The sequence below is a fragment of the Pelobates fuscus genome, chromosome 9 (assembly GCF_036172605.1).
Source record: "Pelobates fuscus isolate aPelFus1 chromosome 9, aPelFus1.pri, whole genome shotgun sequence".
Taxonomy (NCBI): domain Eukaryota; kingdom Metazoa; phylum Chordata; class Amphibia; order Anura; family Pelobatidae; genus Pelobates; species Pelobates fuscus.
Genome location: NC_086325.1, coordinates 7393134 through 7537312, shown reverse-complemented (window position 1 = coordinate 7537312; position 144179 = coordinate 7393134). Strand labels below are relative to the sequence as shown.

The window sequence follows — 144179 nt, the reverse complement described above, 5'->3', positions numbered from 1 at the left end:
TAGTACTCCCAGTAATGTGTCTGAGTGTATAACAGAGCTCCACAGTAATAGTACTCCCAGTAATGTGTCTGAGTGTATAACAGAGCTCCACAGCAATAATACTCCCAGTAATGTGTCTGAGTGTATAACAGAGCTCCACAGTAATAGTACTCCCAGTAATGTGTCTGAGTATAACATAGCCCCACAGCAATAATACTCCCAGTAATGTGTCTGAGTGTATAACAGAGCTCCACGGCAATAATACTCCCAGTAATGTGTCTGCGTGTATAACAGAGCTCCACAGCAATAATACTCCCAGTAATGTGTCTGAGTGTAACAGAGCCCCACAGCAATAATACTCCCAGTAATGTGTCTGAGTGTAACAGAGCCCCACAGCAATAATACTCCCAGTAATGTGTCTGAGTGTATAACAGAGCTCCACAGCAATAATACTCCCAGTAATGTGTCTGAGTGTATAACAGAGCCCCACAGCACTAATACTCCCAGTAATGTGTCTGAGTGTATAACAGAGCTCCACAGCAATAATACTCCCAGTAATGTGTCAGATTGTATAACAGAACTCCACAGTAATAATACTCCCAGTAATGTGTCTGAATGTATAACAGAGCTCCACAGTAATAATACTCCCAGTAATGTGTCAGATTGTATAACAGAGCTCCACAGTAATAATACTCCCAGTAATGTGTCTGAGTGTATAACAGAGCTCCACAGCAATAATACTCCCAGTAATGTGTCAGATTGTATAACAGAGCTCCACAGCAATAATACTCCCAGTAATGTGTCTGAGTGTATAACAGAGCTCCACAGCTATAATACTCCCAGTAATGTGTCAGATTGTATAACAGAACTCCACAGCAATAATACTCCCAGTAATGTGTCTGAGTGTATAACAGAGCTCCACAGCAATAATACTCCCAGTAATGTGTCTGAGTGTATAACAGAGCTCCACAGCAATAATACTCCCAGTAATGTGTCTGAGTGTATAACAGAGCTCCACAGCAATAATACTCCCAGTAATGTCTGAGTGTATAACAAAGCTCCACAGCAATAATACTCCCAGTAATGTGTCTGCGTGTATAACAGAGCTCCACAGCAATAATACTCCCAGTAATGTGTCTGAGTGTATAACAGAGCTCCACAGCAATAATACTCCCAGTAATGTGTCTGAGTGTATAACAGAGCTCCACAGCAATAATACTCCCAGTAATGTGTCTGAATGTATAACAGAGCTCCACAGTAATAATACTCCCAGTAATGTGTCTGAGTGTATAACAGAGCTCCACAGCAATAATACTCCCAGTAATGTGTCTGAGTGTATAACAGAGCTCCACAGCAATAATACTCCCAGTAATGTGTCTGAGTGTAACAGAGCCCCACAGCAATAATACTCCCAGTAATGTGTCTGAGTGTATAACAGAGCTCCACAGCAATAATACTCCCAGTAATGTGTCTGAGTGTATAACAGAGCTCCACAGCAATAATACTCCCAGTAATGTGTCTGAGTGTATAACAGAGCTCCACAGCAATAATACTCCCAGTAATGTCTGAGTGTATAACAAAGCTCCACAGTAAAAATACTCCCAGTAATGTGTCTGCGTGTATAACAGAGCTCCACAGCAATAATACTCCCAGTAATGTGTCTGAGTGTAACAGAGCCCCACAGCAATAATACTCCCAGTAATGTGTCTGAGTGTATAACAGAGCTCCACAGCAATGATACTCCCAGTAATGTGTCAGATTGTATAACAGAACTCCACAGTAATAATACTCCCAGTAATGTGTCTGAATGTATAACAGAGCTCCACAGTAATAATACTCCCAGTAATGTGTCTGAGTGTATAACAGAGCTCCACAGCAATAATACTCCCAGTAATGTGTCAGATTGTATAACAGAGCTCCACAGCAATAATACTCCCAGTAATGTGTCTGAGTGTATAACAGAGCTCCACAGCTATAATACTCCCAGTAATGTGTCAGATTGTATAACAGAACTCCACAGCAATAATACTCCCAGTAATGTGTCTGAGTGTATAACAGAGCTCCACAGCAATAATACTCCCAGTAATGTGTCTGAGTGTATAACAGAGCTCCATAGCAATAATACTCCCAGTAATGTGTCTGAGTGTATAACAGAGCTCCACAGCAATAATACTCCCAGTAATGTCTGAGTGTATAACAAAGCTCCACAGTAAAAAATACTCCCAGTAATGTGTCTGCATGTATAACAGAGCTCCACAGCAATATTACTCCCAGTAATGTGTCTGAGTGTAACAGAGCCCCACAGCAATAATACTCCCAGTAATGTGTCAGATTGTATAACAGAACTCCACAGTAATAATACTCCCAGTAATGTGTCTGAATGTATAACAGAGCTCCACAGTAATAATACTCCCAGTAATGTGTCTGAGTGTATAACAGAGCTCCACAGCAATAATACTCCCAGTAATGTGTCAGATTGTATAACAGAACTCCACAGCAATAATACTCCCAGTAATGTGTCTGAGTGTATAACAGAGCTCCACAGCAATAATACTCCCAGTAATGTGTCTGAGTGTATAACAGAGCTCCACAGTAATAATACTCCCAGTAATGTGTCTGAGTGTATAACAGAGCTCCACAGTAATAATACTCCCAGTAATGTGTCTGAGTGTATAACAGAGCTCCACAGCAATAATACTCCCAGTAATGTGTCTGAGTGTATAACAGAGCTCCACGGCAATAATACTCCCAGTAATGTGTCTGAGTGTATAACAGAGCTCCACAGCAATAATACTCCCAGTAATGTGTCTGAGTGTGTAACATAGCTCCACAGCAATAATACTCCCAGTAATATGTCTTTAACTACAATAACTGTGTTTAGAAATCAGTCTGTGTAAATAAGATACATTGTTCTGCTGCTAACTTATATTTACATTCCATTATATTATAGTTACATAGCTAAAAGAGACTTGGTCCATCAAGTTCAGCCTTCCTCACATATGTTTTTGCTGTTGATCCAAAAGAAGGCAAAAAACCCAGTCTGAAGCTTTGTCCAGTTTTGCAACAAACTAGGATAAAAATCAGTTTAACCGCGCAACGGCAGTCAGATTTATCATTGGATCAAGGAGCTGTTACCCCACTAATTAAAAATTGCATCCCTGTATATTATATTCATCCAATTGCTGTTTAGGTGTGTGTTCCAGGTAGAGAGAGAGAGAAAGAGAGAGACAACCACCCACGAGATCATGGGCCCCAAGAAGAAGCACCTGGATTGTGAGTAGAACTGGCCTCTGAGTGGGGTTAGATTGCACTCAGGCTGGAGTGGACTACATTTCCCATGATACACTGCTCAGCTCAGGGCTGAATATCCTACAAGGAATGGCTCCGTATCTTGGAAATGCTGGCAGTGTATCGTGGGGAATGTAGTCCCCTGCACCTGGAGTGCAACATTGCTTTGTGAGATCTGTAGTCCAGCTTAAAGGGAATACTAGCCCTGCCCAGGGCGCTGGCAACCTACGCTCCGTAAGTGTCCTGAAGGACAATACTTCCCACTTTTACCATTAATCACAACTCGCTGTACTCTGTCTTTGAGCCAATGTTCAAACCAAGAACAAGCACTTTAATTGATTCTAGACCAATTTCTTTCGGGAGATCAGACCCTGTATTGTATCATATTAGTCATTTCACTCTGTATCATACAGTGTCTGTCAATATTCCTGATGTTTAATGAGAAGCTGTTACTACGAGATTCCTAGCAGTCTAATTGTAAAACAGAAGAGAGTGTCAGCTCTTGGATTCAGGACTTCATTAACCCCTTAAGGACCAAACTTCTGGAATAAAAGGGAATCATGACATGTCACACATGTCATGTACCCTTAAGGGGTTAAAGCTTTAATTAACACACAGGCCGTTAGGAATCGGTCGTTCTCATTGAGATCTTGATGTCGGTATTGTGAAGTCAGAATTCTCTTTCATGGTTAAGCTTGTGATTGTCTCTCCTATTTAAAGGCTAAGAGGATAAAGTGTGTCTTGTGTGGAATTAGCTCTGTATCAGTCAATTACGCTAATGAAAGCCTTTCCCAAGGATTCCTTAAAGGGGAACTATCATTATACAGGCAGGCGCCTGTTTCCTGTTAGGGTAGGTCTTCCTTGAAGACAGGTGCCTGTGACCAGTTGCCTATTTTATCTATTGGCAAATCAGACTATAAAATTGGTGATTTGGGGGGTGACCGTGGGCTGTATATTAGGGTAGCAGGAGATTTGGGGGGTGACCGTGGGCTGTATATTAGGGTAGCAGGAGATTTGGGGGTGACCGTGGGTTGTATATTAGGGTAGCAGGAGATTTGGGGGTGACCGTGGGTTGTATATTAGGGTAGCAGGAGATTTGGGGGTGACTGTGGGTTGTATATTAGGGTAGCAGGAGATTTGGGGGTGACCGTGGGCTGTATATTAGGGTAGCAGGAGATTTGGGGGTAACTGTGGGTTGTATATTGGGGTAGCAGGAGATTTGGGGGTAACTGTGGGTTGTATATTGGGGTAGCAGGAGATTTGGGGGTGACCGTGGGTTATATATTGGGGTAGCAGGAGATTTGGGGGTGACTGTGGGTTGTATATTGGGGTAGCAGGAGATTTAGGGGTGACTGTGGGCTGTATATTGGGGAAGCAGGAGATTTGGGGGTGACTGTGGGTTGTATATTGGGGTAGCAGGAGATTTGGGGGTGACCGTGGGTTATATATTGGGGTAGCAGAAGATTTGGGGGTGACTGTGGGTTGTATATTGGGGTAGCAGGAGATTTAGGGGTGACTGTGGGCTGTATATTGGGGAAGCAGGAGATTTGGGGGTGACTGTGGGTTGTATATTGGGGTAGCAGGAGATTTAGGGGTGACTGTGGGCTGTATATTGGGGAAGCAGGAGATTTGGGGGTGACTGTGGGTTGTATATTGGGGTAGCAGGAGATTTGGGGGTGACTGTGGGTTATATATTGGGGTAGCAGGAGATTTGGGGGTGACTGTGGGTTATATATTGGGGTAGCAGGAGATTTGGGGGTGACTGTGGGTTGTATATTGGGGTAGCAGGAGATTTGGGGGTGACTGTGGGTTGTATATTAGGGTAGCAGGAGATTTAGGGGTGACTGTGGGCTGTATATTGGGGTAGCAGGAGATTTAGGGGTGACTGTGGGCTGTATATTGGGGTAGCAGGAGATTTAGGGGTGACTGTGGGCTGTATATTGGGGAAGCAGGAGATTTGGGGTGACTGTGGGCTGTATATTAGGGTAGCAGAAGATTTGGGGGTGACCGTGGGTTATATATTGGGGTAGCAGGAGATTTAGGGGTGACTGTGGGCTGTATATTGGCGTAGCAGGAGATTTAGGGGTGACTGTAGGTCGTGGATGAATGCCTTTGGATTTCTATCCTGCGATCCACGAAAACAAGTGGTTAATGTAATAATCAGATCCGGATAATCCCTGGTGTCGGAGGAGGAGTGAGGCTAAAATAACTTGCTTTCCATGGGAGGAACGTGGTGTGCTGAAATCCTGCTATTTCAAGACAAAACCACCAAGACTTTCCCTCTTTCTAACTCACAATCAACTTCCCAGTCCTCCCTATTGCAGATTGTCAAGTAACAGGAATAGATTGCAAGCTCTGCTGCCCAATGCAAAATGGATTTTCCCTAAATTGCTCAAATATGATATTTTTTTAATCCATTTTAGGATCATTGTATGCAATTTTGTTTCTGACCATCCATTTATCGAATGATTGACATTTGGGTAACAAGCAGCTGTGGGCCCTTGACAGTGACGGAGCCCCGGAAATTAATCTACTTCCTCTGTCCCAGGAAACAGATCTCCCATGCTCAGGGGTAGCCACAAGTTATATCACCAGTATACTGTCTGTCTTACCCAACACTCCTATTTCTCAGGTCTCCCCGCCCTCTAGGCTGGGATTTAGACCCTCTATTTGTATACTTCATGTAGATAATGTATAGAAATAGGCAAAACAATAATATCACAATATAATTTGTACAGCGCTACGGAATCTGATGGCGCTATATAAATAATAATAATAACAATATTATTATATTATCTCTCCTAGTGTCCCTCTATTCTAGGAGCTCTATATTGTTGGTGTGTCTAAGTGTATAACAGAGATAATACTAGTAATATTTGAATTTCGCTGATTTACTGTAAATACCCAGGCTGTGTAGCTTCTGCAGTGAGAGCTGCCCAGAAGAGGAAGTGATTCAACCAATCAGAACGCGGCTATAGATTTCCATCAGACTGCGAAGCACTGAGCTCTCCACGGGAGCCACCGATGAGCTGTCCGCTTTCTCCTGTACAGCCTGCAGACTCTATAGTTCATAGAAGATTAAATTCACCTATTGCAGCAGCCAGGGGAGAAGACAGCGGGTCATTTGAGTTTTATTTTACAAATTAGGCAAACTGGGGCTGTGCAAAATGAAAGAGATAGCTGAGCTATAGCGCTCATTAACCCCTGCTGTGCTGCCTCCCAGGATAATTTCAAATGCAATGCGGGTGGAGGGTTATGTTTATTTAAAAAATTGAGGAAAACATTAAAACATATCACACCGGCTGTGATCTAACATGCTTGACACATTCCTAGTGGACCACTCGCATACTGTATTTTTTCTCTACATAATTATTCATATACCAGCACTTACCTGTCTTACACTTACCTGTCTACCTGTGACCGTTACAGGTACCAACAGACCCCAAAGAGGACACCAGAGAGCAGCAAGAATTTAATAGGATGTTTACATCCTGCAACAGATATGTTCTACATAATTAGCTAGGACATATCTAATGAGGAACATGTGAACCCTGATTCATAGGAGCTTGCAATCTATTTGTACTTCAAGGCATCCAGAAGGTGCACTGGGCCAGAAAATAGCATTTGCAATCCATCCTAGATTAGTACATCATCCAACAACTTTCTGCTTGGCAGATTTATCTTTTAAAATACTTCATGTTCCTTTCCAAGTCCCACTCATGCCTGACTCCTGCCAACACTCAACAACAGTATATCCCAGCTTTCACCAAAACACAAACAATAGCTATAGTTGTACAGGGAGACACAGTGTTAAACAGATCACAGGGGCTAGACCCCATTAAACATGTCACTGTCATTAGGTCACTTTGCTCCTACATGGGACTGTCCCTTTAACCCCTTAAACATGTCACTGTCATTAGGTCACTTTGCTCCTACATGGGACTGTCCCTTTAACCCATTAAACATGTCACTGTCATTAGGTCACTTTGTTCCTACATGGGACTGTCCCTGTAACCCATTAATCATGTCACTGTCATTAGGTCACTTTGCTCCTACATGGGACTGTCCCTTTAACCCATTAAACATGTCACTGCCATTAGATCACTTTGTTCCTACATGGGACTGTCCCTTTAACCCATTAAACATGTCACTGCCATTAGGTCACTTTGCTCCTACATGGGACTGTCCCTTTAACCCATTAAACATGTCACTGTCATTAGGTCACTTTGTTCCTACATGGGACTGTCCCTGTAACCCATTAATCATGTCACTGTCATTAGGTCACTTTGCTCCTACATGGGACTGTCCCTTTAACCCATTAAACATGTCACTGCCATTAGGTCACTTTGTTCCTACATGGGACTGTCCCTTTAACCCATTAAACATGTCACTGCCATTAGGTCACTTTGTTCCTACATGGGACTGTCCCTTTAACCCATTAAACATGTCACTGCCATTAGGTCACTTTGCTCCTACATGGGACTGTCCCTTTAACCCATTAAACATGTCACTGTCATTAGGTCACTTTGTTCCTACATGGGACTGTCCCTGTAACCCATTAATCATGTCACTGTCATTAGGTCACTTTGCTCCTACATGGGACTGTCCCTTTAACCCATTAAACATGTCACTGCCATTAGGTCACTTTGTTCCTACATGGGACTGTCCCTTTAACCCATTAAACATGTAACTGCCATTAGGTCACTTTGCTCCTACATGGGACTGTCCCTTTAACCCATTAAACATGTCACTGCCATTAGGTCACTTTGTTCCTACATGGGACTGTCCCTTTAATCCATTAAACATGTCACTGTCATTAGGTCACTTTGCTCCTACATGGGACTGTCCCTTTAATCCATTAAACATGTCGCTGTCATTAGGTCACTTTGCTCCTACATGGGACTGTCCCTTTAACCCATTAAACATGTCACTGTCATTAGGTCACTTTGTTCCTACATGGGACTGTCCCTTTAACCCATTAAACATGTCACTGTCATTAGGTCACTTTGTTCCTACATGGGACTGTCCCTTTAATCCATTAAACATGTCGCGGTCATTAGGTCACTTTACTCCTACATGGGACTGTCCCTTTAACCCATTAAACATGTCACTGTCATTAGGTCACTTTGCTCCTACATGGGACTGTCCCTTTAACCCATTAAACATGTCACTGTCATTAGGTCACTTTGCTCCTACATGGGACTGTCCCTTTAATCCATTAAACATGTCACTGCCATTAGGTCACTTTGCTCCTACATGGGACTGTCCCTTTAACCCATTAAACATGTCACTGTCATTAGGTCACTTTGCTCCTACATGGGACTGTCCCTTTAACCCATTAAACATGTCACTGTCATTAGGTCACTGTGCTCCTACATGGGACTGTCCATTTAACCCATTAAACATGTCGCTGTCATTAGGTCACTTTACTCCTACATGGGACTGTCCCTTTAACCCATTAAACATGTCACTGTCATTAGGTCACTTTGCTCCTACATGGGACTGTCCCTTTAACCCATTAAACATGTCGCTGTCATTAGGTCACTTTACTCCTACATGGGACTGTCCCTTTAACCCATTAAACATGTCGCTGTCATTAGGTCACTGTGCTCCTACATGGGACTGTCCCTTTAACCCATTAAACATTTCACTGTCATTAGGTCTCTTTGCTCCTACATGGGACTGTCCCTTTAACCCATTAAACATGTCACTGTCATTAGATCACTTTGTTCCTACATGGGACTGTCCCTTTAACCCATTAAACATGTCACTGTCATTAGATCACTTTGTTCCTACATGGGACTGTCCCTTTAACCCATTAAACATGTCACTGCCATTAGGTCACTTTGCTCCTACATGGGACTGTCCCTGTAACCCATTAAACATGTCGCTGACATTAGGTCACTTTGCTCCTACATGAGACTGTCTCTTTAACCCATTAAACATGTCGCTGTCATTAGGTCACTTTGCTCCTACATGGGACTGTCCCATTAACCCATTACACATGTCACTGTCATTAGGTCACTTTGGTCCTACATGGGACTGTCCCTGTAACCCATTAAACATGTCACTGTCATTAGGTCACTTTGTTCCTACATGGGACTGTCCCTTTAACCCATTAAACATGTCGCTGACATTAGGTCACTTTGCTCCTACATGGGACTGTCCCTTTAACCCATTAAACATGTCGCTGTCATTAGGTCACTTTACTCCTACATGGGACTGTCCCTTTAACCCATTAAACATGTCACTGTCATTAGGTCACTTTGCTCCTACATGGGACTGTCCCTTTAACCCATTAAACATGTCACTGTCATTAGGTCACTTTGCTCCTACATGGGACTGTGCCTTTAACCCATTAAACATGTCACTGTCATTAGGTCACTGTGCTCCTACATGGGATTGTCCCTTTAACCCATTAAACATGTCACTGTCATTAGGTCACTTTGCTCCTACATGGGACTGTCCATTTAACCCATTAAACATGTCACTGTCATTAGGTCACTGTGCTCCTACATGGGACTGTCCCTTTAACCCAATAAACATGTCACTGTCATTAGGTCACTTTGCTCCTACATGGGACTGTCCCTTTAACCCATTAAACATGTCACTGTCATTAGGTCACTGTGCTCCTACATGGGACTGTCCCTTTAACCCATTAAACATGTCACTGCCATTAGGTCACTGTGCTCCTACATGGGACTGTCCCTTTAACCCATTAAACATGTCACTGTCATTAGGTCACTTTGCTCCTACATGGGACTGTCCCTTTAACCCATTAAACACGTCACTGTCATTAGGTCACTTTGCTCCTACATGGGACTGTCCCTTTAACCCATTAAACATGTCACTGTCATTAGGTCACTTTGCTCCTACATGGGACTGTCCCTTTAACCCATTAAACATGTCGCTGTCATTAGGTCACTGTGCTCCTACATGGGACCGTCCCTTTAACCCATTAAACATGTCGCTGTCATTAGGTCACTTTGTTCCTACATGGGACTGTCCCTTTAACCCATTAAACATGTCACTGTCATTAGGTCACTTTGCTCCTACATGGGACTGTCCCTTTAACCCATTAAACATGTCACTGTCATTAGGTCACTTTGTTCCTACATGGGACTGTCCCTTTAACCCATTAAACATGTCACTGTCATTAGGTCACTTTGCTCCTACATTGGGACTGTCCCTTTAACCCATTAAACATGTCGCTGTCATTAGGTCACTGTGCTCCTACATGGGACTGTTCCTTTAACCCATTAAACATGTCGCTGTCATTAGGTCACTTTGTTCCTACATGGGACTGTCCCTTTAACCCATTAAACATGTCACTGTCATTAGGTCACTTTGCTCCTACATGGGACTGTCCCTTTAACCCATTAAACATGTCGCTGTCATTAGGTCACTGTGCTCCTACATGGGACTGTCCCTTTAACCCATTAAACATGTCACTGTCATTAGGTCACTGTGCTCCTACATGGGACTGTCCCTTTAACCCATTAAACATGTCACTGTCATTAGGTCACTTTGCTCCTACATGGGACTGTCCCTTTAACCCATTAAACATGTCGCTGTCATTAGGTCACAGTGCTCCTACATGGGACTGTCCCTTTAACCCATTAAACATGTCGCTGTCATTAGGTCACTTTGCTCCTACATGGGACTGTCCCTTTAACCCATTAAACATGTCGCTGTCATTAGGTCACTTTGCTCCTACATGGGACTGTCCCTTTAACCTATTAAACATGTCGCTGTCATTAGGTCACTTTGCTCCTACATGGGACTGTCCCTTTAACCCATTAAACATGTCGCTGTCATTAGGTCACTTTGCTCCTACATGGGACTGTCCCTTTAACCCATTAAACATGTCGCTGTCATTAGGTCACTTTGCTCCTACATGGGACTGTCCCTTTAACCCATTAAACATGTCACTGTCATTAGGTCACTTTGCTCCTACATGGGACTGTCCCTTTAACCCATTAAACATGTCACTGTCATTAGGTCACTTTGCTCCTACATGGGACTGTCCCTTTAACCCATGAAACGTGTCACTGTCATTAGGTCACTTTGTTCCTACATGGGACTGTCCCTTTAACCCATTAAACATGTCACTGTCATTAGGTCACTTTGTTCCTACATGGGACTGTCCCTTTAATCCATTAAACATGTCGCGGTCATTAGGTCACTTTACTCCTACATGGGACTGTCCCTTTAACCCATTAAACATGTCACTGTCATTAGGTCACTTTGCTCCTACATGGGACTGTCCCTTTAACCCATTAAACATGTCACTGTCATTAGGTCACTTTGCTCCTACATGGGACTGTCCCTTTAATCCATTAAACATGTCACTGCCATTAGGTCACTTTGCTCCTACATGGGACTGTCCCTTTAACCCATTAAACATGTCACTGTCATTAGGTCACTTTGCTCCTACATGGGACTGTCCCTTTAACCCATTAAACATGTCACTGTCATTAGGTCACTGTGCTCCTACATGGGACTGTCCATTTAACCCATTAAACATGTCGCTGTCATTAGGTCACTTTACTCCTACATGGGACTGTCCCTTTAACCCATTAAACATGTCACTGTCATTAGGTCACTTTGCTCCTACATGGGACTGTCCCTTTAACCCATTAAACATGTCGCTGTCATTAGGTCACTTTACTCCTACATGGGACTGTCCCTTTAACCCATTAAACATGTCGCTGTCATTAGGTCACTTTACTCCTACATGGGACTGTCCCTTTAACCCATTAAACATGTCACTGTCATTAGGTCACTGTGCTCCTACATGGGACTGTCCCTTTAACCCATTAAACATTTCACTGTCATTAGGTCTCTTTGCTCCTACATGGGACTGTCCCTTTAACCCATTAAACATGTCACTGTCATTAGATCACTTTGTTCCTACATGGGACTGTCCCTTTAACCCATTAAACATGTCACTGTCATTAGATCACTTTGTTCCTACATGGGACTGTCCCTTTAACCCATTAAACATGTCACTGCCATTAGGTCACTTTGCTCCTACATGGGACTGTCCCTGTAACCCATTAAACCTGTCGCTGACATTAGGTCACTTTGCTCCTACATGAGACTGTCTCTTTAACCCATTAAACATGTCGCTGTCATTAGGTCACTTTGCTCCTACATGGGACTGTCCCATTAACCCATTACACATGTCACTGTCATTAGGTCACTTTGGTCCTACATGGGACTGTCCCTGTAACCCATTAAACATGTCACTGTCATTAGGTCACTTTGCTCCTACATGGGACTGTCCCTTTAACCCATTAAACATGTCGCTGACATTAGGTCACTTTGCTCCTACATGGGACTGTCCCTTTAACCCATTAAACATGTCGCTGTCATTAGGTCACTTTACTCCTACATGGGACTGTCCCTTTAACCCATTAAACATGTCACTGTCATTAGGTCACTTTGCTCCTACATGGGACTGTCCCTTTAACCCATTAAACATGTCACTGTCATTAGGTCACTTTGCTCCTACATGGGACTGTGCCTTTAACCCATTAAACATGTCACTGTCATTAGGTCACTGTGCTCCTACATGGGACTGTCCCTTTAACCCATTAAACATGTCACTGTCATTAGGTCACTGTGCTCCTACATGGGATTGTCCCTTTAACCCATTAAACATGTCACTGTCATTAGGTCACTTTGCTCCTACATGGGACTGTCCATTTAACCCATTAAACATGTCACTGTCATTAGGTCACTGTGCTCCTACATGGGACTGTCCCTTTAACCCATTAAACATGTCACTGTCATTAGGTCACTTTGCTCCTACATGGGACTGTCCCTTTAACCCATTAAACATGTCACTGTCATTAGGTCACTGTGCTCCTACATGGGACTGTCCCTTTAACCCATTAAACATGTCACTGCCATTAGGTCACTGTGCTCCTACATGGGACTGTCCCTTTAACCCATTAAACATGTCACTGTCATTAGGTCACTTTGCTCCTACATGGGACTGTCCCTTTAACCCATTAAACACGTCACTGTCATTAGGTCACTTTGCTCCTACATGGGACTGTCCCTTTAACCCATTAAACATGTCACTGTCATTAGGTCACTTTGCTCCTACATGGGACTGTTCCTTTAACCCATTAAACATGTCGCTGTCATTAGGTCACTTTGTTCCCATGGGACTGTCCCTTTAACCCATTAAACATGTCACTGTCATTAGGTCACTTTGCTCCTACATGGGACTGTCCCTTTAACCCATTAAACATGTCGCTGTCATTAGGTCACTGTGCTCCTACATGGGACTGTTCCTTTAACCCATTAAACATGTCGCTGTCATTAGGTCACTTTGCTCCTACATGGGACTGTCCCTTTAACCCATTAAACATGTCACTGTCATTAGGTCACTTTGCTCCTACATGGGACTGTCCCTTTAACCCATTAAACATGTCACTGTCATTCGGTCACTGTGCTCCTACATGGGACTGTTCCTTTAACCCATTAAACATGTCGCTGTCATTAGGTCACTTTGTTCCTACATGGGACTGTCCCTTTAACCCATTAAACATGTCACTGTCATTAGGTCACTTTGCTCCTACATGGGACTGTCCCTTTAACCCATTAAACATGTCGCTGTCATTAGGTCACTGTGCTCCTACATGGGACTGTCCCTTTAACCCATTAAACATGTCACTGTCATTAGGTCACTGTGCTCCTACATGGGACTGTCCCTTTAACCCATTAAACATGTCACTGTCATTAGGTCACTTTGCTCCTACATGGGACTGTCCCTTTAACCCATTAAACATGTCGCTGTCATTAGGTCACTGTGCTCCTACATGGGACTGTCCCTTTAACCCATTAAACATGTCGCTGTCATTAGGTCACTTTGCTCCTACATGGGACTGTCCCTTTAACCCATTAAACATGTCGCTGTCATTAGGTCACTTTGCTCCTACATGGGACTGTCCCTTTAACCCATTAAACATGTCGCTGTCATTAGGTCACTTTGCTCCTACATGGGACTGTCCCTTTAACCCATTAAACATGTCGCTGTCATTAGGTCACTTTGCTCCTACATGGGACTGTCCCTTTAACCCATTAAACATGTCGCTGTCATTAGGTCACTTTACTCCTACATGGGACTGTCCCTTTAACCCATTAAACATGTCGCTGTCATTAGGTCACTTTACTCCTACATGGGACTGTCCCTTTAACCCATTAAACATGTCACTGTCATTCGGTCACTGTGCTCCTACATGGGACTGTTCCTTTAACCCATTAAACATGTCGCTGTCATTAGGTCACTTTGTTCCTACATGGGACTGTCCCTTTAACCCATTAAACATGTCACTGTCATTAGGTCACTTTGCTCCTACATGGGACTGTCCCTTTAACCCATTAAACATGTCACTGTCATTAGGTCACTGTGCTCCTACATGGGACTGTCCCTTTAACCCATTAAACATTTCACTGTCATTAGGTCTCTTTGCTCCTACATGGGACTGTCCCTTTAACCCATTAAACATGTCACTGTCATTAGATCACTTTGTTCCTACATGGGACTGTCCCTTTAACCCATTAAACATGTCACTGTCATTAGATCACTTTGTTCCTACATGGGACTGTCCCTTTAACCCATTAAACATGTCACTGCCATTAGGTCACTTTGCTCCTACATGGGACTGTCCCTGTAACCCATTAAACATGTCGCTGACATTAGGTCACTTTGCTCCTACATGAGACTGTCTCTTTAACCCATTAAACATGTCGCTGTCATTAGGTCACTTTGCTCCTACATGGGACTGTCCCATTAACCCATTACACATGTCACTGTCATTAGGTCACTTTGGTCCTACATGGGACTGTCCCTGTAACCCATTAAACATGTCACTGTCATTAGGTCACTTTGCTCCTACATGGGACTGTCCCTTTAACCCATTAAACATGTCGCTGACATTAGGTCACTTTGCTCCTACATGGGACTGTCCCTTTAACCCATTAAACATGTCGCTGTCATTAGTTCACTTTACTCCTACATGGGACTGTCCCTTTAACCCATTAAACATGTCACTGTCATTAGGTCACTTTGCTCCTACATGGGACTGTCCCTTTAACCCATTAAACATGTCACTGTCATTAGGTCACTTTGCTCCTACATGGGACTGTGCCTTTAACCCATTAAACATGTCACTGTCATTAGGTCACTGTGCTCCTACATGGGATTGTCCCTTTAACCCATTAAACATGTCACTGTCATTAGGTCACTGTGCTCCTACATGGGATTGTCCCTTTAACCCATTAAACATGTCACTGTCATTAGGTCACTTTGCTCCTACATGGGACTGTCCATTTAACCCATTAAACATGTCACTGTCATTAGGTCACTGTGCTCCTACATGGGACTGTCCCTTTAACCCATTAAACATGTCACTGTCATTAGGTCACTTTGCTCCTACATGGGACTGTCCCTTTAACCCATTAAACATGTCACTGTCATTAGGTCACTGTGCTCCTACATGGGACTGTCCCTTTAACCCATTAAACATGTCACTGCCATTAGGTCACTGTGCTCCTACATGGGACTGTCCCTTTAACCCATTAAACATGTCACTGTCATTAGGTCACTTTGCTCCTACATGGGACTGTCCCTTTAACCCATTAAACACGTCACTGTCATTAGGTCACTTTGCTCCTACATGGGACTGTCCCTTTAACCCATTAAACATGTCACTGTCATTAGGTCACTTTGCTCCTACATGGGACTGTCCCTTTAACCCATTAAACATGTCGCTGTCATTAGGTCACTGTGCTCCTACATGGGACCGTCCCTTTAACCCATTAAACATGTCGCTGTCATTAGGTCACTTTGTTCCTACATGGGACTGTCCCTTTAACCCATTAAACATGTCACTGTCATTAGGTCACTTTGCTCCTACATGGGACTGTCCCTTTAACCCATTAAACATGTCACTGTCATTAGGTCACTTTGTTCCTACATGGGACTGTCCCTTTAACCCATTAAACATGTCACTGTCATTAGGTCACTTTGCTCCTACATGGGACTGTCCCTTTAACCCATTAAACATGTCGCTGTAATTAGGTCACTGTGCTCCTACATGGGACTGTTCCTTTAACCCATTAAACATGTCGCTGTCATTAGGTCACTTTGTTCCTACATGGGACTGTCCCTTTAACCCATTAAACATGTCACTGTCATTAGGTCACTTTGCTCCTACATGGGACTGTCCCTTTAACCCATTAAACATGTCGCTGTCATTAGGTCACTGTGCTCCTACATGGGACTGTTCCTTTAACCCATTAAACATGTCGCTGTCATTAGGTCACTTTGCTCCTACATGGGACTGTCCCTTTAACCCATTAAACATGTCACTGTCATTAGGTCACTTTGCTCCTACATGGGACTGTCCCTTTAACCCATTAAACATGTCACTGTCATTCGGTCACTGTGCTCCTACATGGGACTGTTCCTTTAACCCATTAAACATGTCGCTGTCATTAGGTCACTTTGTTCCTACATGGGACTGTCCCTTTAACCCATTAAACATGTCACTGTCATTAGGTCACTTTGCTCCTACATGGGACTGTCCCTTTAACCCATTAAACATGTCGCTGTCATTAGGTCACTGTGCTCCTACATGGGACTGTCCCTTTAACCCATTAAACATGTCACTGTCATTAGGTCACTGTGCTCCTACATGGGACTGTCCCTTTAACCCATTAAACATGTCACTGTCATTAGGTCACTTTGCTCCTACATGGGACTGTCCCTTTAACCCATTAAACATGTCGCTGTCATTAGGTCACTGTGCTCCTACATGGGACTGTCCCTTTAACCCATTAAACATGTCGATGTCATTAGGTCACTTTGCTCCTACATGGGACTGTCCCTTTAACCCATTAAACATGTCGCTGTCATTAGGTCACTTTGCTCCTACATGGGACTGTCCCTTTAACCCATTAAACATGTCGCTGTCATTAGGTCACTTTGCTCCTACATGGGACTGTCCCTTTAACCCATTAAACATGTCACTGCCATTAGGTCACTTTGCCCCTACATGGGACTGTCCCATTAAACCATTAAACATGTCACTGTCATTAGGTCACTTTGCTCCTACATGGGACTGTCCCTTTAACCCATTAAACATGTCACTGTCATTAGGTCACTTTGCTCCTACATGGGACTGTCCCTTTAACCCATTAAACATGTCGCTGTCATTAGGTCACTTTGCTCCTACATGGGACTGTCCCTTTAACCCATTAAACATGTCGCTGTCATTAGGTCACTTTGTTCCTACATGGGACTGTCCCTTTAACCCATTAAACATGTCACTGTCATTAGGACACTTTGCTCCTACATGGGACTGTCCCTTTAACCCATTAAACATGTCGCTGTCATTAGGACACTGTGCTCCTACATGGGACTGTTCCTTTAACCCATTAAACATGTCGCTGTCATTAGGTCACTTTGCTCCTACATGGGACTGTCCCTTTAACCCATTAAACATGTCACTGTCATTAGGTCACTGCTCCTACATGGGACTGTTCCTTTAACCCATTAAACATGTCACTGTCATTAGGTCACTTTGCTCCTACATGGGACTGTCCCTTTAACCCATTAAACATGTCCCTGTCATTAGGTCACTTTGCTCCTACATGGGACTGTCCCTTTAACCCATTAAACATGTCGCTGTCATTAGGTCACTTTGCTCCTACATGGGACTGTCCCTTTAACCCATTAAACATGTCGCTGTCATTAGGTCACTTTGCTCCTACATGGGACTGTCCCTTTAACCCATTAAACATGTCACTGCCATTAGGTCACTTTGCCCCTACATGGGACTGTCCCATCAAACCATTAAACATGTCACTGTCATTAGGTCACTTTGCTCCTACATGGGACTGTCCCTTTAACCCATTAAACATGTCACTGTCATTAGGTCACTTTGCTCCTACATGGGACTGTGCCTTTAACCCATTAAACATGTCACTGTCATTAGGTCACTGTGCTCCTACATGGGATTGTCCCTTTAACCCATTAAACATGTCACTGTCATTAGGTCACTGTGCTCCTACATGGGATTGTCCCTTTAACCCATTAAACATGTCACTGTCATTAGGTCACTTTGCTCCTACATGGGACTGTCCATTTAACCCATTAAACATGTCACTGTCATTAGGTCACTGTGCTCCTACATGGGACTGTCCCTTTAACCCATTAAACATGTCACTGTCATTAGGTCACTTTGCTCCTACATGGGACTGTCCCTTTAACCCATTAAACATGTCACTGTCATTAGGTCACTGTGCTCCTACATGGGACTGTCCCTTTAACCCATTAAACATGTCACTGCCATTAGGTCACTGTGCTCCTACATGGGACTGTCCCTTTAACCCATTAAACATGTCACTGTCATTAGGTCACTTTGCTCCTACATGGGACTGTCCCTTTAACCCATTAAACACGTCACTGTCATTAGGTCACTTTGCTCCTACATGGGACTGTCCCTTTAACCCATTAAACATGTCACTGTCATTAGGTCACTTTGCTCCTACATGGGACTGTCCCTTTAACCCATTAAACATGTCGCTGTCATTAGGTCACTGTGCTCCTACATGGGACCGTCCCTTTAACCCATTAAACATGTCGCTGTCATTAGGTCACTTTGTTCCTACATGGGACTGTCCCTTTAACCCATTAAACATGTCACTGTCATTCGGTCACTGTGCTCCTACATGGGACTGTTCCTTTAACCCATTAAACATGTCGCTGTCATTAGGTCACTTTGTTCCTACATGGGACTGTCCCTTTAACCCATTAAACATGTCACTGTCATTAGGTCACTTTGCTCCTACATGGGACTGTCCCTTTAACCCATTAAACATGTCGCTGTCATTAGGTCACTGTGCTCCTACATGGGACTGTCCCTTTAACCCATTAAACATGTCACTGTCATTAGGTCACTGTGCTCCTACATGGGACTGTCCCTTTAACCCATTAAACATGTCACTGTCATTAGGTCACTTTGCTCCTACATGGGACTGTCCCTTTAACCCATTAAACATGTCGCTGTCATTAGGTCACTGTGCTCCTACATGGGACTGTCCCTTTAACCCATTAAACATGTCGCTGTCATTAGGTCACTTTGCTCCTACATGGGACTGTCCCTTTAACCCATTAAACATGTCGCTGTCATTAGGTCACTTTGCTCCTACATGGGACTGTCCCTTTAACCCATTAAACATGTCGCTGTCATTAGGTCACTTTGCTCCTACATGGGACTGTCCCTTTAACCCATTAAACATGTCGCTGTCATTAGGTCACTTTGCTCCTACATGGGACTGTCCCTTTAACCCATTAAACATGTCGCTGTCATTAGGTCACTTTACTCCTACATGGGACTGTCCCTTTAACCCATTAAACATGTCGCTGTCATTAGGTCACTTTACTCCTACATGGGACTGTCCCTTTAACCCATTAAACATGTCACTGTCATTCGGTCACTGTGCTCCTACATGGGACTGTTCCTTTAACCCATTAAACATGTCGCTGTCATTAGGTCACTTTGTTCCTACATGGGACTGTCCCTTTAACCCATTAAACATGTCACTGTCATTAGGTCACTTTGCTCCTACATGGGACTGTCCCTTTAACCCATTAAACATGTCACTGTCATTAGGTCACTGTGCTCCTACATGGGACTGTCCCTTTAACCCATTAAACATTTCACTGTCATTAGGTCTCTTTGCTCCTACATGGGACTGTCCCTTTAACCCATTAAACATGTCACTGTCATTAGATCACTTTGTTCCTACATGGGACTGTCCCTTTAACCCATTAAACATGTCACTGTCATTAGATCACTTTGTTCCTACATGGGACTGTCCCTTTAACCCATTAAACATGTCACTGCCATTAGGTCACTTTGCTCCTACATGGGACTGTCCCTGTAACCCATTAAACATGTCGCTGACATTAGGTCACTTTGCTCCTACATGAGACTGTCTCTTTAACCCATTAAACATGTCGCTGTCATTAGGTCACTTTGCTCCTACATGGGACTGTCCCATTAACCCATTACACATGTCACTGTCATTAGGTCACTTTGGTCCTACATGGGACTGTCCCTGTAACCCATTAAACATGTCACTGTCATTAGGTCACTTTGCTCCTACATGGGACTGTCCCTTTAACCCATTAAACATGTCGCTGACATTAGGTCACTTTGCTCCTACATGGGACTGTCCCTTTAACCCATTAAACATGTCGCTGTCATTAGTTCACTTTACTCCTACATGGGACTGTCCCTTTAACCCATTAAACATGTCACTGTCATTAGGTCACTTTGCTCCTACATGGGACTGTCCCTTTAACCCATTAAACATGTCACTGTCATTAGGTCACTTTGCTCCTACATGGGACTGTGCCTTTAACCCATTAAACATGTCACTGTCATTAGGTCACTGTGCTCCTACATGGGATTGTCCCTTTAACCCATTAAACATGTCACTGTCATTAGGTCACTGTGCTCCTACATGGGATTGTCCCTTTAACCCATTAAACATGTCACTGTCATTAGGTCACTTTGCTCCTACATGGGACTGTCCATTTAACCCATTAAACATGTCACTGTCATTAGGTCACTGTGCTCCTACATGGGACTGTCCCTTTAACCCATTAAACATGTCACTGTCATTAGGTCACTTTGCTCCTACATGGGACTGTCCCTTTAACCCATTAAACATGTCACTGTCATTAGGTCACTGTGCTCCTACATGGGACTGTCCCTTTAACCCATTAAACATGTCACTGCCATTAGGTCACTGTGCTCCTACATGGGACTGTCCCTTTAACCCATTAAACATGTCACTGTCATTAGGTCACTTTGCTCCTACATGGGACTGTCCCTTTAACCCATTAAACACGTCACTGTCATTAGGTCACTTTGCTCCTACATGGGACTGTCCCTTTAACCCATTAAACATGTCACTGTCATTAGGTCACTTTGCTCCTACATGGGACTGTCCCTTTAACCCATTAAACATGTCGCTGTCATTAGGTCACTGTGCTCCTACATGGGACCGTCCCTTTAACCCATTAAACATGTCGCTGTCATTAGGTCACTTTGTTCCTACATGGGACTGTCCCTTTAACCCATTAAACATGTCACTGTCATTAGGTCACTTTGCTCCTACATGGGACTGTCCCTTTAACCCATTAAACATGTCACTGTCATTAGGTCACTTTGTTCCTACATGGGACTGTCCCTTTAACCCATTAAACATGTCACTGTCATTAGGTCACTTTGCTCCTACATGGGACTGTCCCTTTAACCCATTAAACATGTCGCTGTAATTAGGTCACTGTGCTCCTACATGGGACTGTTCCTTTAACCCATTAAACATGTCGCTGTCATTAGGTCACTTTGTTCCTACATGGGACTGTCCCTTTAACCCATTAAACATGTCACTGTCATTAGGTCACTTTGCTCCTACATGGGACTGTCCCTTTAACCCATTAAACATGTCGCTGTCATTAGGTCACTGTGCTCCTACATGGGACTGTTCCTTTAACCCATTAAACATGTCGCTGTCATTAGGTCACTTTGCTCCTACATGGGACTGTCCCTTTAACCCATTAAACATGTCACTGTCATTAGGTCACTTTGCTCCTACATGGGACTGTCCCTTTAACCCATTAAACATGTCACTGTCATTCGGTCACTGTGCTCCTACATGGGACTGTTCCTTTAACCCATTAAACATGTCGCTGTCATTAGGTCACTTTGTTCCTACATGGGACTGTCCCTTTAACCCATTAAACATGTCACTGTCATTAGGTCACTTTGCTCCTACATGGGACTGTCCCTTTAACCCATTAAACATGTCGCTGTCATTAGGTCACTGTGCTCCTACATGGGACTGTCCCTTTAACCCATTAAACATGTCACTGTCATTAGGTCACTGTGCTCCTACATGGGACTGTCCCTTTAACCCATTAAACATGTCACTGTCATTAGGTCACTTTGCTCCTACATGGGACTGTCCCTTTAACCCATTAAACATGTCGCTGTCATTAGGTCACTGTGCTCCTACATGGGACTGTCCCTTTAACCCATTAAACATGTCGATGTCATTAGGTCACTTTGCTCCTACATGGGACTGTCCCTTTAACCCATTAAACATGTCGCTGTCATTAGGTCACTTTGCTCCTACATGGGACTGTCCCTTTAACCCATTAAACATGTCGCTGTCATTAGGTCACTTTGCTCCTACATGGGACTGTCCCTTTAACCCATTAAACATGTCACTGCCATTAGGTCACTTTGCCCCTACATGGGACTGTCCCATTAAACCATTAAACATGTCACTGTCATTAGGTCACTTTGCTCCTACATGGGACTGTCCCTTTAACCCATTAAACATGTCACTGTCATTAGGTCACTTTGCTCCTACATGGGACTGTCCCTTTAACCCATTAAACATGTCGCTGTCATTAGGTCACTTTGCTCCTACATGGGACTGTCCCTTTAACCCATTAAACATGTCGCTGTCATTAGGTCACTTTGTTCCTACATGGGACTGTCCCTTTAACCCATTAAACATGTCACTGTCATTAGGACACTTTGCTCCTACATGGGACTGTCCCTTTAACCCATTAAACATGTCGCTGTCATTAGGACACTGTGCTCCTACATGGGACTGTTCCTTTAACCCATTAAACATGTCGCTGTCATTAGGTCACTTTGCTCCTACATGGGACTGTCCCTTTAACCCATTAAACATGTCACTGTCATTAGGTCACTGCTCCTACATGGGACTGTTCCTTTAACCCATTAAACATGTCACTGTCATTAGGTCACTTTGCTCCTACATGGGACTGTCCCTTTAACCCATTAAACATGTCCCTGTCATTAGGTCACTTTGCTCCTACATGGGACTGTCCCTTTAACCCATTAAACATGTCGCTGTCATTAGGTCACTTTGCTCCTACATGGGACTGTCCCTTTAACCCATTAAACATGTCGCTGTCATTAGGTCACTTTGCTCCTACATGGGACTGTCCCTTTAACCCATTAAACATGTCACTGCCATTAGGTCACTTTGCCCCTACATGGGACTGTCCCATCAAACCATTAAACATGTCACTGTCATTAGGTCACTTTGCTCCTACATGGGACTGTCCCTTTAACCCATTAAACATGTCACTGTCATTAGGTCACTTTGCTCCTACATGGGACTGTCCCTTTAACCCATTAAACATGTCGCTGTCATTAGGTCACTTTGTTCCTACATGGGACTGTCCCTTTAACCCATTAAACATGTCGCTTTTATTAGGTCACTTTGTTCCTACATGGGACTGTCCCTTTAACCCATTAAACATGTCACTGTCATTAGGTCACTTTGCTCCTACATGGGACTGTCCCTTTAACCCATTAAACATGTCACTGTCATTAGGACACTTTGCTCCTACATGGGACTGTCCCTTTAACCCATTAAACATGTCACTGTCATTAGGTCACTTTGCTCCTACATGGGACTGTCCCTTTAACCCATTAAACATGTCGCTGTCATTAGGACACTGTGCTCCTACATGGGACTGTTCCTTTAACCCATTAAACATGTCGCTGTCATTAGGTCACTTTGCTCCTACATGGGACTGTCCCTTTAACCCATTAAACATGTCACTGTCATTAGGTCACTGCTCCTACATGGGACTGTCCCTTTAACCCATTAAACATGTCGCTGTCATTAGGTCACTTTGCTCCTACATGGGACTGTCCCTTTAACCCATTAAACATGTCGCTGTCATTAGGTCACTTTGTTCCTACATGGGACTGTCCCTTTAACCCATTAAACATGTCACTGTCATTAGGTCACTGTGCTCCTACATGGGACTGTCCCTTTAACCCATTAAACATGTCGCTGTCATTAGGTCACTTTGCTCCCACATGGGACTGTCCCTTTAACCCATTAAACATGTCACTGTCATTAGGTCACGTTGTTCCTACATGGGACTGTCTCTTTAACCCATTAAACATGTCGCTGTCATTAGGACACTGTGCTCCTACATGGGACTGTTCCTTTAACCCATTAAACATGTCGCTGTCATTAGGTCACTTTGCTCCTACATGGGACTGTCCCTTTAACCCATTAAACATGTCACTGTCATTAGGTCACTGCTCCTACATGGGACTGTTCCTTTAACCCATTAAACATGTCACTGTCATTAGGTCACTTTGCTCCTACATGGGACTGTCCCTTTAACCCATTAAACATGTCCCTGTCATTAGGTCACTTTGCTCCTACATGGGACTGTCCCTTTAACCCATTAAACATGTCGCTGTCATTAGGTCACTTTGCTCCTACATGGGACTGTCCCTTTAACCCATTAAACATGTCGCTGTCATTAGGTCACTTTGCTCCTACATGGGACTGTCCCTTTAACCCATTAAACATGTCACTGCCATTAGGTCACTTTGCCCCTACATGGGACTGTCCCATCAAACCATTAAACATGTCACTGTCATTAGGTCACTTTGCTCCTACATGGGACTGTCCCTTTAACCCATTAAACATGTCACTGTCATTAGGTCACTTTGCTCCTACATGGGACTGTCCCTTTAACCCATTAAACATGTCGCTGTCATTAGGTCACTTTGTTCCTACATGGGACTGTCCCTTTAACCCATTAAACATGTCGCTTTTATTAGGTCACTTTGTTCCTACATGGGACTGTCCCTTTAACCCATTAAACATGTCACTGTCATTAGGTCACTTTGCTCCTACATGGGACTGTCCCTTTAACCCATTAAACATGTCACTGTCATTAGGACACTTTGCTCCTACATGGGACTGTCCCTTTAACCCATTAAACATGTCACTGTCATTAGGTCACTTTGCTCCTACATGGGACTGTCCCTTTAACCCATTAAACATGTCGCTGTCATTAGGACACTGTGCTCCTACATGGGACTGTTCCTTTAACCCATTAAACATGTCGCTGTCATTAGGTCACTTTGCTCCTACATGGGACTGTCCCTTTAACCCATTAAACATGTCACTGTCATTAGGTCACTGCTCCTACATGGGACTGTCCCTTTAACCCATTAAACATGTCGCTGTCATTAGGTCACTTTGCTCCTACATGGGACTGTCCCTTTAACCCATTAAACATGTCGCTGTCATTAGGTCACTTTGTTCCTACATGGGACTGTCCCTTTAACCCATTAAACATGTCACTGTCATTAGGTCACTGTGCTCCTACATGGGACTGTCCCTTTAACCCATTAAACATGTCGCTGTCATTAGGTCACTTTGCTCCTACATGGGACTGTCCCTTTAACCCATTAAACATGTCGCTGTCATTAGGTCACTTTGCTCCCACATGGGACTGTCCCTTTAACCCATTAAACATGTCACTGTCATTAGGTCACGTTGTTCCTACATGGGACTGTCTCTTTAACCCATTAAACATGTCGCTGCTCCTGTATGGGGATAATTTTGTAATATTAACCCTGTGCCGTTTCTCTGTTTTATTTAATTGGGGTTCAAGGTGTAGGGGCTCTGATAAAGCATGTTCACTGCATAATATTAGCTGTTATTTAATAAATAATTTGAAGAGATTGTGCAGATATTTCTTTATTGAAGGTCAGGTTTTGCGTACATTAAAATGTGGTTTAACCTTTCATTGTGCAGCGTTGACCCCAGCAGATTTATACACATACCTTTCATTCCAGCACCTGCAGACACATAGGGAAGTGGGGAATTAGCCAAATACAATCTTCAACGTAGTAAAAATTAAAGCTCTTTGCACAACCCCCAACATTTAATGTATCTAGACTTCACTGAGCTCTTTGCCACATGATCGGGAAAAGAAGTTTGAAAGTTGAGTCAATGCAAATTAAAATAGAATTTAAACTGTATTTCTCTTTAGGAAACACAGTTGTAATTTGTTGGTAAGATCTCACCTAGAGTATTGTGTTCAGTTCTATAGAGCAGATCCCAGGAGGACATAGAGAGGTAGTGATAGTACTTTATAGATCCCCGGTAATATCTCACCTAGAGTATTGTGTTCAGTTCTATAGAGCAGATCCCAGGAGGACATAGAGAGGTAGTGATAGTACTTTATAGATCCCCGGTAAGATCTCACCTAGAGTATAGTGTTCAGTTCTATAGAGCAGATCCCAGGAGGACATAGAGAGGTAGTGATAGCACTTTATAGATCCCCGGTAAGATCTCACCTAGAGTATTGTGTTCAGTTCTATAGAGCAGATCCCAGGAGGACATAGAGAGGTAGTGATAGTACTTTATAGATCCCCGGTAATATCTCACCTAGAGTATTGTGTTCAGTTCTATAGAGCAGATCCCAGGAGGACATAGAGAGGTAGTGATAGTACTTTATAGATCCCCGGTAAGATCTCACCTAGAGTATAGTGTTCAGTTCTATAGAGCAGATCCCAGGAGGACATAGAGAGGTAGTGATAGCACTTTATAGATCCCCGGTAAGATCTCACCTAGAGTATTGTGTTCAGTTCTATAGAGCAGATCCCAGGAGGACATAGAGAGGTAGTGATAGCACTTTATAGATCCCCGGTAATATCTCACCTAGAGTATTGTGTTCAGTTCTATAGAGCAGATCCCAGGAGGATATAGAGAGGTAGTGATAGCACTTTATAGATCCCCAGTAAGATCTCACCTAGAGTATTGTGTTCAGTTCTATAGAGCAGATCCCAGGAGGACATACAGAGGTTGTGATAGTACTTTATAGATCCCTGGTAAGATCTCACCTAGAGTATTGTGTTCAGTTCTATAGAGCAGATCCCAGGAGGACATAGAGAGGTAGTGATAGTACTTTATAGATCCCTGGTAAGATCTCACCTAGAGTATTGTGTTCAGTTCTATAGAGCAGATCCCAGGAGGACATAGAGAGATAGTGATAGTACTTTATAGATCCCCGGTAAGATCTCACCTAGAGTATTGTGTTCAGGTCTATAGAGCAGATCCCAGGAGGACATAGAGAGGTAGTGATAGAACTTTATAGATCCCCGGTAAGATCTCACCTAGAGTATTGTGTTCAGTTCTATAGAGCAGATCCCAGGAGGACATAGAGAGGTAGTGATAGTACTTTATAGATCCCCGGTAAGATCTCACCTAGAGTATTGTGTTCAGTTCTATAGAGCAGATCCCAGGAGGACATAGAGAGGTAGTGATAGTACTTTATAGATCCCGGTAAGATCTCACCGAGAGTATTGTGTTCAGTTCTATAGAGCAGATCCCAGGAGGACATAGAGAGGTAGTGATAGCACTTTATAGATCCCCGGTAAGATCTCACCTAGAGTATTGTGTTCAGTTCTATAGAGCAGATCCCAGGAGGACATAGAGAGGTAGTGATAGTACTTTATAGATCCCTGGTAAGATCTCACCTAGAGTATTGTGTTCAGTTCTATAGAGCAGATCCCAGGAGGACATAGAGAGGTAGTGATAGTACTTTATAGATCCCTGGTAAGATCTCACCTAGAGTATTGTGTTCAGTTCTATAGAGCAGATCCCAGGAGGACATAGAGAGGTAGTGATAGAACTTTATAGATCCCCGGTAAGATCTCACCTAGAGTATTGTGTTCAGTTCTATAGAGCAGATCCCAGGAGGATATAGAGAGGTAGTGATAGCACTTTATAGATCCCTGGTAAGATCTCACCTAGAGTATTGTGTTCAATTCTATAGAGCAGATCCCAGGAGGATATAGAGAGGTAGTGATAGTACTTTATAGATCCCTGGTAAGATCTCACCTAGAGTATTGTGTTCAGTTCTATAGAGCAGATCCCAGGAGGACATAGAGAGGTAGTGATAGAACTTTATAGATCCCCGGTAAGATCTCACCTAGAGTATTGTGTTCAGTTCTATAGAGCAGATCCCAGGAGGATATAGAGAGGTAGTGATAGCACTTTATAGATCCCCAGTAAGATCTCACCTAGAGTATTGTGTTCAGTTCTATAGAGCAGATCCCAGGAGGACATAGAGAGGTAGTGATAGTACTTTATAGATCCCTGGTAAGATCTCACCTAGAGTATTGTGTTCAGTTCTATAGAGCAGATCCCAGGAGGACATAGAGAGGTAGTGATAGTACTTTATAGATCCCTGGTAAGATCTCACCTAGAGTATTGTGTTCAGTTCTATAGAGCAGATCCCAGGAGGACATAGAGAGATAGTGATAGTACTTTATAGATCCCCGGTAAGATCTCACCTAGAGTATTGTGTTCAGGTCTATAGAGCAGATCCCAGGAGGACATAGAGAGGTAGTGATAGAACTTTATAGATCCCCGGTAAGATCTCACCTAGAGTATTGTGTTCAGTTCTATAGAGCAGATCCCAGGAGGACATAGAGAGGTAGTGATAGTACTTTATAGATCCCCGGTAAGATCTCACCTAGAGTATTGTGTTCAGTTCTATAGAGCAGATCCCAGGAGGACATAGAGAGGTAGTGATAGTACTTTATAGATCCCGGTAAGATCTCACCGAGAGTATTGTGTTCAGTTCTATAGAGCAGATCCCAGGAGGACATAGAGAGGTAGTGATAGCACTTTATAGATCCCCGGTAAGATCTCACCTAGAGTATTGTGTTCAGTTCTATAGAGCAGATCCCAGGAGGACATAGAGAGGTAGTGATAGTACTTTATAGATCCCTGGTAAGATCTCACCTAGAGTATTGTGTTCAGTTCTATAGAGCAGATCCCAGGAGGATATAGAGAGGTAGTGATAGCACTTTATAGATCCCTGGTAAGATCTCACCTAGAGTATTGTGTTCAGTTCTATAGAGCAGATCCCAGGAGGATATAGAGAGGTAGTGATAGTACTTTATAGATCCCTGGTAAGATCTCACCTAGAGTATTGTGTTCAGTTCTATAGAGCAGATCCCAGGAGGACATAGAGAGGTAGTGATAGAACTTGATAGATCCCCGGTAAGATCTCACCTAGAGTATTGTGTTCAGTTCTATAGAGCAGATCCCAGGAGGATATAGAGAGGTAGTGATAGCACTTTATAGATCCCCAGTAAGATCTCACCTAGAGTATTGTGTTCAGTTCTATAGAGCAGATCCCAGGAGGACATAGAGAGGTAGTGATAGTACTTTATAGATCCCTGGTAAGATCTCACCTAGAGTATTGTGTTCAGTTCTATAGAGCAGATCCCAGGAGGACATAGAGAGGTAGTGATAGTACTTTATAGATCCCTGGTAAGATCTCACCTAGAGTATTGTGTTCAGTTCTATAGAGCAGATCCCAGGAGGACATAGAGAGATAGTGATAGTACTTTATAGATCCCCGGTAAGATCTCACCTAGAGTATTGTGTTCAGGTCTATAGAGCAGATCCCAGGAGGACATAGAGAGGTAGTGATAGAACTTTATAGATCCCCGGTAAGATCTCACCTAGAGTATTGTGTTCAGTTCTATAGAGCAGATCCCAGGAGGACATAGAGAGGTAGTGATAGTACTTTATAGATCCCCGGTAAGATCTCACCTAGAGTATTGTGTTCAGTTCTATAGAGCAGATCCCAGGAGGACATAGAGAGGTAGTGATAGTACTTTATAGATCCCGGTAAGATCTCACCGAGAGTATTGTGTTCAGTTCTATAGAGCAGATCCCAGGAGGACATAGAGAGGTAGTGATAGCACTTTATAGATCCCCGGTAAGATCTCACCTAGAGTATTGTGTTCAGTTCTATAGAGCAGATCCCAGGAGGACATAGAGAGGTAGTGATAGTACTTTATAGATCCCTGGTAAGATCTCACCTAGAGTATTGTGTTCAGTTCTATAGAGCAGATCCCAGGAGGACACAGAGAGGTAGTGATAGTACTTTATAGATCCCCGGTAAGATCTCACCTAGAGTATTGTGTTCAGTTCCTACCTAGGAACACTTGGGAGATAGGGTGCTATCTTCCTATCTAGCACAGCCGAAGTGTCAAAAGTTGTAAAGAGGTAAATTATTAAACGGGGAAGAGGTGCAAAAATGTAACCTTGAGGAATTCCGCACGTAACAAGGAGAGAGTGGAAATGCTGCTGCAACGTCCACATTCAGTGCTATTCACTACCGTGAGAATTGCTGGAAATTCAGAGTAAATTTAAATTCAAACTTAATGCCCAAAGTAGTCGAACTTGCAATCTGGCCCTCACATTCTCTCAAACGAATTAAAATGAGGAACAAATGACGGATAGAATTCTCTTCTTTTATTCTTTCCCCATCAGTATGAAGATGTATGTAAAATATATTAATTTTATAAATCGCCAACAAATTCAGCAGCGCTGTACAATAGGTGGAACATGCCCTTATCACGCTTTTATTCTCACCCTCATGCTACGGATTGGCTCTGCTTGTATCTGTAAAAGTTAACTATTGGGGCATAGTTATCACAACAGAAAGTACTGAGACACCAATTTAATCGGCTGATTTAACACATGATCCCATGTGACAGTCAAGAAACAAAAATGTGTATTTATAGACATTAGTGACATAATAGCCATAGATAGAAGCAGGGCTCGCTCTGTTTATACACTATATAAATCCATAGATAGAAGCAGGGCTCGCTCTGTTTATACCTATATAAATCCATAGATAGATAGAAGCAGGGCTCGCTCTGTTTATACACTATATAAATCCATAGATAGAAGCAGGGCTCGCTCTGTTTATACACTATATAAATCCATAGATAGAAGCAGGGCTTGCTCTGTTTATACACTATATAAATCCATAGATAGAAGCAGGGCTCGCTCTGTTTATACACTATATAAATCCATAGATAGATAGAAGCAGGGCTCGCTCTGTTTATACACTATATAAATCCATAGATAGATAGAAGCAGGGCTCGCTCTGTTTATACACTATATAAATCCATAGATAGATAGAAGCAGGACTCGCTCTGTTTATACACTATATAAATCCATAGATAGAAGCAGGGCTTGCTCTGTTTATACACTATATAAATCCATAGATAGATAGAAGCAGGGCTCGCTCTGTTTATACACTATATAAATCCATAGATAGATAGAAGCAGGGCTCGCTCTGTTTATACACTATATAAATCCATAGATAGATAGAAGCAGGACTCGCTCTGTTTGTACACTATATAAATTCATAGATAGAAGCAGGGCTCGCTCTGTTTATACACTATATAAATCCATAGATAGATAGAAGCAGGGCTCGCTCTGTTTATACACTATATAAATCCATAGATAGATAGAAGCAGGGCTCGCTCTGTTTATACACTATATAAATCCATAGATAGAAGCAGGGCTCGCTCTGTTTATACACTATATAAATCCATAGATAGATAGAAGCAGGGCTTGCTCTGTTTATACACTATATAAATCCATAGATAGATAGAAGCAGGGCTCGCTCTGTTTATACACTATATAAATCCATAGATAGAAGCAGGGCTCGCTCTGTTTATACACTATATAAATCCATAGATAGATATTAGCAGGGCTCGCTCTGTTTATACACTATATAAATCCATAGATAGATAGAAGCAGGGCTCGCTCTGTTTATACACTATATAAATCCATAGATAGATATTAGCAGGGCTCGCTCTGTTTATACACTATATAAATCCATAGATAGATAGATAGAAGCAGGGCTCGCTCTGTTTATACACTATATAAATCCATAGATAGAAGCAGGGCTCGCTCTGTTTATACACTATATAAATCCATAGATAGATATTAGCAGGGCTCGCTCTGTTTATACACTATATAAATCCATAGATAGATAGAAGCAGGACTCGCTCTGTTTATACACTATATAAATCCATAGATAGATAGAAGCAGGGCTCGCTCTGTTTATACACTATATAAATCCATAGATAGAAGCAGGGCTCGCTCTGTTTATACACTATATAAATCCATAGATAGAAGCAGGACTCGCTCTGTTTATACACTATATAAATCCATAGATAGAAGCAGGGCTCGCTCTGTTTATACACTATATAAATCCATAGATAGATAGAAGCAGGGCTCGCTCTGTTTATACACTATATAAATCCATAGATAGATATTAGCAGGGCTCGCTCTGTTTATACACTATATAAATCCATAGATAGATATTAGCAGGGCTCGCTCTGTTTATACACTATATAAATCCATAGATAGATAGAAGCAGGGCTCACTCTGTTTATACACTATATTAATCCATAGATAGATAGAAGCAGGGCTCGCTCTGTTTATACACTATATAAATCCATAGATAGAAGCAGGGCTTGTTCTGTTTATACACTATATAAATCCATAGATAGATAGAAGCCGGGCTCGCTCTGTTTATACACTATATAAATCCATAGATAGATAGAAGCAGGGCTCGCTCTGTTTATACACTATATAAATCTATAGATAGATAGAAGCAGGGCTCGCTCTGTTTATACGCTATATAAATCCATAGATAGATAGAAGCAGGGCTCGCTCTGTTTATACACTATATAAATCCATAGATAGAAGCAGGGCTCGCTCTGTTTATACACTATATAAATCCATAGATAGATAGAAGCAGGGCTTGTTCTGTTTGTACACTATATAAATCCATAGATAGATAGAAGCAGGGCTCGCTCTGTTTATACACTATATAAATCCATAGATAGATAGAAGCAGGGCTCGTTCTGTTTATACACTATATAAATCCATAGATAGATAGAAGCAGGGCTTGTTCTGTTTGTACACTATATAAATCCATAGATAGATAGAAGCAGGGCTCGCTCTGTTTATACACTATATAAATCCATAGATAGATAGAAGCAGGGCTCGCTGTGTTTATACACTATATAAATCCATAGATAGATAGAAGCAGGGCTCACTCTGTTTATACACTATATAAATCCATAGATAGAAGCAGGGCTCGCTCTGTTTATACACTATATAAATCCATAGATAGATAGAAGCAGGGCTCGCTCTGTTTATACACTATATAAATCCATAGATAGATAGAAGCAGGGCTCGCTCTGTTTATACACTATATAAATCCATAGATAGATAGAAGCAGGGCTCGCTCTGTTTATACACTATATAAATCCATAGATAGATAGAAGCAGGGCTTGTTCTGTTTGTACACTATATAAATCCATAGATAGATAGAAGCAGGGCTCGCTCTGTTTATACACTATATAAATCCATAGATAGATAGAAGCAGGACTCGCTCTGTTTATACACTATATAAATCCATAGATAGAAGCAGGGCTCGCTCTGTTTATACACTATATAAATCCATAGATAGATAGAAGCAGGGCTCGCTCTGTTTATACACTATATAAATCCATAGCTAGATAGAAGCAGGGCTTGCTCTGTTTATACACTATATAAATCTATAGATAGATACAGGGCTCGCTCTGTTTATACGCTATATAAATCCATAGATAGAAGCAGGGCTCGCTCTGTTTATACACTATATAAATCCATAGATAGATAGAAGCAGGGCTCGCTCTGTTTATACACTATATAAATCCATAGCTAGATAGAAGCAGGGCTCGCTCTGTTTATACACTATATAAATCCATAGATAGAAGCAGGGCTCGCTCTGTTTATACACTATATAAATCCATAGATAAATAGAAGCCGGGCTCGCTCTGTTTATACACTATATAAATCCATAGATAGATAGAAGCAGGACTCGCTCTGTTTATACACTATATAAATCCATAGATAGAAGCAGGGCTCGCTCTGTTTATACACTATATAAATCCATAGATAGATAGAAGCAGGGCTCGCTCTGTTTATACACTATATAAATCCATAGATAGATAGAAGCAGGGCTTGTTCTGTTTGTACACTATATAAATCCATAGATAGATAGAAGCAGGGCTCGCTCTGTTTATACACTATATAAATCCATAGATTGATAGAAGCAGGGCTTGTTCTGTTTATACACTATATAAATCCATAGATAGATAGAAGCAGGGCTTGTTCTGTTTGTACACTATATAAATCCATAGATAGAAGCAGGGCTCGCTCTGTTTATACACTATATAAATCCGTAGATAGATAGAAGCAGGGCTTGTTCTGTTTGTACACTATATAAATCCGTAGATAGATAGAAGCAGGGCTCGCTCTGTTTATACACTATATAAATCCATAGATAGAAGCAGGACTCGCTCTGTTTGTACACTATATAAATTCATAGATAGAAGCAGGGCTCGCTCTGTTTATACACTATATAAATCCATAGTTAGATAGAAGCAGGGCTTGTTCTGTTTATACACTATATAAATCCATAGATAGAAGCAGGACTCGCTCTGTTTATACACTATATAAATCCATAGATAGATAGAAGCAGGGCTTGTTCTGTTTGTACACTATATAAATCCATAGATAGATAGAAGCAGGGCTTGTTCTGTTTGTACACTATATAAATCCATAGATAGATAGAAGCAGGGCTCGCTCTGTTTATACACTATATAAATCCATAGATAGATAGAAGCAGGGCTTGTTCTGTTTGTACACTATATAAATCCATAGATAGATAGAAGCAGGGCTTGTTCTGTTTGTACACTATATAGTGTGCAGTTGCTGGATTAAAGATTGTGAAACACATTGATAAGACTGAATTAAAGGGTTGTTCTATAACGCTGTCTCTGGAATGAGATGCTGTCATACAAGTGTAAACATGCTCTAATTAAGGCACAAGTGGAGGGACCTTCACTGGGGAACATAAAGATTATATCACAGAAAATAAACACTCAACTTTCTGGTGATAAATCACAAGGACAAAGTATTAGCCTGTTATAGTTTAAAGATAATTTACAGGAATTTTAGAAAGTTTATTAGTCACATTATTGTTTGAAGGATTAGTGATTTCCTGTGAACTGAAAAATCCAAAATTCAGGCCAAAATGGCTGGTTTAAAAAAAAATAATCTTGAAGTCACCTATAAGCACAGCTTCTCTTTCTTCACCTTTTAGTCAGAATTTTAAGTAGAAATAAATTGGATTAAAGGGACATTGTAGGTTACATCTGCGCTCATGTTTGTAGAATAACTAGGTATAATTTAAAACTCACTTTTGACGTTACTTAGGTTGCTGAACCCCCCAGGATTTGCCGTGTCTGCAGTGAGTTCTTCCCAAACCAGGAGGTTTGCTGAAAGCCTGGGGCTCATATTAAATGAAACTTACTAACCCTCATCCAGGGACAGTTAATAGGAGTTGAGTTGTATTTCAGACGTCTACTGAAATTTGCAGTTCCAGCACTTAAAGGGATTCACTAAGCACCAAAACCCCTACTTTTCCTGGACAACAAACAATGCTGTTCCTGAGAAATGGTTAAGTCTAGATTTGTCCATAAACATGCCTGCATAGCGACAGTAGAAATCTGCTTTATTGGGTAAATCAGTGATGTTCTGATCTCGTCATTGCTCCAAACTCTGCCTGTTTCAGCATAAAGAGAGGACAATCTGAAACACCATGTGACTTAAAGGAACCGTATAGTGATCTCAAGTACTAAATCGTTGATACAAAACAAAAGGAAAAACAACACTGCATGAAGAAAAATAAAGAAAAATAGGGTTAATACAATCTCTAGGTCTCTTAATGTTTCATTAAACTTCTAGAGAATTGACAGTGCCATCTGTCAGGTAAATCCCTTCACCCACCCCTGCTGTACAACAAGCTGAGAGAAAATGTTATCCCAGAATTAGGACTGCATTCAAAACTGTATTGTCCCCCTAGTGGTCCATCACAGAAACTGCAAAAGCGGTCTCTAGTTAGGGGAAGAGTAAATGCACCCAGACCATTTAATCTCAATGAGGTGGTCTGAATGGAGTGGCTCTATAGCTTTAACCCTTCAATGTAAAACACTGCCGTTTTGTAGTAACTACAATATTTACATTAAACACATCTAGTATCTGTTACACAGACACCCACTAAAGGCACTTTCTCTGCAAGAAGACTGATAACCTGTAATGTAACGTGATCAAATGCAGCTCAAAGGAAGACACTAAATTGAATCTATTTCTATAAGAAGATGATTGGATAGGTATCACGAACCCAGCTTCCATGATGACATTACCGGACGCAGAGCGGGTGAAAATAGAGGCTTTTATCCTAAGACTACATTGTTCCTTGAAATAGTGATACATACCTTAATAACAATTCTTTAGATTTGATAAATGGGGTTAAATCTTGTTAAAATTCTGTTATTTCACCCTACTGCAGTAATCCAATAATTTGGGGTTGAATTGGAATTAGCATGTTAGAGCATTACTACATCCCACAGCCTGGTACAAACATACATTGGGATAAACATTACATCGAGAAATTGACTAAATAAGCAAAGATGAACTTTCATATAAAATTAGCTATTCTTTAAAATAGAATCTTACCAATTTCAGATGAATAATAAAACCTAAATCTAGCTAAAAAATCATATCAAACAATGTAAAAATATGCATTTCCTAGGAAATCTCTATATAAAAATGTACAGTAACAACATGGACCTAAAACAGTCATACTGACATCTTGTGGTGAAATAGAGTGACAACTGCGAACATAACTACATGTCATTGCTTTGCTCAGTCAGCTGATTAACCCCTTAAAGGGACACTATAGTCACCTGAACAACTTTAGCTTAATGAAGCAGTTTTGGTGTATAGAACATGCCCCTGCAGCCTCACTGCTCAATCCTCTGCCATTTAGGAGTTAAATCCCTTTGTTTATTAACCCTAGTCACACCTCCCTGCATGTGACTTGTACAGCCTTCCATAAACACTTCCTGTAAAGAGAGCCCTATTTAGGCTTTCTTTATTGCAAGTTCTGTTTAATTAAGATTTTCTTATCCCCTGCTATGTTAATAGCTTGCTAGACCCTGCAAGAGCCTCCTGTTTGTGATTAAAGTTCAATTTAGAGATTGAGATACAATTATTTAAGGTAAATTACATCTGTTTGAAAGTGAAACCAGTTTTTTTTTTTCATGCAGGCTCTGTCAATCATAGCCAGGGGAGGTGTGGCTAGGGCTGCATAAACAGAAACAAAGTGATTTAACTCCTAAAGGACAGTGAATTGAGCAGTGAAATTGCAGGGGAATGATCTATACACTAAAACTTCTTTATTTAGCTTAAGTAATTTAGGTGACTATAGTGTTCCTTTAAGGACACACGACATGTGTGACATGTCATGATTCCCTTTTATTCCAGAAGTTTGGTCCTTAAGGGGTTAAATGACTGCTATATTTTGTTTAACCTTCGTACAGCGCTGCAGCTTATAAATCAGAACAGTTTTATCAATAGCTACATTTTGTTCCAAAACACAAGGAGGTTTCTTGGCTAAACATCAAATTGTAGTAACTTTTAAAACAAAAATTACATTTAGGCTGCAATGGCGGCTTTGGGCTTCATTCTGCAATTTGATTTTTGATTTACTGCTTCTTAGGAAAAACACGAATATTTAACATGACGTGACTTTTACAAGGTTCGTTAGAAAAGTGGCAATTGTTGAGATTTACAAATGGATGTCGAATTTTAGGCCACAATAATCAAATAATAAAAGAATGTCAGTATTGATTCCAGTTCTCTTATTTTTGACTAAAATTTGAAATTCACCTTAATCAGGGTTATTTGCTAAATTTAAGGCCAAAATGGAAATATTGTCAAACTCCGTTGTACTTTCTGCTTGGCTGCTCTGGCCGTACATTTTACATTCATTTTGTAAATAAGACAGTAAGTCCCATGAAATTCGCACTATTACATTCTAATTAACCATTTAAATGAAACTATTCCAGCTTATAATTTTACTGCACATCTAAATAGTAAATTAAGGTGAACGGACAACCGAGGGGCAAAGAGGTGGTAAAAACAGCATAGTTGGAATAAAAATGTCTCTTTTCACAGATTTTATTAAATATGATGACTTTTTGCAATTTTGAATAAATTTAACTAAAGGGAATTAAAAAAAAACCCAAAAAAACAACAACTGATTTGGAACATTTATCCAACTCTGATCTATTCACAACTAGGCTATTTTACAGGCACTCAAAGTGTTAAAAGCCACAGGCAGTTTTAATGAAACAAAAACCGCTACGTTTCGACCTCCTAAGACTCCTCGAAACAGTGCTGTTCTTTTTGTTACATTAAAACTGCCTGCGGCTTTTAACACTTTGAGATCCTGGAGAATCTCTTTGTTGCCTTTTGGTTGTGGGATTGCTGGTCCTGCACCAGGTGGCTGCTGGGATTGAGTGCGGCTCCTATCATCACTACGCAACTTGGCTATTTTAGTCTAAATTGTGTAATTCTTGCAATTATTAAATAAAGCCATTGACGACAAACCTATCATTTTCTAATTCAATTACACATTCTGCCTCTACGTAATATTGAATTCTTAGTGGTGTGGCTTTCTCTAGAATAGATAATTATTTAAAACCCCACACAGCTACAACCTTAGATTACATAAAGGACCATGGTACAAGGGACAGATAGGAACCCAAATATAGAAATAGTCATAAAACATTGACAACATAAAATAGTGTGACTGCCCCCTGCAGGCTTTTGGTTAAAGTCCCTTTAATTAAACATCACACTGGGGAGACAGCTGGAGTCCCTAAGCCATATTTTCTATGATCTGAATGCTAGCTCGCTGTACATCGTGGTAATATGTCAGAAATATCTGGATTATCATTGGGCATGGCTGTAAATACAAGTTAAGTCAAGTTTCGGTGAATATTTAACAGGGTATTTCAAAGTTGAGAAGCAAACACTTCAAGGATATTATTCTAGCAGTTGAGACAGCAGTTTGAAACTCTTTAGTGAGTTGTGTGTACATACACTTGGCATCTAGAACTCCTGAATTATTCAAAAAATAAATAGTCCGGTAGCTTTTACTGTAGTCTGACATGATTGTGAAGGTTATTTACTAAACTCAAAAATGTGCTCTGGATTGCATGATTGATGCCAACGGAATTGTAATTCAATAGCAAATTCTGAGATTTGTCCTGAACGTGATATTACAGATCTGGACTACTTATCTAGACAGGTGAGAAATTGGGAGACGCTGGACTGGAATGGCCATGTCAACGACACTAAATACATCATGGATGTTACACCCACCCTATGCCAACATGCATGTGTGCCCAGTCCAGATGACAGGTTGCCTGTACACAGAGCACTGCTCTAACACTTTCATAAGAGTTTAAATTAATTGAAATCCACTTTGTTAGACATTATACTTTCCCCACACAGTGAATCGACATCTCCATCAGGTTTAATAATGGATAGAAAGTTGTATATTTCCTTCACTGATAGTTTGTAAAGGATACCTGAAGACTATTAAGCAGGTCTCAGTTATTAGATAGGAGCTCCTTCAGACCCTCATATTAAACCAACTCGGTCACCATCTGGGGTCTATAATTTGCAGGGGATGGTAAGTTTAACTTTCCTGAAGCTGTACCTTGAGGCCACCGTCATTTTAAGTCAATGGATCCTCTTCAAGTGACTGTTAACATCTGCCATTCTGTGCTGTACAATACAGAGGTCGATGGAGGATCCCACAGGAACCTCCATAGACAATATCTTTTTCCCCACACCTATAACTTGGTTCACTTGCTAACTGGAAAAATTATCCAAGTGAGCTATGCTTCCTGTTCAACTACTCTGGCCATAAAGAGAAACTATAGTGCCAGCCAGGAAAACAAACGCCTGGCACTATAGCTTCCCCCTCTGTCAACCCCCCTGCGTTAATAACCCCTCAGCTCTGCCCACGCCCCTCCCCTGACGACATCAGCCAGTAGGAGAGACTAAAAACGGACTTTAGTGAATAACCCTGTTAAAGCCATGGCAATTCTGAGGTCAGAGAATAACATTGTTAGTAGTGACAGGGTATCGCTTCCAACAGCATTTGTTCATTCGACAGCTATACTTTCAGCTTCAGTCATGAAAAGATTCATTGAGAAAATAATGCCAATATAGAGAAACAAATAAACCATCTTTTTCATGTTCAGATTCTATGACCCAAAATATGCAATTTTCTTCTCATTTCTGAACAATTCCGAGTTTGGTGCATAAACGGTTTGCTATTTTGTTAAGCGATTTATACCAATGCACACACAGCATTTTCTCTATATTATGGCTCAGGGGCCGGCCCCTCTGTCCCTTTTGTATTGGGTTTAATTTGTCTGCAATACCTCGATTGTACAGCAGTGCAGAATACGTGGAGCTATTTAAACATACATTATATGAGCAGTGAATATGAAAGGAAAAAAACAAAACAAATTATAAGTCACATACTGCGTGGAGAGAACTCATAGAAGAGATTGCAGACCGTTCTGTATGAAAATGTATTTTTATTCCCAGAATATTCTCATTTATATACACACCAGCCTGTATCTGATCATTTATAGTTATTGGACTACATGTTAACTGCCATTAATTCCGAGAAACCTGCTTTAGATCAATGTACGAGCCATTTAGTCTTAGTTTTTTTAATGTAATTTTTTTTTTTTTTAGTAATACTTTAGGCTTTGGTTGAAAAACACCAGTTTAGTGGAAACAGGATTACACAAAAAGGTAGAATTCTGTGCAATCAGCAACTGAGTGACACACAAGATATAAATATAACCAATAGCCAGATGCCAACTGAAGAACTGGCACAATGCGCAAATTCTTTGATATCTCCAGAAATGTCAGTATTTATTGTAACTGTTCTGTCGGCATTGTACTTTTCTTTACACGTGGTGGGACACACACACACCTTTTCCTTTTCACAATACTTGAACGGCGCACTTCTCTAAATTATAAATAAAATCTATTTTGAAAATTTTGTCCACAGGCTGGTTTTGTTCTTGCAGCACATGCAGAATGTGGTAAAAAAAAAAATTAAATATAAGACCAGAAAATAAAAAAACAACATATGTACAATTACAAAGAGTCCAGAACGAGTGACCACCTGCCAACACTAAAAAAGGTTGGTTGGTCAACGAGAAGGATACAGTAATAGATTTCAGTTTGCAGGAAATCCCTCTACAATCCTACGAATGGATTAACGTGGGCTGCTGTTTGGGGCAGAGAATAATATGAAGGGGACCAGAATTCGGTGCAATAAGCTAATGATTAGCTGCCATTTCAGAAGGATCTGTGCATTGAGAACAAATCAACGCATGCCACAATACTGGGACACCATCTTCCAACTGGATGAGTTAAATAAAATGCTTGATCAGCATAGAAACACACACACTTGACTGCTCATATATATGTATGTAGATATAGATATTTATACATATACAAACCTATGTGTACGAATGTATGTATATACACTACACACATATATACATTTCAAAATAAGAGTTAAAATAATATACAGAAACAATGAGTCAGTCACTACACGAGACACTGATTGTTTGTTAAAAACAGATCTTTGAGGCTTTACAGCTCACTTAAGTTGTGAGTTCATACAAAAGATTTAGCATGAGCATGGTGGAGTATGAGTATAAAAAAATTATATATACGTTATTATCAACACTGTATACAGCCTCATTAAATACAATGACTGAGTGCTACTGGCAGAATGGGGACGCTGTGGGGTCAAAGCCTTTAAAAACTTCTTTAAGGGAACCAGCGTCTTGCTCACTGTCCTGGGTTGGGCTATTTCCAGCATATGGACTGCCACTGCCAGATTTAGTGGCCTGCTTGACCAAACCGTAAACAGACGGCACGGGGAGGTTGTGGACAGCAGGTTGGCTACTTTCAGAGGCAGGCAACGAGGAGGCAGCCGTTGTTTTGGTACGTGGCCTATTGTAGCTATTGTATCTGTCTGTAGCAGTCTCTGATGTTTGCTTTTCAGCCTCAGGCTGATCGAGGGCAGATTTACGAACAAAAAGTGGTTCTTTTGGCTTGTTGGCAGGTTTTGTGTCCTGTGCCTTAGAGGTTGTCTCGCTAGTGGCAGCTTCAGCTGAAGTTTTACTCCCCATCCTGGGATCATACAAACTAATGCCACTAAGCACATTGCTCTGGCTACTTGGCTTGCTCAGCCCACCTGATGTCAACAGTCGGGGATCATATGGTGCAATAGTGGGTGTGCTCTCTGTAGGGGGTGGCAAGGGTTGGGGTTGTGTGGGTTCTGTTGCTTTTGATAAAGATGCAGGTTCTGTTGCCTTTTGCAGTCGGGGGTCAGTAAGAGTTTTTCGTGTCCGTGGGTCACTGGGTTTATCAGAAGGGGCGGGAGGACTAGGGGTGGCAACAGAAGCAGCATTAACGGTCTTCAAAATCCTCGATAGCAGTTCAAAATCTGGCAGATTGGTATTAGCTGCCGGAACTTCACCTGCAAGCCCTCGTTGTCGAGGATCAAGGGCTGCAGATGTGGCTGGACGGTTCAGGCGTGGGTCCAAAACTGGCGTAGACTGCAGTGCTGCTGGCACAGGGATAAAATCCTGCTTGGGTATGGGCAAAGGTATAAGATCTTCTGGACTCCACAGTACAGACCTGGAAAAAGCCGGTTTGTTCAAATGGATGTCCTTCTTGATATGGCTAAATTGCTGAAGTTGACTGCGAGGGTCCCTCAATGCCAGCCCTGGCAGAGGATCTAAAGGAATATTTACAGGTTTGTCCCTCAACACTCGCTCACTCTCTTCCTCTTCTACAAGGGCTTTGCTCACAGGTGAGTCCTGTTTAGGTTGAGTCGTGTGGCGGGCTAGTCTTGGGTCACTAGGACTAGATTCGGCTGCAATGGGTTCTGTGTTCCGGGACAGGCGTGGATCACGGGAGACTCGGGGGTCTGTAGGACGGCTGAATGGGGCAGCCTGACTTTTCGGCAAGCGTGGGTCTCCAGTACCAACTTCTCTGATCGGAGCTGGAGGGGAAGGGCGGCTGGAAGACTGCTGTCTTAATGTTTTCAATATGGAGGTCACACTGCTTCCCCCTTCCTCCTCATCACTTGAATACCAGTTCACAGTGTCACCTAGAGAGTAAAAAATAAGTAAAAAAAAAAAAAAGAAAAGAAAATTCAACAATGGGAGCTGCACTTCTTAAAGATTTTATTTTTTGCAGTGAGAAGGAAAAGATAAGAATCTACATTTGCACTAACATGAAAAGACATAATAAATGTAAGTTAAGCCAATCACTGAGATCATTATGAGGGAGAGAAGCAGGAATCTGTTCATGCCACACACAGTTACGGTACATTTTGATTTAAAGAGCGACAGACAGGACGATTACCTTCCTCGTGGTCTCTCTCCTGCTGGTTGTTCCCAAGCCTCCTCGCTCTCTCCTCCTCTTCCTGTTGCTTCTGTTGGATACGCAAGAAAAGAGCCCGCTGGGCTGAGGGTAGAAAATCTGGGATGTTTCCTTTGTTGAAGTTGGATCCAGACTCCTCAGTTTCGGGACCCGGTTCTGGAGGATGTTCTTGATATTGGAGAGCAGCAGAGTCTTCTTGCATTACATTGTATTCGTCAAAACCACCTATTAAAAAAAAAATTAATGTTATTACAATAGTTTCAATACTTTCACATAAAACATGCAGCACAGAGTTATTTTGCATGCCAATATAGCCAAACAGCACATTTAGTACAATGATTGTACAACCTTGCTTGGATTCAGTGCTCTACTAACAGAACAAGATAAAACCGGCACAGGACACAGTGAATGAACAGCTCTTGGTGCTGGTGGCAGATTGCAGTAAAAATTAAATAGAAGTGGTTAACTATTCAATTCTAAATGAAACAGAATTTTCAATAAAGGAGGTGTGACGGAACGCCGTCACTGAATGCCATATCCCCATGTGCCTGCTGTCTATTTCTATGGGGGGGGTGGGGGGTGGGATATGTGATCGATGGCCTGATTTGTTAGGCCACTTTTGGGACTGTTTTACATGTGCCTGTATATGCAGTTGTGGGTCAATGGGGGGAGGGGGAGAAGGGGGACAGCAACTTTGTAAAGTATAGTTAAGTGAAATGTATTGCTTGTCTGTGCCCCTCCCCTTCCTTTGCCTGTCACAGCAGGGCGCTGCCACAAGGACACTGCCAGCCCAGTTTGAACTGGCTTATTGGGATTGAAACCCCTGTTTTGTGTTGGAGACCCCATGTATGACTAAATAAACAGATTCAGTCAGAGTTTTACTCCCACAGCTGTGCGTCATCCAGTTACTGGGGGGAAATGGGTCTCTGTATATTTTAAAGTGGTTCCTGAGCGGCTGAAGGAAGGGATTAGCGGAGGTAAACGGTCGGAGGTTTAAACATTAGATGACTCTTTACAGGAAGTGTTTTGGAAGGTTGTATAAGTCAAATGCAGAGAGGTGTGACTAGGGCTGCATAAACAAAGTGTCTGCACGGGCATGATCTATACACCAAAACTGCTTCATTAAGCTAAAGTTGTTTTGGGGACTATAGCGTCCCTTTAAAAATGACTGAAGACACTTTTGTATCTTTGCTGCTGAATGCAGCTATATGCCAGCCCTCTGCCTCTGATACAGGAAAGGAAGAGATTTTACTTCCGGTGCAGCTTGGAACAGGAAGCATACATGCTCTTGCAAAGCAGTTTCTAGTGTTCACATAGAGGAGTCTCGAGTAAGACACTCAGTTAAAGGACCACTGTAGTTAAACTATAAAAGCAAGAAAGACAGGTCCCCTAGACTTCTTTCTTGCTTTTATAATAATTTCTCATTTTAAAAAACGTACACACACCATTTCTCTCTATCCATCACACACACACACAAACACACAATCAATAGATCCTCCTGCTCAGTCTCCTGCCTTCAGCCTGTCAGCCAGAGCCCACAGTGAGTGCAGGAGATTGTTATCTCCCACACTGTCGGCTTTGATTGCCGACAAGCTCCGGGTTACTACAGGACACTGGAGGCGTGTTCACAGTGCCTCCTGTGTCCTGATAGCACGTTTGATGTCTTCAGCCAAGCGGGAAGACGTAAAACGTGATTAATGCAAATTAACTCGGATGTGGCTCTGGTGGCCGTCTGAGTGACTGCCACTGGAGGTGTTCCTAGGTTCTAATGTAAACACAGTATTTTCTCAGAAAATACAGTGTTTACATGAAAAGGGCTGCAGGGAGCTATTGTACTAACCTGAACAACCCCATTAAGCTGAAGTTCTTCAGGTGACTATTGTGTCCCTTTAAAAAAAAAAAAAAAAGCAGTTGGATCACTGTGTATTCACTTGCAAGGTGTGATCTGATTTCTTTTAGTGAGGGTACTGTGAGTAAAAAGCACTTTGTATAATTAAATGCATGCATGTTTACATTGTGAATATAGCTATGAAACCAAGTTTTGTTTTTATTTTGTACAGTGGAGTGTCTTAAAATTATTCATTTTGTTTCATTGGAGTTATACCTAAGAATGGCTTGTAAAAGCTACAGTTCTCTTGTAGCCCTCCTTTTCTAACCCCGCCCAGACTTTCTGTGGCTGTCCAATCACAGACTTCCCAATGCAGCTCAATGAGAAGTCTTTGCAAGTCAGGTGCTCTGGGCAATTGCTGCCTCTTGAGTTTATCTCCCCTGAGCTAAACAAACCAGGAAGTAACAGGATCAGCTGTGTGATTGACAGCCAGGGGGTATAACAAGGTTCCTATTGAAACCTGTACTTTTTGTAAAATTTTCTAAAACTCTTTATACATAAAGCACTTCAGAAAGCTTAAGTGCTTTATAGTTATGGTTATGGCCCTTTAAAACCACACAAGGGAAAATAAAGGATTTTGTGTCTTAACGTTTAAAAGCTGAAAATGTATTTGCAAGTTTCTTTAAGGAGTGGGTGACAGCCCCAATTATTGCTTAAGTAAGTAGCCTAGTACATGATATTAACAGGCTCGGAGGTTTGAAGAGCCATTAAAAGGCTTGAATAAAGACATACATTAAAAAGCAAAATAATAGGAGAACAAGCCTGGAAGAGAAAAGGTTCCTGCTGTTTCCAGCCCGGACATAGAGCAGGCAGAGAATTGTGTCGCCTATCTTTAACCCCTTAAGGACACATGACATGTGTGACATGTCAGGATTCCCTTTTATTCCAGAAGTTTGGTCCTTAAGGGGTTAAGGGTTTGAGTATTTTCAAGTTATTTGGTAAATAATAGAACACTTTTTCAGGTGAGGCTGGAAACACATACCTGCATCTCCCATCATCTCCATGTTGGGATCCTGGTAGTATTCATCATAGAAGCCCTGATCTGGGTGACCATCAGCCATCATTTCAGAGCCATCACCTGGGCCATATGGCATCATGGGGGGTCCGTCCTCCATGCCCATCTCCATATCGTGGTGCATTGGGCCTTGTGGTCCCATGGGAGCAGGAAATCTAGGTGGAGGGGGACCTGGTGGACCTCCAGGTGGTCCTGGCGGGCGACTAAAAAACATAAAATTAAGCAAAATATATAGATATATAGTATATATATCAAAATATAGTATTATATTTGCATGATCAATCCTCACCTGACACCAAGCTTGTGAGCCAGGTGGGCTGTGGGACGGACAACAATCTCAAACAGGGATGGTATTTTTCTCTGGCACATCTGTAGATCCATAGACTGCTGACTTCCAGAAATGGGGCTTCCTGGCATTTGATCCATCATCCCAGAACCCCCACTTCCTGGGCTTCCAGGCATCTGTCCACCAGAACCTGCTTGCAATGGGGGCATTGGACCTCCAGGGCAAGGATGCATTGGGCCACCAGATGGCATGGGTTCACACGGTCCTCCTTGCATTGGTAGCATTGATCCTGGAGGCATGGGACCACCCATCATAGGACCACCAGGTATTGGACATCCAGGCATAGGATTGCCTTGCATGGGTCCGCCAGACATGGGACCGCCGGGCATGGTGCCGCCATGCATTGGACTGCCGGGCATGGGACCGCCAGGCATGGGACCACCCTGCATCGGGCCGCCAGGCATGGGACCACCCTGCATCGGACCGCCAGGCATGGGACCTCCCTGCATCGGACCGCCAGGCATGGGACCTCCCTGCATCGGACCGCCAGGCATGGGACCTCCCTGCATCGGACCGCCAGGCATGGGACCTCCCTGCATCGGACCGCCAGGCATGGGACCTCCCTGCATAGGACCGCCAGACATGGGACCTCCCTGCATAGGACCGCCAGACATGGGACCTCCCTGCATAGGACCGCCAGACATGGGACCTCCCTGCATAGGACCGCCAGACATGGGACCTCCCTGCATAGGACCGCCAGACATGGGACCTCCCTGCATAGGACCGCCAGACATGGGACCTCCCTGCATAGGACCGCCAGACATGGGACCTCCCTGCATAGGACCGCCAGACATGGGACCTCCCTGCATAGGACCGCCAGACATGGGACCTCCCTGCATAGGACCGCCAGACATGGGACCTCCCTGCATAGGACCGCCAGACATGGGACCTCCCTGCATAGGACCGCCAGACATGGGACCTCCCTGCATAGGACCGCCAGACATGGGACCTCCCTGCATAGGACCACCAGACATGGGACCTCCCTGCATAGGACCGCCAGACATGGGACCTCCCTGCATAGGACCGCCAGACATGGGACCTCCCTGCATAGGACCGCCAGGCATGGGGCCTCCCTGCATGGGACCGCCATGCATGGGGCCTCCCTGCATAGGACCGCCAGACATGGGACCCCCTGACATTGGCCCACAAGGACTGCCACAAACGGGTCCACAAGGCCCTGATGATCCAGAACTGCCAGTCACCGAGCCACCTGGCTCTTCTGGTGACGAGGGGCCGCATGGTAAGGAACCACCAGGAACTGCTCCTCCAGATGCAGGATTTACAGGCCCTGAAACACCTGATACAGGTGCAACAGGCACAGGTCCACTTGGCCCAGGTGGTGGGGACATGTCCTCAGTAGGGGATGATGGTGCAGGAGGTGGAATGGATGGTGTTGGCAATAACCCTACTCCTGGGGGTGGTTTTGGCAATGGATTGATGCCTTGCTTCTTCAGTTCTTCAACATCTTTCTCATCTTCCGCCCCAGCCTCTGCATCCTCAGCCAAAATCTGTACGGAGAGGAAAAGCAACCATATGTCTATGAGGTTTTACAATAATTAAATGCTGTCCAGCTAACATCTACAAAGCAAAATGGGCAATTTATAGACCATAACATGTCATCTATCCCTTGTCCTAGCAAGTGTGTAGCTTACAATTTACAAATACAGTAACGCTGTTGGTATAGACTGAAAAACTGTAGTTTGTGCAGGTACAGTGAAACGTTAATGTTCCTCAACGGATGCAGTTATATGCCAGCAAGATCTGCATGTACACATCCAAGATGAGGTTGTGGTCAGTGGGGACGGAAATATCATTAAGAAAAATAAATAAATAGCAGCTCTGTATTGAAACAGTAGTAAACGGAAACTCACACAGGACAGAGTTTTAGAATTGTTTATGGCAAGCCAAAAGCAGAATGTACAATGATAAATACATAACTTGTCCCTCAATAACTCCCCACTCAGGTTTCAAAGACATGCTCTTCTAACTGATTTCGGTATACATGGGTGAATCACAAGCAGACCCTTTGCTCATTGTGCCATTAGGGTTGTGCATCACAGCGCACTGACAAAGTCAAATGTTAGTCTGAGCATTTCAGGTTCTGTATGGTCCTATTGGTGGGATCAGACGGATATACAGATGGGATAGATTCCCTCCGCAATGGTGCAAGCAAGCTAGAATTTGAGAACTGAGTGGGCACCAAACAAAGTGGAAGCCAAGTACTAATGTGTATTCTCTGTGTTTGGATATTTTTCATATTGGTTTCCCTGTTATTCCCTTGACTTGCTAACAGATCCATTGTTCACCTGATTTCTGAGATTCCTCCGACATATTGCAATATAATGTGCACATGATCCCTTTATACACACTGCCCAGACTCACTGCATTTAAACGGGTTTTTTAAAAAATAAAGAAAAATAAAGAACCAACAGGCAGAGATGCTGTAAATGCATACATTGCCACAGATTGTGTTCCATTACCTTATCCAGGAGTTCTTGTGTTTCGTCTGTCAGAGCATCATGGGAGAACATACACTCATCGCCATTGATACAGTTGCCAGTTGTGTGATAGAGCTTGCAAGGGAATTCATGTGAGCACAGTTAAGGAGAAAAAGAGGCAGAAATAGAAGGAACGGGGCTTACTTTCATGGGTCAAAAATAAACCCAGCACCGCAACATTTTCTCACTTTTTACAAGTTCTAAAGACTCAAACAGGGACACTGCTGCAATAGGTCAAAAGGCTCTCAATTTCATTAGAATATAATTCTGCAAAATAAAAGTTATTTACTGTAAGTATTTCAGTCTAAGGCTCCGCGATTTCCCTGAATGCAGCTTATCTCCAATAGCAAGCAGGAGATTGTAATCCGTTCTCCCCATGAAAAACCATGAGAGCAGCATGAAAGCACGTGCGATATATCACACTAATTTACAATAAAAAGGTTGTGTTTGTTTATTGTCCTTAAAACTGGTCAAGCCAGGTAAACCATAAACTGTAATATGAAGGAGCATTAGCCAGGTTCTTGGAGCGTCGTTATTTAAACTTTTCCACGTGGCAAATTATTATATAGACAACAGTTGTCAACAGTGTCTCTATATACACGCAATGATTTTACTAACAAACTGTCTTATTAAGGTATATAGACTGCTTAACCTTTTGAGTGCCAGATTTGTTCCAATGCATTGCTTGTCAAAGTTTTGTTGATTTTTTTTCCTTCCTGAACTCAGCTATTCATTGTGAAAGATTGTATCAAGAAATCAATTATCTCCAATCTCCCTGATCTGTTTAAAGGGAGAGTAATCTTCTATTAAAATACCAACTCAAACTCTGTGTTACATTCCCCTACCTGACAAATCTATTCTAAGAAAGTGTGAATCACAAACAATGTATTGTCATAGTAAAAAGGATATTGTGCATGTATGGGCAATTGTCTGCTCGAGCGCAGTATCCAGTAACATAGAATTTGCAGAGTCCGCGGCGCCTAGGTACTTCAACATCGTGGCTGAAATTACAGTGCTCACCCTGCAGAACAAAAGACAGTAACGAGTGTTACGAGCTACAACTGGAAGAAAACATTCTGCTTTAGCAATACTTTTGCCTAAATGGAATGGGAACTCTTAAGAGAAGGACAGGGCCAGGGGACACCAGACATCATGATCACCAAAGAGTGGTGAAGTGCTTATAGTAATAAGCATGCCCCTGTACGGCTGCCTGGGAAGCTTCTTGGGAGCTGTAGACCTGCAACATTTGTGGGCTACCTTCCACCCACCCCTGGATCAAGTCCATGTGCCTACCTGCTCTCTATCATTACTAATCCAACTACAGAGCTTCCTATCTTTACAACAAATGATACATTGATTGCCTTAAGAGGCGGTTATCCATTAAGGTGATTCTGTCACGACAGGTTCATGTTAAAACAATGACGGAATAAGTGAAACGACCCTTACCCAGGTACAGCGTCCCTCCACAAAGTACTTGCAGATGACTTTGCCTTTTTTGTCTGCCCGATGGTGAGGTTTCTCATAGTCATTGCGATACATACCTCCATCCTAGGTGAGAAGAGAACATGTTAGAAGGAATATAACCTGCTCACCATAGAGATCGATTTATTTTGAAGGTATACATATCTTACTAACTATCCTGGTAGTGAATTACTTACTCCTTCCTCATCATAGTAATCTTCATCATCTCCTTTCCCTCTGCCTCGTCCACGTCCTCTTCCCATACCCTTATACCCTCTCATTCGTGGGCCGCGACCACGACCTCGGTAGAAACCTACAAGCAGAAATAGAGTCACTAATACGTGGAGAATCAGACATGGTGGGTAAATAAGACCTTCAGTCCAAAATCTTCACAAATGATATCCAACTGCATCCAGGTAACAAAACTAAAAATAGTTGCATCTACTCACCGCGGCCTCTGCCATCTTTTGACCTGCGATACTGGTTGAGCTCCTTGGAATAGTCATCATATTCCTCGTCGTCCATTGGCTCTTCATCACAATACTGAAACAGTAAAGAAATAATTATGTGACTTACAATACCAGCACCAATAACAACTACAGATACAATCGCTACGAGGAATCACTGCAGTATTTCACCATGCCAATATCCATGTTATACATCTTCTTCGTACAATGCAAGGTAATCTTCCCATTTACATATATAGGTCGGTATACCACATACATCCCAGGCATATCATCTCCCAGCATTCTCTAACACATGAGGTCCTAAGAATGCAGACTGTGTGATGTAGTGCTTGCCCCTAATGCAATGCGAAGACTGTTGTCCTTAAAGAAAACAAAAGGCAACTACCATCGCAGAGGTTGTGGCCTACCACTCCCATGATGCTCTGCCAGTATGACTGACAGGATGTACACAGCTGAATCAATCAACAAACATATTGTGGCTACAACTATTCTAAACATGTTTTCTAAATATTTTGATTTAAGCATTTCTAGCATCACAGAATTAAAGGATTTTTTTGGTTTTGTTATTGTGCCAAGTAAGGATAATATATAAGAATATGTCAGTGCTGGATGTCTGCAGGCTTTACTTAGCTTTGTTGTTGAGATTATGTCCAAAAATAATGACTGTTGGTGTTGGGAGAAGAGTTCTTGCATGAAAAAGGAGAGCCTAGACACATCTTGTACCTGATAACAGTATGCCTGACCACAAACATCACTAGGGCTTTACAAAGACCTTTGAGTGTATGAATTCCATGTCCATATAACAATAGAAAAGTGACCAGTCCAATGGAGCAACAACACAGAACCCAGCAATAGACAGTACAGTTACACTTTCACTAATAGAACGAGACCAAATCTTACCTAACCTGAGGCTGCTGATAACTACCTTCCTAAAGCACAATGTGAAAGGAAATCCTGTGTGAACCAATTATTTGTACACAAAGAGTTGTATTACTAAGAAAATAACTTAAAACACAAGTGAAATGTTATCCTTTTTATATAAAGCTGGGTTCTAATCCCAGATTTATCAAATTTTCAGAGCCATTCCATTACACAGATAGCCTGGAACATTAGAAGACAGGCTTAAAGAAAAAAACAACGTTCTACCTTTCAACTGTAGAATAAGGTTTACAATAGAAGTGGCACAGGTCACATGCCTTTCAATGTGTAAATGCAGAATAGAAAGGCAAACATTTTACAGGAGAACAAGATGTGATAGTTGAATTAAAAGCCTTCCATATTTCACTGTATAAACAAGAATAACTAAGGAGTTTTAGAGCCCACTAGTGGTTAGGGTATCTAAGGTTAAACTCCCACAAAGGAGGAATACAGTCACATCAAGTTGCACCTTACCTCCATTTCCTCCTCATACATCTCCTCATCATCTTGATGCTCTTCTCCCGGGAATCCTCTTCCTCTACCCCCTCTACCCCTGAAACCTCCTCTTCCTCGCATCATGCCCCTCCCACCGCGCATTCGCATGCCTCTCATTCGACCACGCATGCCTGTTGAGATGAAGAAGAGCAGATTAATGGTTACTGTCGTGCTCATATTTATGGATAATCATTTAAAGGACAACTACCATCGAATATTTACGTTTCATGTTTATTACACACAATGAAACTGAAAGGGATGCTATAGGCAAGAAAACCACTTTAGCAAAATGCAGTGATGTGCCAATAAGAATCTCTTCATAGAGATGCACTGAATCAATGCATCTCTATGAGGAGCGTACAGCACCTCCATACAAAGCGTGGAGACATTGGATGTCAGTGCTGCACATTGTGCAGCACTGACTCAGGAAGCACCTCTAGTGACTGCCACTAGACGTGTTACTAGGCAGAAATGTAAACACTGCCAAATTGAAAAGCCTGCAGGAACAGGCAGTAGACAGCAGAACAACTACATTAAGTTGTAACAGTATCTGGTGACTAGAGTGTCCCTTTAATGAAGCAATTTTATTGTAAAGATCATGCCACTTCAGTTTCACTGCTCCATTCTCTGCCATTTAGGAATCATTTTTGTTTATGCAGCCCTAGTCACACCTACTCCGGTTGTGACTCACACATATAAAAAAAAAAAAAAAATCCAATCAGATGATAACTTGCTTTAGATAATTTACCTCCTGTTCTGTAAATTGAACTTTAATTACATACAGGAGTCTCCTGCAAGGTCTAGCAGGCTTTTAACACTGCAGGAGATACGAAATTCTACATTAACCAGACTGTGCAATAAAGGAAGTTTAAATGTTATATCACTCTGTGCAGGAAGTGTTTTGGAAGGCTGTGTGAGTCACATGCAGGGAGGTGTGGCTAGGGCTGCATAAACAAAGTGATTTAACTTCTAAACGGTAGAGAATTGAGCAGAGAAACTGCAGGGACATGATCTATATATACGAAAACGGTCATGAAGCTAAATTTGTTTGATGACTACAGAGTCCCTTTAATTATATTTTCTTTAAATGACAAAATAGTTTTTTTTTATTTAATTTCCACTGTTTATCTGGCTTAACTGTTATCTAACCAACTGCTGCTTTCTGTTGATATAATAGCTCTGTGTGAATCTGTAGCAACAGCAGATAAGTAGATAACAGCAGATAATAGTAGAGTCTAACCCAATATGGTTGCCCAGCCAGATAAAACAAAACACAAAAATTTAAATCCCTAAAAAAAAAAGAAAAAAAATCTATATAATGTTTCTAAAAACAAAAAAAGGGTTATAAAGTTGAATTAATTGTCATAAAGCATCATTTTATATTTCTTTATTCCGAGCAACATTGGGGTTAACAATGGAAGAATCAAGTTACATTTCTAAATTAACGCCATGTAAAAGTATTACTACACCACTGGAAGAGTCCCTTGCCCCCTCAACTATCACTGCTTTACATAAAAATATTTCACTTCGATATGGATTGGATAGAAGCCGCTTTAAATAAAAGCACTTTATCAAAAATATTCTCTCTTACCTGGTAACCTTATATTAATTAGTTCTACTCAATCCAAAATTAAATCTACTTTAAAAGGTACAGGCTGGTTACTAACCAGGGTTATAGCGGCCCCTTAGGTACAGAATGCAAAGCTCCTAAAACTGGACACAATATATTTCATGCCCTGAGTTTGTATTAACCTTGTGCCATTCTACTCATGACTTATAAAGGAGCACCTTAGGCGAGCGATCGCATACACATGGTTGAAACCGGAGGCACCACACGTAGCGAGTGTTATTTCACGGATCAGGGAGGTGCGCCTTATGGAGGACTTGACGGCTAGGATAAGGGGGTCCTCAGGAGCATTCAGTAGACTATGGGAGCCATGGGACGAGAGTCCGCTAGGCGCCTAGGGTGCGCGGCGGGACTTCTGCAGTCCTGAAGATCGGCCGGGGGGCTCGCGCCCTCCTCCCTCCCCCCCTCCTCCGCGGTTTCCTCCCTCGTGCTTCAATGCCCCATCTTGCCTCTTCTCTATACTTTCCTACTCTGTTCTTTCCACTCACTCTCTTCTCAAGTTGGCTACCCACGAACCTCTCCTATAGGGAGTGGTGCCGATGCTTCTTAAGGTACAGCGAACCCTGCATTCGAATTAAGAGATGGAATACCTTAGGTCTTATCTAGGATGTTGAATAAGTGATAGTGATACCTAGGTTCATGGTAAAAACTTTGTTTCAATGGACACATGCAATACGCCGCTACAGGGATGTCCCTGTGCTATGCTGAGACATGCAAAGAATATGCTTTAACCATGTCAGACTGTGATGATGTATTCTCAACAAAAATAAAGAATTTAAAAAATAAAAAATAAAGCAGCATCTTTAGTTGGCTTTTGATATTATGTTGCAATGTTTTAACTTTTCTTCTAAACAAATAAATGTCATGTAAATTGTAAATTTGTGATTTTAAAATGTGATATTTGTGACTGTCTTGCTTATCTTTCCTTGACTCAAGACAAAACAGTTTAAAACCTATTGTAATAAACTTTAAAAAAATAAATGTAGGGACCACTTGCTGACAGTTGTCCTTTGGCCATGTGTACATGTTTTCTCAGTTTGTTGTGCTCCCCCTAGTGTGCCAATGTATTATTTCAGTCATATTTCACATTGTTGCTCACATTTCCAGGCTCCATTAGCTGTAAAGAAGTTTTTTTTTTATATATTTTTTATAAAACACAGCAAATAATTACCATAGGGAACACACCCCAGCCTATTATCAGTGAACATCGTAGTTCAATTACATTAGTTAGTGTGTGTAATCACAGCCGTACCTCTCCCACGATGGTTGCCCTCCTTTGCTCTTCTGTACTGATTTAATTCCTTTGCAAAGTCATCATACTCCTCTTGGCCCATGTCATCCCCACCTTCATTCTCGTATTCGCCATACTGGTCTCCATACTGGTCATTTTCGTAATCGTCATACATGCCATAGCCTTTGCTCTCCATCTTGGGGTAGCCCTTCTTTGGAAGGGGGGCATTGTGCGGAGGTGGAGGTGGGTAAGGTGGGTGTCCCTGAAATACAAAATTATTAGCTGTAACATGAATTTGAGAAAATGTGATTTCCAGAAATGAGTCAATCATGATATTTAGGTCATAGCTTTGGGCAGTGCATTCGAGAATACGGTATCCAAATACAGTACTTTTGGTGCCTGCCTTACAGGAGGATTCAACATTTACCAAGATTGTTCAACTCCAAAAGGACACACAACAGAAATGCTGGCCCTTTACTTTGGAAGCTGTGCCCTTAAAGGGTTAAATTATGTTTTAAGCAAAGTACAAGGAAAACGCAAAGCTTCCGATATATTTAATACAGATCATTTCTCGTGTACTGTGATATTACATTATTAAAGGTTTATTTCTAGAGCGACAACTTATTAATCAGAATACCATTTTATTACATCTTGCACATACACTGCCCTGGGCAATTTAAATCTGAAAAAGAATTCTAGGATTCCGCTAATAGAATCCTGCCATATTAGCTTCTATTCGAAGAAAAGGAGTGCATACAATGAATAGGTCAGAGCCTCACAAATGATTGCATGCTCTGCTGGAAAGTAGCACTTTCAGCCTCTGCTAGGAGTAGCCTGGCCAGTACGGAGGGAGGTAGAGGACATTCTAGTAAATCTGTTACACTAAGGTCAGCTCGCTCTCAAGTATCTATTTCTTTATGTGTGTAAACACTTTAATACACAGAGTATGAGGAGGCTAAAGCAAAGCATGATGATTTATAGAAAGAACGACTTGGATACAGCTCAATCTGGTACACTAAGGAAGAGGGGGGTAACCCCTAGTGAAAATAGGTAAAAAAAGAAGTAAAGATAGTGTACCAGTGTAAAGGGTACTGGGGATACCAGAGAAGGTATTGAGATATCAGTAAGAGGCTTAGAGAGATTGAAAACAAAAAAATATTTATTATATATTGTTGGATAATAAAAATTTCAAAAAAATAGCAATCACCCGGAGTGTGAACACACAAACTAAATAAATAGTGGAAACCTAAGATGAAAATAAATAAATATAGTAAATGAAAAACATGGCTTGATAGCTTATAATAAAAAAATGCTAAGTTGCACTATATATATATATATATATCTTATGCACTGGAGCACACATCTGTGCTCACCAGGAGACAATGTCTAGTACACATTATAGAAGGAAGGCTGAAATAGTATCCCTTAAGGATTTTTCTACCACTCGCAAATATTATATCTCTGCCATACTCTTTGAGCACAATATACTAGCGTGCTTGTTCTCATTAAGCCTATTGTCAGCATTAGCTACGAACCGCACTGAGATCACTGAGTTTTACTGTTAGCTCCAATTTCATACAAAGTGCTACCTAACAGCTCAGTTGATCCGATACATTCTTTCAGCTATACCTACTACTGAGCTTATGCTTTTGCATTATTAGTTAGGCTCTTTGTTCCTAGGCATGACAAAATATCTTTTTTTTTTTAAGGCATCTTTGATACTATTTCAGCCTTCCTTCTATATTGTGTACTAGACATTGTTTCCTGGTGAGCACAGACGTGTGCTCCAGTGCATAAGACATATATATATATATATATATATATATATATATATATATATATATACAGTGGTGTATCCTGGTTTTGTGCTGCCCTAGGCAGGACAAAACTCAGGCGCCCCCCTCCCGCCCACGTCACCCCCACCCAACCCTCCCCCCCCCGCCCGCGCCACCCCCACCCATCCCTCCCCCCGCCCGCGCCACCCCCACCCAACCCTTCCCCCGTCCCGCCTTCTAAATACACACACACACATTCACTGACAAATACGCACACACTCACTAGCAGATACACACACACTAACATACACACACACACTAACACACACACTAACACACACACTAACACACACACTAACACACACACTAACACACACACTAACACACACTAACACACACACTAACACACACACTAACACACACACTAACACACACACTAACACACACACTAACACACACACTAACACACACACTAACACACACACTAACACACACACTAACACACACACTAACACACACACTAACACACACACTAACACACACACTAACACACACACACACACACACTGACATACGCACACACTGACATACGCACACACTAAAACACACACTAACAGACACACACTTACAGACACACACTTACAGACACATACACACACACACTAACAGACACACACATACACACACACACTAACAGACACACACATACACACACACACTAACAGACACACACATACACACACACACTAACAGACATACACACACACACTAACAGACATACACACACACACTAACAGACATACACACACACACTAACAGACACACACAGACACACACACTAACAGACATACACACACACTAACACACACTGACATATACACACACACACTAACAGACACACACAGACCCACACAATAACAGACATACCCACACAATAACAGACATACACACACACACTAACAGACATACACACACACACTAACAGACATACACACACACACTAACAGACATACACACACACACTAACAGACACACACACACACACTAACAGACACACACACACACACTAACAGACACACACACACACACTAACAGACACACACACACACACACTAACAGACACACACACACAGACACACTAACAGACATACACACACACTAACAGACATACACACACACTAACAGACATACAAACACACTAACAGACATACAAACACACTAACAGACATACAAACACACTAACAGACATACAAACACACTAACAGACATACAAACACACTAACAGACATACAAACACACTAACAGACATACAAACACACTAACAGACATACAAACACAAACACACTAACAGACATACAAACACACTCACTCACTCACATATTTAATACATAATTTTTTTTTACATTTAACCCCCCCAGCCTCCTTACCTTTGGGAATGCTGGGGGGGGGGGGTATCTGTCTCCCTGGTGGTCCAGTGGCTGCTGGGCAGTGCGGGTAGGTGGGCGGCCGGCGAGGGAGCACTTCCTCTGAGCGGTCTGCTCAGCTCCCTCGCGCGCCGCAGAGTGAGGCTGGGAGGCGGAGCCGGAATATGACGTCATATTCCGGCTCCCAGCCTCACTCTGCGGCGCGCGAGGGAGCTGAGCAGACCGCTCAGAGGAAGTGCTCCCTCGCCGGCCGCCCACCTACCCGCACTGCCCAGCAGCCCGCCGGCCGCCCAGCATGCCTTGTTAGCCGAAAGGCTAACAAGGCATTTGCCCTGGGCATTTGGGGGCGGCTTTTTTTGCCGCCCCCTGAAAAATGCCGCCCAAGGCAAATGCCTTGTTTGCCTCGCGGCTAATACGCCCCTGTATGTATATATATATATATATATATATATATATATATATATATATATATATATATATATATATATATATATATATATAGTGCAACTTAGCATTTTTTTATTATAAGCCATCAAGCCATGTTTTTCATTTACTATAGTTGTTATTTATTTTCATCTTAGGTTTCCACTATTTATTTAGTTTGTGTGTTCACACTCTGGGTGATTGCTATTTTTTTTTGCAATTTTTAATATCTAACAATATATAATAAATAATGTTTTGGTTTAATCTGAGAGCTCCCCGCAGGCTTATCTTAAATCCTCGTCCATCCACTCCCTACAAATACAAAATGGGCAAAACACATCGCTCATCACGCGCTGGTAAGCCCGCAGACACAACCAAGGGCACCCCGGCGTCCACATTGCACAAATACCTGAAAACCCCGGCGGACCTGGCTTCACAGGCCTCGACGGATTCCGGGACCTCGTGGGCCTCGCACCCTCATTCCCCAACCGCAGAACCCTGCACGGACACCACCGACACCAACCCCCACCCAGAGCATACACCGGACTGGGTGACTTTAATCCGGGCACTACCAACCAAGGCAGACCTCAAGGAGGCGAACTCTGAGCTCCGAAACTCCATCACGGCAGAGCTCCACTCCCTCCGAGAAGAACTACAGGGCCTGCACCAAAAGGTATCCCAGCTGGAAGCGGATAGTGACCATCTGACTGCCACACAAAACGCCACTACAAATACCCTGAAGGTACATGAGGCACAACTACGCCAGATGGCCCTACACCTCGAAGACCTAGATAATAGGGGACGCAGACAAAACATCAGGGTGAGGGGGATTCCGGAAGAACTGGATCAGACTACCCCGATCCGCGTAACACTAATGGGACTATTCAACAGGCTCCTTGGAAGGCCTGAAACCACGCACATCGAATTTGTGCGGGCACACAGGGCCCTGAGACCTAGGGGCCCCCCGGAGTCCCCTCCCAGAGACACAATCTGCTGCCTAGCGAGCTACCAACTAAAGGAGGACATCCTGAGACAGGCCCGAGAATCAGACCGGGTCCTGTTGAACGGCACACCCCTACAACTGTACCCTGACCTGTCGCCAGCAACTCTGGCCTACAGAAGGACACTTAAACCCCTGACTCGTGTCCTACAATCTAACAAAATACGCTACCGATGGACTTATCCCTCAGGACTACAAGCTTCCACTCCCAACGGCTTATTTGTGGTGAGAACCCCAGAGGACCTAGCAGACCTGACTACTGAACTGCAACTACCGCCTATTCAGCTCACATGGCCAGACCCGATGACATTCTACTCCTTCCACCCAGGAACGGTCTCACAACCCCGCAGACAACGGAGAACCAGAGCCCAGACCATACGCCAATCAGGAGCAACCTCTTAAGCCGAGAGACATTTCTACCTCTGATCCTAACTGCAAGTATTTACTACGCTCCATGAACTCAGAGACTAAGACCACCCATGCACCACATACGAGACTTTTTCCTTTTGTTCCACTAGACTCCACTTGATTCATTACAACAAGTAACGGGGGGGGGTTGGGGAGGGGGGGATGGGGGGAGGGAAGCTACATGCCCTGAGGCAGCCTGGGACCCCGCTAGAGATACAATTCCGTGTGAGACAGGTAGCTCACACCCGAGTAAGTCCTAACCAGCCCACCATCACCACCCCCTAGTCCAGACGCACGACCTAAGTCGACTTTAGCGAACCCCCCCCTGGTGGAGGGGTGAGGGGGACGTCCCTGGCTGGACCGTACCGCAGAGGCGACACCGCCCTGCGAGGAACCGGTGGGGGAGCAGAGGCGGGGGCCGATGCTGGTGCGGCTCACCCAGGGCACGACCCCCCTCCTTGATAGCTATAGGGGAGTTAATTCAACACTAACACCAGAGGGTTTGCCCTGTGACAGCCGGGGTCCCCGCTAGAGATACAACTCCGTGAGAGGCAGGTAGCTCACACCCGAGCAAATCATAATCGGCCCACCATCACTACCCCCTAGCCCAGACACACGTCCTGAGACGACCTTAGCGAACCCCCCCTAGCGGAGGGGCGAGGGGGGCGTCCCTGGCTGGACCGCGCCGCGGAGGTGATACCGCCCTGCAAGGAACCGGTGGGGGAGCAGAGGCGGGGGCCGATGCTGGTGCGGTTCACCCGGGGTACGACCCCCCTCCTCGATAGCAACAGGGGAGTTAACTCAACACCAAAACCAGAGGGCGGAGGACGAGTACAGGGCCTACTTCGAACTAGGGATGGGTGCGAGACGCTAAAGAATACAAACTTGGAATCTGAACCCACCCCCGACAACCGCTAAAATCACGAATGGGGTACCCCCTCCCACCCACACCATGAGAGTCGTATACTGTCCTAACCTCCTCACAAACCAAGGGAACAGAATAGGACTTACACCCGTAGAGTAGCATGGGAAAACCGAAACCAATCCTGAGGAATGGGGAAACGGGACTTTTTCTTAGGTAGATAAACTGTTCAATATATGCTTGTTTAATAAGCTCATTTAAACTGTTATACTTGCTTAATATGTTTTTTCAACTATTATTGTTTGTTGATGCTCACTGACCTGCCCACCGGGCCACACGCCACACCAATACCAAACGCCCAAAGCAACAAACCCTACCCACTGAGGGCCTCAGGCCAATACGAGTTTAGGACGAGGATGAAACTAACAATCACTCACCCACCACACACATTTGAAGCCGTAGGGGGGCTGGAGGTTCCAGGTGAGACCCGACACACGAGAGCCAGGGGTGTGAGGGCACGGGAGGCCACACAACCCCGGGATTCCCGGGCGGGAATCACACGGAGACCCTCGGCCTCCTCCGTTTTCCCCAATAGGAAGAGAGCGCCCACAGACAGGTGGACGGGACTTGGTGGACCACTGGTGGACCCCACCACTCCTTGTCCCCCGACGCTCGACCTTTAGACAGCCAACACCGAGTGGCTGCTTGGTTCACTGTACATAGTTTCCCCGCCTAGATTCCCTTTCCCTTCCCGCCCTATACCTGTCCTCCCCCCCCCCCCGTCCCCCTCCCTCCTTCCCCTCCTCTACCGGACGACCCGACTGGCCCACGACACACACTGACCGGACCCGACACAGACAAGTACACGCATCCCACGATGACCGACGGACCACTACTGCCGTGCGACCTCACTATCCTCTCCATAAACGCCAAAGGGCTTAACAAACCGGAGAAGAGGTCAGGGGCACTGCGGGACTTTCACTCGCAGAAAGCATCTGTAGTAATGATACAGGAGACCCACTTTAGAGATGGGGACAGGCCCAAGCTGACTAACCATCACTTCCCAACAGGATACTACAGTGACTTCCACGAAGGAAAATCCAGGGGGGTGGCGATACTATTTAATAAGAAAATACCGTTTGTGGAGAAGGCAAGCATGACTGACAGGGAAGGGAGATTCCTCTTTGTAAAAGGCACAATATCCGACCACCTTTACACCTTTGCCACTTTGTACGCACCGAACTACAAACACCACCGCTACCTTAAAAGCACTCTGCGGAAGCTCCACGCTTTCACAGAGGGGGTCCTCATAATAGGGGGCGACTTAAACGTTGCCATAGACCCAACCTGGGACAGCTCCACGGGCACCTCCCACCTCCCCAGACAACACCTTAGAGCAATAACCTCCCTACTGAATAGCCACAGACTAATTGACTGCTGGAGGGCACATCACCCGGACGAACGAGACTATACATTCTACTCCCACCCCTACCGGACATACACTCGCATAGACTACTTTCTCACCACACACTACCACCTCTCCTTAATACGAGACGCAAAGATTGGAGTAGCGACTTGGTCAGACCACGCTCCAGTCCTTATCACCCTCCGATCCCCGCTCCTTAGACCCGCAATGACCAAATGGAGACTGAACGAATACCTGCTATCACGCCAAGACATGACCACACACTTTGACAGAGTTTTGACCGACTACTTTCAGGACAACGCACCAGAGGACACCTCACCGACAATTAGATGGGAAGCACACAAAAGCGTCATACGGGGACACTTCATACAAAAGGGTGCAGAACTCAAGAAACAACGGGAAGCCCAAATCACAGAACTTATAACAGACATACATCAACACGACACGCTTCACAAACAAAACCAATCCCCGGCCCTTCACACACAACTCCTACAACTGCGACGAGACCTGACCTCCCTGATCCAGTCCAAACACCATAGAGAAGCCCTTAGACATAGAGCCTTTTTCTCCCTACACGGCAATAAGAGTGGCAAGCTCTTAGCCAGGATGCTGGCGAAACGGCGCCAAATGACATACATCAATAAAATACGAGACAAACAGGGAGTGACGCGCCGCCTACCATCCGAAATCATGCAAACGATAAAGACTTACTACTCAGAACTCTACTCGCTTCCCCGACCGAAGTCGGAGATGGCGGCCGCCCACCTAAAAGACTCCATCCGACAATATCTGACGACCCATAAACTACCCGTACTAGACCAACAGGTGGCCGACCAGCTCGATGAACCCTTCTCAATTGAGGAGCTATCGAGGGCGATTAAAGGAACTAAACCTGGCAAGAGTCCGGGCCCCGACGGCCTGCCTCTTTGCTACTACAAGCACTTCGCAGACAAATTGTACCAACCTATGCTGGCCTCCTTTAACTCGATTAGAGAAGGTCACCATTTCCCCAAACAGGCGTTGACAGCACACATTACTATCATTCCAAAGGAGGGCAAGGACGCGGAGCACTGCGGGAACTACAGGCCCATCTCCCTCATCAACTGTGACATTAAGTTGATGGCGAAGATGCTCGCCGGTCGCCTGCAGCCACACATTCCCACACTAGTGCACCCCGACCAAGTCGGTTTTGTCACAGACCATGAAGCGCGAGACAATACCATTCGAACCCTTGCCCTTATGCACAACAAGACCTGCGACGCCGGAGGCCTTCTCCTTCTGTCCACGGACGCGGAGAAGGCCTTCGACAGAGTGGGATGGGAGTACCTATTCCAGATCTTGGGCCAAATAGGTCTGGGACCCCACATGCAGGACTGGATCACAGCCATGTATGATGAGCCCACGGCTCATGTCATAGTAAACGGGGCACTGACGGAAGAATTCCCGATACACAACGGCACCCGTCAGGGTTGCCCACTTTCCCCACTGCTCTTCGTCCTTGCCCTTGAACCCTTTATGATAGCCATCAGAGAACACCACGACATAACGGGCATACACACAAGAGACACACATCACAAAGTGGCCGCATACGCGGATGATCTCCTCTTTTACGTTACGAAACCGGAGATCTCTCTCCCCAACATTCTGCAATCCTTCAAGACATTCGGACACATCTCCAACCTCAAAATAAATTACTCCAAATCCCACATACTGAATGTAGACTTACCTGACAACAGAATTACCCCCATCCGCCCCAGCTTCCCATTCCAATGGGCAGAACATAAAATACGTTACCTAGGCACATGGCTAACTAGACAGAAAGAAGACATATACAGAGAAAACTTCTCCCCTATACTGAACACTTTCAAAAGGGAACTAACCGAATGGTCTCACCCACATATATCGTGGCTGGGAAGGGTTCAGGTAATTAAAATGAACCTTCTCCCACGATTACTCTACCTATTCCAGACACTCCCCATAACAATCCCTAAAAGATTCTTCACTGCCTTACGCACGCCGACTAGCGCGTATATATGGAACGGGAAAAGACCACGTCTCAAGTACCAGACCCTCACTCTGCCTAAGGAGAGGGGGGGGTTGGCCATCCCCGACTTCTATCTATATTACACGGCTGGCCACCTACGGAGGGTCCTAGACTGGACCAAGACCAACGTCCACAAACAGTGGAAAACGGTGGAAGAGACTGAGACAGCGGGGCCGGTGTCGACCCTACCATGGTGCTCCGGAGGGGGCCTGGGTCGGGGATGCTCCTCTCTGGCGCAACATACCCTACGGGTATGGCACAGAGCGTCCCGGGTACATGGCCTCACCCGACACCCCTCACCCTTGCTACCACTTATCCATGACCGAGACTTTCCACCCGGGCTGGATCCAAAGGCCTTCAGAGACCTCATACACAACCCAATCCCCAGACTACACCACATACACACACATAACGGACGGAAAACACTCACACAACTGACGGAACGCACACACCCCACATTCATGCAAACTTTTAAATACAAACAACTTTCGAACTACATTGACTCACTGCCCGGAGGACAGAACTACGCTAGGGAACCGACCACCTTCGAGGACTACTGTATCCAACCTGACCCCCTTCCCCACAGCATTTCAATCCTGTACTCACTGCTACAGAGGGAGACCCCCACAGAGACTCCAGCCTTTAAGGGAACATGGGAAACGATCCTGGGGAGGACATTTACAGAGACAGAATGGGACAAAATTTGCTATCTAACACACCACTGCTCCACCTTTTCGAAGACACAAGAGACGGCATTTAAACTATTGAGCCATTGGTACCGCACCCCACACAGATTACATGCCATAGACCCCTCACACTCCGACCTGTGTTGGAGATGTGGAGAGGCTACAGGCACCACACTACATCTATGGTGGGACTGCCGTAAGATAACACCATTTTGGAAGTCTATTCATGATATCCTGTCGAGGTTGTCAGATGCACCACCACCGCTGGACCCAGCGGCGATGCTGTTACACCACACGACAACACCTAGATCTAGGTATAAAAAATCCCTGACAATTAGGATCCTCAATGTAGCAAAGCAGATCATCCCTCAATACTGGAGACAGGACAGACCCCCACCCCTAAAAGCCTGGTTCAACCAAATGGAGGACCTCAGGGCTATAGAAGAACTCCACTCAGGAGCCACCAATACCACTGGGAAATATATGGAGACCTGGACGCACTGGATAGTAACCACTATACGGACAGACTTCACCACTCATCTGGAAACGGGAGACTCACACGACGGGACGGACTGACCCTACCACCCCACCCACCCAACCTACCACGGAGCCTCATACCCCCCCCACCTTTAGAATCCCCCCCCCCATCCCCTGCTTCCCCCCCCCCCTAACATTTCCCACATCCTCCATTAAGGCCGTAGGCAAATGCCCCGACAGCACAGAGACACGTATGATCACTGTACGACGGCTCAGGCAGCCACGCAGACACACAAAGCTCACCTACAGTGACTGAGAGATGTTTTGAACATTTGGTCACCTAACCCCCTTACCCTATGAACCGCAGATACATTCGTTTTGTATTTAAGCACCATGACAACTACTAGGGATAACCTAATATGCAGTTAAACCCAGAGGGACGTACGAATGTTTTACCAAAAACCTAACCAAGGCTCACTTTTGATAGGACCTGCGTGTCCACCACTGTCGGGGGCCTGTGTGCTCCACTTCCAACCTATATCTTATAGCACACGTTGTGCTTTGTTTGCTTAACTTAAAGAGACCTGCGAGTCTCGATTTATATATTGTTTACAACGATTGAGACCTGTGAGTCTCACATTGAATATATGAAAATGACAATAAAAATATATTTACAAAAAAAAATAATGTTTTGTTTTCAATCTCTCTAAGCCTCTTGCTGATATCTCAATACCTTCTCAGGTATCCCCAGTACCCTTTACACAGGTACACTATCTTTATGATGATTTATAGCTTTAAATGGAATTTGCCAGAGGTAAAAAAGGCTGTCTGTCCAATGATAATATAAATAAAAACACCCTCTGCTGCCCATATAATTCCAAATACTATTGAGTACTTACCGGAGGGAAGGTGGGACTGTATTCGCGATATTTCCGATGAGCTTTCTCGCTAGGACTGAAGTCAGATTCATCGCTATAGTCGGAAAAGTCTTCGCTGGAGGATGCGTGACGCTGAAACAAACAGCAACAAAAATAAATAAAATAAAAATTCATGAAACCAGAAATAGCCCATTTGCATTCATATATCAGATATTTAAGAAGGGATAAGGTGCGTCAGGGAAGGTTCCAATCAAAGATCAGGCTACCTTGTGTTTGCCCATAAGGTAAATATTCTCTCTGAATACCTTGTGTTTGGACTTCCTTTTCTTCTTTGCTCTTCGTTTCTCCTTCTCCTTCCTGCGTTTCCTTTTCATCCTGCGGTGAGCTTTCTCCTCGTCCGAGTCACTGTGGTGCTTTTCTCCCTTTTCTTGGGGAGCCTGAGGCTCTGCAGCCTCACGACCTCCATCCTCTCCACCGTCATCTTCAAGCTCGCCTTCTTCCAGTTCACCGTCCTCCCTGCACAGAGAATAAGGGGAGAGTCAGAAAAAGAAGACATTTAAAGAGAGCTTAGGCAGGGGCATTGAGCAGGTCAGACACCTGCCGAGTAATCAAGACAAAACAAAATCCAGAAAAACATGGAAAGCCAACTGATACACACACCGTGTTCTGATACACCAAAGTGTCCTGCCCTCTACATTAAGTACCACAGGCCAGGATGAACCACCACAATGTTCAGAAATCAATATCAAAGTAATAAATATGATGTCTACGAGCACTCTACGTTCAGTAAACAGTGCATGTACCAAGTAGTACACCAATTCTGCCCGAGCTGGGCCAGCACTGACTGCAGGAAGTAGAGTATTTCTGAACTAAAAATTGTATGTATCACTAAGTGTTCATGCTTAATTTAAATTATTATTATTTTATTATTTATATAGCGTTGTGCAATAGATGGACTAACAGACACGTAATTGTAACCAGACAAATAGACGCACAGGAACAGAGAGATTGAGAGCCCTGCTCAGTAAGTTTACATGTTAGAGGGAGTGGAGTATAGTGACACAGCAAGAGGGATTGAGGGCCCTGCTCAGTGAGTTTACATGTTAGAGGGAGTGGGGTATAGTGACACAGTAACAGAGGGATTGAGGGCCTGCTCAGTGAGTTTACATGTTAGAGGGAGTGGGGTATAGTGACACAGTAACAGAGGGATTGAGGGCCATGTTCAGTGAGTTTACATGTTAGAGGGAGTGGGGTTTAGTGACAGTAACATAGGGATTGAGGCCCTGCTCAGTGAGTTTACATGTTAGAGGGAGTGGGGTATAGTGACACAGTAACAGAGGGATTGAGGGCCCTGCTCAGTGAGGTTACATGCTAGAGGGAGTGGGGTATAGTGACAGTAACAGAGGGATTGAGGGCCCTGCTCAGTGAGTTTACATGCTAGAGGGAGTGGGGTATAGTGACACAGTAACAGAGGGATTGAGGACCTGCTCAGTGAGATTACATGTTAGAGGGAGTGGGGTATAGTGACACAGTAACAGAGGGATTGAGGCCCTGCTCAGTGAGATTACATGTTAGAGGGAGTGGGGTATAGTGACACAGTAACAGAGGGATTGAGGCCCTGCTCAGTGAGTTTACATGCTAGAGGGAGTGGGGTATAGTGACACAGTAACAGAGGGATTGGGGGCCCTGCTCAGTGTTGTAGTAGGTGTGAATGAGCATAGAGTAGTGGAGTGAGTGGGGTTGGGTGATGTATTGTAAGGGGAGGGAGAGAGATTAGAGATCTCTTCCATGATTGTAGAAATCTTCTCAGTGAAGGGAGTTGCAAAGTTTGAGGCGGACAGGGTGGTAGGAGGGGGGGAGCAACAGGGCGAAGGAGAGCATTAAAAGTGTGATATAGCCATTTGGGTTGGCAGGACAGTGTGGTTATGAGGGTATTGAAGTAATTTACTTTTGCAGAGGAAAGAGCCAGAGTGTAGGAGCGCAGCATAGATTTATAGTGGATGAAGTCAGGTGCAGAGTGAGACTTTCTCCAACAGCGTTCAGCAGTTCTGCAACATTTTTGCAAATATCCGGTCAGCTTGGTGTGCCAAAATTGTAAATGCGACACTTTTGTTTTTGCCCCATTTTTCATGAGCTGAACTCCAAGATCTAAGACTTTTTCTATGTACACAAAAGGCCTATTTCTCTCAAATATTGTTCACAAATCTGTCTAAATCTGCGTTAGTGAGCACTTCTCCTTTGCCGAGATAATCCATGCACCTCACAGGTGTGGCATATCGAGATGCTGATTAGACAGCATGATTATTGCACAGGTGTGGCATAGCAAGATGCTGATTAGACAGCATGATTATTGCACAGGTGTGGCATAGCAAGATGCTGATTAGACAGCATGATTATTGCACAGGTGTGGCATAGCAAGATGCTGATTAGACAGCATGATTATTGCACAGGTGTGCCTTAGGCTGGCCATAATAAAAGGCCACTCTGAAATGGGCAGTTTTATCACACAGCACAATGCCACAGATGTCGCATGTTTTGAGGGAGCATGCAATTGGCATGCCGACTGCAGGAATGTCCACCAGAGCTGTTGCCAGTAAATTGAATGTAAAGTGCTCACTAACACAGATTTAGACAGATTTGTTAGAGAAATAGGCCTTTAGTGTACATAGAAAAAATCTTAGATCTTTGAGTTCAGCTCATGAAAAATGCGGGCAAAAAAAAAGTGTTGCGTTTATAATTCTGTCCGGTGTATTATGACCAACAAACATACCTAGATAACAGTAACAGACAGTCATTTCCCACGATGATCAGTCATCTTGTAGTAGTTTATACATAACATTTCATCCCATTATTCAGCCAGGCTATATACACTGATTGAGCTTCAAAGAAAATGCAACTGGTGGCAAATATCTGCAGTGCCACAGGTTAGTTGACACTATTATATAGGCGTGCAATGAGGTGAAAGCGGAGTTAAAGTATATAACAGTGTTCTGCTTTTTTAAAAATCTATCGCAATTCTCCTGCTTGTTTGCTGCTCCCCACAGCCTGCAATGAGTGACAGGGGTGTTGGGTTGCAATCTGCGACATGTCCTTGCACAGCACATTTGCTTAAAACAGGGCACGGTTGCACTTCATGTTAAGAGATTTTGGAAAACTTACATAAATAATGTACAGTGGTCCAACCACCTCCTGTTTGTTACAAAATAAATCCACGGTGTGTTTATTAACAAGGCTAACTAATGAGGCAAACGACTGTACCACAACCACTGTGCAAAGCATACAACAAACAATTTACACCCTTTCAGTGCTAGACTGGCACAGTGTGGTTTACATCCCTGGTACTGGAGAGGTTAATTAACAGCATTACTACTAAAGCAACCCAAAGAGCATTCATTAGCATCTCAGCGGAGAGATTGCAGTGTTAATGGCAGGAGAAATTACTAGTTAAGGGATTCGCCTACATTATCTGGTGAGAACTGACAATTCTCCCAAGTATACACCTGGAAAATGAAAAAGAGCAGCAAGAGATCCATCGGTTCACAATTAAACCCATAACATCTCATTTTAGAACGTGTTAGCATCAAAACCACAACATTAAAAGCTCAGGCCAGGCTATCCCACCAGGGGAGCACACCATAAGGACATAATGCTTTAATACAGGGAGATTACAAACCATTGGGAGACATCTTGGGATTTGAAGTCCTACAACAGCTTGGTGTCTAATCTGATACTGTGAGAGCTGAACGATTGCCAGTACAGACTTTCATAAACTACAAACACACTGCGCCAGATTTAACCACCCCAATTATTTATATAGCACCAACATAGTCGGCAGCTCTGTAGAACAGGTAAACCAAACAAACATTAAATTCTAACAAAATATGCTTGACACATGGGAACAGTAGGTGAAGAGCAGCACCCTGCCCAAATGAGTTTCAAACCTAAAGTCATGAGTGGTAGGCTACCAGCAACGCACTACAAAGGAACAGAACAAATTCAAAGAAACAGCAAACCTGTCAATAGTACAAAGGCCTCACTGAAAGCCTAGTCACAAGGCTAGTTTGCAATGTGCTGATTCACAATAGGAGGAAGTATTTGTATGGCCACAAATCATACACATACAGTGCAGGGTGTGGGTACAGAGGAAGCCACGATAGAGAGGACTATAACCACAGCTGCTACTAAGAGGAACTGGCATGGGGGGAGGGGGGGAGAACAGCCATTGCTAATGTTGGGTATTTTCAAATCTACTTGCATTTTGTAAAGGGAAATGATGCAGACTGGGCCCCAGCGTACATTTTGCAGGGAATTTCTCACCTATTGAATGCATGTGCAGCTGAATTAAAAAACAGCAAAACGGAAGCACCGGCTCGCCAATCATTCAGTGTAGTGAGATTGTTTTTATTTAGCAGTTCTATATATTTACCCACGGGCAAACACCTGTCACAAATCTAAATAATATTCTTAAAATGGACTCTCTCACAACCCATTCTGCCTAATTCAGGAGCCCACAGCAGCCACCCAACTAATGGGTTACATAGTTGCAGTCCCTTGTGGTGCTCTCTTTCAAACACATGCTACCCAACTCATATAGACTTCATAGAAATACCGCAAATCTAACAGAACTACATGGGAAACAAATCCTCACTTCATACCAGGTAAACCTTCTTAATGTGGCGATAAGCCAGAAAGAAAGATTTCCTAGGGGATCTCGGAGCTCTGATGTTACCCCTATAAGGAAGACAGATAGGAGAGAGGGGAAACACATAATGCTGCCCTGTGGTATTCTTAACCTATAAAGAATTCAGGAAGGAAATCACAGTTACAAATGGCTTTCCTGACACCAAAAGAGGTCAGAGTATTTAAACTCCTAGCACCTCTGGCCAGCTCACACCTCACTTCAAGGCACTAGAAGAATGAACATGATAAAATAAAGAGGACATAAGGGCTAATGCATAAATATTGGTGCATGGTCTACACCAGGGGTGCCCAAAAACGAGATACCCAGAACTACAACTCCCATAATGCTTTTAGAATGCTCTAGAATAGCAAAGCATCAAGGAAGCTGTAGTTTAAAAATATTTGGGGATCTGCCTTTTTGGCACCCCCGTTCTATATTAAGCATGATTAAGTTTAGCATGTTTTTGTCCTTGCACCTCTAGTATAAAGATAACCAAACTGTCTTCATACATGAAAACAGAGCACATGTATAACTTCTACTCTCAAATTTGCCACTTTACCTACAGAGCGGACACACCGCCACTTTACCTACAGAGCGGACACACCGCCACTTTACCTACAGAGCGGACACACCGCCACTTTACCTACAGAGCGGACACACCGCCACTTTACCTACAGAGCGGACATACCGCCACTTTACCTACAGAGCGGACACACCGCCACTTTACCTACAGAGCAGATATTGGCACATACAGGACAGCAGAGAAGAGTTCAATGAAGTCTTGTAAATAACACTTTTGCTGCTGTTTTTACACACAATCTGCAACAAAATAGATTTTTTTTGCCACAGCTATATTGCTCAGGAAAGTATTTGTGTCAGGGATCTTATTGTATTTCTCACATAAATAATTACACACAACTCAATGTTCTGGAAGCCAAATTGGAATGTATACTATCTACAGTTCTAGAGCACGTTTCACATAATTCAATACACTGCAAGAAGGCGGGAGGGCCATCTGCTATCACTGTCTATGTGTTTGGCCTGGAACAAAGCAGGATTAATCTAGATGTGAGAACTACACTCCACATTAGGGGGCTCATGTCAGCCTGAATGCAAGCTTTGTGCACACACACTACAGGAGCTGAATGCCAATAGACTGTGTACAAGAGGGAGAACTTGTTTCTTCAGGGCGGAAACCGCTTCATATTAGAACTCCCTTAGTATACTGACAGCACGCACTTTACACAGTACCGAGAGGACTGTATTCATTCCCACTATACTGACAGCACCCACTTTGCACAGTACCGAGAGGACTGTATTCCCACTATACTGACATCACGCACTTTACATGGTACCGAGAGGACTGTACCCGGCTATACCGACAGCACGCACTTTACACGGTACCGAGAGGACTGTATTCCCACTATACTGACAGCACGCACTTTGCACAGTACCGAGAGGACTGTATCCCCACTATACTGACAGCACGCACTTTACATGGTACCAAGAGGACTGTATCCCCACTATACTGTCAGCACGCACTTTACACGGTACCGAGGGGACTGTACCCGGCTAAACTGACAGCACGCACTTTACACGTTACCAAGAGCACTGTACCCGCACTTTACATGGTAGCATGCATTTGGTATATTTCCTGAAGAGTCACAAATCCCAAACGAGGGCTACAGAAAGACATTCCCTGCGAGAACATATATCAACATGCACATCATACGTTCAGGAATTTCCTTAAAAACTAAACCAGTCATCCTAGTTTTAGAATTTCTCACTAGCGGGGAAGCTGATAAACCTAGGTAGTATTTAAGATCCAGACAAGTTACACAACAATTTTATGGAAAACCATGGGTTTGCCAAACAATATCAATGCCATAGGGACCAAAGACAAGATTTAATATTTCTTTAAAACAACCACCCACACTTGCGCTGAGTGTATGGCTGCCAAAACATTTGTATGTTACATTGATTTATAAGGTGCCAACATATACCACAGCGCTGTGCACTAGGTATGCTAGACATGTGTTTAATTCTAACAAAACACATTTGACATACAAACAAGCTTCCAATCTAAAATTTCCTTTTGCAGCTATTGGCCATCAGAATTAAACAGTTGTGTGTTTTCAGGAACATATGTAATTGTTCACAGTAATATTTCCTGTGCCACTGAAAGGGGACTAAAATCTGGAAGTAAAGGCATTTATGATATGTAGAGCGAGCGAGCATGGTCTATCCCATCTCAAGACTTGCATTACAAAGTGAGGATACAGGTGGGACAGGAAAAAGTGGATATGTTGCAGAGAGATGTCACATTCATAAAAATTACATAAAAAAAAACATTTAACTTCCTGCTTTTTCAGTTCTGATCATCTCTAATAAAACTCAGGGGGCTGATCTTAAAGAAGAAAAACAAACTGTAAAAAAATAAATATATGTGGGGTGGGCTTTGACCAACAAGAGAGGAAATGGGGATAAAATGGGATTGGGATTCCTGACGTGTAATGGGACTTAGGAGGTAAGTTGGGAGGGATCACAAACTAAATGAATCATAAGACAGGTTCAAAGGTCGGTCAGAGAGGCAAGGCTTTGGAGTTAAAATGGAGGGCAGCTTCAGAAACATACCAGCCAAACTGCTATAAAATAAAGAAGGTGGAAGAAAAATGTAATTAAAAGTATATATATGTGTCTAGGTCTCAAGGAGAAAGTCTATGTGGGGAGCCATATTCAAATGTATTTAGCAGGCGGGCTCATGTAATACAATTAGTTTTCGGTGGGGGAAGTGGTTGCAATTCCACCTCCCCCACCCTTTCCAAGCAGCCATTTTACAGAAACAAAATAAAACAAGTAAACCCCTCCCATGTTACTCAACTATTGCAACACACGGGAACAGGCGTACACAGCACGGATTGGTCTGGTTATAACTGAACTCTAAATCCTTGGCCGGTTGAAGCAGTTTTCTCGTTGAGCAATGACATTCTATAAAAGGAGACTGCTAACATGTAACCAGGACTCTCATACCAGACTAGACTGGGAAGTTGGGTTTCAGCTACAGAAACCACACTGGGTGGGGGGGCTGCTTTGAAGACAAACACTTTGAAATGGTCCTGTTTACTGCAAGTGTTCAGCTCTATAAATACACGCACACATTTATTAACAGAATAACAAAACACACAAAAAGGAGATTGCACAAAGATCTATCAAGATTCTCATTTGTTTGTTTGCACTGTCCATATAGAAGGTTTCCTCAAAATATACTAAATCCAACTGATCTACAATAATTCATGGTGCCGACTAAACTCACTCACAAAAATGTACTCATTGAAGTTTGCAATCCAACCCTACAAAAATGTTTACTTTACTGCATCGAACTAAGCTTTCTGAAAAAATGATTTCACCATAATAACTCCACAGAGCATATCGGTGCCCTAAACAATGTGTGCAGAGATGGGGGAGAGAATTGTACTTCCCTAATCATTTATCTTGATTAGAAGATTTCCCTCCAGAGATCAAAAATCCCAGATGTCATTAAGAATAAACACCTTTTCAAGCCACAATGCTAATGCTCTCACTTCTGCCATGCTTTCCATGCTGTCGGGCAGGACAGGAATAGTATTGCCCCACTGTATGTAGATCACAAACCACCAGAAGAAATCAGCTGACCATAAGATAAGTTTCAGGAAAATGTAGGATTTATTCCCTAAACCAGGAGTTGTGTAGATTTTCAAGGGTAACAAACTGCAGGCCATAATTAAAATATTCCTCAATTTCCCACCTCTTTGTTGGCCTATATTTTGCAGTGAAATCGCTTGATAGCTACATTTTCCTGCTTTATTCAGATTTGACATCACAGCTGGGATATGTCGCATTTCGTGCCTTTACTGGCACTTTAGAGACGCATTGTTTTTGCAATTCCCTGTTTACCGAATACATCCCTTTGCCAGTATGAGATATCTACATCTTGCAAAGCAGCGAGAACTATTCATGTACCTCCCGACAGAACACATAAGTAAACCCAGCACTGCATTTGGTATACAGAGACAAAAAAAAAACAAAAAAAAACAGATGTCGGAAAGAGCTCAAACAAACATAACTGCCCGGCCTAACTGAACACAGCACCGATACACAATGTAAACTGTTCATTAAAACAAACTACAAGTAACATGACATCCAATCATTTTTCCTCCACGTGTACCATTGCAGAAATGCCATGTGATTGGAAATAACACAAAGTTTGTTAAAACAGATACTAAGTGTTCTCACGATTTACAAATAAATGTAATCTGTAATGTTTCAACAAACATTCCTTACTTTGACAATTTGAATACACAACTACACAGTCCTATGCTACAAATGCCCCATGTCCATGAGGATCAGGTTAACTCGAAAAATGCCCACCTGGCAGCTAAAAGCTACAAGTTATATTTAGGATATGGCTGGGTTTATTCACTACACAGCTAATTACAGCGAGAAGAAAAACGAAAGCTGTAACTACAGCAGACTTGGACCATTTTTCCAGATCCGCTGCTGTGGCCTGGACGTGACAAATCGGTTTTCAATTCACTACAATTTGTCGCCTTTTTGTGCATATTCACATCACAAACTGCATTGCTACAAAAACTCAGTTTTGATTAGAAAATGTCCTTTGGAAATATTTACTAACAAAAATAAATACTGTATGGGTTTATTTCTAATACAGCCAAAATGAAGAAGGTAAATAAATGAAACGGTCAAAAAAAAGAAGAAAGATTTTTAGTGTGGCTACTTTCATGTAGGAGATTAACCAATGTAAATCCTTCTGAAAAGGACGTTTCCAAAGGCACGTTTACCAGGTTTAAGAATTTGAGGAACAATTCCTGGGATAATGCTACATTTATGCAACTTGAAACGGATCTCATTGGATTCGATGCATTTTGGTCAATAGAGTAACAAAATGATGCAGTTTGATCTGTGTCACATGGCATTAGAAACTGGTTAATTATTTCACCCTCACTGCGTTTCAAACCCATTATGTAACTAGAGGCGATAAAATGAAACAGAACAAACATCATGAGGTTATGGAGTGATTTCTGCTCGGTTTTCGCAAATAAACTTAACAGATTAAACTTGTATTTAGCAAATTGAACATCATGTTTTCTTGATCTGCTGACACTAAAATTATTATTTTTTTTTTTAAAAAGCCTTTTTGTGTATTCCAGCCAAAACGAATTGGTTTAGCAGCCTGATAGGGTACTGCTGTTGAGCTGTAACTCCTAGCCAAGCTGGGAATGATAAGAGTTGCAGTCCAAGAACATGTGACAGTTTTGCTGATTCATCAGTCCAGTATAAAAGCCATGAATAGGGGGAAGGGTGGAGAAAGTTTATTTTAAGAAAAAAACAGCCATTTTCAATCTTGTCGAATTTTGCTCACCACGTATAGCACCACAACAATGAATGTTTGTGTTTTTCCATGCATTCATAGGAGAGAAAGGGGGACATTTGCATAGGAGCACAACACATCAATATTCTCATTCACATTAAATCCCCCCACTTGTACTCAGTAAGATCCCAATCCCACTGCCTTTTGCAGCGGCTTAACCCTGTGTATAATATAGAAATATACCCACCAAGGGTCCCTTGGTGTTTTTAACCCATCTAAAAGTAAAGCATGAGACATTTCACACGATTTGCATCATACTGCTCTCTCCCTGTATTGGAAACCTGATGGAATAAAGGTTAGAAGTACTGAATGCAATGGTCATGCTGGTGAATGGTCATGTTTAAATAATAAGATATAAACATTGAAGTGAGATATAAAATTAATTGACAGGTTTACCTGGTGCCCCCCAGCCCTGTGCCTGCAGGGTGGACCATGTCATTTGATGAAATAAAGAGAGATGAACATTGAGCTGAGATATAAATAATAGTTGACAAGTTTACCTGTTTACCCCCCTGCCCTCACCCCCAGACTCCCTCTGCCCTCTCCCCCAACCCTGTGCCTGCAGGGTGGACCATGTCATTGGATGAAATAAAGAGAGAGATGAACATTGAGCTGAGATATAATAATAATAGACAAGTTTACCTGGTAGCCCCCTCCCCCTCTGCCCTCACCCCCCCAGCCCTCCTGCCCTCACCCCCCCAGCCCTGTGCCTGCAGAGTGGACCATGTCATTGGATGAAATAAAGAGAGAGATGAACATTGAGCTGAGATATAATAATAATAGACAAGTTTACCTGGTACCCCCCCTCACCCCCCAGCCCTCTCCCCCCCAGCCCTGTGCCTGCAGGGTGGACCATGTCATTGGATGAAATAAAGAGAGAGATGGGGGTACTCGACCTGTCTGCTGGGAGGAGGAGGAAGGGTTCATTTTGATGATTTGATGTTGGGGAAGATTCATGGACCCTGGTGCCTTCCATGGCCACATTAACCATTAGTGTCTGTTATTGGGGGGTCACAGTAAGCATGGGGGGCCCTCCACCATCAGGGGCCCTCCACCCTCAGGGGCCCCATGGAGCCCAGACTGGGAATGTTTACCAATCCACTGGTGGTTGATGTTGTTGTTGTTGTTTTCACAGTAACACGTCAGGCAGGGCGGGGTGAGGCTTAGTTTGGGGTTATTGGGGGTCACTGGGGGTGTGGGGGGTCACTGGGGGGGCCCTGGGGTGCCAGTCCCTGGGAGCGGGCTGAGTCCGTGGCTCGTGGCGCAGGGAGGAAACAGACTCAAGATGGCGGCGGCGCAGGGATGGGAGGAGGCGGCTCGGGGAGGGGAGGCGTGACGTCACAAAGCCCCAGCGAAGCCGCTCGGAGTGGCCACGTCACGGATTCGGGTGTTTCCGGAGAGTTGGGAAGGCGGCAGAAAATGGCACGCTCTGATTGGACGGCACGCCTGCCTGGGGTGGGAAAGGGCGTGGCCCGTGAGTAGGTTCCATAGTCTCTGGCTGGGGAACGTCAGAGGGGGCGGGGTTATAACGTTGTCCCTTACCAATGCATTAAGGGTCTGGTAGTTTTTTTTCTTTCTATGTCTTTTATTGGGTTTTTGTTGTTTTTTTATACTGTTTCACTGCTACTCCCAAACTAATTGCCAAGAAGAGGGTTTTCCATACTGTTTATAAAGGAACAGCATCACAACTGTTTTAAGAGTGTGTGTATACCTCCCAAGTGTCCCTATGTCAGAGGGACAGTCCCTATTTTGGTCCTAATCCCCCCCCCCCCTTCCCCCATCCCTGTGTGTCTCAGTGAATAACAGAGCTCCACAAAAAGAATACTCCCAGTAATGTGTCACAGAGCTCCACAGTAATAATACTCCCAGTAATGTGTCTGAGTGTATAACAGAGCTCCACAGTAATAATAATCCCAGCAATGTGTCACAGAGCTCCACAGTAATAATAATCCCAGTAATGTGTCACAGAGCTCCACAGCAATAATACTCCCAGTAATGTGTCACAGAGCTCCACAGCAATAATACTCCCAGTAATGTGTCACAGAGCTCCACAGCAATAATACTCCCAGTAATGTGTCACAGAGCTCCACAGTAATAATACTCCCAGTAATGTGTCTGAGTGTATAACAGAGCCCCACAGCAATAATACTCCCAGTAATGTGTCTGAGTGTATAACAGAGCTCCACAGCAATAATACTCCCAGTAATGTGTCTGAGTGTATAACAGAGCTCCACAGCAATAATACTCCCAGTAATGTGTCTGAGTGTATAACAGAGCTCCACAGCAATAATACTCCCAGTAATGTGTCTGAGTGTATAACAGAGCTCCACAGCAATAATACTCCCAGTAATGTGTCACAGAGCTCCACAGCAATAATACTCCCAGTAATGTGTCACAGAGCTCCACAGCAATAATACTCCCAGTAATGTGTCACAGAGCTCCACAGTAATAATACTCCCAGTAATGTGTCTGAGTGTATAACAGAGCCCCACAGCAATAATACTCCCAGTAATGTGTCTGAGTGTATAACAGAGCTCCACAGCAATAATACTCCCAGTAATGTGTCACAGAGCTCCACAGCAATAATACTCCCAGTAATGTGTCACAGAGCTCCACAGTAATAATACTCCCAGTAATGTGTCTGAGTGTATAACAGAGCCCCACAGCAATAATACTCCCAGTAATGTGTCTGAGTGTATAACAGAGCCCCACAGCAATAATACTCCCAGTAATGTGTCACAGAGCTCCACAGCAATAATACTCCCAGTAATGTGTCACAGAGCTCCACAGCAATAATACTCCCAGTAATGTGTCACAGAGCTCCACAGTAATAATACTCCCAGTAATGTGTCTTTAAACTACAATAAATGTAAAACGAGAAATCTCAATGTATCCTTCCTGGTAAAATATTTTATAAATAAATAAAATGTGTTAAGAAATCAGTCTGTGTAAATACGATACTTTGTTCCAAGTATTTTGTTGAAACATAGACTGCGCAGCGTTGGAGAGAGCTTGTTAGCTGAATAAATACTAATTAGAAATACACTTACATCAATGTAGATATTAAATGCTGATATGTGGTTAGCAGGGCTGGTGAGATAAACGTGTCTGCCGGCATCTGAGATCAGTGAAGTTCCCTTAATGTATATTGTTATAAATAACCTGTTTATAAATCGGCCCTGTGTTCCACGCTTGCAACTTGTAGTCCTGTTCGTTAAATGCAAATACACACTGACCAATGAAATGAATTAATTTTACATTACAATGAATCCACTCAACATTTTTACATGCAATTGTGGAAGGCTCAGTATCACATATCTAATGAATAAAACAAGCAATTTAAATCAAAACAAAAGAATGGGCTCCAGACAGCCGGTACAGCTTTGCATGAAATTAGGAAAAAAACAAACCAAACCTAAGCCTTTAGACTGTGAGGTCTTTGGAGTAAGGCCTTCTTCGCCCACTGTTACTGTATGTCAAACATGTTTAGTTAGAGTGTTTGTCTTGTTTAGTTATTGGACAGCGCCACAGATTATGTTAGTGCTGTATAAATAATTGTTTGTGTATAAGCATTACGGGGATTCAGTCCTGACAGCCCATTGTAGTAGTTTTAGTACAAAGAATCTTCAAGCAACGTGTTAATGTCCAACTTTTTTCTAGCAGTTTGACAATAATTGGGACTCTCCCAGCACCGCCACTAGGGTACCCTGCTGTCGCATGGCACTTTGGGCAGCAACAATATGCTGAGAGAGCTGGGCTAGCCTGCTGTTCACAGAAGTGCCAGGCTGTAGGCGATAGATTGATAGCGTAGATAAATAGATAGCGTAGATAATAGATAGATAGATAGCGTAGATAATAGATAGATAGATAATGGATAGATATATAGATAGATCGATAGCGTAGATAATGGATAGATATATAGATAGCTTGCTAAGCAAACTGAAGACAGACCTGGAAAGAATCAGGAAGGTTAAGTAGGATAAAAGGATTATGAAGATATCTGAAGATAATGTTTTATGTCAGGGTAATAGGACAAGTAACTAATACCCAGCTAATCTGACAGACCTACTTGTCATGAATTGTCTGCTTAGGAATGTTAAAGGGAGCAAAGCTGGATGGTTTGTAGGACTCCGGTTCCCAGGCTACGGTAAAGCAGTAGGAGAGACACAATATGCGGAACATGAATGTAAACACTGTCGTAACAGAAACAGGATTATTTGGTAAACAGAGAATTGTCAGAAATTCCACAATTCATTTTAAATGTTAGGCCAACGTATGGTGCAAACAGAGATCGAACACTGCTAGCACTCTGTCACTCCTCTGGAAATTACAATATTAAATAAAACTACAGCCTTGAAAATCATCCAGAACTTGTATTAACCCTTCTTTTGTTTTTTTACATCACGATCTAGTTCAGTCCGGCACAGCATTAGAGGAGGAGAGACTGGTAAAATCTGAGATTTATCAATGTGTCACAGAACATTTTACGGCTTTTTTCCTACACTTTATTAATTCTGGAGTTTTTAGTTTTTTTAAATATTCCACTTTTTTGCCCTAAACACCATGATTTAATGCACTTTGTTTTTTTCTTAAATGCAAGTAAATTCTCAATTTTTCTGTCACTTATTTCCCCCACCCAGAAAAATCGTCTGTTTTACTCTACTTTTTTTCACCATAATCTTTTTCCAAATTAAATTAAATGTTCTGCTCAGAAATGTTTATTTCTGTGAAAACAGACTCAATAAGAGAAAAAACACCTTTTAGACCGTTTTAAGAACAATTTAATAAATAGAAAATGATTACGGACCAAATTGATAAAACTTCCCCCAATAATGCAAAGAGCAGAGCTTATAACAATGACTGACAGGGAGCTAAGATGGAGGTGGCTCTCTCTATACTGACTGATAGGTGTAAAGGGCGGAGCCTATAACAATGATTGACAGGGAGCTAAGATGGAGGCGGCTCTCTCTATACTGACTGCCAGGTGTAAAGGGCAGAGCTTATAACAATGATTGACAGGGAGCTAAGATGGAGGTGGCTCTCTCTATACTGACTGCCAGGTGTAATGGGCGGAGCTTATAACAATGATTGACATGGAGCTAAGATGGAGGTGGCTCTCTCTATACTGACTGCCAGGTGTAAAGGGCGGAGCTTATAACAATGACAGGGAGCTAAGATGGAGGTGGCTCTCTCTATACTGACTGCCAGGTGTAAAGGGCGGAGCTTATAACAATGTTTGACAGGGAGCTAAGATGGAGGTGGCTCTCTCAATGCTGACTGCCAGATGTAAAGGGCGGAGCTTATAACAATGATTGACAGGGAGCTAAGATGGAGGTGGCTCTCTCTATACTGACTGCCAGGTGTAAAGGGCGGAGCTTATAACAATGATTGACAGGGAGCTAAGATGGAGGTGGCTCTCTCTATACTGACTGCCAGGTGTAAAGGGCGGAGCTTATAACAATGATTGACAGGGAGCTAAGATGGAGGTGGCTCTCTCTATACTGACTGCCAGGTGTAAAGGGCAGAGCTTATAACAATGATTGACAGGGAGCTAAGATGGAGGTGGCTCTCTCTATACTGACTGCCAGGTGTAAAGGGTGGAGCTTATAACAATGACTGACAGAGAGCTAAGATGGAGGGGCTCTGTCTATACTGACTGCCAGGTGTAAAGGGCGGAGCTTATAACAATGACTGACAGAGAGCTAAGATGGAGGTGGCTCTCTCTATACTGACTGCCAGGTGTAAAGGGCAGAGCTTATAACAATGATTGACAGGGAGCTAAGATGGAGGTGGCTCTCTCTATACTGACTGCCAGGTGTAAAGGGTGGAGCTTATAACAATGACTGACAGAGAGCTAAGATGGAGGGGCTCTCTCTATACTGACTGCCAGGTGTAAAGGGCGGAGCTTATAGCAATGATTGACAGGGAGCTAAGATGGAGGTGGCTCTCTCTATACTGACTGCCAGGTGTAAAGAGTGGAGCTTATAACAATGATTGACAGGGAGCTAAGATGGAGGTGGCTCTCTCTATACTGACTGCCAGGTGTAAAGGGCAGAGCTTATAACAATGACTGACAGAGAGCTAAGATGGAGGGGCTCTCTCTATACTGACTGCCAGGTGTAAAGGGCGGAGCTTATAGCAATGATTGACAGGGAGCTAAGATGGAGGTGGCTCTCTCTATACTGACTGCCAGGTGTAAAGGGCGGAGCTTATAACAATGATTGACAGGGAGCTAAGATGGAGGTGGCTCTCTCTATACTGACTGCCAGGTGTAAAGGGCGGAGCTTACAACAATGATTGACAGGGAGCTAAGATGGAGGTGGCTCTCTCTATACTGACTGCCAGGTGTAAAGGGCGGAGCTTACAACAATGACTGACAGGGAGCTAAGATGGAGGTGGCTCTCTCTATACTGACTGCCAGGTGTAAAGGGCGGAGCTTACAACAATGACTGACAGGGAGCTAAGATGGAGGTGGCTCTCTCTATACTGACTGCCAGGTGTAAAGGGCGGAGCTTACAACAATGACTGACAGGGAGCTAAGATGGAGGCGGCTCTCTCTATACTGACTGCCAGGTGTAAAGGGCGTTGCTTACAACAATGACTGACAGGGAGCTAAGATGGAGGTGGCTCTCTCTATACTGACTGCCAGGTGTAAAGGGCGGAGTTTATAACAATGATTGACAGGGAGCTAAGATGGAGGCGGCTCTCTCTATACTGACTGCCAGGTGTAAAGGGCGGAGCTTCTAACAATGATTGACAGGGAGCTAAGATGGAGGCGGTTCTCTCTATACTGACTGCTAGGTGTAAAGGGCAGAGCTTATAACAATGACTGACAGGGAGCTAAGATGGAGGTGGCTCTCTCTATACTGACTGCCAGGTGTAAAGGGCGGAGCTTATAACAATGATTGACAGGGAGCTAAGATGGAGGTGGCTCTCTCTATACTGACTGCCAGGTGTAAAGGGCGGAGCTTATAACAATGATTGACAGGGAGCTAAGATGGAGGTAGCTCTCTCTATACTGACTGCCAGGTGTAAAGGGTGGAGCTTATAACAATGACAGACAGGGAGCTAAGATGGAGGTGGCTCTCTCTATACTGACTGCCAGGTGTAAAGGGCGGAGCTTATAACAATGATTGACAGGGAGCTAAGATGGAGGCGGCTCTCTCTATACTGACTGCCAGGTGTAAAGGGCGGAGCTTATAACAATGATTGACAGGGAGCTAAGATGGAGGTGGCTCTCTCTATACTGACTGCCAGGTGTAAAGGGCGGAGCTTATAACAATGACAGACAGGGAGCTAAGATGGAGGTGGCTCTCTCTATACTGACTGCCAGGTGTAAAGGGCGGAGCTTATAACAATGATTGACAGGGATCTAAGATGGAGGTAGCTCTCTCTATACTGACTGCCAGGTGTAAAGGGTGGAGCTTATAACAATGATTGACAGGGAGCTAAGATGGAGGTGGCTCACTCTATGCTGACTGCCAGGTGTAAAGGGCGGAGCTTATAACAATGATTGACAGGGAACTAAGATGGAGGCGGCTCTCTCTATACTGACGGCCAGGTGTAAAAGGCAGAGCTTATAACAATGATTGACAGGGAGCTAAGATGGAGGCGGCTCTCTCTATACTGACTGCCAGGTGTAAAGGGCGGAGCTTATAACAATGATTGACAGGGAACTAAGATGGAGGTGGCTCTCTCTATACTGACTGCCAGGTGTAAAGGGCAGAGCTTATAACAATGACTGACAGAGAGCTAAGATGGAGGGGCTCTCTCTATACTGACTGCCAGGTGTAAAGGACGGAGCTTATAGCAATGATTGACAGGGAGCTAAGATGGAGGTGGCTCTCTCTATGCTGACTGCCAGGTGTAAAGGGCGGCGCTTATAGCAATGATTGACAGGGAGCTAAGATGGAGGTGGCTCTCTCTATACTGACTGCCAGGTGTAAAGGGCGGAGCTTATAACAATGATTGACAGGGAGCTAAGATGGAGGTGGCTCTCTCTATACTGACTGCCAGGAGTAAAGGGCGGAGCTTATAACAATGATTGACAGGGAGCTAAGATGGAGGTGGCTCTCTCTATACTGACTGCCAGGAGTAAAGGGCGGAGCTTATAACAATTATTGACAGGGAACTAAGATGGAGGTGGCTCTCTCTATACTGACTGCCAGGTGTAAAGGGCGGAGCTTATAACAATGATTGACAGGGATCTAAGATGGAGGTGGCTCTCTCTATACTGACTGCCAGGTGTAAAGGGCGGAGCTTATAACAATGACTGACAGGGAGCTAAGATGGAGGTGGCTCTCTCTATACTGACTGCCAGGTGTAAAGGGCGGAGCTTAGAACTATGATTGACAGGGAGCTAAGATGGAGGGGCTCACTCTATGCTGACTGCCAGGTGTAAAGGGCGGAGCTTATAACAATGATTGACAGGGAGCTAAGATGGAGGTGTCTCTCTCTATACTGACTGCCAGGTGTAAAGGGCGGAGCTTATAACAATGATTGACATGGAGCTAAGATGGAGGGGGCTCTATCTATACTGACTGCCAGGTGTAATGGGCGGAGCTTATAACAATGATTGACAGGGAGCTAAGATGGAGGTGGCTCTCTCTATACTGACTGCCAGGTGTAAAGGGCGGAGCTTAGAACTATGATTGACAGGGAGCTAAGTTGGAGGTGGCTCTCTCTATACTGACTGCCAGGTGTAAAGGGCGGAGCTTATAACAATGATTGACAGGGAGCTGAGATGGAGGTGGCTCTCTCTATACTGACTGCCAGGAGTAAAGGGCGGAGCTTAGAACTATGATTGACAGGGAGCTAAGATGGAGGTGTCTCTCTCTATACTGACTGCCAGGTGTAAAGGGCGGCGCTTATAACAATGATTGACAGGGAGCTAAGATGGAGGGGGCTCTATCTATACTGACTGCCAGGTGTAAAGGGCGGAGCTTATAACAATGATTGACACGGAGCTAAGATGGAGGGGGCTCTATCTATACTGACTGCCAGGTGTAAAGGGCGGAGCTTATAACAATGATTAACAGGGAGTTAAGATGGAGGTGGCTCTCTCTATACTGACTGCCAGGTGTAAAGGGCGGAGCTTATAACAATGATTGACAGGGAGCTAAGATGGAGGTGGCTCTCTCTATACTGGCTGCCAGATGTAAAGGGCGGAGCTTATAACAATGATTGACATGGAGCTAAGATGGAGGGGGCTCTCTCTATTCTGACAGCAGGTGTAATGGGCGGAGCTTATAACAATGATTGACAGGGAGCTAAGATGGAGGTGGCTCTCTCTATACTGACTGCCAGGTGTAAAGGGTGGAGCTTATAACAATGATTGACAGGGAGCTGAGATGGAGGTGGCTCTCTCTCTATACTGACTGCCAGATGTAAAGGGCGGAGTTTATAACAATGATTGACAGGGAGCTAAGATGGAGGTGGCTCTCTCTATACTGACTGCCAGGTGTAAAGGGCGGAGCTTATAACAATTATTGACAGGAAGCTAAGATGTAGGTGGCTATCTCTATACTGTCAGTAACTACTTAGTCCCCAAGAGACGATATAAACTCCCGATAAATTGTGACCGCTGAGACTGAAATCTCTTGGACCCCAAGAGACGATATAAATTCCCGGTAAATTGTGACCGCTGAGATTGACATTTCTTGGACCCCGAGAGACGATATAAATTCCAGATAAATTGTGACCGCTGAGATTGACATTTCTTGGACCCCGAGAGATGATATAAATTCCTGATAAATTGTGACCGCTGAGATTGACATTTCTTGAACCCCAAGAGACGATATAAATTCCCGATAAATTGTGACCGCTGAGACTGAAATCTCTTGGACCCCAAGAGACGATATAAATTCCTGATAAATTGTGACCGCTGAGATTGAAATCTCGTGGACCCCAAGAGACGATATAAATTCCTGATAAATTGTGACCGCTGAGATTGAAATCTCGTGGACCCCAAGAGACTATATAAATTCCCGATAAATTGTGACCGCTGAGAATGAAATCTCGTGGACCCCGAGAGACGATATAAATTCCCGATAAATTGTGACCGCTGAGATTGAAATCTCGTGGACCCTGAGAGACGATATGAATTCCCGGTAAATTGTGACCGCTGAGATTGAAATCTCGTGGACCCTGAGAGACGATATGAATTCCCGGTAAATTGTGACCGCTGAGATTGAAATCTCGTGGACCCCAAGCCGTGGCCGCTGTGAGACTCGGGGTCCGGGAGCCGTGAATTTTCTTGGCTCCTTGTATATGGAGAATTTGTGGGGTCTCTAGTAACCTGCGGCTCTCCTGTAAATAAATCTGAATTCATTATTTTCAGTAAATTAGGGAATATTTAAGGCCGCCGAGGTCTGTGGGATATCTCTGTGTTTGTACAGCGCTGGGGTGTATGTTGGCCCTTTATAAATAATAAAAATAATATTAACCCCTTAACGCCGTTACGGCGTTCTATGCCGTCGCGGCTTTAAAGGGCTTTAAAGCCGTTGCGGCGGCATAGAACGCCGTAACGGCTGAAGCCCCCAGGAGGTAAGCTATACTTACCTCCGCCGCGATCCTCTTCTGGGGGTCTGCCTGAGAGCCAAGGCAGCCCCCCTCCGGCAAATGAGGCCCCCGGGGGCCATGTGATCGCTCTCAAAGAGCGATCACATGGCCCCCTATAGCTGGCTATGGATCTGCCAGCAGGGGGACTGTCTAAAATATTAGAGAGTCCCCCTGCTGGTAGGTAGTGTAAAAAAAAAAATTAAATACACATGTTAAAATAAAATACAAGTATTTATATATATATAATATATGTATATATATTATATATATAATATATATACATATTATATATATGTAACGTCATACGTAATGTATTTTAATATTAATATTAGTATATATATTAGTATTAAAATACACTTAGAATGACGTTACATATATAATATGTATATATATATATATTATATATTATATATATAATAGATCTACATATATATATTATATATATATATACGTATAATTACAATAATAAATAAATAAAATAATAAAATAAATAAATAAAATATTGAAACAAAATTTAAAATAAATTATATATTCATATGTAATTTCATTCTAACTGTATTTTGTTATTAATATATATATATTGGAAACAGAATACACTTAGAATGACATTCTATATATATCTATCTATAGATAAAATACAAATAACCGCAAATATATATAGATAGATAAATACATATAATTACATGAAAGATTACATTAGTATACACGTAGAATTTAAATACCTATAAATGCATATATATTAAAATTCTACGTGTATATTTAAGTAATTTTTTAACATAATTATGTCATTTAATTAATTAAAATTTGATTGACATGCCTGACAACACAGGGAGAAAGTGCAGAGAATTTAATTCGCAAGCACTATATTTGACCCTGTAACTCTCCAAGACACCATAAAACCTGTATATAGGGGGTACTGTTTTACTTGGGAGACTTCGCTGAACTCAAATATTAGTGTTTCAAACTGGTAAATTGTATTACAACGATGATATTTTAAGTAAAAGTGACGTTTTTTGCATTTTTTACAAACAAACGGCACTTTTATGGACTATATTATTGTTGTAATATGTTTTACTGTTTTAAAACACTAATATTTGTGTTTAGTGAAGTCTCCCAAGAATAACAGTACCCCCCATGTACAGGTTTTATGGTGTTTTGGAAAGTTAGAGAGTCACATATAAGGCTCACATTTCATTTTTTTGACATTGAAATTTGCCAGATTGGTTATGTTGCCTTTGAGACCGTATGGTAGCCCAGGAATAAGAATTACCCCCATGATGGCATACCCTTTGCAAAAGTAGACAACCCAAGGTATTGCAAATGGGGTATGTCCAGTCATTTTTAGTAGCCACTTAGTCACAAACACTGGCCAAATATTAGTTTTTTGCTTTTTTCACACAGAAACAAATATGAACGCTAACTTTGGCCAGTGTTTGTGACTAAGTGGCTACTAAAAAAGACTAAACATACCCCACGTTCAATACCTTGGGTTGTCTACTTTTTCAAATGGTATGCCATTATGGGGGTAATTCTCATTCCTGGGCTACCACACCGTCTCTAAGGTAACATTACTAATCTGGCAAATTTCAATTTGAAAATGGAACGTTCTATATTTGACCCTGTAACTTTCCAAAACACCATAAAACCTGTTAATGGGGGGTACTGTTGTACTCGTGAGACATCGCTGATTACAAATATGTGCATTTTGTTGCAGTAAAACCTAACAGTATTATGACATTTACAGCTAAAATGGCAGACGGAAATACAAATTAAAAAAAAAAATTAAAATTTCTTACAGTTTTTTTTTTTATTTTATTCATAATAAATTGTTTCATATATAAATATTTTATATGAAATGAAAGCCCTGTTTCTCCTGAACAAAATGATATATAATAAGTGTGGGTGCATTTAATATGAAAGAGGGGAACTACGGGTGAACAGACATATAGCGCAAATTCCAGTTTTTGTTTACGTTTTGTTTTGATCAGAACGTGCACTATTGACTCCGTCCTGAAGGGGTTAATAATAACAATCATAACAATAATATTAATAATAATAAAAATTAATAATAATAACAATAATAATAATTATACTATAAATAATATTAATAATTCTAATATAAATAATAATAAATAATAATAATAATGGTGGCTGGCATGCGTTGGGCAGCCATTACTGTGGGCATTATCACCCCGCCCCACCACCACGTGCCCATGAAGGAGAGAGCTCGTTGTCCAATCAGCGCGCAGACTGACGTCAAGTGGCGCAGACGGCGGGTTTCCGAGCGGAAGGGGCGGGGTGAGCGTGGCGAGCGTTGCCCCTCCCCCTCCATTCATTCGGTGCGGGCGGCAGTGGCGGCGGGCAGCATGGTGGAGGAGGCGGTGATCAGCGAGGAGGAGGCGGCGCAGTATGACCGGCAGATCCGGCTGTGGGGGCTGGAGGCCCAGAATAGGTAACAGCCGGGAACTACATCTCCCATGATGCTCGGCGGCCTTTATACTGGCTGGGCGTCATGGGAATTGTAGTTCACACAGTATGAGGGGGTGTATGGGGTCCCCCCCCCTGTGTATGGGGTCCCCCCCCCTGTGTATGGGGTCTCCCCCCCCCTGTGTATGGGGTCTCCCCCCCCCCCTGTGTATGGGGTCTCCCCCCCCCCCCCCCGTGTATGGGGTCTCCACCCCTGTGTATGGGGTCCCCCCCCTGTGTATGGGGTCCCCCCCCTGTGTATGGGGTCCCCCCCCTGTGTATGGGGTCCCCCCCCCTGTGTATGGGGTCCCCCCCCCTGTGTATGGGGTCCCCCCCCCTGTGTATGGGGTCCCCCCCCCTGTGTATGGGGTCCCCCCCCTGTGTATGGGGTCCCCCCCCCTGTGTATGGGGTCCCCCCCCCTGTGTATGGGGTCCCCCCCCTGTGTATGGGGTCCCCCCCCCCCTGTGTATGGGGTCCCCCCCCCCCCGTGTATGGGGTCTCCCCCCCCCCGTGTATGGGGTCTCCCCCCCCCCCCGTGTATGGGGTCTCCCCCCCCCCCGTGTATGGGGTCTCCCCCCCCCCGTGTATGGGGTCTCCCCCCCCCCCCGTGTATGGGGTCTCCCCCCCCCCCCGTGTATGGGGTCTCCCCCCCCCGTGTATGGGGTCTCCCCCCCCCCCCCCGTGTATGGGGTCTCCCCCCCCCCGTGTATGGGGTCTCCCCCCCCCGTGTATGGGGTCTCCCCCCCCCTGTATGGGGTCTCCCCCCCCCTGTATGGGGTCCCCCCCCCCCTGTGTATGGGGTCCCCCCCCCCCTGTGTATGGGGTCCCCCCCCCCTGTGTATGGGGTCCCCCCCCCCTGTATGGGGTCCCCCCCCCCTGTGTATGGGGTCCCCCCCCCTGTGTATGGGGTCCCCCCCCCCTGTGTATGGGGTCTCCCCCACCCCCCCCTGTGTATGGGGTCCCCCCCCCCGTGTATGGGGTCTCCCCCCCCCCCCCGTGTATGGGGTCTCCCCCCCCCCCCGTGTATGGGGTCTCCCCCCCCCGTGTATGGGGTCTCCCCCCCCCCGTGTATGGGGTCTCCCCCCCCCCCCGTGTATGGGGTCTCCCCCCCCCCGTGTATGGGGTCTCCCCCCCCCCCCCCGTGTATGGGGTCCCCCCTCCCCCCCCTGTGTATGGGGTCTCTCCCCCCCCCTGTGTATGGGGGGTCCCCCCCCTGTGTATGGGGTCTCCCCCCCCCCTGTGTATGGGGTCTCCCCCCCCCCTGTGTATGGGGTCTCCCCCCCCCCTGTGTATGGGGTCTCCCCCCCCCCTGTGTATGGGGTCTCCCCCCCCCCCCCTGTGTATGGGGTCTCCCCCCCCTGTGTATGGGGTCTCCCCACCCCCCCCCTGTGTATGGGGTCTCCCCCCCCCCCTGTGTATGGGGTCTCCCCCCCCCCCTGTGTATGGGGTCTCCCCCCCCCCCTGTGTATGGGGTCTCCCCCCCCCCCTGTGTATGGGGTCTCCCCCCCCCCCCTGTGTATGGGGTCTCCCCCCCCCCTGTGTATGGGGTCTCCCCCCCCCCCTGTGTATGGGGTCTCCCCCCCCCCCCTGTGTATGGGGTCTCCCCCCCCCCCCTGTGTATGGGGTCTCCCCCCCCCCCTGTGTATGGGGTCTCCCCCCCCCCCTGTGTATGGGGTCTCCCCCCCCCCCCTGTGTATGGGGTCTCCCCCCCCCTGTGTATGGGGTCCCCCCCCCTGTGTATGGGGTCCCCCCCCCCTGTGTATGGGGTCCCCCCCCCCCCTGTGTATGGGGTCCCCCCCCCTGTGTATGGGGTCCCCCCCCCCCTGTGTATGGGGTCCCCCCCCCCCTGTGTATGGGGTCCCCCCCCCCTGTGTATGGGGTCCCCCCCCCTGTGTATGGGGTCCCCCCCCCTGTGTATGGGGTCCCCCCACCCCCCCCCTGTGTATGGGGTCCCCCCACCCCCCCCCTGTGTATGGGGTCCCCCCACCCCCCCCCTGTGTATGGGGTCCCCCCACCCCCCCCCTGTGTATGGGGTCCCCCCACCCCCCCCCCTGTGTATGGGGTCCCCCCACCCCCCCCCCTGTGTATGGGGTCCCCCCACCCCCCCCCCTGTGTATGGGGTCCACCCCCCCCCCCTGTGTATGGGGTCCACCCCCCCCCCCTGTGTATGGGGTCCACCCCCCCCCCCTGTGTATGGGGTCCACCCCCCCCCCCTGTGTATGGGGTCCACCCCCCCCCCTGTGTATGGGGTCCACCCCCCCCCCTGTGTATGGGGTCCACCCCCCCCCCTGTGTATGGGGTCCACCCCCCCCCCTGTGTATGGGGTCCACCCCCCCCCCTGTGTATGGGGTCCCCCCCCCCTGTGTATGGGGTCCCCCCCCCCTGTGTATGGGGTCCCCCCCCCTGTGTATGGGGTCCCCCCCCCCTGTGTATGGGGTCCCCCCCCCCCTGTGTATGGGGTCCCCCCCCCCCTGTGTATGGGGTCCCCCCCCCCTGTGTATGGGGTCCCCCCCCCTGTGTATGGGGTCCCCCCCCCCTGTGTATGGGGTCCCCCCCCCCTGTGTATGGGGTCCCCCCCCCTGTGTATGGGGTCCCCCCCCCTGTGTATGGGGTCCCCCCCCCTGTGTATGGGGTCCCCCCCCCTGTGTATGGGGTCCCCCCCCCCTGTGTATGGGGTCCCCCCCCCCTGTGTATGGGGTCCCCCCCCCCTGTGTATGGGGTCCCCCCCCCTGTGTATGGGGTCCCCCCCCCTGTGTATGGGGTCCCCCCCCCCTGTGTATGGGGTCCCCCCCCCTGTGTATGGGGTCCCCCCCCCCTGTGTATGGGGTCCCCCCCCCTGTGTATGGGGTCCCCCCCCCTGTGTATGGGGTCCCCCCCCCTGTGTATGGGGTCCCCCCCCCTGTGTATGGGGTCCCCCCCCCGTGTATGGGGTCCCCCCACCCACCCCCTGTGTATGGGGTCCCCCCACCCACCCCCTGTGTATGGGGTCCCCCCACCCACCCCCTGTGTATGGGGTCCCCCCCCCCCCCCTGTGTATGGGGTCCCCCCCCCCTGTGTATGGGGTCCCCCCCCCCCCCTGTGTATGGGGTCCCCCCACCCCCCACCCCCCTGTGTATGGGGTCCCCCCACCCCCCCCCCTGTGTATGGGGTCCCCCCACCCCCCCCCCCTGTGTATGGGGTCCCCCCCCCCCCTGTGTATGGGGTCCCCCCCCCCCCTGTGTATGGGGTCCCCCCCCCTGTGTATGGGGTCCCCCCACCCCCCCCCCCTGTGTATGGGGTCCCCCCACCCCCCCCCCTGTGTATGGGGTCCCCCCACCCCCCCCTGTGTATGGGGTCCCCCCACCCCCCCCCTGTGTATGGGGTCCCCCCACCCCCCCCCTGTGTATGGGGTCCCCCCACCCCCCCCCTGTGTATGGGGTCCCCCCACCCCCCCCCTGTGTATGGGGTCCCCCCCCCGTGTATGGGGTCCCCCCCCCCGTGTATGGGGTCCCCCCCCCCCTGTGTATGGGGTCCCCCCACCACCCCCCCCTGTGTATGGGGTCCCCCCACCCCCCCCCCTGTGTATGGGGTCCCCCCACCCCCCCCCCTGTGTATGGGGTCCCCCCACCCCCCCCCCTGTGTATGGGGTCCCCCCACCCCCCCCCTGTGTATGGGGTCCCCCCCCCTGTGTATGGGGTCCCCCCACCCCCCTGTGTAGACTCCCAGGGCAGAGTGTGCCAGCCCTCGCTGCAGCGACCCCATAATGGTATTGGGCTTCTTCCATAAACCAGGGCTTGACAAATTTTCTTAAAATCTAGAAGTATTTTCAGAGAAATGGCAGTGTTTACATTGCTGCCTAGTAACACTTCTAGTGGTAGTCACTCTGCTTGCCACTGAAGTGCTTTGTATCTTAGTGCTGCACAGTGTGCATGGAGTCGATGAATGTTCCCCATATAGATTAAAGGGATCCTATAGCACCAAGAAAACACACGTTTTCCTGACATTATAGATTTCTAAAGTAACCCTCTCCCTCAGTGCTGAAGGGGTTAAAACGCCATTCAGTCACTTACCTGAATCCGCCCATGCTCCCAGGCGAGGAGATCTAATGAGCGTCAATGGCCGTGATCGCCTTAGGATTTCTCCATAGAAAAGTGTCCGATCCGTTTCAATTCCAGAAGTACTCTAATAGCTGTCTGGTAGACAGCCACTGAGGGCAGACTTAAAGCTCCAATGTAAACATTCTAGTTCTCTGGAACTGTTTTACATTGCAGCACTATGTGCAGTATGGACACAGCACCCACACCACTTCAACGAGCTGAAGTGGTCTGGGTGCCTACAGTGTCCCTTTAATTGATTCTCTGTGGAGATGCTGATTGGTGCAGCGTTTTGCCACACATGCACAATAGCCTCTCAATGCTTCTTTTTTTGGGAAAGCATTGAATTGGCGGAGATCAAGATTGTTTACGTCAGTCATGAAGGCAGAGCCAGCCGAGGCAAGACTAGCACAACTTTGGGAAATGGTGAGCGAAAACACCACTCCCATACAGTCAGAGTGGGGCCGGTAACCTAAACATGAGCACGTACACTCATTGATCAGGATTCATTCTCAGCCATGGAGGCTTTGCCAGTCGCCAGTGGCATTGAGGAAAATCAGGGAATAAATACACCATTGCTATGCGGTTAGAGGAGAGGGAGGGGTGGTCACCTAACAGTGCACACTTACTGACACAAGCGCACATGCACTCATTGACAGACAGATGCCCCAACACTCACTCGCAAATTATTCGTTTTCATTCAATTTAATTCCACCCAGCATTCCTACCTTTGGTAGAGCTCGATGGGATCCTTTCTCTGGGGTTCAATGGGGATGTCGTAATCCAGGGCTCGACAAATCCCGGTTGCCATGGCGACCAGGAAATTTGTCCTGGCACCAGGGATTTGTGAGCCTGTTTAGCCCCGAGGTGACCGGCAGCCTGAGAGCAGAGGCAGGCAGTTGGAACACGGAGGACTGGGGGAGGCGGCCGGCTCATTGAGATTTTAGGGAGGGAGACGGGCCCGGCTCATGGAGAGCTGTGAGACGGTGGCGAGCGGCTGACCGAGGGAGTGAAGCGGCCAGCTCACTTATTGCTTAGGAAGGCGGGCGGCCAGCATATGAAGAGCTGAGGGAGGCGGACAGCTGACAGGGGACGGCCAAGTAATGGAGTGCAGAGGGAGGCGGACGGATGACTAAATGCCGCGGCCAGTGTGCTGTAATCCCCCTGCTCTGCTCCCTCGCGTGGCTTGCAGTGATGCTGGGAGCCAGGTTATGATGTCACTCCGGCCCCCGGCTCACTAAAGAGTGCGCGAGAGGGAGCTGAGTAATGACAGCAACCCTACTGGACCCATGTCATGCTGATGACGCTACGGCTGGCCCCACCTCCATGGCTGAGATTATCAATTTGACGATCTCAGCCAATCCAATGCTTCCCCATAAATCATTGGAAGACTATTGCGCATGCACGGCAAAATGCCACTGCGCCAATTTAACTTCTCATAGAGGTGCATTGAATCAATGCATCTCTATAGGGAACATTAACATAGGTGCTGCACATTGTGAAGCACTGACTCAGGAAGCACCTCCAGAGGCCATCTGAGTGACTGTCGCTAGAGGTGTTACCAGGCAGCAATATAAACACTGCCTTTTGTCTGAAAAGTCAATGTTTACATTGAAAAGCGTTCAGGGACGGGATATAGACTTCAGAACAACTGCATTAAGCTGTAGAGGTTCTGGTGATTATAGTGTCCCTTTAAGAATTGTATTTTTGGTGTTTATTTCTCTGGCTCCTAACTTTTCTGGCTGGCTCCTAGATTCCAAGCAAATTTGTCAAGCCCTGTCGTAATCGTCACGCTCTTCTTGGTGCAAACCTCGGAGGGAATGAAGCTCTGTCCCCCTTTTTGACAAAAATCAGTATTTACATAAGACTATGTAGTGCATGTTTTGTCTGATTTTAACACATGAAAAAGGAGCTCAATTCTGCTGTACCCACAGAACAATCCATGTATCCAGCATTACATCATTTGTTGGTTCCTTATAAATAAATAGCAGTAAGAAATGATGTACATGGCTAACATTTATTGTATGTGTTTAATTTGTGTCACTTATTAATATTGGTCTAGAATCCACCAATACTGGGGTACTGTGAAGTAGTGGTTAACATGATATGGCCATATAGCGGAACTGAACCCCTGTATTTAACTGATCTAGCCTTATAAAATAAAAAAATAAAAAAATGTTGTGCTGTTCCTTATTCTGTGTTTTTGTACGGTGTGTCGTCATTCTCTAATTACCTCGGTATATAAACAGTCTTCTTTAGTTAATGTTCCACCATTAAGTGCAGATGTTTGAGTGTTTGTTTTTTGTGTTTTTGTTTTTATGGTCCAGGCTCCGTTCATCCAGAGTATTGCTGGTTGGGATGAGAGGCCTGGGAGCTGAAGTGGCTAAGAATCTGATTTTGGCTGGAGTGAAAGGACTAACTCTGCTTGATTATCAGCAGGTAAGTGTGCAAATATTACAGAGCCCTCTGTGTACCAGTGTCCCCTCCTGTCTGCAAGACTGCCCAAGCCGTATATCCTTCATCACATATCCTTCAAAGCCTTTTTGAATGTTATTTATATGTTGATAAATACCTTTATAAATTGGACAAATTGTCCAGCTAACATATTGCAGCACACATGGACCAATTAAAATATAAATAACATTTTATTAAAACAAGTAATAAAATCATTGACATTAAAATCCTCTTCTTTGTATTTAGTTTGAAATTTGTTAATTTCTTTTAATGTTTTGTTTTTACTACGTTTACATCCTGCACATTTGCCGCAAGAATAGAAACCTGCTAGTGATTGTAATTGTTGTTGCTCTCAATGTCTGGTTTAAAGATTAATTTTGATCTACTGTAATTACTTCACTTTATGCTTTAGCCCAATGTTTTTGGGGTAGTTTTTCTGTGTAAATTTCTCAATTAACAAATCTGCTTGTTCTTTAAATGCTTTTTTCCGACGTACAATTTCTCGTGAGTCTTTGTAGCTGACCTTTGGGGATATTGTCCAACCAAGGCGTGTGTTGCCCACTATTATACAGAACATAACAGTATTGCACATTTCTTCTACATAGGTGTCTAAATCTAGAAAATTAATAATAATAATGTGCTAAAGTGGCTGCTCAGTTCAATAATCATTTTTATTGATGCAATGCATGCAACCAGTGATTGTTGAAGTTAGCTGAAACTGGCAAATGTTAGTCAGCTAATCCTCAGTCATTTATTGTTTTTCATTGAAAAATTGGTTGGCATATGTGGGGTAGCACTCTAGTGCTTGCTTTCTGACGCACGTCTGACAATCATTATACAAAAATCCCATTTTCTGTGATCAGCCTGTGAAGTGTCCTTGAGTTGCCACTGGACCCAACCAAGGCACGGAGTCTGGATTAGACATTTACCATTTCTCTTCCAATGTTCACTAAGTATGCACTAAGGATTGGGTCAGGAACCACTGCTCTGGAGTGGAATGGTTCTGCATATTCTGATTGTCCTGATGTTCTGTCAGTTTGGAGGATGCTGGTAGAATGTTGACTGAGCGTGTCAAATTAAACCGTTTTTAATTGGTTCCGCAAGGCCTCTTCATCACATTGATTATCTCAACAGTACAACCTGCAGTAATAGTTATGTACAAACAAGAGAGAAGGTGAAACGTCTAGAAAACTACTCAGCAGGCCGTGTACAAGCTTTCTTCGAGCAGCTGCACTGGATCCCACGTTTCAATCCCAATCTGTATTTAGCTGCACAGCATGTTGGTGTTAATGTTGCTAACTGGTTGACAGTCTCTATGCCTTCTCTGTTTAAAGGAACACTATAGTCACCTAAATTACTCTAGCTTATTTCCCTGCTCAATTCACTGTCATTTAGGAGTTAAATCACTTTGTTTCTGTTTATGCAGCCCTAGCCACACCTCCCCTGGCTATGATTGACAGAGCCTGCATGAAAAGAAAAATGGTTTCACTTTCAAACCGATGTCATTTACCTTAAATAATTGTATCTCAATCTCTAAATTGAACTTTAATCACATACAGGAGGCTCTTGCAGGGTCTAGCAAGCTATTAACATAGGGGATAAGAAAATCTTAATTAAACAGAACTTGCAATAAAGAAAGCCTAAATAGGGCTCTCTTTACAGGAAGTGTTTATGGAAGGCTGTGCAAGTCACACGCAGTGAGGTGTGACTAGCGTTCATAAACAAAGGGTTTTAACTCCTAAATGGCAGAGGATTGAGCAGTGAGGCTGCAGGGGCATGTTATATACACCAAAACTGCTTCAAGAAAGGCAAAGTTGTTCAGGTGACTATAGTGTCCCTTTAAATGTCTTCTCCCTTGCCATCTCTTTCACAGTTGAATGTATTTAAAGGGACACTCTAGTCATCAAAACAACGTTGGCTTAATGAAGCCGTTTCTGTGTGTAGATCATGCCCATGAAATTTCACTATTCAATTCTCTGCTATTTCGGAGTTAAATCCTTTTTGTTTCTGTTTATACAGCTCTAGCCACACCTCACCTATTTGTGACTGACACAGCCTGCATGAAAACCATATGGTTTTACTTGCAATCAGATGCAACTTACTTGAAGTTTTATCTCCTGCTTTGTAAATTGAACTTTAGAGATACTAAAAGTGCCAGGGACACACAGCTGTGTTTCCTTTTCTGAATGAAATTTCTGCTGAATTTGGAATTCCCGCTAGAGGGCGACGTTTACAATGCTTCCATTTGAGCCGGTACAACTGCTGTAATGAAGAGGGCAAAGCGACTTTGGCTTTAATGAGGCTGAGTGCACGAATGCCAAGCAATCTGTTTCACTCAATCTTTTTACCATTTAAACAATGATATAACTGTCCGTAGCAGTTCAATCTGATATTAAATTATCCAGTTTTGTCTTTGCCTTATTGAGGCTGGGTAAATTGATCATTTAGGAGCCGAAAGTGGGCATTTCCTTAGGGTGTTATTAAAAAGACAGGGGCACCTAATAAAACACGGGAAATTGTCGCACCATTTGTTTTCAAGGGTCGGGAAAATACGTAATGGGAACACACTTTGACAACAATTGGTTTTATGTAAATAGTGATAATTTCTATATTTTTTGTAATTTGTTTTATAATATACTACCATATTGGTTTCATGACTGTTTTAGGGAAAATCTCTGCAGCAACATTAATGTACTCGGAGATCCAACAATGGCCCAAGCTGCAGAGGTTTTAACAGTTTTGGAGCAGGCACTGATCTGTATTGTGTTGGCAATGTGAACAATCCTCGCCCCGTCCCACCCAGGCCCCCTAATAAACACTGTGTTCTAACACGTCTCCTATCCGTACACACTCTGCATTTATTATGTTGCTGTAATAAGTTTAATAAATTACTCTTCTGTTTAAAATAGGTGTCCGAGGAGGACTCCAGAGCTCAGTTCCTGATTCCTTCTGGATCTCTCGGCCGCAACAGAGCAGAGGCTTCGTTAGAGCGTGCTCAGAGCCTTAACCCTATGGTTGACGTACAGGTGGACACGGAAAACCTGGCAGATAAATCAGCGGATTTCTTCACACAGTTCGATGCTGTAAGTAGTTGGTTCAGAGGGAGATTCTGGCTTTGATTTACTGATTGCATCAGACTACATTTAATAAACCTCTATATTTATATTTTCCGTTAGTCAAGCTTCTAGCAAATTAGATAGATAAAGGGCTTTTTTTATCTATTTTTTTTAAATTAACTATTTTAACCGGAACACCTTGTGTGTACTAAATGTGTCATTTTAATTGGTCTCATCCACTGTGTTTATCCCGTAGGAAACCGAAACCTGTCATTAGTTTTACGGGGGCAGAATCCCGTTAATTTAGCCATGGGTATTTTGCTGATGTGTGTCTGTCCTCTGATTGCCGTACTAATACATAAGCATGTTACTAACATACAGCATAGGGATTCCTTGGCAGTAATGGTAACAATCTTTATTCCCACAATGCAGCCTGGCTATAGGGTTATTGATATTCATGGAGTGACAGAGTGCAGAGGTCTGGTATATATTATTATTATTATTATTATTATTGCCATTTATATAGCGCCAACAGATTCCGTAGCGCTTTACAATATTTTGAGAGGGGGGGGATGTAACAATAAATAAGACAATTACAAGAAAACTGACAGGAATAATAGGTTGAAGAGGACCCTGCTCAAATGAGCTTACAGTCTATAGGAGGTGGGGTATTAGAAACATTAGGATAGGAAATATCAAGTAGGAGTGAAGCAGAGCTGGAGGAGAGAGCAAAGCACTATTCCATAGGGACAGGTATGTAAGGGAGAGATTACTCTGGGAGGCCATACGCTTTCCTGAAGAGATGGGATTTAAGGCCCTTCTTAAATGATTGAAGACTAGGGGAGAGTCTGATGGCAGTAGGCAAGTTATTCCATATTCACTTGGGTAACGTGATGTTTCTGACTCCAAGTTAACAATCTCACGTTGGTGGCAGTCGGCAGATAGGGGCTGTTCCAGGTTTGCTAATGATGTGGCCAGAGGGGGAGCAGAGATTCAATGTTTTATAGAGAAACACTGCACTTATAACTCGACGCACCATGACCACTTCAAATCAATGAAGGGGTTATGGTGTTTGGAGTAATCTTTAAGGATAAAGTGTCTGTCTGTTAGTGACTAGTAGAGAGGTTTTAGACGAATGTATACATTGTTGTTTCACTATTATAAAACGAAATATCGCACTCTTTTAACAGGACTGTATTGCGCTAATGTTATGCAGTAAAAGTGTATGTAGGGACCAGATAAGGAGTGCGATAAATACTAAAAACATTATTTCCAGATGAGCCTGTTAAAGGAACACAAACATGTATTCCTGACACTCTAGTGTTAAAACCACCTTCTACCTCCTCTTGCCTCCATAAATATAGTGAAATCTTAATTGTATTCAAATCTGAAGCTGCTGCCTCTGTCTCCTGACCTCATCAGAAGTTGTGTTCTGAGCCAATCACAATGCTTCCCCATAGGATTGGCTGAGACTGTGAAGGAGGCAGATAAGGGGCAGAGCCAGCACAAGTCAAACATAGGTCTGGCCAATCAGCATCATCTCAGATACATTGAATATATGCATCTCTACGAGGAAAGTTGAGTATCTACATGCAGAGGGTGGAGACACCGGCTGTCACACTGTGCAGCACTGACCCAGGAAGCACCTCTAGTAGCCATCTAAGGAGTGGCCAGTGGAGGTATCCTTAGGCTGTAATGTAAACACTGCATTTTCTCTGAAAAGACAGTGTTTACAGCAAAAAGCCTGAAGGTAATGATTCTACTCACCAGAACAAATACAATAAGCTATAGTTGTTCTGGTGACTATAGGGTAACTTTAAGGAAAATAAAAGCGCATATTGGCAGGATGTCCCATGTGTTCTAAAATAGCTGCATTTGGTATTGAATTTCTGTGTAGTCTTTGAGCCCTACTGGCTCTTCCCTCTGCATACAGTTACTGTGATTTCTAAATAAATAGGGGAGGAAACATGACTTCCGAGGTGATGTGATGGCGTGCGCCATACTCTATATAAACTCTTCTCTTCATTTTTTTTCCTTTTCCTGTTTGCATGAAACAAAATGTAATCACAGGAAGCTGATTTGAAGGAGAAATGGTTCCATCAGATTATTCTGCAAAACGAGCAAGGGGCTCTTGTCTGACAATGACATGTTGTTCTGGTGACAATGGCCAAACAATAGCAGAATGGCCTGGCAGGGCTCCAGCCTGCCCCTGTCAAAGGGAGGTCACGGACCTCACATGCCTCTCTGCCACTCCATTTGTTATTTTCAGTGGCCCCAGGAGGTTCTCCTATTTTTAGGTTTTGTGGCGATGTATAGGAGTGTAACGTGGTGGAGAATGGCTGTTTGTGCATTTGTCCTAAGACGTGTTTACTGCGAGAATAGGGGTGAAAGAGCGATGGATTTTACTTTAGTTTCTCCTTTAAACAATGGGTTTCGTCCCCATCCATTGTTTTGTTTCTATTTGCAGATGTGATCAACACAGTGGATCGTTTTTTGTTTTGTAGCAAACCTGTTTTGTCCGTTTCATTGCAAGTGTCTCCTCCATGGACGTCCAGTAACGAGTGAAATGCCAGACCTGTTGACCTTGTTTGGATAGTTTTTGGGAAGAAATAAAGACAACATTATGTTGTATGATTTAGATGTCTATTACCCCATTTTAAATCTTGCAGTGTTAATATTCTGCTTCACATGGTATTTTCTGGGGCAGATTTGATTAACATGAGGGTTTACAGCTCCTGAAAATGGTATTCTTTGTGTATTTTAATAAATATTTCACCGAACATGCCATTGCAATGCTGCAATATTGTAGAGATCCAACTAAAATAGCCAATATGTGACCAGAGCTGTGTTTTTTTTTTTTTTTGTAAATATTTCTTTTATTATGGCATATGCGATATGGGGTACAGAAAAGAAAGAGGAGGCATTGTGAGGGAACACGAGTTGACGATAACAAGATAGTGAACAATACACCTCTAAGAAAGACTGCCATATTTTTGTTTTTAGAAACGTCATGTAAACAGATTAATAAAGCTTGGTTAATAAAATAAAGATAAAATAATAATAAAGGTACTTGTTGCTTAACAGTGCTAGATCATAGGTTAAGTTAAAGAGAGTAATTGCTGCTTAACAGTGTTTATGAAGTATGCAGATTCATCCAAACATTAATAGCCTGTTTGAGAATGGCCACGTTTTTAACTCTTATTGTACTTTAAGATTAGACATGCTTTGTAGTTGCTAACAATCGGTAGAGACCACACTGCATCAACAACATATATAGACATGACATATATAGATACTACGTCGCTGAACTACAAAGTATGTGCTAGAGTAACTAAGATCTGGCTAACGTTTTGGTCAATTGCTGAAATGCAGCGAGAGGGTTAATAAAAGGAGTATTCAACATTTGTAAGTATTGCTAAGCATACTCGTTGTGTTAATGTTAGTGAAAGGCTCTGAAAGCAGGCAAGAAGGTATACATGTCCACTAGTATATGAAAGTCATACGTTGAGGTAACGTTGGCGGCTCTAAGCGGCCACCCAAGTACAGCAGTGTTAGAGTATCCCAAGTCCTGTTCGGTGTCTAGGCTGGTGGCTGGGGTGTGGGCTGTTGAGACATTTCACCCGATGCCACTACGGTGCTTCCGGAGGCAGGCCACCCCGTGGCCCGGCGCGGTGCTCTCAGCAACGTGTCTGCCCGGATTCTCCTGATTCCCCACTCTCTGCCTGCTTGTTCCGGATGTATGGAGTCTGGGGACCCAGTGTCTTCGGCCCGAGGCCGTAGTAGGGGTTCTTGCCACATGTCCATTGACCCCATCAACAAGGTCGTGGGCCCAAGGATTTGCCATTGCTTGGCTGTCTCCTCGGGTGTATGGGTGGCGTGGGAGGGTTATCTCCTGACGAACCCCCAGCTCGGAAGAAGAGCGTGTGGCCCCTTTGGTGGCTAGGTGCGCTTGGCGGTGTGTCTGGAGTGTGCTCAGGAGCTCGTGTGGGTCGGGTTCTACCTCCGCCCCATGATTGCCGACATGGTTTGGCGAGGCCTCGCTTAGGCTCCACGTGGGACCCAGCCGTGGAGCTCCGTTAGGGTCTGCTGGTGCCGCCGGGTGACAGACAGGTCGGACAAACTGGCGGGGGTTATTCTTGGGTGTGGGGGTGTGAGTGCCGGAGTCCGGTGAACTCGGTGTGCTTTTGGGCCCAGATGATTTTTGGCTGTGTTTCCGTTGGGGGGCCGCCTTTGCTTTCCGTGAGGGGATCACCCATATACGGCGCCGGGTAGCCGGGCGGATCCAGGCCGCCATCTCTCTTAACTCCCGCTTGTACGGCTGTCTCCGGGTATCGTGCCCCCTCCACATGCGTGTGCATAGTTGGTGGAAGAACTCCAGGGCGTCTCTGGGTGGCTTAATAAGTGCGGGGTTGGTCCTGGGTTGCGTCCGTGCCTCCAGTTCAGCGAGGCCCAGTCGGTCTCGCTTAGTAGTGGATGGCGTCGCTTGGTCTGACCGCTGTGTGGGGATATTCGCCCCCTGCGAGGACCGGGATGTCCCCCGCCGGTCCAAAGGGGGGGGGAGTAGCAGGGCTGAGGTGAAGTCTGGTTCGTGAGCGCATTCCGCGCCAGGGGATCGGCCGCCTCCCCCGGGCCTCAGGCTCCGCACCTGTGTAGGCCGCATGGCCGTTGTAGGCTTTTCAGAGTCCCTCCGGTGTCGGACAGGTATCGTTTTGTTTGTGTGGTTGCGCTGTGTCTGTTTCCGGGCACCGTGGGCTGCTGCGGTCACCGTGTCGATCAAAGTCAGCGTGTTTATGCTCTGTACAGAGAGAGCTCTCGAGGTGTGCGACCGGCCATCTTGGCTGTCAGGCCCCGCCCCCCCCCCCCCCCAAAAAAGAGAGCGGTGGTTTTTAATGCACCGTTTATGGAATAAAATCTTGTGTCGTGTTTATTTTTTTATTTTTTTAAATGCAGATATAGTTTAGTCTCAATTGTCACGCAATGTTAAGGCTAATTTATTCTATTCTAAATACTGTTTAAATATCCAGTCTGCTTGACAGCTTTGCTGTATTAAATGGGTGAGCGTGGTTTAAATGACCCTCGTATGTCGTCAAGGTAACCTGATTTGTCACTGTGTTTTGGTCAAGCGTGTCAGTTTATTGGGTCAAATTATTTTAAAGAATTCTGGAAAATATTCTTATTGAAATCGGCAGTGGAATGTTTAAATAGAAAAAAAACAAAACTCAATCTGTAATTTAAGAGATTGTGGGTACCTTGTTGCTTTTTTGAGATAGGAGCTTCTTTAGCACTTCCCTCCTGCTGCTCATGGACCAAAACAGATTTATTTACTTTCTCAATGAAAACATGGAACTTACGGGGGGGGGGGACACACACAAATCCTCACTTGCAAGGCAGAATCCCAGGGATCTTTACCAATGTTATTGCTGGGTACCTGCTTTATTATAATTTGTAGTGGTGCCCAGATAGGTGTACCGTTATCCACAGTGAAGTGTTGAAGGACCAGAGACTGGCAATGCATTGTGGGAGTTGTAGTTCTATAATAGGTGGGGGATCTACCTTCTGGTCTATCTAGATACACTAATGGGGGGGCAATGATACCCTTGGCTTAATCATAATTTCCCGTTTCTGCAATATATACATAATACATTGAAAAAAGAACCGCGCATAAATTACCTTATTATAGGATTACTCCAAGCACCATAACCACTACTGCCCCCAGGAATGGCTGTGTGGCTAAAGGAACACTCCAGGCACCCACACCAGGTCATCTCATTGAAGTGGTCTGCATGCAGAGTCCCCTTAACCCTGCAATATAAAACTGCCTCTACTGGCTCTCTACAAGATAGCCACTGCTTTCCTATGGGGAAGGCCAAGATTCTCGAAGTTCCCTGCGAATGCCCCTTATAGGGAGAGAATCTGCTCCGCTTATGGAGAAATATTCAAATGACCGCTTTATTCTCATCTATGGGATCTCGTATTATCATACCGTAAAGCCCTGTCCTGCAGAGATAGATCCTCTATGGGATCTCGTATTATTATACCGTAAAGCCCTGTCCTGCAGAGATCCTCTAGGGGATCTCGTATTATTATACCGTAAAGCCCTGTCCTGCAGAGAGAGATCCTCTATGGGATCTCGTATTGTCATACCGTAAAGCCCTGTCCTGCAGAGAGAGATCCTCTATGGGATCTCGTATTGTCATACCGTAAAGCCCTGTCCTGCAGAGAGAGATCCTCTATGGGATCTCGTATTGTCATACCGTAAAGCCCTGTCCTGCAGAGAGAGATCCTCTAGGGGATCTCGTATTGTCATACCGTAAAGCCCTGTCCTGCAGAGAGAGATCCTCTAGGGGATCTCGTATTGTCATACCGTAAAGCCCTGTCCTGCAGAGAGAGATCCTCTAGGGGATCTCGTATTGTCATACCGTAAAGCCCTGTCCTGCAGAGAGATCCTCTAGGGGATCTCGTATTGTCATACCGTAAAGCCCTGTCCTGCAGAGAGAGATCCTCTAGGGGATCTCGTATTGTCATACCGTAAAGCCCTGTCCTGCAGAGAGAGATCCTCTAGGGGATCTCGTATTGTCATACCGTAAAGCCCTGTCCTGCAGAGAGAGATCCTCTAGGGGATCTCGTATTGTCATACCGTAAAGCCCTGTCCTGCAGAGAGAGATCCTCTAGGGGATCTCGTATTGTCATACCGTAAAGCCCTGTCCTGCAGAGAGAGATCCTCTAGGGGATCTCGTATTGTCATACCGTAAAGCCCTGTCCTGCAGAGAGAGATCCTCTAGGGGATCTCGTATTGTCATACCGTAAAGCCCTGCCCTGCAGAGAGAGATCCTCTATGGGATCTCGTATTGTCATACCGTAAAGCCCTGCCCTGCAGAGATATATCCTCTATGGGATCTCGTATTATCATACCGTAAAGCCCTGTCCTGCAGAGACTTATCTTCCAGGATGAGAGAACTGCTTTGTAAACTGATGTCAGCCTTGCTGCAGCTTCTCTCCATTTACACGAAGCTCGGGATGTGTGCGCCCATTGTAAGTGCAGTGCGTTAAGATTGCATGTAGCGTTCTGGGGTTGGTCCGTGATCATTGCAGGGTGCTCAATCAGTGCTGGGATAGCTGATGTTTTAACTGTAGGCCAACACCATAACGATATTTTCCGGAATTCTTAATATCAAATAAAATGTCTGGCTGCACAGTCTATAAATGACATTTATTGTCTATAAACCGTCTCCATATCAGAGCAGATAATAATGTACAAACAGTAATAGTGGCATATAGAGAGAGGCATGCCTGGACTTCCTGTAGCACTGCAGTTTACAAGCTAGCTCTTCCAGACAGTCTTTTTTTTTTTTAATAGACTTGTTTTTATGATAAAAAATAAAACCTGTTCTGTTTCTCTCCTAGGTTTGCCTGACGTGCTGTCCACGGGATCTCCTTGTGAAGGTTGATCAGATCTGCCACAAACATAGCATCAAGTTTTTTACCGGCGATGTTTTTGGTTATCACGGTTATATGTTTGCTGACCTGGGAGAACACGAATTTGTAGAGTAAGTCTATGCATTGTGTGGGTGCGGGGCAAACCTTTGTTAATTTTCCTCCTTTTTCCTCTACAGTCACCATCTTACATTTACCTTTTACTAACAAACGGTTTGTTCTAAAACCAACAAAACCCCATCAGTTACAGAATTTCTCCAATCCTGATTTGGTGGTGTTCCCCTAATATTGGGGTGCAGCTCCAGCAGGATCGTACAATACAGACTGATTTATACTGAAAGGCGTGCCTTCATCTTAGAGCCTTTAGCATTATTAAGGCAAACTGAAGAGCTTACAATTCACAAACACTACGATCGGCAGCTTCCTCCTGGCTGTAATGTGTGGGGGGGAGGGGGCGGCTTTCTCTAGGTGTTTGGGATATATCTACATAAAGTAAGTAATACAGTGCCTGTACGCAGTTAAAGTAATCCTATGCATTGTCAAATCCCCAGGAGCTTGCACTCTAGTGATATAATTGGAATCCTTATTCCCCGGACCCTGCAATTTAGTGATAGAACCATCTAATTTATATTCATGAAACAGAATCCAAGCTGTGTGCGTTGCTATTGGCTGTGAGCCACACCTCCCTTTTCTATTGGTTAGTTTTCAGCTCTGCACTTCCCTGATTGGCTGCCTCTCGTTGCTGCACATATATGATTAACTGGTTTCCTCCCAGACATGTGGGTTAAAGAAGGTCAGCCTTGTAAGCATCCTTCGTCTTACATCAATGTATGTCCCGGCGTTTAAAGGTTTTCACTTTGCCTTTAGACCTTACGATCACTGAGGAAGTTTTGTTTAATGGTGTTTTATTAATAATTGTACGAATGGACATATCGTGACAATGGGTATTAAGGCCGGATGCATTGCTTCTGCAGAAAACCCAAATAATCCTGTGCACTCTCAGGGTGACGATACCTTGAAAGTCAGTGGCTTATTCTATAGTGGTTGCTCTTGTGTATATTTTATTTTTTGTAAATGAAGTGGGCTGTATATCCTCCTGTCACAGAGGACCAGGGGCGGGGACAGCGAGCGAGGAAAGTCTGCCTACTCCTGTCGCAGGTCATATGGGTTAAAAACTGCCAATTTCCTTAACAATGTTTATTGAATCCCAGTTTCGGCAGGATTGTAAGATCATGAAAATATATTGAATTGTGCGTGAATGCTAAATGTATCTTTTATGCACTTTTTAAGTTTTATTTCTTTGTTTTAAATGTCACATTATTACTATAAGTAATAACGTGTAGTAAGGTTACTGTATATAGAGGCACGTGTTGTATTCCATTATCGAAATGGTTTCAGCTCAGTCTTATAACGAGGTTCACACCCCCCTTCACCCTCTTGTGTGACTGCTAACACCTTAAACAAATGTGTCTGCTAATTTATTCAATTCTATATATCCACCCTAAACAAACACTTTGGGGGGGGGGGGCGGCCGAGAAAGGCTCTCAAACTTAGTCCCATGACGTCGATTTCTAAAATGTCTTCGGAGCAGACCTGTTATCAGTTTCTGGCATTCTGTGCAGGAACGGCAGTGAGACAATGGGGTTAATCAAGCAAGGACCCTCATTCTGCTTTACGATATCTGCTCTATAAGCTGCTAACAGGCTTTTCACTGAGCAGTAGCAGACATCTTAGCCAGTAATCGACTCCATATTTATCTGCTACTTGTAGTAACTGTATCTGTGGCAACCAATATATTAGAAGAAATGAATAATCTGTGCACTTTATAGCGTCCATTAATCTGGGGGGAACCGGAGTCTGAGTGGAAATTGTTACACCATCAGCAGTGCTTCACGGATGCAAAATATAATGGCTGCATGTATGCGCTGGCTGGCTGTCACAATGACTGTTTTTCATCTTGCTGTGCGCCTGGATCATAGCCGGTGTTTGCAAATCTCCACTTATTCTTTAATGCTGTCGTGCTGTCCTAATTTCCCTGTGTTTTGATAGTTCTGATTAATGGTTATTGCTACAAATAACTTTCAACAAAGGGTGAAAATCTGCGCAATAGTCGGCGCCATTTCCACGCTGTTCCCACAGCTCTCTCCTGACTCTGGGGCAGGATAATGGCCAGAACTTATCACATATGTTTTACCCAGCATTGGGTCGCAGGCGAATCCCCACCCCAGTATACGGAGCCTGCTATAAATAGGGGAAACACCATGAAAAATGGTTTGGATATGCTACAGTGTATATTATTGCTGCTGCTTCGCAAACTACAGTGGCCATTACAGTGTACAAACATATCAGAAGGGAACTATTAACGATTGTTTCCCTGGTAATTAAATGCTCTATTTTAGTGCTGAGCTAGCCTCTCCTTGGTATTTATTTACATATTATGGTTTCGGTTTAACCTGCATTAAATGGAACGTGTGTCCCCAAGGAATTTTATTATTTCACTCTTTTCAGAGAAAAAATGAAGGTGGCAAAAGTGAGTTCAGAGGCAGAAGATGGACCTGAAGCAAAAAAAGCCAAGATTGATTCTACGGAGACCACGATGGTTAAGAAGGTATGAGCTGCTCAAAATGCGCACAGGGTTAACGTTTGTGAATGTGCTGCTGCAAATGCGTAAGGGACGGGAACTGAGTACTATTGATTACAATGTGTATTAATTGGGGGACTTATTTCTGCTGCTGAAAATGCGTGGGGGAGCATAAGTGCTGCTGATCGGGAGGGGGAAACGTGTATACTGCTGTAAATGCGTAGGGAAACGTATGCTGTGGAGAACACTTGGGGGTGGGGGAACGGTGCTGCTGGGATTGTTTAAGGGGTTGTTCTTTGTTGCGTAGCTTGCTGGAAATATACGGGGTTGGCTTGTGTTCACTACTGGAAATGTGAGGAAGAGTCTGTGCATTCTCTGCTGGAGTTGTCATAAGGGAATTTTCATTGCTGGAAATATGCAAGGACAGTGTGTGTGTGTCTGTCTGTCTGTCTAAAAGATGTGACCATTAGGGACCTGCCGCTACCTCCTTTCTCTGTGTAGGATATAGTGTAGTTTAAACCAGAATGGTAAAATGGACAAAACTGGGAACTATGTAGATCAGAGCCAGAACTAATGGAAAGACTCGGGTCGGCCAGATCTCAGACTCCGTCTAATCTGCCTCTTGATGTAGTGATGGTAAATGGGTTTTAAAAACAGTTTTGTGTTTCCTAGACTCTGATTCCAATATAAACCTATTGTTTTATAGTTTTTACAGAGCCCAGGACTTCCTTTGTCATTAATGGATTACTCCAAGCACCATGACCAATGCAGTGGTTTGAAGTGGTTATAGGACAGAGTTTCACCCCTTTGCTCCTGACTGGCCAATGTTAGTCCTATGATATTGGATATCTGATATCAGAACACACCGCCGACAGGTGGCCCAATGTCAGTCCTATGATATTGAACATCTGATATCAGAACACACCGCCGGCAGGTGGCCCAATGTCAGTCCTATGATATTGGACATCTGATATCAGAACACACCGCCGACAGGTGGCCCAATGTCAGTCCTATGATATTGGATATCTGATATCAGAACACACCGCCGGCAGGTGGCCCAATGTCAGTCCTATGATATTGGACATCTGATATCAGAACACACCGCCGACAGGTGGCCCAATGTCAGTCCTATGATATTGGATATCTGATATCAGAACACACCGCCGGCAGGTGGCCCAATGTCAGTCCTATGATATTGGACATCTGATATCAGAACACACCGCCGACAGGTGGCCCAATGTCAGTCCTATGATATTGGATATCTGATATCAGAACACACCGCCGACAGGTGGCCCAATGTCAGTCCTATGATATTGGACATCTGATATCAGAACACACCGCCGACAGGTGGCCCAATGTCAGTCCTATGATATTGAACATCTGATATCAGAACACACCGCCGGCAGGTGGCCCAATGTCAGTCCTATGATATTGAACATCTGATATCAGAACACACCTCCGGCAGGTGTCCCAATGTCAGTCCTATGATATTGAACATCTGATATCAGAACACACCGCCGGCAGGTGGGCCAATGTCAGTCCTATGATATTGAACATCTGATATCAGAACACACCACCGGCAGGTGGCCCAATGTCAGTCCTATGATATTGGACATCTGATATCAGAACACACCGCCGACAGGTGGCCCAATGTCAGTCCTATGATATTGAACATCTGATATCAGAACACACTGCCGGCAGGTGGCCCAATGTCAGTCCTATGATATTGAACATCTGATATCAGAACACACCGCCGGCAGGTGGCCCAATGTCAGTCCTATGATATTGGACATCTGATATCAGAACACACCGCCGGCAGGTGGACCAATGTCAGTCCTATGATATTGGACATCTGATATCAGAACACACCGCCGGCAGGTGGCCCAATGTCAGTCCTATGATATTGAACATCTGATATCAGAACACACCGCCGACAGGTGGCCCAATGGCGGAAACTCCCTTCTCTCTTTGTTACTCACGTCCTCCCTGATGTCCATCCAGCGAGAGGGTGTGAAGTCAGAGGAGGATCTGACGGAGGAGAGAACTTAATGCTGGGGTGAAAAAAAATATATATTTTGGGGGATGGGGGTGTTGGAGTAAGCCTGTAAACAATAAAGTGGGTCACCGCAGAGAGAGAATAGACGGACAGCCTGCATGGCTCCTTGAGGGGGATTGTGTGTATCAGTGAACCCACCGCCTCTGTCAAGGGCATCGGACTCCATAGTGCGGCTCTAGATCGGGTAGAAAGTTTTACACGGTGGTGAAATCATTTAATGATTGTCTACAGTTACTAAGGACAGCCCCACCCTTCGCATTAATTTATTCCTTGCCTGACATAAATTAGGATGCCTAAGGTTCGCTGCAAACAGTAAGTGTTGCAAATGGGAGATCGTTTTTTACTTGACAGACTTTGCAAAGTGACATATTTAAATTAGAAAATGCTTGGGGGATGTGTGTTTTTATTCCCTACTGGTGAGTGAACACACAGTCTGCAAGAACACAATGTCTGAACATTTTGCAATTTAAGTTAATGTCTCAGCGGGATTTTAACTCCCTCGATACGGAGGCGCTGGGAATGCCTTTGCAGTGAGTGGCAGCGAATTCCTGCTGTTACTACCATATTGGTGGGCGATATTCACGCTCTCGCGGGGGGCCTCTTAGAGGACAACTGACATCACATTTTCACTTCTCGTTTTTAAAAGTTTATTACACTTAATGATATTTAGTTCTGTTTTGTTAAATGATCTATATTGATTTCTTTGTGTTTTTCATTAAGAAAAAAATTTCACTTATTATTTGGCTGAGTGGCCAACTGCTGCTCGACCTGACATTCTGCTGCTGTGATTGGTCTGTTTGAACCTGTAGCAGCAGCAGCAAGTTGGGTTGAGCAGCAGATAACGCTAGTCAGACCCCACATGGCCGCCGCTCAGACCAATAAAAAGTGACATTTTGTTAAAAATAAATAGCAAGTTTGCTTAAATGTAACATTTGAAAGTTAAAATTTGATGACTGTTGTCCTTCACGGTCAAATATCCAGTTTGCAGCATTGGTTGGTATATAGTAACAGGAAATGATTGATTTATTAAACACAGCTCTATGCAGTATGTGAACTGAATGAGATCATAGGAATACTGGCAAGCGGAGTGCGAGTGTGGGTTTGCAGTCATTTTAGAGGAATTCATAGTGCATTAAACATGCTCGTGATGTCATAGATTTCTTTTTGTTTAGAAGACATTCTTTTCAATAAACTGGAGTTTTTTTTTTTTTTTGTAAATAGTTTACACACAAATATAGCATCACTCGTTATAGATTACCAACTGTCTTAAAGAAAGATTCCCCCCAAACTGCAGAGAGGGCGATGAACCCCTCTAGTAACAATGAAAATGTAAAAGGGAAGGGTTAAACGGTAGGAATAGCTAAGCAAAAGTTGTAGACATCCGGCTCGGGTTTATAGATGGGATTAAACTGGAAAAGTAGGGAACAATTACTGAGAACATGGTTTGAAACTGGAGTTTAAGTAAAATGAGACGGCTATTCTGAAAGCGTGCATTCTATTAACACTGTGATAACTATCTGTTACATAGCGCTGGATATATTTATCTGTATATATACACTTTGGATAAGTTTTATTTTTTGTTTGTTATTGTTTGCAAAGTGTGAGTAGTTTGCCAAGACTGTCTCCGGGGTGTACTTTCAGTCACAGTAGTGTTTGCGACGTGCAGACCATTTTGAATTCTTCGAGATAAGGCTCTCTAAATCCCCTTAGAGGATATAACCGCTTGTTACAAGCACAGGGGGTATGACGGGTACAGTGGGGATCTGCAGAGGAGTTTTTGTAATGTGACTAATCTGCTCCCTTGGGTATATTTTCATCATTTCCTGTGACTCAAGTCAATGACATTTTCGTTTTTGTACATTTTATTTGGGTGACGTTACTTGACCTTTCACCGGTGAATTCCCGCACCGAGTCACATTATACAATGGAGCCAGGCAGTGTCTTCCTTGAGGGGACAGGTAAATGGCGGCCCCATCTCTGCCAAGATTGGATTTCACGTGTAGATTTCTTTAGCCCTATTGTCTGTTGAAATTGACCGGCTCTCATACTGAGCTCAGACACTAATTAGTTAAGTAGACAGAATGTGAGTCAGGTCGGAATACCCTGAGGCCCTGCACATTTTTATAAAGAAATCTTCATAAATTGAACGTATTTAAAACATGACAATAGTTAGGCTGATATCCGCTCGAGAACAGAGATCTTTTGTTGCAATTTTTAAACATTCTCCTGAATGTAACTTTTTTTTTTTTTTTTTTTTTTTCTCAGAGCCCCCGTCACTCCCCACCTTCTCTCCTTTTTCTTCCGAATCTTAAATGGAACATTTTCCTAAAGTGTAATTTTTGGATCCATTTTTTTTTCTCCCGTCTTTGCTAAAAGATGGAGCAATCAAAGAGCAATCGTGAGATATCAAACAATAGCTCTCAAGGTTTTTAAGCTCGTTTTCAAATGAGTTACTTGACAGCGTGAAACGGTCGCGTCGGGCGCAGTTATGGTAAGCGTTGGAGCGCAGTAACATTAACCCGTTGTCAGACTAGTTCCACTCTCACTAAAAGTATGTATTTGCTATTGTTTGTGGATAAGGGAAAATGTGCAAGAATTCATTTTCAACAAAAATATCAGCAGGAATCAATGGTTTTAGGAAAGACGGGTCATGTCAAACTAACTTAATTACGTTCTGTGAAGAAGTAAGTAGAAGTATAGATCAGTGTGATCCAGTGGATGTGATCTATTTGGGTTTTGCTGAGGCATTTGATACGGTTCTGCACAAAAGGTCACTATTGAAAGTGAAACTAGTTGATTTAGGCGAAAACTCGTGTTCTTGGTATTAACACTAGCTTAAAGATAGACTGCAGAGAGTAGTTATATGGACATTGTTCATATTGGACTATTGTTAAGTGGAGTAACTCAAGGTTCGGTCCTGGGTCCAGTTCTCTTTACATCATATAGCTTCTCTACAGAGAGAGAACCAAAACCGAGAATTCAGGATGCCCTTGGCCGAAAACCAAAAATTACTTTTTTTTTTTTTTCTCCATATGATTTTAAGATAGATTTTTCTATAATTTTATTAATATTACTTTTTAATTGTCAGCAACTTAGTGAATTTAATATTTTTATTTTTAACTAAACTAGGGAAAAAAGCAACCAATTTTCAGTTTGGCCAATTTGGCTAAAATAAAAATCAGTTTAATTTCACTTCCTGACAATTGACAGCTAAGTAAGAACCCTGAATTTATTACTAGGTCAAAGAGGTAGCTGTTGTGAAACTGCAACTCCCATGATGCTGTGTGAGCCTAAAGGGTGAGAAAGCATGATGGGAGTTGTAGTTCTCCAGTACCTGTCACTGCAGCTTTTACATGTGCGGTCCGGGTTTGGCCCTCTCACCCCCACTGCTGCTCTCCTCCCCCAGGCCAGCAGAGGGCAGGCTGCCGTCTCCTCCTTAAACAGGTGTGTGTCCTCCCCCCCCCCGTGGAGTTTGCGGCTGCTGGGGATGTCCGGTGGGGTGGTCACCCAGTGCTGGGACAGGTCTCCCGAGGAGCTGAATGACTATGCCAGGAAGCAGAGCTGGTAGTCCTCCCCATGGCCTGCACCATAGGTGGTGGCTCCCCGGTACCCCAGCCCATCAAAGCCCTCGGGCCTGCATGCTCTCCGGGACAGCTTCACGGCTCCCGGGTCACATGACCGCCCAGCGCCTGCCTTCCGCAACACCTGCGACACAGGTGTTACAAACACTAGAGAACGCGGCTCATGTCTTGTCCTGTACTACTTCTACTACTTTCTCCGGTGTTTACAACTCCTGTGCCTTGCACGTTTGACGGACAGTTAGATAAGTAGTTTATATAATATATACCTGGCAGCTCACTGTGCTGCGTTTCCTATTGTGGGGTCACATGTGGGACCCGATGTCGGGTCATCTGCTGCTAGCCAAAGCAGGCTAAAAGGAAAAAATGAACAAGCGGGGGTGGGGGGGGAGTTTTCGGTGCATCCTTATTATTTACAGTAAGTACAATAAAGATGGAATTCCTTGCCTGAAGAGGTTGTGTTATCAGATTCTGTAGATATTGTTTTAGAAAGCTTTCTCAGAATATTCAGGGATATAATTGCTATGTCTGTAAACAGGTTGTTGATCCAAGGATCAACACATAAAAGAATGGGCTTTTCGGCTGAACTTGGACTTTCTTCAACTTATACAACTTTGTAACTATGCATTGTGGTCCCTTTAAAGGGTGTTGGTTGTGTCTATAACATATGCATACATTTCTTTTTCTTTTTCTTTTTTACAATCTCTTTTTTTATTGAAGGTTTTAGTACAGGTTTAACAAGTCAGTAGGTGAAAATATAGGTTATACCAAGTGGTGGCCAGTTAGTGTGCATAGAGCTCAGTGCTTATCAACAAACCCTTCTGCATTGTATTGTAACCGGAATATATGGTGTATCACTGTAATGTATCATGTAGTCAATGTATATGGTGTCGATTTAGGCTAACTTAAAGGGACACTATAGTCACCTGAACAACTTCAGCTTAATGAGGTTGTTTAGGTGAGTGCTACAGCTACCCGGAGCCTTTTTCTTGTAAGCACTGTATTTTCTGAGAAAATGCAGTGTTTACATTGGAAGCTTGGAACACCTCTTGTTGCAGTCAATCAGACGGCCACCAGAGGGACTTCCGAGTTCAGAGGCCCTAAAAAGGCCTCTCGTCCGATGCATTCTGGGTGAATGCATCAGACGGGCTATCAGCACACAAAGCACTGTGAACGCTGACAGCTGAAGCCCGAACCCACAGGGATGCTGTCTGGCCACAATAGTGGTTGAAGGGGGGGGGGGACGGACCTACTCTCCTCCCCCCCCCCCCCGGCCCCCACCCCTGAGCGGTGAGTGGGGGCCCTAAAAATAAGGGTGGCACATACTGCCCCCCCGGCCCCCACCCCTGTGCGGCGGGTGGGGGCACTAAAATTATCAATAAGGGGGGACCTATTGTCCCCCCCCGGCCCCCACCCCTGTGCGGTGGGTGGGGGCCTTAAAATAAAAAATAAGGGTGGGACATACTGCCCCCCCCCGGCCCCCACCCCTGAGCGGTGGGTGGGGGCCCTAAAATTAACAATAGGGGGGGGACCTACTGTCCCCCCCCGGCCCCCACCCCTGTGCGGCGGGTGGGGGCCCTAAAATTCACAATAAGGGGGGGGACCTACTGCCCCCCCCCCCGGCCCCCACCCCTGAGCGGTGGGTGGGGGCCCTAAAATTCACAATAGGGGGGGGACCTACTGTCCCCCCCCGGCCCCCACCCCTGTGCGGCGGGTGGGGGCCCTAAAATTAACAATAGGGGGGGGACCTACTGTCCCCCCCCGGCCCCCACCCCTGTGCGGCGGGTGGGGGCCCTAAAATTCACAATAAGGGGGGGGACCTACTGCCCCCCCCCCCGGCCCCCACCCCTGAGCGGTGGGTGGGGGCCCTAAAATTCACAATAGGGGGGGGACCTACTGTCCCCCCCCGGCCCCCACCCCTGTGCGGCGGGTGGGGGCCCTAAAATTCACAATAAGGGGGGGGACCTACTGCCCCCCCCCCGGCCCCCACCCCTGAGCGGTGGGTGGGGGCCCTAAAATTATCAATAGGGGGGGACCTATTGTCCCCCCCCCGGCCCCCACCCCTGAGCGGTGGGTGGGGGCCCTAAATACAAAGGGGGTGGGGACCCTAGTTAACCCTCTCCCCCCCCCCCCCCCCCCAAAAAAAAAAAAACTTATCTCCCTACCTACCCCCCTCACCCTAAAAATAATGAGGGGGGACCCTTTAACTAAAAACCTGTAAAGAAAAAAAAAATGAGATAAAATCAACTTACCATTCGATGTTTTCTTTCTTCTAAAATCTTCTTTCTTCAGCCCCAAAAAAGGCCAAATAAAAATCCATAATAACCGACGCAATAAAAAAAAAAAAAAAAAAACCCGAGCGCAAAAAAAATAATCCATCTTCACCCATGGAGGGCTCCGCGCAGACTGAGCTCCGCAGGGCGGGGGAAGGCTTATAAAGCCTTGCCCCGCCCTGCAATTAGGCTAAGAACACTCTGATTGGTGGGTTTAAGCCAATCAGAGTGCTCTTTGTCATTTTACAAGCGTGGGAAAGTTCTTTGGAATTTTCCCACGCTTGTAAAATGACACAGAGCAATGTGATTGGATGGCTTGAAATCCATCCAATCACAGTGCTCTTTGTCATTTTACAAGCGTGGGAAAGTTCTTTGGAATTTTCCCACGCTTGTAAAATGACACAGAGCACTGTGATTGGATGGATTTCAAGCCATCCAATCACATTGCTCTGTGTCATTTTACAAGCGTGGGAAAATTCCAAAGAACTTTCCCACGCTTGTAAAATGACAAAGAGCACTGTGATTGGATGGCTTGAAATCCATCCAATCACAGTGCTCTTTGTCATTTTACAAGCGTGGGAAAATTCCAAAGAACTTTCCCACGCTTGTAAAATGACACAGAGCACTGTGATTGGATGGCTTGAAATCCATCCAATCACAGTGCTCTTTGTCATTTTACAAGCGTGGGAAAATTCCAAAGAACTTTCCCACGCTTGTAAAATGACACAGAGCACTGTGATTGGATGGCTTGAAATCCATCCAATCACAGTGCTCTGTGTCATTTTACAAGCGTGGGAAAATTCCAAAGAACTTTCCCACGCTTGTAAAATGACAAAGAGCACTCTGATTGGCTTAAACCCACCAATCAGAGTGTTCTTAGCCTAATTGCAGGGCGGGGCAAGGCTTTATAAGCCTTCCCCCGCCCTGCGGAGCTCAGTCTGCGCGGAGCCCTCCATGGGTGAAGATGGATTATTTTTTTTTGCGCTCGTTTTTTTTTTTTTTTTTTTTTTAATTGCGTCGGTTATTATGGATTTTTATTTGGCCTTTTTTGGGGCTGAAGAAAGAAGATTTTAGAAGAAAGAAAACATCGAATGGTAAGTTGATTTTATCTCATTTTTTTTACAGGTTTTTAGTTAATGGTCCCCCCTCATTATTTTTAGGGTGAGGGGGGTAGGTAGGGAGATATTTTTTTTTGGGGGGGGGAGGGTTAACTAGGGTCCCCCCCCCCCTTTGTATTTAGGGCCCCCACCCACCGCTCAGGGGTGGGGGCCGGGGGGGGACAATAGGTCCCCCCCCTTATTGATAATTTTAGGGCCCCCACCCGCCGCTCAGGGGTGGGGGCCGGGGGGGGGGGGGCAGTAGGTCCCCCCCCTTATTGATCATTTTAGGGCCCCCACCCGCCGCACAGGGGTGGGGGCCGGGGGGGGGACAGTAGGTCCCCCCCCCTTACTGATCATTTTAGGGCCCCCACCCGCCGCTCAGGGGTGGGGGCCGGGGGGGGGCAGTAGGTCCCCCCCCTCATTGATAATTTTAGGGCCCCCACCCGCCGCACAGGGGTGGGGGCCGGGGGGGGACAGTAGGTCCCCCCCCTTATTGATAATTGTAGGGCCCCCACCCGCCGCTCAGGGGTGGGGGCCGGGGGGGGGACAGTAGGTCCCCCCCCTCATTGATAATTTTAGGGCCCCCACCTGCCGCACAGGGGTGGGGGCCGGGGGGGGGACAGTAGGTCCCCCCCCTCATTGATAATTTTAGGGCCCCCACCCGCCGCACAGGGGTGGGGGCCGGGGGGGGACAGTAGGTCCCCCCCTCATTGATAATTTTAGGGCCCCCACCCGCCGCACAGGGGTGGGGGCCGGGGGGGGACTGTAGGTCCCCCCCTCATTGATAATTTTAGGGCCCCCACCCGCCGCACAGGGGTGGGGGCCGGGGGGGGGAAAGTAGGTCCCCCCCCTCATTGATAATTTTAGGGCCCCCACCCGCCGCACAGGGCGGGTGGGGGCCCTAAATTATTATTGATAATTTTAGAAAGCGAGCTGAGCTGTCAGTCAGACAGCTCAGCTCGCGAACGCGCATTCCGCGCACATGCGCGGTAAAGCGCTCAGGTTCTTCATAGGGCGGCATTCAATGCCGCTCTATGAAGAACGCGATTGGTCCAGCGCGAAGCCGTCCCATTGGGCCCCGCGATTTCGTCATTTTGACGAAAAAGGGGGCGCGGCCTAGCGGGGAGCTCGGCGCTGGAACGGAGGTAAGTTTTTAATATAAAACCACCGATTTTTTTTTTTTTAATGAATGAAAGTTCATATAAAAGCAAGAAGGAAGGCTGGGGGACCTGTCTTTCTTGCTTTTATATGGTGACTATAGAGTCCCTTTAAAATATGCGTGACAGCTTCACTTTAGAGAAGACATTTTTGGGCTGCATCTCCCAGGGGTGCGTGTTAACATTGTATTAAAATGTTCAAAGAAGCTGTGATTTTTCTTTAGGGTGTCGGACACGTTTTTAAGCAATGCAGATTAGCATATTGAGATGCAGTGTATTTTGAAAGCGTTCTAGAAGCCGTCTTTAAAATGCTGGCTGTGGGTCCAGGATACGCGGCTCAGGTGGACGTCTTTCTAGATTCTATTCCTCATTAATTAGGGAATGACTTAAAGCAGGGGTATTTAACCTTGAACTAAGTTGGGATTACGTTTCTCCCAGTTTTTGGAGGTTCACAATTTCTATGGACGATCCATGATATAATGTGGGCTGAATGTGTTTCCAGTAGAGATTTTTAAACTGAAGAGTTGTGCAAAAGTGTAAACGCATTGTTTTTAAATTTTATTTAAAAATATCGCAATCATCGATATGTTTCTGCTTATTTTCTGGCGATTGACTTAATGGAGCCCAACTGCCCCACAAAGCTCATCTCTAGATATGTAAAACCTGTTAATGCCAATATTAATCTATTTTTAATGACTGAACAGTCTTCAAAGCTAATTAATCACTATTTAGAAATTGTACAGAAAGTCTTTGTCATTGCAGACTTTCACGTAGACCTGAGCAAAGTTTTACAGCACTAGCGGCAATGTTCCAGAATTTTCACCCCTTGCACCAGTTACTGTAAAGACACATGCAAAGTCATTTAATACGTAGCAGAAATTCAGATTTAATTTCTGTGCAGTTTTTCCCGGTCTACCAGAGATTAGTGAGAGTCACCGCTATTTGCAACTGTTACCCTTACTTAATCTCGGGAGAAAGCTGAATAAATTGGGGTCAGCTCCTGCCTGGAATGTAACTCCCACTAATCTAAGGAAGGCTGTGTCGTTGTGCACGGAGGGGAATTCATGCTTCACCACCACCTGTTAATTACGGGGAATATTTACACAGACCGTAACGCCCTGTGGGGTAAAGGATTCTGAACTGCTGGATTTGTAAATACTCTGATCCCAAACGTGACGCTTTCTATTAAAGTACGTTAACGGATCTCCTCAATTGCTTTGATGTTCTCATCCCTACTGGTACTTCTATCAAACTGTCAAACAATTAATTCTTTTTTTGTGGAATAAAGTTAGGAAGAGGGGAAAAAAAAAAGCAAAACTGAAGAAATTAGAGCACCGTGTTCTCGCAGGCTGGAACATTGTCTCATTATCCAGCAGTGACATTGCAGTGGCCCCAATCACTGTTCCTCTTGCTGTCTTAATGTTTTAAAGAGCTGGAAGGTGGGTTGGCGTGTGGGGTAGGGGAGGGAGAGTGTACGAGGAGAGGCGGGGAGCAGACACACAATAATTTGACAGCAATATCAACTTGTCAACTTCTACCCAAAAAAAGCATTACCTCTGCAGCTCAAAATTTCTCTGCTTTTTGTCCTTGTCAGAAAGTCCAGTTCTGCCGGCTAAAAGAAGCCCTGGAAATGGACTGGAGCAGCGAGAAGGCAAAAGCGGTTCTGAAGAAGACGCCGAGCGACCTTTTCCTGTTGCACGGTAAGAATGCTCGCGCACCGCGGTAAGAATGCTCGCGCACCGCAAATTGTTCACGCCAGGTCAGATGTAGATTTGTAAAACATGATGGCCTCCTATGAGCCCTGGCTTCACAGAGCGCCTTCTCTTAAAGCGAGACTTTCATCCACCTTGTAGGTTTGTATAATCGCTGCGCTGGTGAAATCGCCAGTGAATAGACACGATCGCCACTTGTGTCGAGTCGAGGAAGACATGACTTTAGAGCATCCTTACAGCTTATTATTTATTACTGACCCTTCTAAAACGCCAACATATTCTGCAGCGCTGTACACTATAAATAGACCAATACAAAAGGTAGAGGGGCCCTGCCCGTTAGCGGAGATTTAGCCCCTGGAGGTATTTTATACAGAGCACTTTGCTGGTTAGGACTCTGGAGGGGGATTTTCTGTCACTTATGGTACATTTACATCTAATCTTTACAGCTTTGCCAAGGATAAGGACTTAAAACAAAGAAAAGTTATCAGTTTCTATAATAAGTTCATTGTTTTCCATAAGTTTGCTCTATGCTATAAACTGAATACATCTATTAATGAGATGCACTCTCCTGCAGATGTGTAGAAGGTAATACTAAATATCGTGCATGCATCGAAGTATATGCTTACATGACAATTACCCCAACGTAAGAAAAGATAGAATCTTCCTTATAAAGAATAGTTCCAAAGTGCAGAACTCCAATATTAAAAACCAAACCCAAGAAGAAATACGTGTAAAGGTCCTACAAAGCGCAGCTAATTGTTTCCACCTGTGTGTCAGAAGAAATGTTTCTTCCGATAAATGAGAAAAGACGATGAAACTGGCACAGATAGATTGTATAACCGATATTGGAACGACTGATGGTTCAAACAGGTGAGCCCCCCTCCCCCAAACCAATGCTACTTACATTTTATTAATTGTGCCCAAAATGAGAATCAGTCAGGGACGGCCTGAAGGTAGATCACAAGCAAAGTATCATGGCCGCTGTATTATTACCATATCTGGTGTCTAGCTATCGCTCCCTGATCTATACACTGCGTATCTGTGCCTGTCTGTGGCAACACGCATTTACCATTCTCAGGGTCAATATGAATAAATTGGGCAACTATCAATGGCATGGAGGAACAGTTTAGAATGTTAAAGGTACTCTGTCACCTCTAGATTTCATAAAAATAAAATGCTCCCGTACAAGTACCATCCACTTTGCCACTCCTACAGCCAACTTTGTATAAAGTGGGCATGAAACCTTCAGGGCTCTTGTAAGTTTACAGAAAAATTATTTTTTGTTGCATCACCCCCCACATCCCCAATGTGGTTGGGGTATCGATGATATCTCCCCAAACAAAGTGCTGCAGTGGTCAGTTTTTGTAACACTATTGACCCCAACAGCGGTAAAATAATTTGATTTGTTTTTTGTGCCTCCCTTTGGCTGGGTTTGATACAGACTGTTGCGAATGGCTTTCCCTGCAGGAATCCCTTTAATAAATTCAAGCCACGGTCCTTCAAAGTGCAGTTTGAAGTGTCCCCATGCAGGTGATATCCGGATCATTTACCTTATTAAGATTCCTTCCTGCGGGGACATTTGACTATTTCCACCCCCGGATAGCAGCTAGTGACCATCTGCCAGTACCGTACCAGCTTGTGGCTTGTTCCTCGGTCCATGGGGTGTGTAGGCACCTGCTTGCTTAGCCGCATATCCAGTTGGCGTTAGGAGCTCTGCTTACTGTGTATACTTTCATAGACTGGAATGGCCGTTACAAGCAATAGATTAAGCTGATATTTCTCTCTCGCTCGATGCATCATTTTTTGTGGCTTTGTGCTATAGTCAACGTTTTCTCTCCTAGTAATAGGTAGTGGGATTTTATTGTACCCAGTGTGGATTCAGCATGCTGCGTAGGGGAAGGAAGAAACTCCCCATCTATGCCATGGAAGTGGCATTCAGTGCAATCCACACGTTTCTTCCTGAAATTTTTTGTTGAATTGATTATTTAATGTATCTAGTTCTGCACAATCTGTTGGCGCTACGCTGTTAATTAACCGTGATGTCTGCAGTTAATTCACCGTCTTCGCTCATTCTATTAGTCTATTTCACACACTATGTATCAAACACTGCTGTCCCACAGGCACAAAAACATCTGTATTACTGTTTTGTTGAAAAATAAACTATTTAAAATACAAATCTCCCCTTTCCAATTGTTTATATATTTTGCCATGTAACTCGCATTGCGTGTGGCGAAACGAACGCTGCGTCTAGAGTAACAAGGTGATAATTTGCATTTTTGGGACACTTGCCATCTTCTGCAGAGCTGTTCAAGCTTATCCTGGCACAGCGTCAAGGGAAAGTGATAGCAGGTATTCTCTGCATTAAACTGGCAATTTTATCACAAAATAGATTAAGTGCTTTCTTTATTTATCTAGAATAATAATAATTTTCCTCCCAGCCTCACTAAGTGGCAATTGGTTTAACAATCAATGACCACGTAAACAAGACTTAATTATCCCCGGCTCCTTGTTTGCAGCCTCTCTGTATCCCATCTATTGCTCAAACGTGACTCTTCTATAAGAGGATCGACACAGGGACATGCTTACTGTTCTGAAATTAGACTTTATTCAGATTTTTCGACATTTAGAGCCAACCCGTGACTCCTAAATGTTTGGATAGTTCTGCCTCAGGTTAGCTGTAAACTGTTATTTATACGATGTATGTATAGATCTTCCTGCAACTTGGCTGAAGTAATATTTGTTTTGGTTCTGCCTCTTTTTTTGGTACTGTCCCTTTAAGAGCAATGAAACCGATTTTGGGGTATTTTTTTCTAGTTGTGCATTTTATGTCTCTCTGTCTACCTCTCTCGTGCTCTCTTCAGACCTATAAACATAACTTTCTATACAAAGCTTGTTACAACATGTGCTGTCTGTGAACCCGTGTCCGGCCTCTGACCTCTTAGTGGGTGGTTTTACATTCAATGGAAAACCTCAAGGATCCATTCCAATTTTGGCTGCAGAAGTGATTCCCCACTCCCTGGAGCTAGCACTCTGTGTAAAGCCATGCTTTGCTTTGGGCAGGGCGTCCCTTTTTCCGGAGTACAGCGCTGGTTAGAGCTGTAATTTTCAGGTGCCACTGCTCCCAGAGGCTGTGTGAGCGCTGTTTGCTTTGGGCCTGTGCCCCTCGTATCCATGTTTAGTTTGTTCTCGGACAAGAGCTGCTCTCCTCGCCAGGGTGCGACACAGGTCTTTGTTATTATTAGATTGTTACCGGACTATATTAAAGTACTCTACTCTTTTTTCATACTGCATTTCCACCCCCCCCCACATTTAATTCTCAACAATCGCAGCGTAACTAGGAAAGACATTCTCCATCCATTGTGCCATTATATAACTCCCATCACTCAGTCCTGCCCAGAGCACATTCATTCTGAAAGAACTTTTTTAGGACAGATGTGGCCAGAGCGTGCACCCACCGCTATTCTGGAACTACCCACTCATGAATCTTAGCCAGCATTCTGCAACAGCTGGGGTCTTCCTCGTGTTTGGCACTGCCTTAAATAAAGCTTTGGTTTACTATAATCCTAGAGGTTTATTTACTAAATGGTCAGTTGCTGGCAATTCCAACATGGAGGTAAAAGTTTAATTGTCGTTTTTGAATTCAGTATGTAAAGATAGCTGTTTCTAGTGTAATTATTTATTCTGCACAAACATGAAATTTCATGGAAATGTTTTTTTTCCCCTCTGTGTTCTGTTCTCCCCGGTATAACTTTTCAGGATGACTGGCCATAAAATGTACGATCACTGCCACCATATAGGCAAATCTCTTCGGTGAGTCCTAGGGTAAGGCAGTGGGTTCCAAACCAGTCCTCAAGGCACGCTTGCCAGTCCAGGATTTGGGGATTATCCAGTTGTGTCCAGATTTTTTTTTAAACACCTTAGACAGAACTGGGTAAACCCTAAATCCCTGGCTGGTAGGTGTGTCTTGAGGAGCGGTGTGGAAACCACTGGTGTAAGGTGTATCTAAACAATACTTACCCCAGCTTGTATACCACCAAGAGACAGAGACAAGGGGAATGGCAGGATCAGGGCTGGCATGTCTGTCTTGGCAACAAAACATGCCCAAGACAAAGTTCAACTGTACCAGAGGCTCACGGGAGCACTTCGCATGAAATGCCCTAATTATGTCTTTTCCGACACAGCTGTTACGTCTTTGCCGGTTTATGGTTTGAAATGTCTGAAAAAAATTTATAATAAATTCAACTAATTTGTGCTAAAATTCAGAAATCCTTTTTTCCATTAAACTAGCTGCTCTTAAACCGTTCGCGAGTCTTGCACATCCCTGGTATCAGCTGGTAGAATGTTGTTGTGATGTAAAGAATTCGGATTGTCCTTCAGTTTTGATAAACTGTAACGAGCAGTAGAAGGACAATAGGAACCGGTGCGGTTGTTATTTTAGAATGTCTAGAGGTGTTTGCAGCCCTGCTGGCTCGTGTTGTGTACTGCGCTCAGGGCGGCTCCTTCTGGTCCTCATCTGACACCTGTCTGTGTAATGAAGGGAAACCATAGCACACCCTGAAACATGCACCTGCGAGGGAGCAGGGACAATGTCTGCTTTGATGTGACTGCCTGGGTTTTTGAGAAACATGCTGTGGCACTTTGTAATCCTCTTTGTGTGCAGGGGAAGTGGGATAGAAACGTAGGAAGTCAGAACAATCCTGTTTGCAGGTGGCTGACATGTTTGTGTCCTGTTTTTGTGCAGATTTTTTTTAGTTTCATAAAGTATTCCTAAACCGTGCATGGGGCACGTCACATGGTTTATAGCCCTGAAGGTGGTCTGACATCACATAAATGGATGGGCTTATTCACTAGTTACTTTTGGGTCTTTTCTGTTTTTATTTTATTTATACAGTGCCAGCAAATTCCATAGCGCTGTACAATGGGATTCTTTTTGTATAGCAAACTTGTATTCACTTTGTGTTTTTTTTTTTTTTTGTTGTTTTGTTTTTACACCCAAAACTGGAATATATTCTGTTCTTATGACACCCTCTCACAGAATATACGTACTGTGTGTATTATTTTTTTTTTTGTTGCAATTTCCACTAGTTATTGGCAAGTGAACATTTCCTCATGGTTAGTGTGCCATAGACCTTGTGCTTAGAGACCCTAGAGGCACCCAGATTACTGCAGCTCATTGAAGTGGTCTGAATGCATTGACCCAGTCCCTTTAACCCTGCAATTATAATTCCATTGCAGAGTTAACGCCTAGTCAACTACTAGACAGCCACTTCTGAGTGGTTAGGCGACTTTTGGGCGCCGGAAGCTCTCACGCTGTGCATAAAGACATTCAGCGTCCTCTAAAACCCCACTGAGAAATGCTTTCCTATGGGGGCAGTCCTAATGTTAGCTCGCCGCGCATGCGCCCTAGGCCCACCATACCGACTGGTGGCGGTGCCTCACCCAGCGCTGCGGGACATCGGCACTGGAATCGGGTAAGAGACACAAGGCTTTATTAAAGCATTAGTGGGTGGGGACCACAAGGGAGAGGTGCATTGTAGGTCACTATAGCGCTACGAAAAAAAGTTTTCCTAACACTATAGTGTTCCTTGAAATTTAAGCCACGTGTGTATCTTCACTCTTTGGCACGCCAGATTTAACTACATTTCCCACAATGCCCAGAAAGCCTTTAACCAACCATCACTGATATCAATCTGCACAGCTCCCTCCATTATAGATCTGGCTAATCTTATTGCCCCAGATATGGCAGAACTAGATTTCCCATAGTGCCTGCCAGTTGTAACTGTAGTGGGATAGAGATCCTAACTACACCGTTATTCCCTTTGTTTGGCTGTCAGTGTCGTCCGTCTCAGTGTCCCCCCCCCCCATTGTTAGTTTACCGAACCAACTTTGTGTAGTCCCCTTGTTTGCCAATCCTGTTTGGGCTTGATTAGAAGATTCTGCTTGTCCCATTCTCCATATGATAAAAATAAGGCTTGAGTATTGATCTGTGGGTGGGTATTGGTGTCTCTTTTGAATATGATATTGGAACACAAGGCTTGTTCATATCAAAGGACTCCTTATCGAAGAGGGAATCAAGACTCTTACCTCTTGTATTTGTCTGTGTATATTTCGTAGTACGTTTCTCCACTAATTGTACAGCGCTGTGGAATCTATTGGCGCTTTATAAATAGCAATAATATTAAGACATATGGCAAGTGAGAGCGTTCGTTTATACTGAAACCGGACTTCCAGGCCACTTATGTAGCTCTGTTGGGTTCCCAGCCTCAAAGATGAATTTGGGTTGTAAACACTGACCTCCGATACAATCAAATTAACCCCTTTTTAAAATGTATTTTTGGGGTGTTTTACAATATTGTATATATTTCTGTAGATATTCCTGGGAGGAAAAGCCCTGTATTATTTTAAGAGACCCCATGTAGAGCTCTGTGCATAAAAGCTGTGTGTGGCCAAATAAACCTGGGGTGACTCCCAGAACTATGTGTGGTCTAGTTGCTGGGGGTAAAGTGTCTTGGATTATTACACTGCTTCTTTCAGCTACGCGGAAGGAATAGCGGTATTGCTAGGTATTGGAGCTCTGCTACAGTAACTGAGCATTATGGGAATTATGCTTGCGAGAGCTGACATGCCACGGTTGGCTATTACTTGACATTAGTGTAAACACATTATAGAAAATTGCTCATTAGATTTCAGAAGAGACCACTATAAATGGTCCAAACTTCGAAATAAAATGAATTTATACTTTCTACTTCCTGTGCGAATGGCTCCCTCTTTCCTCATTATTTATTTATCATTGTCTCTGTAGTTATAATGAAGTTCCGCACAGACAAGGGGCGAGACCCTCTGCCTAACAGCTACCAAGAGGACTCTGAGTTACTGCTTCAGATCCGCAATGACGTGTTGGACTCGCTGGGGGTCAGCCCTGACCTGCTGCCTGAAGACTTTGCAAGGTAAGTGTCTCTTGTTTGCACCTGGATACAGTGGCCTGATGGGTACAGCTTACGGTACTGATGGAGAACCTGGGCTCCACAATCGTTTGTGAACGAAATATCCTGTGACGCTCACATAGGTCGTATTTAACCTTTCAGCATAGTGCACATTTGGCGAGCCAGGGTTACCCGTCAATGACAGGTGTGGACCTTGGTAGTCTTTGTATCAATTCTTAATATGATTTGTAGCCCATCTTTGGTGTTTGTGCGTCTTACACTTTTTTCACTTCTCTAGGCAGAAATTCCAAGATCTGGTATTTAGAGGTTTATATAGCACATGTATTTTACCTCTTCTTCTTTCCATCTCTACCCATTGTGCGTTTCAACTGTGAAATAGTTTGACTCGTTTTTCCGTCTCCCTGGCAGGAGCTGACAGCATATGGTTCTACTCCATTTAATCTGAAATCTGCAAGGTGACCTGTCAAATTCTGCCTCTCGAGGGAAGAAAATAAACTTGCAGTTTTTTCTAATAGACTTTATAAAAAAAAGTTGAATTCCACAACACTTCGCAAACTGCACTTAATGTAAAAAGTCCAAATCTGCTGAGCACGTGAGGCAGGATAATGCATCGTAGCTATACACCCAATATGGAAAACATTCTAGGGCACAGGGGGTTGGCAAAAAGGCTCTTGGCAGAACCAAAAGGTTGCATGGATGAATGGTGGTTAAAAAAAATAATAATAATTGAATAATTTGATGCTTAGAATCTTCTGTATGTGCGAGAGTTTCTGTAAAGCACTGTCTCTCTTTGTGGGATTTTTAATGTTATTTACATATTCTTTATATTTAACAAAATGTGACTGCGAGGTCTTAGTAATCCGCACTCCTGGATTTACCTCCGGAGCGGAGTGTCACCATCTAAGCTGCTTGTCAATAATCACCCTAAGCTCTGGCCCTAGAAGGCGGGGGAGAAACATTCACAAATGTGTTCTGAAAAGTGTCCTTTTTATTAAGTTGACTTTTCACTGCCTAAATTCTGCAATTTGTTGCCAAATTGGTTAAAAAAAAATAAAAAAAAATGCTTCAAATCTGTCTGCAACACTTTGGTCTCCCACTTTGTTTCTATTCATCTTCCAACGCATTGTGTGCCCTGGCTAAACTGCATTGTGACGGAAATTGTTAAATCTTTTGATAGACATTTATAAGAACAAATAAACAATCTAGATGGGATCCCTTGGTTTTATGTCCTGTTGGCAGCAGGATGTCACACTCTTTATTTAAAGGACCACTCTAGTGCCAGGAAAGCATACTCGTTTTCTTGGCACTAGAGTGCCCTGAGGGTGCCCCCACCGTCAGGGTCCCCCTCCCGCCGGGCTCTGGAAAGGGGAAAAGGGTTAAAACGTACCTTTTTTCCAGCGCTGGGCGGGGAGCTCTCCTCCTCCTCTCCGCCCCGTCTGAATGCGCACGCGCGTCAAGAGCTGCGGGAGCATTCAGCCGGTCGCATAGGAAAGCATTATCAATGCTTTCCTATGGACGCTTGCATGCTCTCACTGTGATTTTCACAGTGAGAATCACGCAAGCGCCTCTAGCGGCTGTCAGTGAGACAGCCACTAGAGGATTAGGGGGAAGGCTTAACCAATTTATAAAAAAAATGGGTTAACCCTAGCTGGACCTGGCACCCAGACCACTTCATTAAGCTAAGGTGGTCTGGGTGCCTAGAGTGGTCCTTTAATGGAAGATCTTATAACAAAAATACTTAACACGCTGTAGTGGGGGGTGGGGGGGATATTCTAGGACTTAGATGACCAAACTGGGTAAGATAACTATGAATTCAATTTCTCATGATGCCCAGAGGCTGGTACAGCATTGCACATGTTGCCGTCTAACCTGAATTGTTATAGTTAATAATTGTGTGTTTTTATTTTGCAGCTATTGTTTTTCGGAGATGGCACCGGTGTGTGCCGTGGTCGGTGGAGTGCTAGGCCAGGAAATCGTTAAGGTAATTAAAAAATAAATGAAAAACCATTAGTATTAATTTTTTTTTGGTCTGTTTTGCTGCTTGTACTCGTTATTTCATATAGAGCTGCACGGTCTGTGTGAGCTGGCGTGTATGTTACAGATTGTTGTAGAAGAACTCCTGTGATGCTCAGCCAGACGCACTCCCTTCCCATTTTAGAAGATTGCATGTTGGGGCTTGTAGTTCACCCCCAGCTGCTCGGTTACCCCATGGCTGTCACAGATCTGTTAACAGTTTGAATAAAGGCACATTTCAATGATCTGGGGAAGTGATGCCTTCCCTGCAGCTGGAAGCATTGCTGACTTTGAGCAGTTTCCCAGTTTTGGTTATTTTGCAGTAAATTGGAAATTTGCTTTGAATTTTCAGTTTAGTGAATAACCTTCTATAACAGAATCTGTTTGTCTGGCATTCACGTGTTATCTGTGCGCGCTAAGCAGTTGCTATGGTACCTCCCTGGCTGGCGTCCCTCCATTCATGGTTTCCAAGCAGGTCAAATGAAAGTAGACTACGGGAGGAGTAAAGGGTGTTACTTAGAGTGTCACCCACAAAGCCGAGGACATGGCGGTGCTGGACCATAGGTAAGGTGAGTATATCTCCAAACTTTACTTGGAATACATTGTATGTCTGTGATATGGTGTTCAATGTATTGAACCAGGACTGGTACACGTTAATGGGACTCGTAACCTAAAGGCAAATGGGCACAGATTTATTTAATTACTCATTTTATTAGCCCTATTTTTGTCTTTGTCTTGGCAACCTGCAGGTGGCGCTGGTTTGCTGTCAGGATTACAGTACTGCGTACCGTTCACGAATTCTAGACGAGAAGGGGATATTTTGGGGACATTTCTAACAATTGCCCTGAATTGGTTACAGACAAATCTCTTTATTTCAGCATTTATAGCATTAAATCCCCCCCCCCCCCCCCCCCCCAGTCAGGTTATATAAATAACATAATAATAATGGCAAATATACTTTTAGTTTTTTGTTTATTTGATTGTATTTAATATGCATCCTAGCAAAAGTGGCTTTGAAAAAAGTATTTGCAGCAAGAGAAGCCTTTTATTTATTGTGTGTTTAACGCCATGTAGGAGGTTCGATTTAAGTGAAAGTTTGGGCTTTTATACTGCAGGACCATTGAGGTCATTCTTCAGTCACCTGAGAGGACGATCAGCCTACCCCGGGGACGTATGGTGGATTGGGTGGGGCCTTTTTCATTAGGGCGACAAAAAAACACTTGCAAATTCTGATATTTTATTAAATAACTTTTCAAAGCCATTTAAATTTTACATATTAATCCTTTAAAATAACTAAATAAACCTTCAGTTTTTTGTGAACCATTTTTCCAAGCGCTTCTGTTCTGTAAATGAACTTGATTGAAATGTTAGTTGCCGTTAAGCTCTCTATAGTTCTCCTTTTGGTGACTATATGTTTATTACCGAATAACGTGTTTTTGCAGAGGAGGGCGATTACCGTCATATTGTTTTGGAGCTATTTGACAAAATCCAGTGCTCTCGTCGGTACCCACACTCCGCACCACTGCAGCTGTATTGATTGTGGGATTTACCCGAACACAATATCCGTATTCATGTCATTCAACGTGATCAGCACTCCTTAATCCGGCTCTGTCGACCAATCACTGCTGGCCGTGTTAGATAAATTGACATTTCATTTTGTGTTTTCGTGGTTATTGCACCACTCTTACTACTTTGCACCAATTTACCAACAACATTTTTAAAAAAATATATATAAATGAATATTTACTTGTATCCAATCACGCCGTTGGTTGAAGCAAGGCAGGGAAGACATTATGTTCAAATAATAGTTTTGTTAATATTTCTATGATTTTGCTCTCCAGGCGTTGTCTCAGAGAGATGCACCTCACAACAACTTCTTCTTCTTTGATGGGATTAAAAGTAGCGGAATTGTCGATTGCTTGGGAGCCAAGTAAAGCAAGGATGCAGTATGGCGGAGGATGACTGAACGTCGTGGTGGGCGTTGCAGCCTGACTTGTGATATTTGGACAATTGGATCTTATGTCGGTTCTAGCGCACACAGCTAGCAGAAGAATCATTTTCTTGCTCCCTAAAATGTGCTGTCAACTTCAATTTGTTTTTAACAGAAATGTCAAAGTAACTGTTTTCACGATGCGTCGGGGATATTATCAACCAGTATTGGCTAAAGCGGTTGATCCGATGCCGATATAGAATTCCCATGATGCCTTGCCAGCCAAGAATCTACTTTTTATCCACCCGTGTTATACACAAGAACACCCTAAAGCTTGCCATTACACTGCCGTACAACTGGGGTACCCTGTGCAGTGAGACATCCTCAGCTGAAACCGTTTGGAGAGGGGCCAAAGCTACTCCGAAACATGCATTTGTCATAAGGAGCCCTCTTTTAACAATGTGAGTGCTGGATTCAATAGACTGAGCAGATCCAGTGTCTGGGAGGGCAGGGGACAAACCTCCGCATTTAGAAAACATTGTCGAAATGAACATGTGCTAAAGCACTCATTGTTTGCTTGTATGGATGACGGTGGATGATAATCACACAGATCATTCTGCAGACGGCAAATATTGGTAAAATGAAAAATAAAATTCAGGTCACAATATGTCTGCTAGATAATTCTGCATCTCCGCTACATTCCCTGTGACTGCTTGGGTCAAACCACTGCAGCTCACTGTATTGGAACCGGTATATGTTGTGATGTTCATTTTGTTTTACGGAAACCCCCTCTAACAACTGGCAAACAAATGCTTTATTTCATCATTTCTTTTACACAACATGATAAAATCTCAAATAACAGTGAGAACCATTTAATGACCTGAAATGCTGCACTCTGATTGTACAATGTAGATAGGCTATTTTTATAGTATAGCGGATTTACATTGTCCAACAACACGCCAGCCTTAAAGGAACCCTCCAGCATTAGAAATACAATCCTTTTGTTTATAATGCTGGGGTGTTAGTTAGTCTCAAACTTTCCCCAGGCCAATCCAGTGGAGACGTATTGCGGAAACAGCGCATGTACAGCATTACTTTGTGCTCTCCTGGCGAATATCTGGGCAGGTGCAACTTCGCACCTTGATGAAATGTCTCTTTAAATCGGCACTTAACACTGTTAACCCCTAATGCACTTCAGCACGCTGACGTACTTTTAGGAGTTTGGAGAGTTTCCTTTAAGGTTAAACACAGACCTGTTCATTATACTGTAAACAGGGCCATAAAGATTAACTTGCATGCAGCGTAGGAATCAGTTTAACTCACTGATCACATGTCCGGTCTTGGTCGTCTGACCAGGTGACACGAAGGAGGTAAAGTCCCCACTTGCTGTATGTAGTTACGGCCGTTTTCCTTGTGCTTTCCTGTTGATTTATCTGGCAATGGGGAGGCGTAGATAGAAGTGGATCAACATAAACTGTATTTTCCATAATGCTGAGGGTGGGTGGGTTTGTAGCAGTTTTCTGAAGCTGTAAACCAGGGGTGCTAGAAAGGTAGATCCCCAGACGTCCGTGGGCAGCCCTGCTGTAAACTCGTTAATACTGATAGCTGGTTCTGGCTCATCACTGATCAGGTCCAAACGTATCGGATGGTAGTATTTTATTTAAAACAAATTGTTTCATGAAATCCTTCTCCTGTTACTGTGTTGTCAAGAACTTTGCTTCTTTCAATCTGTTACCTGACTGTCACTTGTTTTGTAACATATACACTTGTCTTGTCGTGTTTTTTTTTTTTTTTTTTTTTTTTTTTGCAATAAAGTTTTTTTTTCTCTGCCTTTTTAAAACCTGGTGATATTAAATAATTACCTTGCTGCTCGTTAATGTGCAAGATGGGGGTGACACACATCGGCTCTGTTATTTTCAGGATGGGTAGTAGAAATCTTCAAACTCAAATAGATTTTTATTTTTTTTGTAGTTGCAAGGTCTACAAGCTAACTAAAGGGTTTAAGTTTATAAAACATTATTTGTTTAATTTGAAAAGCTTATCCGAAAATTTTAAATCAATACCTAAATGCAAAATGTCTGTGGTTACATGTGTGTGTGTGTGTGTGTGCGCGCAGTAAGTGGGGAAACATTTAACTTGTGCCTTTAAATCCCGTGAGAGACACTGCATCCCACTGACTCCTAAAATTAGTGTAATTGGGCGGCAAATCACATAATATCTCTTAACGGGGCCCCTGCCTTTTCACAGGACAGCGAGACTACAAGAGATGCACGTTAGCATCCATATCAATAACTGCTAAAATTCAGCAACATTTCCTAAAGGGACAGGAATATATCCACAAACGTACCTTAAGCAACCTACAGAATTGCTGCAGCCATGGGCTAACGTACATGTATAGCATGGATCAGTGATATCACACACCACCTTTCTAATACTAACGTACCAAAGCATATATAGCCTGGATCAGTGATATCACACACCACCTTTCTAATACTTTCTACCATTTATTAACCAAACTGCAAGTTGTGGAGGATTGTAAATTTTAAGTAAAAATTGAGTGATTTATTTTTTCAATTCTATTTTGGTTTAGCCTAAAATGTCCATTTCATGAATCATGCCTCAAATCTCTGTTTACTACTTAAACGCTTTTTTGGGGTTTTTTTTTTGGTGCGTGGTGAGAACTACTTTAACTGACCTCAGGGATCATCATACAACCAGCCAGGTTTATGTCCACACATTGCAGAGAAGAGCCATAAGGAGCTTGTTGGGTCACTGAAATTCCTATAAATCCCAGGCAGACAACAAGGAAGTATAACTGGAAAAAAAACTGAATAAGATAAAAAATCCTAAAGTGATGGTGTTAGAGGTGGGATACCATAAATATAAATTCCCATAATGCATTACTTGCTTGTCCACAAGATCAGAGCAGACTGAAAAGTCTCTTTACTTGTGTAGTTCTCCGAGCGGAAGACTTTGAAGTTACGAAGATATTTGGTAGAAAGTTGCGTAATCTCGCACATCGATCTCGACTCAGGCTATCTGAGGTTGCCGATGTCTTGTAAACTGGTTAACAAAGAATGTTTGGGTGTTCCGTTTTATTTTCATTACTGATAATGTGACTCACTGTTCTCTCAAAAGACAGGTTAATTCTGCTGCTTTTGAAGGGCTTTCTCGTTTTGTTGGAAAGGCGTAGGCGTGCTGTCTGCGAAGGGAACATTATGCCTCTCGCCTGGTAATTTTCAAATCGCCTCGCATTACCACTCACCGTGAAAGCCCCAACACTTACTGAGATTCCGGTCTCGCCATAATGCTCGCTTATTTAACTATATATAGAACTTAACGTTCAGATAATCTGCGACTTGACACAAAATAAGAGTCTGGGTGTTCACGGATCAACCTTCGGCATCTCCATTGATTTACATATTTTGAAGAACGCATGTTAATGGCTGCAAAGTGAATGGGAATTGGCTTAGTGACTTATCTGGCATCTTAAAACCATCGAACTACAGATTTTCTGTACCATTGCGTGTGAGATGGAGTTCAGCGATGGTGGGTTTAGCAGCTTGTCTGAGTTGGTTACATTTTCTTTTAACGTTAGTTGAGTAATGTCACGTTGAATGCATCATCACTGGGCGTTTATTTACTGGGAATTGTAGGAAATAGATATTTGATATTTGAACACTTAGGTGTAAACAGTCTAGTTTGGGGGAAAACCAGCTGAACTGGAGAATCTTTACACATTGATATTTTTTATCTTTGCAATTCCTTTCCCTGCTGTGTGTGGGGGGAGTTGGTTTCATTTGAAATTTGGGAAGCTATGGTTAAGATCATGTTAAACCAATTTCAATACAGTCGACCATATCTTGTTTTCTAGATGTTTCTATATTCAAACTTTTAAAGGGACACTCCAGACCCCCAAAGCACAGAAGTCTGACAGTCACTAGAGGGATGTTCAGTGTCTCCACGCTGCATAGAGACGTGGAACGCTCCCTATAGAGATGCATTGACTCGATGTACCTCTATGAGGAGATGCTGATTGGCGCAGTGCAGCGATTGGCCACGCATGCGCACTAGCCTCCCAATGTTTCTCTATGGGGAAGCATTGGATTGGCTGAGATCATCCGACAGGGAGGCAGGACATGCAGCACAGAGACTGGTGCTACTGACAAACCAGGTAAGTTGATATTTATTTAGTTCACACAGGGGCCCAATCATCTGAATTGTTACTAGATACTATAGTGTTCCTTTAACTCTCCGGCTGAAACTCCTAGAACAATGCTTAAAGGGTCAGTCTAAGCACTTTGTATTTTTGCAGTGTGTGTGTTGCTTCGGACACCACTGACAGACAGACAGACAATATGCACAGAATTGACATTAGGCAATGAATCTAATGGAAATTGCACAGAAGCTCCAAAGTGGTCACCTAGCCCATCACGGTTATTAACTAAGGTGACATGTATATTTTATTTATAAAGCACGTTACAAGTTACATTACAGTAGAGGGAGGTACAGTAAGTGCAGTAGGTATACAGTGTGTGTATAGTTTATTTAGCGCTAACAGGTGTACTCAGCACTGTACAGGTTACATTACAGTAGAGGGAGGTACAGTAAGTGCAGTAGGTATAAAGTGTATGTATATTATATTTATATAGCGCTAACAGGTGTACTCAGCACGTTACAGGTTACATTACAGTAGAGGGAGGTACAGTAAGTGCAGTAGGTATACAGTGTATGTATATTTTATTTATATAGCGCTAAAAGGTGTACTCAGCACTTTACAGGTTACGTTACAGTAGAGGGAGGTACAGTAAGTGCAGTAGGTATACAGTGTATGTATATTATATTTATATAGCGCTAACAGGTGTACTCAGCACGTTACAGGTTACATTACAGTAGAGGGAGGAACAGTAAGTGCAGTAGGTATACAGTGTATGTATATTTTATTTATATAGCGCTAACAGGTGTACTCAGCACTTTACAGGTTACATTACAGTAGAGGGAGGTACAGTAAGTGCAGTTGGTATGCAGTGTATGTATATTTTATTTATATAGCGCTAACATTTGTACTCAGGACTTTACAGGTTACATTACAGTAGAGGGAGGTACAGTAAGTGCAGTAGGTATACAGTGTGTGTATATTTTATTTATATAGGGCTAACAGGTGTACTCAGGACTTTACAGGTTACATTACAGTAGAGGGAGGTACAGTAAGTGCAGTAGGTATACAGTGTATGTATATTTTATTTATATAGCGCTAACATTTGTACTCAGGACTTTACCGGTTATATTACAGTAGAGGGAGGTACAGTAAGTGCAGTAGGTATACAGTGTATGTATATTTTATTTATATAGCACTAACAGGTGTACTCAGCACTTTACAGGTTACATTACAGTAGAGGGAGGTACAGTAAGTGCAGTAGGTATACAGTGTATGTATATTTTATTTATATAGCACTAACAGGTGTACTCAGCACTTTACAGGTTACATTACAGTAGAGGGAGGTACAGTAAGTGCAGTAGGTATACAATGTATGTATATTTCATTTATATAGCACTAACAGGTGTACTCAGCACTTTACAGGTTATATTACAGTAGAGGGAGGTACAGTAAGTGCAGTAGGTATACAGTGTATGTATATTTTATTTATATAGCACTAACAGGTGTACTCGGCACTTTACAGGTTACATTACAGTAGAGGGAGGTACAGTAAGTGCAGTAGGTATACAATGTATGTATATTTCATTTATATAGCACTAACAGGTGTACTCAGCACTTTACAGGTTACATTACAGTAGAGGGAGGTACAGTAAGTGCAGTAGGTATACAGTGTATGTATATTCTATTTATATCGCACTAACAGGTGTACTCAGCACTTTACAGGTTACATTACAGTAGAGGGAGGTACAGTAAGTGCAGTAGGTATACAGTGTATGTATATTTTATTTATATAGCGCTAACAGGTGTACTCGGCACGTTACAGGTTACATTACAGTAGAGGGAGGTACAGTAAGTGCAGTAGGTATACAATGTATGTATATTTCATTTATATAGCACTAACAGGTGTACTCAGCACTTTACAGGTTACATTACAGTAGAGGGAGGTACAGTAAGTGCAGTAGGTATACAATGTATGTATATTTCATTTATATAGCACTAACAGGTGTACTCAGCACTTTACAGGTTACATTACAGTAGAGGGAGGTACAGTAAGTGCAGTAGGTATACAGTGTATGTATATTCTATTTATATCGCACTAACAGGTGTACTCAGCACTTTACAGGTTACATTACAGTAGAGGGAGGTACAGTAAGTGCAGTAGGTATACAGTGTATGTATATTTTATTTATATAGCGCTAACAGGTGTACTCAGCACGTTACAGGTTACATTACAGTAGAGGGAGGTACAGTAAGTGCAGTAGGTATACAGTGTATGTATATTATATTTATATAGCGCTAACAGGTGTACTCAGCACTTTACAGGTTACATTACAGTAGAGGGAGGTACAGTAAGTGCAGTAGGTATACAGTGTATGTATATTTTATTTATAAAGCACTAACAGGTGTACACAGCACTTTACAGGTTACATTACAGTAGAGGGAGGTACAGTAAGTGCAGTAGGTATACAGTGTATGTATATTATATTTATATAGCGCTAACAGGTGTACTCAGCGCTTTACAGGTTACATTACAGTAGAGGGAGGCACAGTAAGTGCAGTAGGTATACAGTGTATGTATATTTTATTTATATAGCGCTAACAGGTGTACATAGCACTTTACAGGTTACATTACAGTAGAGGGAGGTACAGTAAGTGCGGTAGGTATACAGTGTATGTATATTTTATTTATATAGTGCTAACAGGTGTACTCAGCACTTTACATGTTACATTACAGTAGGAGGAGGTACAGTAAGTGCAGTAGGTATACAGTGTATGTATATTTTATTTATATAGGGCTAACAGGTGTACTCAGCACTTTACAGGTTACATAACAGTAGAGGGAGGTACAGTAAGTGCAGTAGGTATACAGTGTATGTATATTTTATTTATATAGTGCTAACAGGTGTACTCAGCACTTTACATGTTACATTACAGTAGGAGGAGGTACAGTAAGTGCAGTAGGTATACAGTGTATGTATATTTTATTTATATAGCGCTAACAGGTGTACATAGCACTTTACAGGTTACATTACAGTAGAGGGAGGTACAGTAAGTGCAGTAGGTATACAGTGTATGTATATTTTATTTATATAGCGCTAACAGGTATACTCAGTACTTTACAGGTTACATTACAGTAGAGGGAGGTACAGTAAGTGCAGTAGGTATACAGTGTATGTATATTATATTTATATAGTGCTAACAGGTGTACTCAGCACTTTACAGGTTACATTACAGTAGAGGGAGGTACAGTAAGTGCAGTAGGTATACAGTGTATGTATATTTTATTTATATAGCGCTAACAGGTGTACTCAGCACGTTACAGGTTACATTACAGTAGAGGGAGGTACAGTAAGTGCAGTAGGTATACAGTGTATGTATATTTTATTTATATAGCGCTAACAGGTGTACATAGCACTTTACAGGTTACATTACAGTAGAGGGAGGTACAGTAAGTGCGGTAGGTATACAGTGTATGTATATTTTATTTATATAGTGCTAACAGGTGTACTCAGCACTTTACAGGTTACATTACAGTAGAGGGAGGTACAGTAAGTGCAGTAGGTATACAGTGTATGTATATTGTATATAGCGCTAACAGGTGTACTCAGCACTTTACAGGTTACATTACAGTAGAGGGAGGTACAGTAAGTGCAGTAGGTATACAGTGTATGTATATTTTATTTATATAGCGCTAACAGGTGTACTCAGCACTTTACAGGTTACATTACAGTAGAGGGAGGTACAGTAAGTGCAGTAGGTATACAGTGTATGTATATTTTATTTATATAGCACTAACAGGTGTACTCAGCACGTTACAGGTTACATTACAGTAGAGGGAGGTACAGTAAGTGCAGTAGGTATACAGTGTATGCATATTATATTTATATAGCACTAACAGGTGTACTCAGCACTTTACAGGTTACATTACAGTAGAGGGAGGTACAGCAAGTACAGTAGGTATACAGTGTATGTATATTATATTTATATAGTGCTAACAGGTGTACTCAGCACTTTACAGGTTACATTACAGTAGAGGGAGGTACAGTAAGTGCAGTAGGTATACAGTGTATGTATATTATATTTATATAGCACTAACAGGTGTACTCAGCACGTTACAGGTTACATTACAGTAGAGGGAGGTACAGTAAGTGCAGTAGGTATACAGTGTATGCATATTATATTTATATAGCACTAACAGGTGTACTCAGCACTTTACAGGTTACATTACAGTAGAGGGAGGTACAGTAAGTGCAGTAGGTATACAGTGTATGTATATTATATTTATATAGCACTAACAGGTGTACTCAGCACTTTACAGGTTACATTACAGTAGAGGGAGGTACAGTAAGTGCAGTAGGTATACAGTGTATGTATATTTTATTTATATAGCACTAACAGGTGTACTCAGCACTTTACAGGTTACATTACAGTAGAGGGAGGTACAGTAAGTGCAGTAGGTATACAGTGTATGTATATTGTATATAGCGCTAACAGGTGTACTCAGCACTTTACAGGTTACATTACAGTAGAGGGAGGTACAGTAAGTGCAGTAGGTATACAGTGTATGTATATTTTATTTATATAGCGCTAACAGGTGTACTCCGCACTTTACAGGTTACATTACAGTAGAGGGAGGTACAGTAAGTGCAGTAGGTATACAGTGTATGCATATTATATTTATATAGCGCTAACAGGTGTACTCAGCACTTTACAGGTTACATTACAGTAGAGGGAGGTACAGTAAGTGCAGTAGGTATACAGTGTATGTATATTTTATTTATATAGCACTAACAGGTGTACTCAGCACGTTACAGGTTACATTACAGTAGAGGGAGGTACAGTAAGTGCAGTAGGTATAAAGTGTATGTATATTATATTTATATAGCGCTAACAGGTGTACTCAGCACGTTACAGGTTACATTACAGTAGAGGGAGGTGCAGTAGGTGTAGTAGGTATACAGTGTATGTATATTTTATTTATATAGCGCTAACAGGTGTACTCAGCACTTTACAGGTTACATTACAGTAGAGGGAGGTACAGTAAGTGCAGTAGGTATACAGTGTATGCATATTATATTTATATAGCACTAACAGGTGTACTCAGCACTTTACAGGTTACATTACAGTAGAGGGAGGTACAGTAAGTGCAGTAGGTATACAGTGTATGTATATTTTATTTATATAGCACTAACAGGTGTACTCAGCACTTTACAGGTTACATTACAGTAGAGGGAGGTACAGTAAGTGCAGTAGGTATACAATGTATGTATATTTCATTTATATAGCACTAACAGGTGTACTCAGCACTTTACAGGTTATATTACAGTAGAGGGAGGTACAGTAAGTGCAGTAGGTATACAGTGTATGTATATTTTATTTATATAGCACTAACAGGTGTACTCGGCACTTTACAGGTTACATTACAGTAGAGGGAGGTACAGTAAGTGCAGTAGGTATACAATGTATGTATATTTCATTTATATAGCACTAACAGGTGTACTCAGCACTTTACAGGTTACATTACAGTAGAGGGAGGTACAGTAAGTGCAGTAGGTATACAGTGTATGTATATTCTATTTATATCGCACTAACAGGTGTACTCAGCACTTTACAGGTTACATTACAGTAGAGGGAGGTACAGTAAGTGCAGTAGGTATACAGTGTATGTATATTTTATTTATATAGCGCTAACAGGTGTACTCGGCACGTTACAGGTTACATTACAGTAGAGGGAGGTACAGTAAGTGCAGTAGGTATACAATGTATGTATATTTCATTTATATAGCACTAACAGGTGTACTCAGCACTTTACAGGTTACATTACAGTAGAGGGAGGTACAGTAAGTGCAGTAGGTATACAATGTATGTATATTTCATTTATATAGCACTAACAGGTGTACTCAGCACTTTACAGGTTACATTACAGTAGAGGGAGGTACAGTAAGTGCAGTAGGTATACAGTGTATGTATATTCTATTTATATCGCACTAACAGGTGTACTCAGCACTTTACAGGTTACATTACAGTAGAGGGAGGTACAGTAAGTGCAGTAGGTATACAGTGTATGTATATTTTATTTATATAGCGCTAACAGGTGTACTCAGCACGTTACAGGTTACATTACAGTAGAGGGAGGTACAGTAAGTGCAGTAGGTATACAGTGTATGTATATTATATTTATATAGCGCTAACAGGTGTACTCAGCACTTTACAGGTTACATTACAGTAGAGGGAGGTACAGTAAGTGCAGTAGGTATACAGTGTATGTATATTTTATTTATAAAGCACTAACAGGTGTACACAGCACTTTACAGGTTACATTACAGTAGAGGGAGGTACAGTAAGTGCAGTAGGTATACAGTGTATGTATATTATATTTATATAGCGCTAACAGGTGTACTCAGCGCTTTACAGGTTACATTACAGTAGAGGGAGGCACAGTAAGTGCAGTAGGTATACAGTGTATGTATATTTTATTTATATAGCGCTAACAGGTGTACATAGCACTTTACAGGTTACATTACAGTAGAGGGAGGTACAGTAAGTGCGGTAGGTATACAGTGTATGTATATTTTATTTATATAGTGCTAACAGGTGTACTCAGCACTTTACATGTTACATTACAGTAGGAGGAGGTACAGTAAGTGCAGTAGGTATACAGTGTATGTATATTTTATTTATATAGGGCTAACAGGTGTACTCAGCACTTTACAGGTTACATAACAGTAGAGGGAGGTACAGTAAGTGCAGTAGGTATACAGTGTATGTATATTTTATTTATATAGTGCTAACAGGTGTACTCAGCACTTTACATGTTACATTACAGTAGGAGGAGGTACAGTAAGTGCAGTAGGTATACAGTGTATGTATATTTTATTTATATAGCGCTAACAGGTGTACATAGCACTTTACAGGTTACATTACAGTAGAGGGAGGTACAGTAAGTGCAGTAGGTATACAGTGTATGTATATTTTATTTATATAGCGCTAACAGGTATACTCAGTACTTTACAGGTTACATTACAGTAGAGGGAGGTACAGTAAGTGCAGTAGGTATACAGTGTATGTATATTATATTTATATAGTGCTAACAGGTGTACTCAGCACTTTACAGGTTACATTACAGTAGAGGGAGGTACAGTAAGTGCAGTAGGTATACAGTGTATGTATATTTTATTTATATAGCGCTAACAGGTGTACTCAGCACGTTACAGGTTACATTACAGTAGAGGGAGGTACAGTAAGTGCAGTAGGTATACAGTGTATGTATATTTTATTTATATAGCGCTAACAGGTGTACATAGCACTTTACAGGTTACATTACAGTAGAGGGAGGTACAGTAAGTGCGGTAGGTATACAGTGTATGTATATTTTATTTATATAGTGCTAACAGGTGTACTCAGCACTTTACAGGTTACATTACAGTAGAGGGAGGTACAGTAAGTGCAGTAGGTATACAGTGTATGTATATTGTATATAGCGCTAACAGGTGTACTCAGCACTTTACAGGTTACATTACAGTAGAGGGAGGTACAGTAAGTGCAGTAGGTATACAGTGTATGTATATTTTATTTATATAGCGCTAACAGGTGTACTCAGCACTTTACAGGTTACATTACAGTAGAGGGAGGTACAGTAAGTGCAGTAGGTATACAGTGTATGTATATTTTATTTATATAGCACTAACAGGTGTACTCAGCACGTTACAG

At 43.8% G+C, this 144179-nt stretch overlaps 2 protein-coding genes across 2 annotated transcripts; one reads left to right on the top strand and one right to left on the bottom strand.

The window, feature by feature from the left end:
- Positions 1-40560: 40560 nt before the first annotated feature.
- Positions 40561-78131, bottom strand: ZC3H4 (zinc finger CCCH-type containing 4). Its single transcript, XM_063431049.1, has 14 exons — positions 77819-78131; positions 67119-67329; positions 66835-66945; positions 55432-55672; positions 52532-52683; positions 51122-51215; positions 50870-50985; positions 50658-50759; positions 50121-50232; positions 49194-49303; positions 46657-48221; positions 46335-46570; positions 43447-43689; positions 40561-43189 (listed from the first exon to the last, which is right to left on the bottom strand). The coding sequence occupies exons 1-14, from the start codon at positions 77911-77913 to the stop codon at positions 41790-41792; spliced, it is 4788 nt and encodes a 1595-aa protein (XP_063287119.1). The 5' UTR covers positions 77914-78131; the 3' UTR covers positions 40561-41789.
- Positions 78132-89782: 11651 nt separating this feature from the next.
- On the top strand, positions 89783-132976 carry SAE1 (SUMO1 activating enzyme subunit 1). The gene is made up of 9 exons (XM_063431050.1): positions 89783-89934; positions 96350-96461; positions 99386-99559; positions 106937-107079; positions 109475-109574; positions 121306-121411; positions 128226-128370; positions 130279-130348; positions 132222-132976. Exons 1-9 carry the CDS (start codon positions 89849-89851, stop codon positions 132312-132314), a joined length of 1029 nt encoding a protein of 342 aa, XP_063287120.1. The 5' UTR covers positions 89783-89848; the 3' UTR covers positions 132315-132976.
- The last annotated feature ends 11203 nt before the right edge of the window (positions 132977-144179 follow it).

Bases quoted from the DNA above. Each gene is read 5' to 3' on its own strand.
- ZC3H4 (XM_063431049.1), bottom strand. From the start codon at position 77,913: ATGGTTAATGTGGCCATGGAAGGCACCAGGGTCCATGAATCTTCCCCA. The intron at 67,330-77,818 runs GTCGAGTACCCC...TTCTCTGTGCAG, and splicing joins CTCCTCCTCCCAGCAGACAG to GGAGGACGGTGAACTGGAAG. The intron at 66,946-67,118 runs GTATTCAGAGAG...TGTTTGTTTCAG, and splicing joins AAAGGAAGTCCAAACACAAG to CGTCACGCATCCTCCAGCGA.
- SAE1 (XM_063431050.1), top strand. From the start codon at position 89,849: ATGGTGGAGGAGGCGGTGATCAGCGAGGAGGAGGCGGCGCAGTATGAC. The intron at 99,560-106,936 runs GTAAGTAGTTGG...TTTCTCTCCTAG, and splicing joins TCTTCACACAGTTCGATGCT to GTTTGCCTGACGTGCTGTCC. The intron at 121,412-128,225 runs GTAAGAATGCTC...TTGTCTCTGTAG, and splicing joins CGACCTTTTCCTGTTGCACG to TTATAATGAAGTTCCGCACA.